Below are 144,179 nucleotides of genomic sequence, written 5' to 3'. Positions count from 1 at the left end.
TAAATGAACACGGCGGGAACTATCTGTGCTATGGCTGTCTAATAACATCAAATCTGCCCTGAACTGTAGTTTTCCTTTTTTTAGAAGGAAAAAGCGTTAGTCCGAACAGCGCATTATTTGTTCTGACACACAGTGGACGAAAGAAAAGGTTCCGGGAAGACATGTATGTTTGTACACCCACTGAAATGGACTTAAACGAATACATTCTTCAGTTGTCCAGATACAACATTTCGCAGAGAATATCGTAACCACACCCATGTAATGAGGATTATTCATTCACTCTCGCAAAGGACCACGGTTGCAGGAATGTGCAAAGTGATCAATAAAGTGTTTTTGCCATAAGTAAATAATAGCTTTCCTCGTAGAAATACAATATTAGTAATTTATTATTAGCTAGAGAAATAACAAATATGTAGTAATTATTTCTCATTTTCTCGCCCGTTGGCTCGTCCCTCAGTTCAAATTTGCATGGTCAACGCCAATGCAGGCCCCGTTCGCCAGAATTGTGAGACCTGAGTTCATTTTAGAATAGATGATACAAGGCATTAGCGAAAAAAATGAAAAGAAAGTTATCTTTATACTATAGTTGCTATGTCCTATGAACACCATCACCGATGAAGATTGAACTTCACTGATTCGTGTGCGCTCAACTCTTTAATATTAAGTGTGTCAACTACGGCGATTTCTCAATTCAACGGATATCAGTAAAATTCGCTAGAGACGTTAACCTGCTCGTGCACGTTAGCCATACCTTAAAAACGGCGGGGCTTAGCGTTGGGCGGATATTTCGCAAATTAATTTCGTCACTTGTCTGAAACCACATACCTTGCCTTCTCCTCGGTCACTCGCCACATTTTGTTATGACTTGAACGACGGTGTACCCAGAGCATGCTGGGAAGTAATGGCAGACGACAGCGTCGAAAATGGGCAATCGCGAGGTATGGTTGGCGTGAGCTGTTGCTGTCGCGAGAAGTTACGTTTGCTGTGAACAGATGAGTCATGGTTCGAAAGTAGTGAATGAAGCATTGTTGGATGCACAAGCTTTAGCCTGCACGAGGTTCAAACACAGTTTAAGTCAATGTCGATCGCATTAATCCGATGAGGTTAAAGGTGCTGTATAGTCCCCGAGTTTGTGCACCTGCTCCTGGCACGCCTAACCTGAAACATAAGCGCTTAAGATAAAGAACGATTGCTTTCACATAGTTTCTTTGGCAATACGGATTAGAAATCAACCGTTCTTCATTTCGTGGAGCGCACACCTAAAATGTGAAAAGCGCTGATACGGCATGCTATAAACATATATATATATTTCAGTTCTCGAAGGCTGTCGGTTATACTCGCCGGTGCTTCCCTTATTAAATGTGATTCTACGTACATGGCTGTATATACACATATTGCTAAGATGACTTCGGAGATGCACTGTTTGTCTCTTATGCCAAATGGGCAACGTTTAATACACCAGTGTCCAACAACTGCCTCGTTCAGCAGCCAACGGCTTCAGTATATTTATCCACGCGCGTTTGTGCGGGCAAACTATACGTTCCCTAAATGAGCGGTCATGAGTACGTAGTCCTTATGTATGTCTACTCTATGGGAGCGGTGAACTGTGCGCAATAATGTGCACGAAGAATGATAAGTAGGCAGTTGTATATATGGTCTCCTGCTCACTGTCTGCGAAGGTGTCCAGTGGCCAGACTTGGACACATCGCAGAAACTATGTAACTGAACCCAATATCTTCTTTAAAAAATGGTATTGATTACAGGCACCAATAACTGTCCTAGAAAAATAATGACGCAATTGCTAAAAAAAGAAGTAGATTACTTTACTATAGCTTTCTACCCTCCTTTCTCCTCCCTCATAGCACAAATACAGTGTATAGAACAAGCCAGATTGTATTTTTAGTGCGTCCTCAAAACCCTTAACACGTTGTTTATCTCTGCTACAAGCTGCTTTCGAATTTTTTTAAATAATCTTCCCTCGTTTTTTTCTTTTGCTTTTATGGTTAACACGTCCGGAGCTACACTGAAAACTCACTAATGTGCGCGCTGACGCAAAGTGCCGTGTTGTAAAGCAAGAACGCGTTGCTTACATGATTGTCTCAATGCGGCGATGATGAAATATTGGACGTGTATGAAATGAAGTAATTCATTTCTATTGAGGCTGACACAAGGCGCACCCGATAGGGCCATTGAGAAACAGAGAAATGGCACATTCGTGATCCTCTTGCATCAACGTCAGAAGATGTCATCGCTATGTAGATGCGCCGCCTGAATTGGTCGGCCAACATCTGATGGACCTACTCCCGGTGCCCTTTACTCGTTGAGACATTTAGACTGATCGGATCGGATCGGAAAACATTTATTGGGATCTAGAAAAGAGATCTTCGCGGCTTCATACGGCCTCTTCCATCTTCTGATTGATTCTTCTGTCTGCAATCACAGGGTTGGTGCCCTAGTCCAAGGCTCCACTGAGTATGGGAAGCGACTAGCTGTAAGAGATTCCAGGAAACTTTCCTTTTGCCTCAAAAGGTGAGCACATCTCTAATGTAATTCATTATAAAACTGCGTAATATTCAGCCCTACTAGACCGGTTCTGTATTACAGTCGCAAAAATAGGCGTATCTGTTGCGCGTATATATCGAACACATATAAAAACAAAACCTTTAAAAGGCTCCTCTCTATATCACAGTAGTTATAGAACGCACTAATCGAATAATTAAGTACGAGCTCCTACCCACCGTGAAGGCAGCTTGAAAGCGCTTCCAGGAGAGAGTACGAGAAATTTTTTGTACTAGACTAGCTGTGGGTCGGTCTTCAAAGAGAGGTTGGCAAATCTGCAACCCCGCCATGCTCCGGTGATGGCGGCGTGTCCAAAGGTAGAGAGGGACAAAGTTAAAGAAAAGGAAAGCTGCGGGATGGTGATTTTGGGAATGCTCGTGTGTTCATCCCTTTGGACATTGGAGCTCCAGCCAAATGCAGATACTCTAAGCTGCGTCCCCTGTTAAGCTTTTTTGTTCAGAAACTGTCACTTGGTGCAACTTGGCGTAATTGAGGACTCAAATTAAAGAACTTAATTACAGTGAGCATTACCTAGTAAACAAAATAACTGTTACATTACAAGACCACAAAAAAGCAAAACTGATTATCAGTAAATTTTTACATGTTTTTGTTAAGTACAAGTCCCATTTAAACTACATATACTGGGGTGAGTGCACGAAAGGGGTTTGAAATAGAAATGTTCCATACGGAAACCGAGAGTACGTCGCCAGAAAAGCCTTTGTCTTCTTTTAAAAAAACAATAGCCGAAAGGTCAACTATCAATTGCGTTGTTAGTCGAAATGTAACTGAGTTTGCACTTCGCCTTAAATTGTAAGTGGTGTGGTACGTAAATGTAAACATTGCATTGCGTTACAACATGTAGTTTCGCAATCAAATAAAGAAGAAAGAATTGCGCATACAGTTGCAGTGCGCTTATTTAACCCTATCACATATTTTAAGTCTTGTGTTGAAACTAGAACTAGAAGCGGCGCGTCAAGCTGATATGCCGTCTATCTTGGACCGCCACCCGCCGTGGTTGCTCAGTGGCTATGGTGTTGGGCTGCTGAGCACGAGGTCGCGGGATCGAATCCCGGCCACGGCGGCCGCATTTCGATGGGGGCGAAATGCGAAAACGCCCGTGTGCTTAGATTTAGGTGCACGTTAAAGAACCCCAGGTGGTCAAAATTTCCGGAGTCCTCCACTACGGCGTGCCTCATAATCAGAAAGTGGTTTTGGCACGTAAAACCCCAAATATATTATTATTATTATCTTGGACCGCCGCCACATGTTCGCGAATTGCAAATGCATGGCACGGGCTTATGCATGCTACCGCAAACTTTCGATTTGAAGCGCTAACGTAGCAAGAGAGCTGCCAAGAAGCAGGAGGAAGCGTTGGTTGATAAAATTTTCAGGTTCACGTTACGTTTATTTATCTTGATAAAACGCAAAATTGCATTTTGCAAAACTTTCGCTTCCCGGCACAAATATAAGAACACGTTACCTCTCGACGGGTAATGAGAGATTCAACATGGCGGATAACCGCAGCCGTGCAGTTGCCATGCGTGTCGAAATAAGAGCCCCACGTGAGTTTTCTTGCCATCCGATGCTAATGGCGGACGCTCGCCGGATATTTCGCCTCATGGGGCACGTAAGGCTTTCGCCTTAAATACGTACAAAATTTCTTTTCTTCTAATTGGTTGCACACATTTCTATGTGAGCAATGAGTGAGCGAAGTTTCATATCAAAATGAGCATTCAAAAATAGTTATCGATGTTTCCGTCACATTAGGTGGAGCAAAATGTTTTGAGAAAAACATAAACAAAACTAACTATGTGAAAGATGTTAAAAACAACAAGTTATCGCTTAGCGCAAAGATGCGCATTTCTGTATCAGAAGCTTCTTGACCGTTATCGCTGGTTCTATCGCTTATGTTTTCACCGAGCCATATGAATTAAGATTGCGTACTCGATGCCTGTATTGATAAACTTTCTAGACTCTACGGTCTGTCTGCATGTTAATATGTAAACCACACAGCACGTCACTGGCCCGTTTTCGGGCTTCACCTTCAATTTCCCTACTTGCTTAACTTTATTAGCAGTAACGTAATATTGTTGTTCGAGTGCCCTGCCTATATAAAGCAATTTGTATGTCAAATGAAAACATTTTGAACACACTTCAATGACCCAATATCGCATGCTAAACACGTGGCAACTTTCACGGGCTATGAAGGGAAAGCTACGAGGGGCGGAGCTTCTGCACATGTGTAAGCGCGTCAAGTGGTCGGCCAGCGCTTGACAGTGCTTTCGGGGCAGCTCCTACGTGCGACGGCTTCGCGTTTGCCCAGACGCGGAAGAGAAAGCCGTAGAATAAGTAAACTTCTACATTCAGTGTTGTGTTTTGTCTTATTTAACTGTTGCTAATAAGGTGTTTATATTTTGTCTTCTCCAGCCTAAACTAACTCGGATGAAAACGCGGGACACGTCAGAAACGCTTTCACTTTTGCGTGCTTTGCCTCCGTATCTTACCCTTCATAGCCACTGAAAGTTTTCCGCGAGTAAAATACACTTTCTAACCATTAGTTAGCTAAGCTTACCGAAACATTTATTTGAATAACTGTAGGCCACTCGGCTTGAATACGGCTTTAGACTTCATTACGATCCTGCATTCTGCGAGCCTTAGCATAACCTGCAAGTTCAACTCTGTGTTATCTGGTAGAAGACAAATGGGCAGAAGTACTGACGAGTTCGCCCATCAAGCGACATTACCCTTGCATTTTTCCTGACTCGGTCATACATGGCTTTGTATGTCTCTATTTATCAACCTCCTCTCCTTTTGTAATTAGTTCTGATGACCGGTAACTACCGATGCGCTATAAACATTGTCATTACTACTCGGTGAAGCACAGTATTATTACCACTTTGCTTTTTACGTGCGAATAAAGAGGTGAAATCATATATCCTCTCCATGTTCGCCGCTATTGAGGTGAGTGCTTCGCGCGTTATCGGCCAGTGCTATTGGGCTTTAGTCGCTTAGTTAGCGTCGTAAGGCATTCTAAACCAGTGCTTGGTCTCAGTATTGGGAGCAGCGTGGAAAGTGTGCTGTGTCGACGGTCGTTGTCTCACTTTATTTTTAAGCTTATGCGTGTCGCTGCTGCGTGTTGTGCCGGCTAGGGCAACAGTTCGAGTATTGCATGTGTTTGCGCATTGTCCAAATTTCTTTTATAGATGGCTCATCAGAGCACTATTCATGAACTTTCATTGTGTTATTGGTATTTCGCGCTTTGATACTTATGCTGTTGTCATTGTCAGCAGCGCCGACATCCGCATTTGTTACATGTTCAAAAGGAATCTCGAAGGTATGACTTGGTTACATAAGAAATGCTGCTCCACCAACCAGAAAGCTGGAAATATATAGTGTAAAAACAATGTACGCTGTGCTCTTTTTCTTACACACCCACACACGCACACACACCCACGCATACATACATACATACATACATACATACATACATACATACATACATACATACATACATACATACATACATACATACATACATACATACATGCATACATACATACATACATGCATACATGCATGCATACATACATACATACATGCATGCATACATACATACATACATGCATACATGCATGCATACATACATACATACATACATACATACATACATACATACATACATACATACATACATACATACATACATACATACATACATACATACATACATACATACATACATACATACATACATACATACATACATACATGCACGCACACAAGATCGAAGGTTTTCGCGCCAGACCCGGAAGTATCACATTGAAAAAAGAAAAAAGACCAACGTTATGGCATATGTAGAAACATATGCCATGACGTTCGTCCTTTTTCTTTTAAAAACAAGAAATATATATATATATATATACACACATATATATATATATATATATATATATATATATATATATATATATATATATATATATATATATATATATATATATATATATATCATATCAGATTTTCGATGATCGCCGACCGTATTCGCCGCTATCGTTGTGCTATAAGTGTAGCCTTTTCTGTGGGCACAAGTTCGCGCAATAAAAGTTAGTTTTGTCCTTGACAGTATTGCTACTGTGTTCTTCAATGTCACCACCACGTGACATCTGGTAGAGGTGCTTGTGCGTTCATGTACCGAACGGCCCCGCAAAGCCGCGATCCAAGCCCGAAGCCCGAGGATAAAACCAACATCGCCAAGACCAGCGTGCTGGCCACCAACTGCAAGGACAGCCTCTAGAGTACGGAATTCTACCTGAGACGACAAAGAAAATCGTGGCCAAGACAACCCCAATGGCTGCCTCAGCGTCCCCCGCTATTCTGTAACAACCTCGGGAGCCACCGACCTTTCATGGAGCAGCTACTGAAGACCCGGAATTCTGGCTAGAGACCTACGGACGAATCGCGACTTTCAACAACTGGGACTCCGACGACAAGCTTCGGCATGTATACTTCGGCTTAGAAGGCGCTGCCAGAATGTGGTTTGAGAACCGGGAGTCGACCTTGACAACATGGGACCTGTTCCGTAGCGCTTCCTGCGCGCATTTAGGAGCGTCGTGCGCAAGGAAAGGGCCGAAGCTATGCTGGACGCCCGAGTGCAGCTACCTAACGAGAACGTTGCCATCTTTACGGAAAAAATGAGCCGTCTGTTCCGCCATGCCGACCCGGATATGTCCGAGGAGAAGAAAGTCCGCGTACTGATGCGTAGTATAAAGGAGCAACTATTCGCCGGGATGGTACGAAGCCCACCGAAGACTGTCGACGAGTTTCTTCGCGAGGCCACTAGCATCGAGAAGATACTGGAAATGTGGAACCGGCAATTCAACCACCGCACGAACTCTACGCGCTACGCCGGATTACAGTCACTGGCCACCGACGACCTGCGCGAGACTATCCGAGCGGTCGTGCGGGAGGAACTACAAAAGCTGTTCCCGTCATCACAGTCTCAAGTGGCTTCGATAGCCGACGCCGTGCGTGAGGAGCTCCAACAACAACTCCGAGCAGCCCTTGAATCGCCGCAGCCTCAGTCGCAAGCGATGGCAAACGCCGCTGTAGCCCGCCGTCACGTTACCCCTCCGCGCCCACGGCAGGGCATAGTGACTACACAGTTCCGTCGTCCACCACCATCCCCGCCGCCAGCAGGCCAACCCGTCACCCCACGCGGCACCAAGGAAGACAGACGTTTGGCGCGCTCCCGACGACCGTCCGCTTTGTTATCACCGCGGAGAAGCCGGGCACATCTACCGCCGATGCCCACACCGGGAAATGGGACTCCGAGGGTTCGCCGTTAACGCGCCGCGTCCACAGATTGGCAAACGACCTCTCCGATATCGCCGACTACCTCACCGCCACTCATTGGAACCCTCGACGACCATCCCGTTCGCCGTCACCGGGCCGTTACCTGTCGCCGCGGCGCCGACCATACACCGGCCCAGCCCGGGGCTGCTCTGCGAGCCCATATCCGGAAAACTAAAAGCGGCAACCGATGGAGGTGCGGTTGCTGTTCGTCGAGCTAACGAAGGTCCTCCGCCGCCGACGAAGACGCCGAAGAAACTACCTCAACGATATAACGACACGCCGCCGCCCGACGAAGTCTGGAAGCAAAGAATACGCCGACGAAAGACGACTTCACGACGCCACGTACCAGCCACAGGCCAACGCGGCGCAGCCGTGATCCCACGCCAAGACCTAATTGTAACGCAAGAGAAAGAACCACCGACCTCGACGTGCTTCTCGACGGCCACGCAGTCACCGCCTTAGTCGATATAGGGGCCGATTACTCCGTCATGAGTGGACACATCGCCGCCCAGTTGAAGAAAGTTAGGACTGCATGGGAAGGCCCCCAAATTCGGACCGCTGGAGGACACCTCATTACGCCGACTGGAATCAGCACTGCAAGAATTACCGTTCATTAATGGACTTACCCTGCCACCTTCGTTATCCTCCAATAGTGTTCACGAGACGTCATCCTCGGCATGGACTTCCTGAACCAACACGGCGCAATCATAGACCTGAAGTCAAAATTGATAACGCTGTCGGAAGATCAAGCGATACCGCCGGAGTTCTCTCGTAGTCACCACGCCTTGAGTGTGCTCAAAGATCAAGTGAGCATCCCGCCGCGCTCCAGCATTATTGTTTCCGTCGCCACCGAAACACCCGCTGACGTAGAAGGCGTCATCGAGGGCGACCAACATCTACTGCTCGACCATGAAATTTGCGTCGCAAGAGGGATCGCTCGACTCCACGGAGGGAAAGCGGAAGTTATACTAACCAACTTCAGCCAAGAGTTCAAACACATCAACAAGGGCACGACAATTGCGTACATCGAGGAAATTGTGGAAACCAGCAATACCTTTGTCCTCTCGGATCCTGCCGCATCTCCCCCGATGAGCATAGTCCCTGAACCGGACTTCGACGTGAATCTAAGTCTTCCTATGAGTAAGCAGCAACCGATCTGAAGTCTTCTCCGACGATACAAAGACTGCTTTTCGACGTCATCGAGGATTCGACAAACACCAGTTGCAAAGCATCGCATAATAACCGAAGAGTGCGCTCGACCACTCCGCCAGAGCCCTTACCGACTTTGGACGCGAAAACGTGAAGCTATTAGGCAACAAGTTGACGAAATGCTGCGCGACGACATCATCCAGCCGTCGAAAAGCCCGCGAGCATCTCCTGTAGTCCTGGGGAAGAAAAAGGACGGAACCCTACGCTTCTGCGTCGATTATCGTCGACTGAACAAGATCACGAAGAAGGACGTGTACAGTGGCGTAGCAACAGGGGGGGTCGGGGGGCCGTGGTCCCCGGGTGCAATGGGCCAGAGGGGCGGGGGGTTATTTACGCCTGAATGCACCCCTCTTTCCGCCGGCTTGACTGGGCGCAAATTGCTAAGAATGCTCCGGTATCCAGTAGCCCGAGCTCAGGCACCCGATGCGTTGCGCCGCAGAATTGTCGACTGCAGCTCTATCAACACCCCGCGAAATAATTGCACGAATGTGCGGGCTAACAAATTTAATTCGCGAAATGGTCGCTAAACTACTCGCCTTAGCGGAACGTTTCATGTGGGGTGCGCTCGTGCTGTGCGTTCATGCTGGGAGCAGGAGTCGCGAAACATACAGTGAGGCGTTGTAAGACGTTGGGGCCCTTGGGTCCCTCTTCCGTTCAGAACGCGCAGCGAAGACGAACAAAGACAGCAGCAAGAGGGCGCTGCGATACGTGTCGTTATGTTTCACGCTTTCCTTCTTACCTCGAAAGTTTCCGAAAACTGTTGTTGTTATGTGACTTCATGCCACAAGTACAGTGTCTGTATCAGCTGCACAGAATTTTATAAAGAAGAAAGGTGAATTTTGTGAGGATATTTCCCGATCAAGATTCTATGAAATTATGTCTTTTTGTGATTACTAGGAACTCGGTAGCGCGAAAAATATGGCAGACAAGTTATAACCATATCCTTAATAATCCCGCAATTAGTACTTATAGAGGAAGCACTTCAATTCTAGAATTGAGGACTCAAAGTCATTATTAACGCTATAAAAACTTCTCAAACAAAATCGTTTTGGGTGCTACAACCTACAGTACTTTGGCACTGCGGGCGGCGCCCAGTATGAAACCCGGAAATTGTCGATATCCTCGCCTTCCTCGACTACATAAGGGGGGTGGGGGGTGACAGAAGACCTATGGGCCCCGGGTGCCAGACGACCTAGCTACGCCACTGGACGTGTACCCCCTTCCACGAATAGATGACGCATTGGATTGGCTATCCAACGCTAAATACTTCTCGTCGATGGACCTCAAGTCTGGCTACTGGCAAAAAGAAGTCGACGAGAGAGATCGCGAAAAGACCGCCTTCATCACGCCAGACGACCTCTACGAGTTCAAGGTCATGCCATTCGGACTGTGCTGACGCCTGCAGCGTTTCAGCACGTCATGGACATGGTGTTAGCAGGATTGAAGTGGCAGACGTGTCTTGTTTACATGGATGATGTCGTTGTCTTCGCCGGAAATTTCAACGATCACCTTAGGCGGTTTGCGACAGTATAAGAGGCCATCAAATCATCAGGGCTCACTCTGAAGCCGGAAAAGTGCCGTTTCGCTTACGATGAGCTTCTGTTTCTAGGCCACGTCATCAGCAAATCTGGAGTACGCCCGGACCCGCAGAAGACAGCTGTCATCGCAAAGTTCCCGCAGCCAATCGACAAGAAGGCACTGCGCAGACTCCTTGGCATGTGTGCCTGCTATAGGCGCTTTGTCAAGGACTTTTCACGCATCGCGGAGCCGCTAACACATCTAACCAAATGTGATGTCGAAATCAAGTGGGAAACGGCGCAGGCCGACGCATTTCAAGAACTCAAATGACGCATGCAGTCGCCGCCGGTACTTGCACGCTTCGATGAGGACGCCGTTACCTAAATCCACACTGACACCAGTAGCCTAGGCCTCGGTGCCGTCCTAGTCCAGAGGAAAGATGGGCTTGAACGGGTGATATACTAGCCGGTCGCTGTCAAAAGCGGAAGGCAATTATTCTACGACTGAAAAGGAATGCCTCGCCATCATTTGGGCTACAGCAAAATTCCGCCCTTACCACTATGGCAGGCCATTCAAAGTCGTCAGCGACCATCACGCATTTTGTTGGCTAGCTAACTTAAAGGACCCTTCAGGACGGCTAGCGCAGTGGAGCCTCAGACTGCAAGAATATGACGTCACGGTAATGTACAAGTCCGGAAGAAAACACTCTGACGGCGACTGCTTATCACGCGCCCCCATCGATCCCCCGCCGCAAGACGACGAGGACGACGACGCCTTCCTTGGATTAATAAGCGCGGAAGATTTCACTAAACAGCAATGAGCATACCCGGAGCTAAAAGGCCTCGTCGAGTACTTGGAAGGGAACACCCACGTTGTCCCTAGGGCATTTAGGCGCGGGTTGTCTTCGTTCACGCTACAAAACACCCTGCTCGTGAGGAACTTCTCACCAGTCCGCGCCAGCTACCTTCTTGTTGTACCGTCAGCGCTGCGTCCAGTAGTACGGCACGACGATCCAACCGCTGGGCACCTCGGATTCGCCCGGACGCTGTCTAGAATACAGGAAAGGTATTACTGGCCGCGTCTGACCGCCGACGTCGCCCGTTACGTCAAGACATGCCGAGACTGTCAGCGACGCAAGACACCACCGACAAGGCCAGCAGGATTACTACAGCCGATCGAACCTCCTCACCGACCATTCCAGCATAACGGGATGGATTTGTTGGGCCCATTTCCAACGTTAACATCCGGGAATAAGGGGATCGTCGTAGCGACGGACTATCTCACCCGCTTCGCTGAAACTAAAGCTCTACCAGAAGGCAGCGCAGCGGAAGTGGCGAAATTTTTCGTCGAGAACAACCTTCTTCGACATGGTGCCCCAGAAGTCCTCATCACCGACAGAGGAACTGTTTTACAGCAGAGCTCACCCAAGCCATTCTGCAATACAGCCAGACAAGCCACAGGACAACTGCCTACCAACCGCAGACGAATGGTCTCACGGAGCGCCTGAACAAGACCCTCGCCGACATGCTCGCAATGTACGTCGACGTCGAGCACTAGACGTGGGACGCGGCCCTGCCGTATGTAACCTCCGCTTACAACACGGTGGTGCAAGAAACAACACAGATCACGCCGTTCAAGTTGGTTTACGGCAGGAACCCGACGACGACGCTCGACGCCATGCTGCCGCACGTCACTGACGAAGAGAATGTTGACGTCGCTACCTATCTACAGCGCGCCGAAGAAGCCCGACAGCTCGCCCGCCTGCGGATAAAGAACCAGCAGAGGACCGACAGCCGACACTATACAACCTCCGACGACGCTACGTCGAGTAGCAGCCCGGTGACCGTGTTTGGGTTTGGACCCCGATACGCCGACGAGGACTCAGTGAGAAACTATTGCGGCGCTATTTCGGACTTTACAAGGTCATCCGACGTATTGGCGCACTAGACTATGAGGTCGTGCCAGGAGGCATTCCGCATTCACAGCTGCGCCGCACACGATCTGAAGTGGTCCACGTTGTGCGTCTTAAGCCCTGTTACGCACGCTGATGAACTTCCTTAGTTTGTTGTTTCTTTGCTACGGGTGTTTTGTTTACTAATTTCGTTTGTTTGCAGCATCGGGTCGATGCTGTTTAAGAGGGGGGTATTGACACGTGTACTTGTTTGTCCTTATCAGGCGACACGTTTCACCGCCTAACAAATGTTATCGCACAGCGCAAAGACGTGCCTGCATGTATCGGAAATTTCTGGAATGTTATCGATACTTCCATCCGCTGTCTGCGACCGAACCTTGTGTAATCTGATCGCATGTATGCGCGACGCGAATGGCGTAGAACTTTGTGGAAGGCATGCGGGTCCCAGCGATCACTCTGGAACATTCGACGACTGATCTATAAAAGCCGACGCGCTTGCCCCGCTGATCAGATTTTCGACGATCGCCGACCGTGTTCGCCGCTATCGTTGTGCTATAAGTGTAGCCTGTTTTTGTGGGCACAGGTTCACCCAATAAAAGTTAGTCCTTCACAGTATTTCTACTTTGTTCTTCAACATCACCACCACGTGACTATATATATATATATATATATATATATATATATATATATATATATATATATATATATATATATATATATAGTGGTGGGAAAGATGCATGCAGAATCGTGGTACATCTCTGTGGTCGTTTCGCCAAGAACGTTCGTAGCAGTGGGAAGGATGCGGCTTCAGAGTTCTATATAGTGTTTGAGATGACCGCGTGACTCGGCCAAATGAAAGAGGGATTTATTGATACTCTTTCAGGATTTTGAAAAAAGATCTGTTGGAACAGTGGTATAGCTGTTGTCATCAACAACACAAGCTCACGTTTCGCTCCAAAGCGATGGCAGTGTCTATCTACAGCTCTGCAAGCATCTTTTTTATTACGTAATAAGCTAGGGAGCGGAGTACTCCGCTCCCTATAGCTTGCTCGGGCGGTCCGACAAAACGCCACCCTAATCCAACTACTGTCCCTTTGCTACGCTTCCGGTCACTGACGTGCTTTCTGAACTTTCGTCTCACATTTACGCTTTTAGCACCTCTGCAAGGCTCAATGTCATCGAGCCCTTTGTAATCAAGCCATCAGTCTCAATTGAGGTACGGGGCGCCTTGTTGTACTAGCGGAACTATAAGATAGACGTTTGCAAATGGCTGCTACTCACACCACGCCATTTGCGTTCCAACGTATGCACCCAGTTAATTCCATGCCGACCCAAAACAAGCTCAGACGCTAAACTACCAAGCTTCTGAAACCACTCAAGTGGTTCAATCATGTGCTTTAGGACACCGCGCGTGTGCGTGGGGCTCAGTTAGGTGGTGCCTCGCAGCCCTTGCATCAACACGGGCATTGCTGATTTCCATGGGCGTTTTTCACACGCAGCTCATACACAAAAGCACTGTCGTGACAGCCGGCACTCCCAGTACGTGCGCGCATGGCATGAAGCGAATACCGAAAAGGTTATCGGCCGTTCTTTTTTCAGAGATCGTTTGAGAGCATCCCACAAAGACACGGTGTTGTGGCGATCCAAGAAGATGTGTCTAATAGATTCGGGATTGTTGCTTATGGTGCAGCTAGCGCACCACGGTACAAAGCAGCCCTCGCTTTGTAACCGCGGATTCACAGGGACATTGTCACAATGCAGTTGAAGAAAGGTATTTGCTGGAGATCTATATAAGAGGTATTTTTCTCATGCTTTACAGCACATCGCTTTCAGGTCCCGAGTCATACATCACGCGACGTACAGGCATCGGCAGCAAAACATCAAAACCGCCACACAGTTACTTTCGCTTCACGGAAGACAGCAATTTAATCGAAGACTACATGTTCACTAAAAAAAACGCCCTAACTTTTCTAAAAATAACAGACAGGTGTAGGTGTATGCTAATATTTTGATGAGACCAGCCACTCAGCAAAGAAGAGCTTCATCTCATTAAATAACAGTACGCGGGAGCAAATCCCTCTGACGCCGTAGGAAAAATCGCGGGGGGTGCTTAGAACTTTCTAAGAATGTGAAGGCGAAAGCCTGGTTGTACCTTCTGTTGATCGCCTCTTGAATGTTCTGTTGAACTTTCTGCTGATGTGGTGTTGAACTTTCTGCTCAACTTTCTACATTCTAAATTACACATTCCCAGAATGCCTGCGTCGCATTAGGGCCGCATGTTGCTCTTGTCGGGCCGCTGCCGCAGCTTCATCCATAGCCTCCTCCATCCGACGGCGGTTACGACGAGCGGCACATCGGCGCTTTCAGAGTATCCCCTACCAGCCATTAAGGCCTGCTGTGTCGTCAACCATAGCGGTGCTTAATGAATCTCTGAGCCCACGCAGCGATGTACACAAGGGGCGTAAGTGCGCTAGGTCCAGGCTGCCGCCGTTTCCAGAACATTCTACGGGCTCCGCAGGTGACATCTCCCTCCTCCTCAGTCGTATTACCTGTGTTATTAAATGCCTAAGCATTTCTGTGGCTACCCAACGAGAAGTTTCTCCGTCACGTAAGACAACGAATAAGCTCATATCCCCTTAACCAGTAGCCCATACCTATGCTATGTACCCAGCTAGGTACCCCACAACGCGACCTTGAAACATACATATAAGGCTTTCGCCTTAAAAATATCCTACTGACAATCTGTATCCAAAAGTAACGTGTTGTTCCCAGCTCCCCATTATTCACCTTATGGAACAACTTCCACCGGCTAGTTCTTTCCCAAGGGAGGAGGAGGAGGAGGAGGAGGAGGAGGAAAAATGTTTATTGAGCTCTAGAAAGCTTTATGAATTTCCCGGAGTCAGATGGTGTCTTCCATCTTCTTGGCAATGGCCGTCTGCCCCTAGTCCAGGGCTCCGCTGGATGCCGCTGCCAGCTGGGCCCGCCGGATCGGCCCTAGTTGGACGTCCTGACGGTCGCTGGAGAGCATTCCTTCCCATTGCTCCGCACTCGGGTTTGGTATTATTGGCGCCGCATTTGTTTTCTGGCAGGCCCACGTTATATGGTAGAGCGTGGGTGTTTCCTGGCACCATGGGCATTTGTCAGTGTACTGTGTGGGTTGTATTTTGCTGAGGGTGTTTAAGTTCGGATATGCACCCGTCTGTAGCAGCCTCCAAGCTACGGAGTCCTCTCTAGTGACAGAGCTATGCGGCGAGGGGTACCGCTTCCTGCTGCCCTTATAGTGGTTTAGGATAGCCGAGTATTCTCTGGGGACTGGCTCGGTTTCCTCGAGGTCATTGGCGGAGGGTACTCGGTATGCAGTGTATCCTCGAGCTACCCTGTCGACCTCACGGTTGCCTTCCCCGTCCGTGTGACCCGGCGTCCACATTATCGTGTGTCTAATTGGTTGTTCTTTTTCTGGGTTTTGTGTGTGGGGATCTTCAGAGCGGAGTATGCGGAGCGCTCTGTGACCTATTCTACCGAACATGTAGTAATTCTCAAGGGGCCAAGATAGACATTCCGCAAACACTCTAGAAACATTTTGAACTGAAATCTTTCCCTTGCATAACAACTACAGTAGTTCATAAACTATTGTAACTAAAACAAATTCCAAGCTCCTGCCCTTGAAAACATTGGAAAATCACGCCCGCTCATTTTTCTGTCTGGTCCGTAGCACTCTTTGTTTCTTCGATTCAATACTCGTGACCGTCGCGGTAATGTTGCAATGGAACCTCCAAGATATTTTCTAGGGGTAGCGCTTCAGTTCATGTTACAAGAATGCTGGGCTTCCCGTGGCCAGCTGTCTTGCCGTAAGCCTAGGTGGTTAGTAAAGCTGACAGCACTTCCAGTTGCGGCATAAGAAGAAACAACCTCTTTCATAGCTTTATTCGCAGTCTCTGTATCTCTGTAAGAAACTGACACTTCATGAGCATAAGCCAGAAACATAGCCTCGATTCCTCAATAGATAAATGCACGAATGGATTGACTTTCCTTACTTTCGAACGGTTGTAAATACAAGGCAAACAAAAGAGGCAACGAACAGCATGCTTATTTTACTGACGACTCCACTTCTGTTTAGGTAAATTTCCGATGTAAAACACGAGTGATATTTCAGGTTCGACAATTCCGGAAACTGTCAATGGAGCCGCAGTTGTAACGAAAACTGCGCTGTTGCCATGTCGGAGGAACTCCGTAGGTGTGCTGGGTTTCTTCAAAGGCTCCTTTTCATTTACCAAAGGGTACTAAGCGTATGTGAACGGCGATCAAACAATATTTATGTAAAGTATTCGCAGGTCATGTCTTTCTTCGCAAGTTTTCTTTTTGTCTATTCAAACATGCGTCTTTTTTTTCTCTCCAAAATATATTTCCTTATCCACTACGTATATAGCTCGATAGAGGCGCAGTGGCGTACCAAATATTTTTTCGAGTGGGGGGCAAGCCCTTGTTTTTCAGTCTCTCTCTCTTTCTCTTTCTCTCCCTATATATATATGTACATTTATTTATTTATTTATTTATTTATTTACATTACCGTACAGGCCCATTGAAGGGCATTGAGTAAGGGGGGCAACAGTAATTACGTGATAAAAACAGCAAAGTGCAACATCGTTATACAATATTATTACGCAAGGGATTCATGTTAGCACAGAATATTTCACGATTGGAGATGAATTCAATGTAACCCGGGAGACTGTTCCAATGTGCAATAGCTCTTGGTAGTTCTGATGAGTTAAATTCCTGCGTTTGGCCATGAATTCGCCTGAAACTAAGTGCGTTGTCAATGCGACGAGATGTGCGCGCAGGAGCATGAAGCGGCAAGCAGTGAAAGTTATCACTATAAATGTACTTGTTAAACAGGCATAAACGAGCAATGACGCGGTGATCTTCTATTAACTGATATGCAAGGTTTGTTTTATTCGGGTAATGCTCGAATGATAGTCGTGGTTGCCAGAGATGAATATGGCTGCCCTATTCTGAACGGCTTCCGACATACGGATTAGGTAATCTTGATGTGGTGACCATCTGGATGAAGCGTATTCTAGTATTGAAGCTTATTCTACATATTGTAGAGAATGATTGGAACGATATAGTGGGTCAGTCCTCTCCAGCAATTTCTAGTGGGTGGTTCTCTTCAGCGCTCTTGCTCGTGAATGTCCTCAGTCCGTGCCTTGCACTAACAGTCGGTCCCAAACGCCGATGATTACTAAACGCCTTTTCAAGTGGTGGAGGTTGCTTCGGCCTGCAACGACAACCCTGGAACTTCGATCACTGTACCCTACGCCCAACCATGCCTGAAGACGCATCCCTGCAAACGCGTCCGGCTCCATCCAAACGAGCGCCTCCTCAGCGTGCCCTGTGCTATGGTGTGCCTCGACACAGGGACCGGCCTGCCATTTTCAGCGGTGCCGACGACACCGACTTTGAGGACTGGCTGACGGTATATGATAAGGTAAGCGCCCACAACAAATGGCACCGTCCCGCCAAAGTGAGCAACGTGCTCTTCTATCTCGCGGGTGTCGCCAGTCTCCGGTACAACCACCACGAGACCGACTGTCCGACGTGGTCCTCGTTCAAGACCACTTGGGTGACTGTGCCTGGTCGCCCTGCTGTGCGCAAGCTGCGAGCGGAATCGTGTTGGCGAGAACATGCACTGCAGCCGGGTGAATCGTTTACCAGCCACTTTGATGTACTGGACTTTTGTAAGTATAAGTCAATGCGATGGTGTCGATGTCCGACAAAAACAGAAATGTCTTAAAAGGGATGGAGGATGATACTTTCAACGTGCTACTGGCCAAGAATCTTCAGTCCTTGACAGACATCATCACTCTATGCCAAAGCTACGATTAGCTAATCAAGCAGTGCTCGTTGACACGTCGCCCTTGTTCGCGCGACGACCTCATTGCTGGTTTTGCTACCATTTTCGACCAGTCGGCGTTCCTTGCTGAAATGAAAGCGTTCGTTCGGGAGGAAGTTGCACGCCAGCATTCATTGATATCCTTCGCTCGGCTGCTGCATCTCCAACAGCCTGCACGAATTTTATGCCTCCGCTCCGCCGCGCGATTGAGCAGTAAATCGCCGAGGTCTTGCAGACCAGAGCCAACATCTTGCTGCAGCACCATTAAGCTTCGCCGACGCCGTTGCACCGCCCCAACAGGTCCAGGCGGCTGCACCACTCAGCTACTCCGAAGTCGTCGCGAGGACCCAGCCACTCTATTCAAGTATGCCTCCGTTCTGCCGATTTCGTGCCTAGACCCCGACTTCCGCCCGCCGTGCATTCATGTCAGCAGCCGCCCCGTACAACGCGTCCTGTGACTTGAGTGAGAGCTGCCATGGCGAGCCGGTGGCGCACTCCAGACAACCCGCCAATATGCTTTGCGTGCGGCTACGCCGGTCACGTCACAGGTTTTCGTAATCGTGTACAGTCGCCTAGCGTCGCACCAACCGTGACAAGCCAATCCAACCGTCCACATTACGGCCCCCCGTCCCGCCCGTGTGATGCGATAACGAAACAAATTATAGAAGCATCTGAAAACTCCGTACCACTTTCACAAGGGAAGCTTCCACGTAGAGCAAAACCGTGGTGGCATGACGCATGTGATAAAGCTTGTATGAAACAAAACTATGCGTGGTCTCGACTGAACAGATACGCAACTTTCGAAAATGTATTGTTATTTAAACAAAAGCGCAATGAGGCTAGGAGGGAAAGACGGATAGCAAAAAGAACGTCGTTGGTAAAATATGTCCTCTCTTTAAACTGTCGCACAAGAAGTAAATTAGTCTGGAAAAAAGTGAGAAAAATTGGCAGTGTTCATATAGAATACATATTTTACGAGAAAGAGGATCTTAAAGGGCAATCAGATATACTTGGCGAGCACTTTGCTGGAAGACTCTCACTACACTCATGAGTTCCTTAAGTCCACTACAGAAAAGAAAAATGTATATCACTGAAGGAAAGGACCGATTTAGGAAAGGGCCATTCAGCAGGTCCTGACAACGTGCACTACAAAATGCTGCGACACCTACACGTGAACACATACAACACAATCCTGCACCTTTTGAAGTGGTTGTGGACCGAAAGCTCTTTTCCAAGAGCATAGAAGAAAGCGATAGCTATACATTATATATACATTAGTATATGTGATGTGTATGTAATGTATGTATATATGCATGTAATATATATGTATGTATATGTAATATATGTAAGCATATGTATACTTAGTTTCATTACATATACATTGCAGTTATATATTATACATATACAGGCCGACATTGTACCCGACCGCAACTACCCGACGTTCACCTTCTCCACGCCGTCGTTCACTGTCGCCGATGCGACCTTGCCCGTAACTCGGGACGAGGAAAACAAATCGTCGCAGTACAAGAGGCAAGGCCTAGCTGCGGCAACGTCGAAATGTGGAACTCCTCACCGCAGTCCCTCGAACGTAATCGAAGTGTTTGTTGACGGTGTTCGCGCATCTCCACTGGTGGACATGGGAGCCGCCGTATGTGTCATGAACCCTAAGCTTTGCCGCTTCAGAAGATCACGACGCCCGTTTCTAGACTGTCCAGGGTTCAGCATGGTCACCTGTTGGCGGCTTCCACTGCTCGTGTTGTCATTGCCGACGTTACATGCGCCATAGAATTAATCATCCTTTCCTCGTGCTCTCATGACGTTATCCTCGGCTGCGATTTTCTCTCGCGCCACAACGCTCTTATTCATTGCGCACGGGCCGAAATACTAGAAGTCTCGCCACTGTTAGGTTTGCCGCTCACCGACAATCCTTCGCTTTCGAGGAAACTACGTGTCCGAGCCGACACCCACATTCCTTCGAACGCGTCAACGGTCGTGCCCATGTTCTGCAGCGTAATCTCAGACGTTGTTGCATTACTGTCTCCATCTGACCGATTTCTCATTCGGGAAGGTCTGCTGCAGCCTTTTGCGACAGTGGACACCACCGAGGGCTAAAGCAACATTGTCGTTTCGAACCCGTTTCCATACCCTGTGTTGTTGCTGCAAGGGGAATGTCTTCGCTATGTAGAAGCGATCTAAGACGTGCAAGTTATGGACGTCCTCATGATCAATGACAATTACTCTGCTAGTTCCAGTGCACTCAGTGCTATTTCTACGTGTGATCTATCACCCAATGATGTATTCGGTTCTACTGCCGATGCCCTGGTCCAGCAATCTCAGCTTTTGTGCCTTCTAGAAGAATTTCGTTCTTTCGATGTAGGGAAATCGTCGCTGGGGTGGACCACAGCTGTTACACATCTCATCGATACTGGCCCGAAAGTGCCATTGCGGCAACTTCCGCATCGTTTACCTCTTGCAGAACGTCATGTAATCAACGAACAAATCGACTACATGCTTCGTCGTGAGATGGTACAACTTTCCAACACTCCATGAGCATCTCCTGTCTTCCTAGTTACGAAGAAAGATGCTTCTGTGCGGTTTTGTGTGGACTACGGCCACCTCAAGGTCACTCGCAAGGACGTCTACCCTCTCCCGCGCATATACGACGCGATTCACAGTGTACATGGCGTAGAATTCTCTTCATCCGTAGATATGCGCTCAGGGTATTGGCAAGTACCCATGGCAGACGCCGGTCAGCCGAAGACAACTTTTGTCACACCCGATGGCTTATACGAAATTAACGTAATGCCGTTTGGACTTTGTAATGTGCCTGCAACGCTTGAGCGCATGATAGACACGAGCAGTAAGCAGCGCTGTGTAGCGCTGTTTACTGCTCGTAATCATGAGCCAACCAGCCCAAATGCGTACTCTTCTGATGGACACAGTTCTGCGCGGCTTGAAGTGGCACACATGCTGGAGCTATGTTGACGTTGTTGTTTTTGCTGCGGACTTCACCACGCACCTTCAATGGCTCCGGTCCGTTATAACGTGTTTAACAAACGCAGGGCTACAACTAAACCTCAAGAAGTGCCGATTTGCTGTTCCGCCGCTGACAATTCTAGGTTACGTCGTCTCCAAGAATGGACTTCTCCCCGATCCAGCCAAACTTCGGGCCGTTGCCGAAATCCCTAAACCTACATCCGTCAAAGACCTGCGCAGTTTGTAGGCCTGTGTTCCTACTTTAGACGGTTCATCCGAAACTTGGCCAATATCGTATCGTCCCTGACAACGCTCCTTGGAAGCAGCGGGCCCCTCACTTCGTGCTCGTCAGAGTGCGATGAGGCGTTTGCAATCCTGCGCCGTTTTGCTGATGTCACCTCAGACTTCATGTCACTATGACCCGACAGCCCCTACCGAGGTGCACACAGATGCCAGCGGTGTTGACCTCGGCGCAGTCCTTGTGCAGCGCAAACACGGGTTTACTGAATACGTACTGGCTTAGGCAAGTCGTACGCTTACGAAAGCCGAAAGTAACTACGCCGTGACGGAAAAAAGTGTGTTTGGCGACCATCTGGGCTCTTAATAAGTTCCGGCCATGATTGTATGGCCGCCCATTTGACGTCGTCACGGACCACCATGCACTTTGTTGGTTGTCGTTAGTGAAGGACCCCTTAGGCCGCCTTGCCCGTTGGGCACTTCGCCAGCAGGACTACGATATTCGCGTGCTCTGCTGTAGCGGCCGCCTGCACTTTGACGCCGACGCTCGCTCGCACTCTTCCTTGCCCGCCGACAATGCCCGCTGCTCCGTATCCCAGCCTGCCGTTTCTTCCATCGACCTTCGCACCATCGCTTCCGAAAAGCGCAAGGACCACTGGATCGCCTTGCTGATAGACTTGCTCTCTCATCCATCGGCACAACCAAGCATTGGCGCGTTACGTCGTCAAGCCCACCATTTCGCCATTCGCGACGACCTAATCCACCGACGCAATTGCACCACCGATGGTCGCCAGTGGTTGCTAGCAGTAGCCCGCAGTCTACACTCTGAAATATATGCGTCATTCCACTATCATCCACAGTGGGCACACTCGGGAGTATTCAAAATATGCCAGAGCATTCGACAGTGGTACTACTGGCGCGGGATGTACAGCTACGTCCAGAACCTCATTCGGTCGTGCGCCTATTGTCGGGGCCGGAAATTTTCACCGCGCCTCTCGCCAGCTGGTCTGCAACCGTTACCTTGCAATACCCGGCCGTTCGGGAGCGTCGGCATCGACTTGTATGGGCTACTTCCTCTGACATCTGCTGGTAACCACTGGGCCATCGTGGTTGTTGATCACCTCACGTAATACGCCGAAGCTGCCGCTCTCCCATCGGCTACAGCGCGCAATGATGCCTCCTTCGTGCGTCGCCGATTCATACTGCGTCATGGTCCACCACAGGCGTTGCTCAGCGATCGCAGACGTGTATTTTTGTCGAAAGTCGTCGAAGCCATCCTGAAAGAGTGCCACGATGTGCACCGCATAACTACTGCTTACCATCCGCAGACCAATGGTCTCACAGAAAGCTTTAACCGTATGCTTGGTGACATGTTCGCAATGACCACACAAATTAGGATGGTATTAATTCTGTTCTTCGCAACATACACCTACAATACTGCCACTAAGAGCACCACTGGCTTTTAACTCTTTTACTTATTGTACGGCCGCCAACCATCGTACACAATCGACACAATCCTTCCGTACAAGCCGGATGTATCTCAGTGTGTACGTATTTCTGTCATAGCCAGACATGCTGAAGAGTGTCGCGATCTCGCGCGGGCCTTCAAATGACCAAGAGTGCCAGAAGAGCGTTCGCGGTGACACCCCCCCATGAAACACGCAAGCAACTATTTGATGTCTAAAAGATGCCTTGAACGGCTAATTCAGAAGTCTAGTAGCTGTCTTGATCAAGACATTTTGTAGCAATGGACGTCTAGAAGTACTTCAGTAAGCCCTGCTAACGTTGCGCTAAAAGTTGGCTAATGGACAGCTTGACAAGAACTGATGACTTCTTTTATACATACTCTCAAATTTTTGCGGCAGCTGTTACAGTAACACGAGGTTTGCCCAAAGTTACAATTTATTTTAGATGAGGCACGGACATCAGACAAAAAAGTTTATATTGTCGGATGAAGTGATGCACATAGTTTTTCCAAATGTAAACCAGGGGAATAGTGTAGTATAGCCTCATTGGTCAAATGGTGATTTTTACTTAGATCAATCAATTGAATGCCACCTGTCAGAATTATTTTGCAAATAAAACAAGATCTGTATTGTATGCTCAAATGCCAATGTTCGCTCATTGACCTAAACAAGAACATCTCCGCATGAAACACGCCATTATTGAAAAAACTTAGCCCTGCTGGGTCTCCACCAAATTAAAATAGTTTCTAGCAGGGAAAAATTTTGTCAGTGATGCTGTAGTTCAGGCAAAAATTACATCCTGATTTCAGCTACAAGAGGCACAATAGCCTGACACCAGTATAGGAAACAGAATGCTGTGCTGCAATGAATTGTTAAGAAATAAAGGATAGTACACATCTGGAAAAACACTCTGCGAGCCACTCTAACTGGTAATGTAAATACATCTTTTTCGGATTTCCATGACTGATTTAAAAGTAAATTGCAACTTACTTTGTGGGTGCCCCTTGTAAGGTAACGCCACATGCTTGCACAGCATCACGCAATAATAATGGCCAGTTCTTCGGCACACCTTCCATTAGGTTACACGTTACATGTTACCGGAACTGAAAGATAAACCATAATGTGCTGTTAATTTTTTTTCATACATTGTACGATGAGTTTTTCATGCATAAAAGATGATTGCAAGCGAAACTGCAGCAAGACGTCTACTTCACACCATGTCACAGTCATACTTTATTACCTAATAAATTAGAAAAGAAGCAAAAATTGTAATTAGCAAGATTGACAAATAGCAGCAAAGGTGATTATGGATAAATCTTGAAGATGATTGCCGCCGCTGCCCGAGTAGGCCAGCCTTCGTAGGAGAGCACTGGCTGCCCACAAAAGCTTGCTGTCACAGGTCACGCGTGAACGTTCTTGTAGACATAGGCAAGCAATACCTGCAAAAAAGAGGGAGAAGAGGCGAGGGAGGAATTGGGAATGTGGAAATTAGAACTTCAATTAGCAATATGTGCTAAGTAAGAAGCTTGGCTCACATTAAAAATTAATTTAAGTACTCCTTTCTCTTAAATTACGGGTATCTTAAGGTATGTATGTGATGATGTTTAAAATGACTAGTATATTTACGAGAAAGAAAATACAGAGAATCATACCTTATCCATAAGTTCAAGACATTGCAACCAATAGGCATAAACGTTTCAAAGGGAGCTTTAGAATCTATTCGCTATGCTAAACCTCAAGCTATAGGCAACAACACTTAGTTTGATTTCTTGGCGTATCCCCCCTTTTCCTTTTTCTTCCCTTCTTTTTCTTCTTATTTTTTTTTTGTCAGCTGGCGTGTCAGACGCCCTTGACACGCCGGCTAACGCGCGTGGGTTGACAGACTAGGGTGAGGGGGGGGGGGGGTCCTGGCTTTGACCTTGTACACAGCGTTCCTTTACTAATTCGACACGCTAGCACACTTTCCCTCGTTTCCACGCGCTCCCGCATCACACCCCCTCCCCTTTAGAAGAACCCCACCTATATATACTGTGACGAGGAAAGCATATGTCGCCTTGAAGAAGACAAGTCCACTTGTCGAAACGTTGGCTCCTGCATTCACCTTGTTCACGTTTTGCTCGTCGTCTTGAATTGCCATCTCCCGCATTCCCCGTCTTTTCTCTAGTATATTTCCTGGCATATAGTTATTAAATTGCAGAGCAGAGTCAAAGTCAGCCGTGAAATTAATATATGGTGTTTTGTGTCTAAGAAGCCACTTATCAACCTGTCAGACAAGTCTCAGAAGCTTGCTGCAAAATATAATCAGTTTAAAACAGCAATCCACTCTGCAGGTAAATGATGTACTTTTTAATTTAATTAAAAAGTTAAATAGCGTTTCATCTTGTTAAACTAAGGCAAGTTTGGCATTTTGCACTGCCTAGCTGTTGCCTTTTTTTCAGACTTAAACATGACACAGTACAGAGTAAGCAGGTAGCATGCAAAGGAAGACTGGTGATAAAGTAGTGTTCCAAAGCGACACTCCTAGCTGGATCAATCACTTTTGTTGATATATTTTCATGTGACCCTAATTGGCTTAGGGCAATACCTCACACAAATGATGTATCACCTTGGATGAAGCGAAATACAAAATTGAAAGTATCTCATGATGTGATCATGAGATACATTGCCCACTGTCTTGGAAGTGTTAACATGCTGTTTGCGCGAAAAAGTGCAAAGTGATTCGTATAGGTAGCAAATTCATCAGTGCATCTATAGCCTCAGGTAATTCTGAGCGTCTAGGTTGCCTCACAATTGAGAAGCCACTGCACACAAAAAGGTGTATTCAAGTAATGGTCCGCGCTGAATAATTGCCCACCTAATGAAAAGTCAAATGTGGCGGCTAATGGTCCAGGACAAATAAATTGCTAAATTCTTATAACACCTCCAATGATATTATTGAAATAGGCGACAAAAACAGCACAGGTAAAATTATAGTTATGACAAAATTTTAAAAGCACCTTTGCAAACTGCTTGAACCCTCAGCATCATGCCTGTTCTACACGCACATATGTTGCAGCACAATCTCTATCTCAGACGCAGACGCCCCCGCACATCACTGTGTCATCTCCTAACAATAAGGTTAAAAACCGGTTTGGCGCAGGCGACCTGATGCGATTAATTTTGCAAGCGCCAGCCAAGTGCTGACGGTGGTAGAGCTAAATTGAAGTTCGTCCTTGTACGGAAACTTCGACCCAAGTTTTATCAATTGTAGCGGCAAAGCATACCTTTTACAGCACACATAAATCTTAAATTAAACTACCTGCTGGTGCTTTACAGTAAATTCCTGTAAAGAAACTAAATCACACAGGAAACATAATACAAAACTAGTCACGTACTCGCTTGAATACATTTGTGCATTAGAGAAGCAAGGTGTAATGTACACTGTTGTAGAAAATATTTACTCATGTATGGAATACTCGTATGACACAACAGAGTTAACTTGTGAGTTCTTACATAGCAGTGACTACCTACAGGTAAATTTTGTAAGGCTTAGGGAAACTAATTATTAGTAGAACTGTGTATGTATACTGGCACTGAGAAATTGGTTATAATAGTGAGAGCTTACAAGGGACCAGTGTAAAAAAAATGCCCGTTTGTGAGACACCAACTAGCTATATTACCCATATGTGTGTGTATATATATATATATATATATATATATTAACCTTAACCCATATACAAAGCACTGGGAGGACCAGAGAGGGTACAGTACATATATATATATATATATATATATATATATATATATATATATATATATATATATATATATATATATATATTAACCTTAACCCATATACAAAGCACTGGGAGGACCAGAGAGGGTACAGTACATTGGCTTACACTGATCATGATGAGGTCCCGTCATCAGTCTAGCGCCAAGGTACAAGAAGAATGTCCAGCCGTCTATGGAGTGAAAGGAACAAAATAAGAGAGTATCAATTAAGTTCAGACAGACAGACGGACGGACGGACGGACGGACGGACGGACGGACGGACGGACGGACGGACTTGCAATAACAAATGAGGTGACCTAGTCACAGTCATTCATTAATAAATTCCAAGCAGTCGTGATTGCACACCCAGATGAAGCACCTACTAGGCTAAAAGTTTTGCTGCTTATTTAGGACAAAACACAAGTGAAATTTATACATTAGCAGACGATTGCGTTTGGAATTGTATAGATGAAGTAAACATTGCAGTTATATTTTTACTTTGCCATAAAGTGGGAACGCTACACGCTGCATAGTCACTGACACACGCGCGCGCGCACGCAGCGCTGTAAGCCGTGCAAGAACAAAAGGACACAAAATAGGGCGAGTTCAGTCTGGTTCAGGATTACAGCCAGCGCGTCGTCTTGGAATGCACTCCCTTCGGTTGGTTCGTGCTACGTTAACCACAGAGACTAACAAGCAGGGCAAAGTTCTGACTGGTGCTGCGGAAGTCGTGGAGCGCGGTAGTGCTGAACACAAGCAGAACCCTGGTGTAAAAGTAAAGGTGACGAAAACCCATAGGGCAGAAGAGCCCATCCATCAAGAACTGTCGCGGGCAACACCTAAAAATATTCACATTGTTGACGAAAAACGAAGCGCAATATATTTCAATTACCGGAAAAAGTGTTATCCGTACGTGCGACATACAAAGACCCACCGAGACACGAAGGCGGCGAACGCAGATCCCGCCACTGTGGTAGCAAGCCGTCGGCGAAAACACGCATTACAGCCGATGTCACGAAGCACTGATGCAAAACACGGCAAACAGCATCAGCACAGCTAAATTACTCCAGTTAATATCCAGTATAGATGTACAGAACGGCTTTCTGGCGATAAGGTAGCCTCGCCACCTGCGGGGTTATCTGACTGAGCTATGTCGAAAGCTCGGTTGCGACAGTCGGAAGTTCTTCGCTTGGCTAGATAATCCGAGGACGGGCTCCAACTACTCAGCCACCTAAGGCCAAATATTGCGAAGTTAATTAACGGCGCTCGTTAATTACCCACAAACTGCCCAACTTACTCTATCTAGAGGTTACCAATCTGAACACTTGAATGACAGAATGACATCAGCAAGATTTATATTGGTTGAATATTTTTATCTCTTGCAGTTGAGAACCAGCTGGCATATTTGTGGAGCAGTAGGCAGTAGGTACTTATAAAGTAAGTGTGAAAGCTTGGACAGGTTTTTTTGGCGCAAGTCAGTTTCATGAGCTACAAACGAATGTGCCCAACCGTGCACGTTTGCCTTTACCATGGATTTACTTACATCATACAAGAAGCACCTCAGTGCTACGGTACATCGCACAAGGTGTGCGAGGACACTGTGTGCGCCCGCGATTAGATTCGAGTGTTGGCGGCATCAGGCTTGGTTTCCTGGTGTCGTTGGGAATAAAAGCAGCTGCCTGGCAGAAAGCATGGAATATATTTTTTTGTACTTTGTACCAGACGGAGAAGGCGGACATGTGCATTAGAACGAAAAGTACTGAAGCTTTAGTGACTTTAGGATGAGTGCTTTGCGGCATATGTTTTGGCTGTCTAATGTTAAGACATAAAGAAAATTCAGCGAGTTTCTGACAGTTAATGCTGCCATACGTACAGTCATGTGAAAAAGGAACTACACAGTGGCCGTGATGAACGTGGCCCCTAGACTAAAGGGCTACATTGACACATGAAGTGCTGGTTTAATAAATACTAGCAATCGGGAAGTGTTTAACTCTTTATGTTTTGGTGCGTCAGCACGACTGTGGAGCCTTGGGGGCCCCTTCTACCACGTGCCCTCTTTTGTAACTGCCTTGTTCTTCACATCACTACACTGTGACATTACAGACGTGCTGAACTTTCATTGAGTGAATAGCTGGGAAATGAACTAGGACTTGTTGAGTCTGCGTTAGTGCTTATAACGAATAATTTGCTATTAGCAGCTGACCTTTTAATCTAGAAGGTTGTAAAAGACAGCAACCCGGACATTAACAAGGTGCCTCGAGAATAAGGGAATTCAATACTTATGAGTCAGCTTTCACCTGATGGCAGGGAAGAAAATTTCAATGGAAATATTCTTATGATAAATAGAAGCATATCTGTTTTGGCGTGGCATTTACAAAGGCCTGCCCGTTCCGCATTGGAATGGAGGATATGCCCATGTGCGACTCTTGTGGAACTACAGAAGCAACTAAACACATCTTTTGTCCATGTCCGTAGTACGACGTAGGGCGTGAAGCTCTTTGCTGGGTGTTGAACCGGAATTTTTTCCGGTTCGGGTACAACCCTATCGGGTTCGGTTCCGGGTTCAGTTCACGAGCACCATTGCGTTCCGGTATGAACCGGTTCGAACCAGTTCAAACGGGTTCAGAGAAAAAGACAGGAGTGCTTTTTTTTTAATTCTTTTAGTGCTGCGTTTTCGTTTCTCTGTCACGTCTGCATAAAAAATTAAGAATGTAGGTTTCTTTTGGAAATGCTGTGACTTGGCCAACTTAGCTGCACAATCCACTGCAAAATGTTTTCCACGGGAAGCCAGCGATTACAACACCAACTGAAGCGAAATAAAAAATTTTCAGGGACGCTTTAGGCTGCTTACGTGTGTAAATGTGAAAGTATTACTTTTTATGGCCGCAAGTCAATTTTCATTAATTTATTTTAGTTAATTACTATAATTAAATTTAATCTTATTCTTGTCTCATAAACAAGCAGTTTCATAACGCACAGTTTTCTTGCGGAATACAACAACGGCTCTACGTAGTCGCCGCGGTACCACCTTGTGCTCCACTACCTTCACCGACCAGTGACGGGCCGCACCTCGACCCCAAATAATGCATCCTCGCCGCAGTCTTCTGGTAGGCAGGCATGTAGCCTCCTGACCAGTGGGCGGTGCTCCGGTGCCGCCGACGTCCCCCTCCCTTCTGGCCGGCCAGTCCCGGGCCGTTCTCCAAATAATGCATCCTTGCCTGAATCTTCTGGCTTGCCGGCAGGCAGCCTATTGGCAAGCGGGCAGCCTCTTCGGTGGGCTGGCAACTTCTCTGGGCAGCAGCGAGCCTGCCCGTCAGCGACCTTTTTGGTACCACCAAATGTCGCCACACACACACACGCACATATTTTTGCTCAATGAGCCAAGTAATGCTCTTGCATTAAAAAATATGGTCGGTCTGCTACGCTTCTCAAGTTAAAGCTTCAACGGCGTTTTAGTTTTAACGCGAGAGCACTGGCAATGCTAGAAGTCGAAGGCTGTCCGGCGTCGGCGTCAGCCTCCACCTGTCAAGCGTGGCACATGGCATTTAGAGGGATTTCACTCGCCCCACCTTCCACCTAACAGACCGGCTAGAAGGAAGGAATGGTTATAATGACTATAGGGAAATGCCAGCGATAGCAAGTTGCTAATGACACTTCAGCGATATGCGATAGCGACTGGGTTCTAGTAAAGATAGTAGCTTAGTGAAGTCACAAGCAGCGGTAGTGGTCCTTGGTACTCCAAGGCTGCAGAACGGTAGCACAAAGGAAGAGAAGGAGGAAGAGAAGGTATTGAAGAATGCTATCGGATTTCCTTCTCATCAAACCACTTGATAGCCCCTCATTTTTTCTTTCAGTTTAGTTACTTCCTAAAGTCTTACCTCATATAAATACTTGTTCTGAAAACCCTTGGATGAATACAAAATATGCATTAGGTAATTATTTATTAATTTCGGTGTGAGATGTCAATCTTACGATAGAAATTATTATTATTATTTGTTTTGAACACATATACACAGTTAAAAGGAAAGGGAAAGCGAGGAGCAGGCTGGCAACTGCCACCGGAAGGGGCCCAAAGGTCTCTCCTCAAATCCACGTATTAATCTTTCGCCCTAGAAACAGCATGACAGCGCAATACATGCACAAAGAAAGACGTTTTATAGCATTTAGGTTGTCATCACTCAACAACTTTGCGGCTTTATTATGCGCAACTAAACTTTCTGATTTGTCGAGAGGGATAGCGCCGCAAAAGTTGCAGATGCCAAGGACCCCAAAAATGTCGAGGTTGGTCCGACCCCCTAATCCGCCTTAACTGCCCATTGATTCCTCTAATCCAAATTACTCAACACACCAATCCGACCAATTCACATTAGCTCAACCACTCATCTCACTAATCCAACGCAGTCTACCCGCTAATCCGCAATAATCACTTTAATCCATGCACCCCTTCATTTCAAGGTTGAGCAGATTCAAGATATATTAAAATGCTGTCGCATCTACTTTAAAAGTGAAGTTAAGAAGGTCCCAAAGTTTTTCCTTATTTATTCTCATGCTCTCTTGCAGCAGTAAACTAAGGAAACAATGTCACTAGAGGACTGCGAGTGTTTGTGTCTCACTGCTGTTCGTATATATACAAACGGCTTATTCAATCAGAATAAGTGGAAGATATAGAATTATTGTTGATGTCCCTGAAGGCCTTCACAAGGGGGCGGGGATGCATTCAACTTCACAACACATTGAGAACGTTACACGATATTAAACAGTGTGCACATAGAAACCATGAAAAATAAGCCATGATACGTTGCCTCCGAATATACGTTCTAACTTATTTAACTGCAAAGTAATATTGGGGAGATGGGCAGTATCTAACGCAAATTGATAGTTTATAATGACAACTTTACATTAAATTGAGGTTAATAATAACAAGAGAACCTAATGGGTTGTGGAACTAGACTATGCATAATACAGTAAAACCTCGTTATAACGAAGTTGAAGGGGGAGTCGTAATTACTTTGTTTTAAGTATTAATCCGTTATAGCCACTATCCATTTCTATTCACAATTAGCAAGCAAGCGTGGATGCACTAACCACCAAATCTCACAGCAGCCCGCCACGAAAGAAGAAAACGGCCGTCGCACGGCAACAAACAAGCAAAAAGAAAAGAACAGCAAGGCAGTAAGGATTCGCTACTTTAATCACGCCAAACGGCTCAACACTGATCGATCAACAGCACACCAGCTGGCGGCTCATTTCGCAGAAAAAAATTCCTTGATAGATTTTTGCCGCGTCTTCTCCAGGCGAATGATGGCTTTTTCAGCTGCAGCCGCTATTTTGAGTCCGTCCTCGCCGTCATCGTGAGCGCCGAAGAAGCGGCGCAGCAGGTCTGCCGCATCCAGTGCTTCTGCGGACGTCGAATCAGGCTCCGGGCTGGCGTCGACACATTCGTCACTGTCGTCATTAGGCACCCCCGTCACCGCGCGCAAAATTTCCGCCTCTGCTAGCTCTTCCGTCGTCACCGCATCGGCATCGGTATACTGACTTAGGTGCAGTAGGTGTCGCAGTCTGGCACAACGCCGGCGCCAAGGAGAGCGTCCCACGACGCTAGGACTTGGTCGCCCGCAACACCCTCATTGGCGGCAACACCGAGATCTTCGCTGTAACGGCCACTGCTGACGCCAAATGAGGCACGCCAAAAGCAATCGGCGATCGTGCTTGCCGGTACAGCCATCCAAGCAGCCTGCAGCATCTCGACTGCCATGCACAAGTCGACCGTGGACTCACGCTTTATGGTCACACTGAGCAGAATCCGGTCGATCACACGCTTGTGGAAGCCCGATTATAAGTTCATTATAACTGCTTGGTCGAAGGGTTGCACAACTGCAGTGCAGTTTGGTGGCAAGAAGCATAGCTCGATGTTCTTGAGCACAGCGGCAGTGTTGTCATAGAATAAAGAACAGTGCTGTGGGCCGCACAGTTGTCCTGTAGGAGGCATATCTTCCGGTTTTGCTTGCCCAGCCGCTCGTCCCACTCCCGCAGCCATAGTGCGAAAATTTATCTCGTTATCCAAGCCTTACGGTTGGACACACAACTCGCTTGGAGCTTTCGTTTGCCTTTAAAGCATCGTGATGATGCACTTTTGCCGACCACGAGGGCCGGCATCTTTTCCTACCCATGCATGTTGGCACAAAGCAACACGGTCACGTGGACCTTGCTCTGCTTACCGCCCTGGCAGCGTTCACCTTTGAGGGCCAAGGTTTTTTGCGGCAGCATCTGGTAGAAGAGGGCTGTCTCTTCCACGTTCAACAAATCCTTGGCACTGTATTTTTCTAGCAGCTGTCCAACGTTTGTCTCCACCCATGCCACTGCAGCTTCGCGGTCGACAGGCGGCGCTTCCCCGCTCACAGCGCTGCCGACGATGTCGTGGCGCTCCTTGAAACGCTGCAGCCAGCCAACACACGTCACGAAATTGTCGATACGCGCGAAGTCTCTCACTTTGCGCTGCAACAGTGCCCCACTCACAGGAGTGCCGCTTGCTCTTGCGTCCAAATGACCTGATAACTACCTTTTCTACAGCTTCGAAAGTGGGGGCTCGCAGCTTCTTTCTGTCGCCATTTACGCCATGTGCGACAGCACCAGTGACAGCTACTTTACTGCTCAGAATCGTCGACAGCGTGCTCAACGTTGTGCCTAAATCTTCGGCCCCTTTTTTCTTCTGCACGCCGGACTCGACGGCTTTCAGCATAGCCACCTTGTGCTCGATTGATATTGTTTTGTGCTTCCGTTTGGCGTTGCCGTCGTCCATCTCCTTTCTGGCGGCGGGAACTCGCACGAACGAACCGATACAGACAGACAGACAGACAGACAGACAGACAGACAGAGAAGAAACTTTAATTGGTCCTAAGGGACTGTATACGTTGCCGTAGTCGCGGGCCACACCCGCGCCAGGGGCGGAAGACCGTGATCTTCAGCCCGGTCACAAGCCCTTTGGACAGCCCGAAGCTGGACTTGAAGGTCGTCGCTCTTGACGGCTTCATTCCAGTCTTCTTGCCTGTTGAAAGGCGAGTGATGCAACGCAGAACATTCGACAGAAACACTGATATCCTTGATGCGCACGCAGGCAACGACAAGCAACTACAAGTGACAACAGCACAGTCGGGGCTGCCCCACGCGCACAGAGGAAGAGCGGGCGGGTCCACCAGTTCAACGGCAAAGGGGAGGCCGGGAGACGCGCACGTCGTGCGCTATGAGTCATTCCTGACGGGTACCAAAATGGTCAGTAAATGCTCGTTGTGGAAGAAAAAAGGTTCTTTCTACCCATTGCGATGTAATTTTAGCTTCGTTAAAACGAGGTTTTCAATACATGGGCATCTACTGAAATTTGAAGGGGAATTACGATTGCTTTGTTATATCCATTAGTTCGTTATATCCCGTTTTGTTATAACGAGGTTTTACTGTATTTGGTGGTGCTGTCGGGTGAGTGGTAAAATATCTTCAGACACAAGGTACAGCACCATAATAAACTAGAAATTAGTTTTGAAGAGCCTCTAACGGTTTACCTATGCTCAGGAATAAAGCAGCTGGGAAACCTGGGATATAAAAGCAAACGGCGCAATTCAGTATTCACACTCGTGCTACATTTTATCCATATTCAGCAATCTTGACGCTCTCTTAGGGAGAGTAAATTACCCCTTTTAGCCAAATAGAAGGGCTTCAACAAAATTTATTCGCATGCTCACGAGCGCTTTGGCTTTATCATTTGTGTGCATTTCTTCTAGTTCAAGTGGGCATGTTGCATATCTTTTGCATATTTTAATGGGCGTTTCTTGCAGTAAAAATATGCTGCAGAATTTTATCGGATGTGCGGCACAATTATTTTGCGGGTATTACCGTATTTACCCGAATGTAACGCGACCCCAATTGTAATGCGATGGTCGATTTTGCGAGGGCGAAACCAGGAAAAAAAAAAAGAGCACGATTGTAACGAGAGGGTCTACTTTGCGAACGCGCAAGATCAAAGACGCAAAAACGCAAATGTAACGCGAGAAACCGAAACTATAGAACACGAATGTAACGCAGGAAACAAACTATAGGAAAAGTCGAGAGCAGCTTTATCGAAGTACCTGCAAACTGTGCGTAATCTTCATCCTCGCCACTGATGTCGCCGTCGCTGGACTACTCTTTGTCACTAGTTTCCCACAGCAGATCGTCCTCACTTCCGTCGAGGGCATTTGAAATAGAACATTTATTAAATGCGCGGTAGGCTGTTTTATGAGCCAGCCCGTACCAAGTAGACAGCCCGTACCTATAAGGCGCGTCCATTTTGCGCGCCAAGGGGTGCTCGTCGTAGAAACGCGCTCGTCGGCGCGTTTGGTCCCTCCAAGGCGACTCGTCGCTGGCGCGCTCTCGTTGGCGTCGTTTGCTCTGCCTTTTTCGCGTTTTCACCGCATTCGCGACTCGCCCTGGCCGTCGTTCGCGTATTGGTTGACCGCTGAATTTGGAGCGCGCGACATAGAAGGAGCAGGTCAATCGACACGCACGTAAGTGCGGCGCATTAGGCGAGCTTAATAATGAGCGTTTGGTGCCTTTCTTAGCATTTTTATACCTAGTATTCGAATGTAACGCGAAGGGTGACTTTTCACTTCTATTCTTGGTAAAAGAACTCGCGTTATATTCGGGCAAATGCGGTAGCTTTTTCAGTTTTGTTCTGTGCCTATATTTCCAAGCTCTAAGAACAATCTTGCAATGCATCTTCTCCCATGACGACGCTTAGGTTAGAGTGCAGTGTTTAATTGTACGATTCCCAATAAGCTATGATGTGACGCCCTTGCCAATTCCAAACATTATGTGCTCAGTCAATGCTGCAAATTTTTATTTGGCAGAATAAAAAGAGCGCAGGAAGAGGACATCGTGAAGGGTTGTTGGATTCAACCTCGTTCGCCGACTAGACAGCATGTGCTTAAGCCCTGAAAATGCCCTCTCAACGCTAACTTGTGTGGCCTGCCGCCAGTGGCGTAGCAACAGGGGGGGCCGTGGGGCCGTGGGCCCCGGGTGCAAGGGGCCAGTGAGGGGGGGGGGGGGTGTCATATACGTCTGAAGACACCTCTCTTTCCGCCGGCTACACCCGGGGAGTGGGGTGACAGAAGACCTATGGGCCCCGGGTGCCAGACGACCTAGCTACGCCACTGCCTGCCGCATTTGCGGTGCTGGTGCTATCAGGATGGGCAGAGCGTGGACGGACGGTGCTGCCGCATTATCTCCCGGCAGCGTATCCCTTTTTTTGTCAACAATGCTTCGAGCAAATAAAGTTCTCTTTACCAGACCACTCTGCTCGAAATCTCCGTCCCCGGAACTGGTTTGGAATGGTTGCTTCAATTCGTTCTGGTTCCCAAAACGGCGGAAATATACAGGGGTTCGGTTCTGGTTCGACACCCTGATTCATGGTGCATACTACTCTTGGGTACCGCAACTGGTTCTTAGAATTAATGACATCGTAAATTAATTACACCTCTCCGACACGTGCCAGCATCTTTCTAGGGCTTAAGGCTGAAATAAGCAGACAAATGTCAGTACTCCTCTAACAATGACACTGCGTCTTGATCTTCTGTATTTGCTCATTGGCAGGCCATACTGACATTTTTCACAAAGTGAGCCAAGAAGAGCACCGCAAACTGATAGCCAAGTCATGAACTAAAGGAGTCCGATTCTCACAATGCAGGATGTTTTATTTTTTGACGACACTATGAATGCACTTCCACCGAGGTGATGCCACATGTACACAATGGGTCGTCTATGGTGACGAGTACCATCTCAAAGGTGAGGTCACAAAAATAAACAGAAAGCAAGAAGGCAGCCCTTTCGAAATGGTTTGCAGTGGCCAAGTTATCGGAATGCAAGATGTTTTATGCTTCTATGCTATGAATGCCTTTCAATGGAGTGATACCATGTGGATAATGGGTTGTCTACCCATTATGCACACTGAATCTACAATGCTACATACCAGCGGTGCCGCAAACACAGTCGACTTCCATAATTTGACATTGACAGTATCAGCGAAAGTGACTGAATTCTCCACTGGCTCAAGTTAAAAGCAGAATGTTCAATCATACGACTGCTCCATTTCGCAGTACTTTATTTACCTAACTCTATTGTCCTTCCTAATGTAATGTGCACCTGCTATTATAATGGACACACAAATTGGTTGCATGCCTCCAGTTCTGGCAACTAGAGTAGGGACAAAACCTGTAACGTTTACCTCCACAGACCAAAAATTCATATACACGTAATCACCATCGTTGTCAATCTCACATTCTTTCATCACTGCCTACGGCCACAACATGCTGTCCTCATTCTGGTACATTGCATTTGATATTTCACTTTTTTTTAATGACTCCACTACAATTGCAACTGCAATGGTAGATGGCCAATGCCTTGACTAATATTGCCAGTTTGTCCAGTGAAACTTGAAAGTGTCTGGAGTGCCAAAAATGGGACACAACTGTCGCCACCAGCTTAGCAGATAAAAAGACTTATCTTATGAATGAGTTTTCATATAGGAAGCCTGCGAGTGACAAGCCATCCTCACCATTTTTTGCAAAAAACTCCTTCTGTCGCCATGTTCTGATGACAATGACGATAATGGTACACTGCTGCTGACACTGAAACACAGTTCCGTATAGGATTGTAACGTGCAGGCTACTTCCAGACCAATTGGAAAAAAGGCGCACATTAGAATTGGGTAAATATGATAACTCCCTGGTGAGCTGCATTTACATGTCATAATCTGCCGAAGGCAGGTGGAAAGTCGACGATTTCACCTGGTGATAACTTCCCTTCAATGCACTCACTGTCCCCTACCACCGGCAAGACAGACGATGCACCCACTGGGGTCATGAATGAAGCCAATAATGAGTTCAGGTCCATGCTTGATGGCCAGACGAATGAAAATTGTCCACTGCAGGTCAATTTCAGGATCAATGTAACGAAACAGATATGTATGTGTGCCAGCTGGGACTTTCAATTGGGATCGACTTAACCACCGCTAGAACAAAGTTAGTCACACAAGAATGTAATGTATAAACAAAACACACAAAAGCAGATGTCCAGATGATATCAATCGTCACTGCCCTAGGGCTTCGGCACACTGCAATTCCATGAAATCTTGTCAATAAGGACAAATGCCAACAAACGGCATCACACAGTCTGTAAATGAGACACTGTATGGCATAAAGCATCATAAAGACATGTTGATGGGTGCCAATACATCCATCACACTCTACTTGATTGGTGTTGATATCAAACTCTCAACGCAGTCAGTCTATCACGGCCCACCAGTGACCGGGTTATCCCATACATTGCAGCGCCCTTCGTGAGACACGGCGCCATCGTCACAGATATTGGCACGCCGCTGTGTCCAGGAACGGCACACAGAACAAAGTTCAACGTCCTGGGTGCCTTTATAGTTCGTCAAAAATGAACTCCACACACACACGTTTCCCTACCACCACACAAAAAACCAATGTCCACAGATATTCTTCACTTCTACATGGATCACACGACTGTCCAATGCATCTTTCAATGTTCACTGATACAAGACCCCAGCAAATGCTTGGGCCCTCATGCTAGCCGTCCAATTCAGTGTTCCGAGTCACTGGGAGATCCGCCACATGATCCAGCACTTGCACATTGGGCACTGCCTCCATGGTACAAAGAATGTTTATTGAAAAAAGGTGACTTCCGTGGAGATTTCAAGGTGCTGAGTCGCATCTCCGTGAGAACAGAATGTCATGAAAATTTGCTTTGGTGAACAGGTTTTAATGATCGCCAAGGTTCTAGCTTGACCGCACTACTTTATTATGACTGTTACCCTGCACGGAGACATGACAAGAGATTTGCTCTCGCATCGACCTCCAAGTCATGAATGAGACGACTTAAATGTGTTGAGAAGTTGCCAGATGAAGGACCCACTGCAATACTTTAACATGAAGGGCTGTACACAGAAAGAAAAAAAAAAAAACATTGGTAAGTGCTGTCATCGCACTCATATGTCGGCAAGTAATGATGCGAGAAAGCCTTCATAGAGACACTAATGCCAGATAGTTCAAGCAAAAAAAGATGGCTAGTTCATCTGGCTATGTTAAGCTTGATTTGTAAAGTAGAGGCTTTTGACAATTGCAGTACTTTACCAATGCTTGCATACTATGGTGAAACTGAAACTAAGTGTGCCTGCGTGGACGCCCTCAGCCGACATGACGTCAAACGACGAGCCATGTGTCTTGAGGGAAAGACCCTTGAGAGTTGCCATGAATGAAATGGCAAAAGAAAAAGAAAATTTACGAGTCCACTTGGCCTTCAAGTGCATGCAGCCCACGCACCACTTTTAAAACACAGTCGCTCGCACACAATGGCAGCCAGACACCGGCTCCAAAGCATACAATAAAACCCAAGCCACACTGGACAGTGGTCATGTGCTATGTAAAATGACCAAGTATACTGTTGTACTTAGATATTTTGTCTAATGAACCCTTGCATTAAATGACCACACCATTAAAACAAACAAACAGGTGGTGCTAGGAAACAGGGTGTACTTACATAGTTTCACATTGCATAACGCTGCTCACTTAGCGGTAGGCTACTTTGGTTGACAGCAGCGACCAGGCGCCACTGCATATATTCTTTACACATTCGCGAGATATGCACAGACTGTTTGAACGCAACAAATGCACATGCGTTTTTTTACGACTCGTGTTTTTTGTGCTCAAATACACTTGTCTGCTGCATCTGAAATATCCATGAGCCTACCGTGCAATAAAAAAGAATTCCAATGTGTAAAAGTCTAAAAGCTAAATAAAATGTAAAAAATGACCACGTGGTCTCCTTCCAGACAACACGCTGCTGCAGACGGCAGCTTCATCAAGTGGTAAAACACAGAAGACATTGTGTGTTTGATCACACGCCCATGTGGCTTCCTCTGTGTGGCACATGACGATGATGATGGTACAACAGATCAAAGCACAATCACGAGCTCGGCACACAAGTTACCATGGGTGGCCCGCAGGAGAGGCCTGCAAGAACCAACGGCCAGTTTGGCACAGCTAACTACTTCACCTCGCATTCAGGCTTCAGCTAAATCACTGGCATGGATGTCTTCTTCCTTGTAGAAGTCAACAGGTTTGTTGCTGCCAACGAAAAGTGACGGCGCATGCCTTCTAGTGGATCACCATCTCTTCCTTGGTGTTGAAGAAAACACATAAAAATATCTTCACCACAAGATTCAAAGAGTGTGTTTTTTTCGGTGCATGCACTTTTGGTGTCTTTGTGCACACTAGACCACGATGAAAAGCCAACGAAACCTTGATTTTCCAAGTGTCGTGACTGCACGTCAGTGAGTGCTACCAGGTGACAGTTGAGCCAAACACCGATTAGTAATTTGACACAAAAGGCACGTTCGCACGTCCGTATTCAGTGTTACCGGGATTCTTCACATTGGCCAGCACTTGTGCACTGAGACGCTGAGATCAGATCAGTCACTGGGCAAAAGCCTGGCCACAGTTTCAGACGCGCAGAATCTCCAGGCAACTGTTGTAGCAGATGGCGATCCAGTCGGGCTGGGTGGACGCCCACTGGATTTGGTTGATCTCGCCCTCAGCTGTGTATGCCAGGATCGGGTCCTCGATGGCCCGCGGCATCTGCTGGATGTCCCAGATCAGGGCCTGGTGGTCGTCCGCTGCAGCACACCAAGAAGCACAGTCGTCAGGTAGTCATTGTTATCATCATTGTGGTCAGATTATATTTACACTATGTTTCATGCACAGCAGGCAAACCTGTGAAGGCTTGGGTAGACTTGCCTCACTGCTTGCACTGGTGACCAGACTATAGTGTGTCGTGTGAAAAGATGGACAAATCACATAATTAACAGTACTAAGCTTTAGTTATTGTGCCACGCAACATTAATTGTAATACTCCTAAGAAGTAAAATATGATGTAATTATTACATAGAGGGCATAGCCGATCTGAGCCTACATTTACACCAGCAGATTTCTGCTACAAACGACCACGGTGCACCGTTTGCGCTTGCGACCAAAACATAGTGCGATGCATACTGGAAGCACAAAGGCACAAAAACAATATGTGACTTGACGTAACCTTACACTAACATGCTGTAGTTGTAATGCATGAAGTATTTGATCTGTAGAAGGCACTGCGCATCAAACACCTCAGCATTGCAAAATGAGTGTTGTGAGACCTTGACCAACGCACTGCTTGCTCAACTACTACAGCTTTGACTCTAAGCATGAGAAATGGGGCCTGTAAATCAGTGGCAACATAAGATTTAGATATGAGCTTTGGCCACAAAACAACACAACCCCTGTCCTCCATGCCCCCCAAGCTCCAAAACATATAGCAAACCCTCATTATAACAAAGTGAATGGGACAGTGACAAAATTCGATACAAGTGACAATTCGATAAAAGCGACTACCTCTTAAAAGCTAAGAAAGTAGCACTAAAATAGCCCAACAACCCTGCGGAAGCGTAATATGGGTCAAATTACATCCCAGATTGGGATGCAATTTCTCGGTTGCAATTACAGCCCCTTTGCGCAAAAAATGGGAGGGACACAATCACAGTCAAGAATTTTGATACAAATCGTGACTGAAAGTGGCGGTGTGACACTGGTATAAGAGTAAGATATTCAATGAAGCAAGCCTTTATTAAGTTGCAAAAAAGGCAGTCAGTTGGGTCTGCTGGGTGTTTCTGCCGGGCATGAGTAATGCTTGCTTCAGTTTATTTAAACACTGCATGAGGTTGCGGTCGCCACCCACGCATTAAACTTTGTTTCACAGCAGCCAGAGGCTTTCCTGTGTCTGCTTGACTGTTGATGTATCACGAGGCCGTTCGTCCATTGGCTCTTCGTCCTCATCGGGGCCACCAAGAAGCAAGCAAGTCTAGTATTTCAGCCGCTATATCTGGGGCAATGACAGGAACATCAGAGTCAGCCAACGCGAATGAGTCAAAGTGGCCTTCCACCTTTCCACCAACGATTCTGTGTGCACGTTCGTAGAGACTGTTGCAAACATGTTGATCATTGTCAGGCTTTCCTAAGTGCAGCTGGGAAAAGCTAGCATGCGCAAAACAGTTTGTGGTCTTTGAAGGTGCCAGCACTTTCCATGAATCGTTTAACAAATGTATGGCATCAAGCAGGTCAATGTTGTAGCTCTTGTTAGCATCACATGCAATGAGTATGCATTGTAAGAGACTCTTGCGGTATAGATTTCGCGTCTCAATAATGCCCTGATCCATAGGCTGCAATATCACAGTTGTGTTTGCTGGCAGAAACTCCAAAGTGATCACTTTGAGATTTTCAATATTCCCATGACTGGGACCGTCGTTAACAACGTAAAGCTCATGGCAATGCTCTGCCTTGAACTTTCGATTCAGGAGGTGCACATACGCCTCAAAAACCGCTGCAGTCACCCAAGCACATGTGCACATCTGCACATGTGTAACTCCACATGTGCAGTCTTTAGGCATTGAAGTGCTATTTATTTTAGTGCACCCTCAAGACCACGCATTACAGAGGGGAGCGGGTAAAAAAACGTATACATAAGTAAATAACAAAGCAGCGAAAAGTGGTTAGTTAATCCAACAAAACTGATTAGTTAATTGCATTAGGGAGTGATGATGTCTGACATGGCCAAACAAAACTTTGAGTTGTCCTTTATTGCAACAAATGTGCCGGGAAGGTGGTTCCATTCCTGAGAGGTCCTGGGAATAAATGATTCATGACAGGTTCTGGTGTGGCATTGAATTATTCCAACCTTATGGCTATGATCAATGCAAGAGGAAATGTATAGAGATGATATAAGGTTATTGCACAGGTAAGAATTGTGGAAGTATAGTTTATGAAATAAAGCAAGGCGAAAGCACTTACGTCTAGATGATAGTGGAGGAAGTAACAAGGAGTTCTTCCCGGAAGTTATGCTTGATGTGCAGCTACAATTGCTATAACTGAAACGCGCGGCATTGTTTTGGATTAGTTCAAGTGGTTGAATAAGGGTTTTGAGGTGCATTTGCACCGAGCAGCACAGTAAATGCTCCTTGCTTTGTTTACCTCCCGATCGGCATCCTCCTGGTGTATGTAGTGTATGTGCGCTTCAGTAACAATTTTTTGTAGAAGAATGCAGCCTTGTCTAAATGTCTTTCTCTTCGTATTGCTGAAGTAGGGAGCTCAGCCGATGCTTGCGCCACCCCTCTACAGCGTCACGATCTACAGCTGCAACTTCCCTTAACAATTGGTCTTGATGGTCTTGAGGACTCGCCATGGTGTCGCTTGAATCGTTCAAGCAAGCTGCTGCGACATTTAAAATCTTGCTTGCCCATTTGGAAGGCTAGAGCTTCGGCTTTTGCGGTGAGCGCATGTCCATTCACGGGGAGGTATTCAGTTACTCAAGAAAGCACTCTCCCCTTCAGTATACTACTTGGAACCACATTTAGATTTTTGAATGACTGAGAAGCTTTCCTCGAAGCTGTCCAGTATGACTTCCTTGTTCTTCAGCACAGCTGACTGAGTTGAATGTGGAACGCTGAATTGTTTTGAGAATTCACATTTCTGCTGGTCGCCCTTTTCCACCTCACGTATAAAAGGAACTTTTCGTTCTAAGGTTAGGCACTTTCACAAGGGGACTGGTGGTGCCATTTGCAACTAAAGACTACAAAAGCCCACGTGAGGCACACGTGCTGAAGCAATGGAGAAACCATGTGTGGAGTTCAGCGTTATTTGTGTGGGAGGCTGCATGTATGGGTTGCGGGGTGGTCAGAAGAGACGAGTGGTTCGACACTAAGACGGCGGCAGAGAGTTATAGCCATGGGGGAGCCGCGGTTTACGAAGAGCGCGTAAGCGAGTTGACTGTGAGTCGGGGGCTTCCGCCAGTCGATTCGTGGAAGCGGTGCTGTGGCTTTGAAGTCAACCCCTCATTGCTGAACAGCACGATGCCAAGACATTCCGCAAACGGACCAGATGCCCCAACGGGGCGTGGAAGCGCTTTCTTCGGGGGAGTGTGTCTGGCGAGTTTGTGAGACAACAGACTCGTTGCACTGCAAAGGATTTGTGGCAACGGCCCTGACGTATTGTAACTCCGGATAGTGTCACCCTGGAGCCCCGTTCTGTGCACACTGTGCGACCCGCAGTGTGATTGGACAAACGATGGGGCGAGGAGGGTGTTGAGAATGCTTTTAGGTACGTGCAGGGCCGTTGGAAGGAGATTCAGTGGAGATTCGGCTAAGAGCAAGAAGACCGAAATTCTAACTTTTGACTCGTAGTTTGATGTCCGTGTAAATAGTTTCCATTCTATCGCTTGCCTATTCTATCTTAATAAACAGTTAACCCCTTTGCAATCAGCGTCACTGCCTAGCCTACTGTAATGTGACTTTGCGACATCCACAACATCTTCAAGTTTCCCTCACTGACATCGAGGCAAACATCAACTCCATGTGTTCACAAAGCCTGCACCGGCTGATGCACGTGCTCATGCAAGCACAGAGCAAGTAAAAGTGGAAGGTGGCGCAGAGTAACATTTGTCTGTTCCATTGCGTACTACTTCCAAAGTGCTGCGGCTATGGCATCATGGTGCACTGGTTTCCACTAATAACACATGGAAAGCTTTGCTTTCTATGCTAAAGACGTGTGGCTCCAAAAACATGCATGCGTCTTTGGTGCCCGTTCAAAAGTCCCCAGCAAGTGGGGGGAAAAAAGAACATAAGAAACAAAAGTTTAGTTGTCCTACTATATATCAGATGGTGCAGCGTGTTCCTGAGCAGCACTGAAGGTCTTGATAATGGCATGTGAAATCATCGTTAAGGGGTTGACGATGCCCTATGGGCATGGTAGGGAAAGACTTGGGGATGCAAGTGGATGTTGTCAAGCGTTCTTGCGGTCTATACGAGACTCTTCTGGAAACACAAGGTGTTGCAGGCACAGACATGGAAGGTTCTTCCTTCATTTACAGATTCTCAAGAAGAGCAGTGCTTTCGTCACTGTAGCTGGCACAACCAGAGAAGGCGTTCAATGTCTCCTGTCTCCATCCACGAACTACAGAGCGTAGAATCGGCATGGGCATGGTCATGGTCAGACTTGACTGGATGCATTGGGCATTAGCAACTGCAGTTGCTGACAGATAATTCGGACACTGACAATTTGGACGTGCTTGATTATTCGCACAGTGCCACAGCACTGCCACTAGCCTCATCGACTTACCGTTTAAGGATGTCCAAAATTTCAGACACCTTAGAGCGTGTCGTGCGATAATTTGGACTCCGACTGCATGGCCGTGTGCTAATTTGGTCACCAAGTCGAGCCCAAATACTGATATTTTTGTTTTGATATGTTGCCGGCATAGTCACCAGGCATGACACTGCCACCTCAATGCCGAAACTAGCGAAGCCTAGTCTATGTAGTATAGTCATTGACCGCACCCAAACCAATGGAAAAGCCAAGTCGTAAAGGCTGCATTTGTGATTTTTAGATTTGTCGGGCACGTTCCGTTCAGTTCTTATCATCCACCGTTCATGGCTGGCTGATCCCACTGATAATGCAGGCAAAGCGTTGCTCTGATCACTGATGAAGCGTGAAAAGGAATACAGGGTGTCTACCAAGTTGACATCTCCAAATTCCCTGAGTTTTCCAGGTTTTCCCTGAGTGTCTTTGCAAAATTCTCTAAGTGATGAAGAAGTATGTTTTATGTCAAGAGGGGATGAAACCATATCGCCCGATGCTGTCACTCTCTAGTAAGCAAAGGAAAAAAGTAAAAAAAAAAAAAACGACCTATTCCAATTTGAATACTAAGGAGTAGTGTTTATGTTAATCAAAAAGAGAATAGACGGGGGGGGGGGAAGGGGGGTTTAGTAGAATGCACAGCAAATAAAATGTCTTAAAAAAGATTGCAAATGGAGTCGGACATTCTCAAATACGAAAAAAAAAGAAGATGCATACAGAAGCAAATATTTTCGAATATGAAATATTTATATCAACTGATAGCAAGCTCAGTGGTATGAGGCCCGAACTTTGTCACAATTGAGATTCTCTCTCAACAGCTCGTAAGGCAACCTCAACTGTCCTGACATATATGTAAGGACAGTTGAGGTATACTCTTAGCCCGCGCACACCACCTCAGTGTTGTGTTTCACTGCTTTAAAGAGCTCATTTTGGTTTGAATGAGGGACACCTGCATGTTGGCATCAGTCGACACTTTGTTTTTTGAGCTCAAGCTCCTTCAAAACGGCAACGGCACGCTTCCTTTCCTGTTAATTCTTGAATGCGTAGGTCCTTTCTGTTCTTGTCCTCCTTCCGCCACTCGTTCGCCCCACTGACCATTTAAATCATCTTCTTGGTCAGTTGCACAGCCCACGGCCAATTTTTCAAACTCCCTAGGGGCTGCGAAAACATTCGGAAAATCGGCCAGTTGGAAAAAATAAATGCATGTCATTTACTGCCCTTAGGGGCTCAAACCGCCACAGGCACATTCAGTCTGTGCGTGTGGTGGTTTGTCGGTACACGTATTAGGCATATCGGTGCTCGTACTGTGACAGGCAATACCGGGTGCATACATGTATAATTAAGAAATACACACTGTGACCCGTGGCAATAGCCCCTTCCCATGCGTGCTATGCTTCACTGCAATACTCTTACGTATGGTTCAAGTAACATTTCTGTACAAAGGCGAAGCTGACTTTCGGGAACCGCCATTCTGCAATGCACCGTGCTTTCCAACCTTCTCAGTCAATCGCGAGGACCACATAGGCGGAGTCCATGCCATTGCTGACAGTAGCGAATTCTTTCGATAAAAAACACAGCACCCAACGGCAAGGAGCTTCATAGCAAACGTCGAAGCAGCCAGGCCTTGCGTTGCCACAGTGGTGGCTACGGCTGCCAGCGGATCTGCGTGCTAGAGCGCCGGTTCGAGGCGGCGAGGTAATCAAAATGGCAGCGGTGGTGGCTTGATTAGTGCGGTTTTGGAACTGCGGTCATGGCAAAACGTCCGGAAAGTTGGACGGTGAAGAGTTCTTGCGTCCGAAATTTTAGACGCTCTCATACATTGACTCTATGGGTTACGTGGTGGTGCCGCGAAGCCGTCCAAATTATCGGGAATCCAGGAAGTTGGTCGTTGATTCTACACTGGCAACTCCTCCAGCCGACGACAGGGCGTCAAAGACGATTCGTTGCCATTCCTGTCTGTTACTTGAGCCAGCATTACCGCGACTTTCAACCCTTTCAATAAAATTACAGCTAATTTTCCCTGATAGAGGCACAAATTCCTTGAGTTTTCCCTCAGTTTTTCCAGACTACTCAAAATCCCTGAGAATTCCCAGTTTTCCCGGTTGGTAGACACCCTGGGAACAGCATAAAAGGTATGCATCACTAGAAAATCGCAGCCACAAGGTGTCTAAGTCAAAAAGCAAGCGTGTGTGCACGTAGCAAGGCATTGACAAACTTGGGCCGTATTCTTCAACAAATACTTTCAAAGATGCTTTCATTTTTGCTTAAAGGGACACTAAAGAGAATAACGATTTCTTCCGCATCAGTAAATTACCTCTCTGGAACACCAAGAACACCACTCTTACTACAATAAGATGCTTGGTAAGCCAGAAAAAGCACAAGAACGAAAGACAGCTGGAAACGCCTCCTTGAAGTTCCTGCACCTGGTCGCTGTGACGTCATGGATTTCGATGGCACCATCTAGGGTCTACTTAATTATATAGCGGTACAGATTGACTACATTGTGTTCTAAAGGAACCAAATAATAAACATGGCAAGTTTCGGGAACCTTTACTCAGCCAACGTGGCCCAAACGCGAAAACATACTTTCGAATCTCTGACGTCACACTGATGTACAGGCGTAGGGGTTTCGGCGTGAAATTCAAGTACTGATACTTCGGCCTTCATTTTCTCATATTATAATCAAAGTACTATTTTGAAATGACTGCCTGCAGTGTTCTCAAACAATGTTTTATTAGTCTAAACTGATTTACTGTTTCGCTTTAGTGTCCCTTTAACTAGCACTGGATGTGCCAACAGGGGCAGCTTTCCACACTGTATTAAGATAGCATACTGGACAATGTGCCAAGAATGCCGTCGCTTGTAAATAACAATGTGTTTTCTGTCAGTAACGTGAAATTGCAGGTATCCTTGAAAGTGACAATCTGGGAATAAGGCACACCATTTATGGACATTTGTGGAATAAAGACACTTATTTTGGGTGAATTTCATATATTGGACTCCTGATTATTTGGACGTTTTGGTGGTCCTCGCTGAGTCCAAATTATTGGTTGACGACTGTAATGATACAGGCGTTTCTGTTATCATTCAACACATTCCATTATTTTCAAGGTCACCCTACTGGATGGTGATGCCATATTTTAGTTGCACACTAAAACAGTCGTAGTGTCTCCCAGCCAGCACTGGTTCCCTAAAGGCTCTCTTGGAGTAACAAAAGCCAATCTCGGAGGCTATGCTTTTCTGTACTGCAAGCGCCAGAAGCTATAGTAGGAGCCAGAAACGCATTATGACCACCATGTTTGGACACGACAAACGACTTCCATTAATTCTACCCTGACAAGACCGATAAAAGTGGTCGAATGAAACGAGGCTGAAAAAATACATAACACGTCTTCAACACATCATCAATTCAAATGCGCACTCACATTTTATGGGTTCAATGTAGAAAACTAATGTAAGAATGAATTAGAGCTTCAAAACAAAGCAGAAATTGAATGCGCATCCAATTTCCTTAGCAAGAAAAATGTAGCCTGCCTCCTATTCTGGTAATAAGGAAATGACGAATCCAGTAAGCTTTACCTTCAAAGAATGAAAATTTATTTACTCAATGCCCATTGTAATCACTCTCAGACAGCACTTTGTCGCTGTCTATGAAGAAACACAACATATAATTTGCTGTCAAATCTGTAGCATGTTCGATAATAATTTGCATTTATCAAACGACCCTGCAACAATCGCAAACGGTATAGTGGCCCACACATAGACTAACAAATGCACTAGTTCGTACTGTGACACATGCAATTCTCAGAAATGACATGAACATGTGACACAATTTCTTGGCGCTAGCGTGTAAAATATCTTATTGTTTTAATGTCTTTTTGTAACTGGAATGAAAGTGCTGCTGTATGTCGTCATTGTTATGCTATGTGAGAACTCGCTCCATCGTCAACTATAGCTGCCATCTTGTAATCTGAATGGTGATGAAGCTGGCTATGGTTACTTTGATGGTAGTCTTTTGGGAACAAATATTCATTTTGGTTTCATACCTGACTGCACCGCTGAAGCAATTATTAGAAAAATTTTTTCGGAAAAAGAAAACGAGATTAGAATCAGAAAATACTGTAATAAATTCATTGTGAACTACCGTTGTCACTTTAAAATTTTCCTGGAGCAATCCAAAAACAGGTGCTTTCAACAGGACAAGAGCATTCACCGTTCACCGGAGTTCAGTGCATTCACCGTACCCTAAGCGCCACTAAGACTCACGTAGGCGCTAATGGAGTTGCCACTGTGGCCACCATTGGGCCAGCCAAGTTCAAATTCTCTGGCAAAGGCTCATTTCTGGAACAAAATAATGAAAGTTTGGTCCCATAGAATGTATGGATGCTGGCTAGGACCTTTGGTTGGAATAGAAATAACCGAAAATTTGAATTAGCCGGGGTTGAATTCACAGAAAAATACTTTATCTTAAGGCAGATCCTGCCCTCGTCTGATGTAGCGGTGAGGGCCCCCTCTCCTTTCGACCAATTCCCTTTCTCGAGTCAAGTTTCAGTGTTGAGTGGGGGGGCACTCCAGAAAGCAATGTGCTAGTCTAGTGTACCATCGAAAATCATACCTGTTAGTTAGCACTAACTCGATTGTGGTTTATTTGACCGCAATAGTACAGAAGAGCGCTGCATGCTTCACAGAAGATACGGTTCTACTACTCACCAGCTGTACAGATGTGGCACGACGAGTGGGGAGCCCAGGCGATTCCGTTGACACATGCCCGGTGGTTGTTTAGCCGCGCCACAGGTGTGCATGGCACTCGCACATCGAGGATTATCACCTGGGTGGTATGGGCAACAGTTGTATCACGCACGAGTCTGCACAGCTGAATTAAATTTATCGGTGGACGAGAGTTGCCTAATTTTGCGGAGGTACGCTGGATTACATAGCAGGAAATGCACGACGCAAAACTGACAATCTTTCTCATGAAAAAAAAAATTCTTAAAAGATATGTGCTAAACTGTCAGAACTAAAAACAGTGTCAAATGGGACACTTGGGTCCGATATTAAGCCCAGCTAAAGATAAATCAGTGCTCTAAGGTGTCGCTGTTCTACCTTTTGAACTATGTACTTCTTTTTGGCCGAAGCAACGTTGAAAATGTAACTTCATAGCTTTTGGCATGCCCGCGTGACGAATGCTGCAGTTGTAACAGCAAGACCTTTGCAAAATGACGGGACGCCATCATACTTACCGTTTCCCGCCAACTAGAACACTTTGCTATCGTATGCAGAATCCACTAATGTTCTGCTGATAATAAAATATATCAGTTGCGAAATGGTAGGTGATGGGAACAAGCCACGTGCCATTTTAAAAGAGCTGGTGTACGTTTTTAAGAGGAACTTGGAGCAAGATGTGGGAAAGTGCTGGCAACAAAAATGAAGCTACTGAAAATCCGACTGTCGGACCAAAATCCAACTATCAGACCAAAGTGGTGTCAAATCACGAATGCAACGCCAACTTCAGTGCCATCAATTTTCGCGCGACTTCAATGGCGAGTTCACATGTAACGAACTACTGATACAATCACTACTTCTTGTGGAACTATCGAGTTCTTTATAAATGGGTTCGACTGCATTCGTTATACCCAAATACATTACATTGAGGTTCTGCTGTACAAACAATTTTAATACCTGTAAACTTCGTTCAAGTGAGACGTTTTAGATTGATTTCAGATTGAGCATGTGCTTTAGCATTTGGTGCACTATGCTCCAGGATCTCACAGTAAGATCAGCAACACTGGCCGAATGGTGCTCGAGTACAGAACACTAAGTTGTTGGTTTGATAACCACTTATGGTTGGTTGCATTCCATAGGGGATGGAATGCAAAAACGGCTGCATACATAAACTCAGGTGCGCATTAATGAACCGTAGATAGCCACGGTCAACCCAGGCTCCAACACTAAGATGACTCTCGTTGTAACAGTGTAACTTCGGGATGATAAGTTACGCAAACAAATCAATCAACCCCATAACAAAGGTCCAGACTCAGAATGTGAAAACTTACATGGCTAACTACATTCAAACAGGTATGCAATCAATACAAAATCCACCATTAACCGAGATTTTCACGAATAAAAAGCGTCCAGCAGTTAATGTTTTTCTGCAACTTTCCATTACCACGTTTCCTACAGCGGAAGTGTGGTTCTATAAGTAAATCAACCAATTCACCTCGCAAGCATCCATGGCAAAAGTGGCCAGGTAGTTGGGATCCTGCTTGTTCCAGGCCAGACGCAATAATGGCTGGTGCTGTGGGTCCTCGTAGATGATGGTGGAGTGCTCCAGGTGGCGCAGGTCGAACATTCGCACCGACCCGTCTGCACCCACGCTGGCAAACATGTCGCGGCCGCCGCCCGCTCGAGAGAATGCAATGTCGTACACCTCCTTGTCGTGGGCAATCAGTTGTGTCTTGACGTGTCCTGACACTGCACCCCCGCCTGCCATCGCACGGCCCACCACCTGGCCCGTCTGCAGAAACAAAAGAAGTAGACGACGATCAGAGTTCGTCAATAATATCAGTTGCACAACTCCCTGCAGCCACCATGCTTCAAAACCCAAACAACCTTTCCTTGAGATGTGGCTTCACGGCAGCGCGGCGCGAGCTGCCGTGAAGCCGCACCTCAAGAAAAGGTTCTCCGCCATTCAAAGTTTCGTGATCTCCTAGGGAAACCCACCTCCTCCACACCCCTGCTGTTGAAGCTCCCTTCTCCTCTCTTTCATGGTCGCCCGTTCTCCCCTGCTTTACGGGTCACCATTTTGCATTTAGTAGTTAGCGAATAGTGCATGCGGCGCCGGCAAACTTATAGGTCACCCGTTCCCGCGGCGCTTTCTCAGTCTGCGTGAAGTGCTTCCCGATACAGCGGTGAGTCATAGCACGAGTGGCATTTTCGGCTCGGTCGTGTTTGCTCCATTGCAGATGCAAGGGCTTTTCCGTCCGCACTGTCATTTGTTGTCGTGCGAGTGCTAGCTGCGAAGTGATCCGATTCACGTCAGATAACATGTGACTGATTCGTCCGCGATAACGTCCGGAGTGTGAATCCAGCTTTGTCAGCATCGCCGAAGAATGGGGGAACAAAGCCGCTGGCCGAAGAAACGATGTAGACGAGTCGTGCATTCACAAATGGAGACTGCTTTGCAAATATTTGGGTAGTGCTGTACGCAGTTACTTCTGCAGATTATACGCGGGAATATTTTTTTTCCGGGCTGTTGCAGTTGGGGGTGCTGATTGCACGTGTAAAAATACGGTAATTCGATCCTGACCAATGGTTTCAGCTGGCACCCATGGATCTTTATGGGCCTAAAAATTCCTCAGTTGGATCCTAAAATTGGCCTTCGCCAGATAATTCGAACTTGACCAGTAAGCAAGCATGCTCCTGACCTCTATGGCGACCCCATTAGCGACCGTGTCTGCCTCAGCGGAGCTTAGAGGACGGTGAATATGTTAAACACAAGTCATGTCTCATCGAAAACACCTACTTTCGGTCTGCCCTAAGAATAGTTTCAAGCATTAACCGTAGCTTATCAATGTATGATTATGGTACTTACTTACAAGCACAACATGCTTAGGCAGGTCAGAATTTATGTATTTGTATGCTGTATTGACAAATAAACTTTGAACTTTGAAACCTAATTCTGATGCATGCCCATTGTTTTTTCACAACAAATGGACTGAAAATAGCCTGGACAGTGCAATCAGATAAGAAACAAAAGCCGCCATTGCGGTGTTTGTATGCTTTACCGCATAACACGATTGTATTGCGGCGAAGATAACTTCAGGAAACCGGCCGCCATTATGAAATGCTTTTCTTGCTAAAGAATTGGGTGTGCGTTAGATATACTTAATTTAAGAACATTAACGTAATTTCTATGTTAGCTTTCTACTTTAGACAAATAGAAAGTGGCCGCCTATTTGATTCAGGAGCATGCTAGAATAGGGCAAACACTGGCAAATGAATCAGCGGTGTGCTTTTTTTTTTTCTTCTGCGGTTGTTAAATTCGACCCACCGGATGAGTAGATCAACTTTGTTAATGCCGTCAGGGTCGAATCAATAGAATTCAACTGTATTAGGGTGTTCCAAAAGATGCTTCCATTATGTAGAATTTACTCTTCAGTATTAGTGACAATTTTAGTGCCATTAGAGTAAGATTTAGAGAAAATTTAGTGACAACTTCGTCCGAGTTCAGCGACACACTTGAAAAATCAGTTGAAACACTTGGCAAAACTGACTGGCACATGGTAATCAGCAAAGACTTCACTTGATATTCAAGAACAAATCATCATCATCATCATCATCATCATCATCATCATCATCATCATCATCAGCCTGGTTACGCCCACTGCAGGGCAAAGGCCTCTCCCATACTTCTCCAACTACCCCAGTCATGTACTAATTGTGGCCATGTTGTCCCTGCAAACTTCTTAAAGGGACAAAAAAGGTTACTATTAAGTCAACGTGGACTGTTGAAATACCATCCCAGAAACCTCGAAACGCTTGTTTCGTGCCAAGGAGAGACTTATTTTAAGAGAAAATGCGTTCTGAAGCGTCCGCGTCACTCTAGCGCAGTTCAAATCGCCCGCCCTCCGATCGAGGAGTACTGACATCAGGTCTCATAGTGACGTTGCGCCGTCGATGAGTAAAGCGGCGTCCGCAGACGGCGCTACGGCTTTTCTGTGCAAAATGACAACGCACGGCCAGAAACAGAGCCAAGCCAGAGCAAACAGCAGAGCGAAAGCGGGAGTATGGTGGCTAGCGGAAGGAGAAACGCGCGACCATAAGCTGGTACTTCATTCTATGACGCAAACTTCGACAGACAATGACAGATTGGCTCGCGATGCTGGGCTCAACTTCAGCGATTTGAGCACTGACGAGCGCGACCTGCTGCTGAGGGCTCGCGCTGCCGGCGTCGTTGCGTACTACGACGGCGGCCTCGACACCGGCTCTCCGGAGCGGGAAAGCAACGAGGGCTTCCCACGACATCACATGGACGTGGCATTCTCGCTGCTTGTTCCAAATGAAAGTTTCGCGAGCCAACAGAACCCTCACAGCACGACGCGATAACGAAACTACTGAAACTCCAAAGCGTGCGCGGCGCAGAGTCGAGCGAAAACGAAACCTTTCGACCACCCATACTACTGAAGGGTAACGTCAAAATGTTATTTTTTCTTAGAATCAAATAAGACGTAGTAAAGTAGCATTTTCTTCCGTCTTATAATCGAATGAAATTATATTTTCAATACAAGTAGTTGACTATTAGTAAAACAAATTATGAGGAGTGCTTTCGTCATTGGGCTAGTACCGGAATGTCGCTGGAGGGTCTCAAATCGTGTCATGCATTTGCCTCAATTTCTCGGTAACTAAAGTTCTGTTCGCGATTATATTAACGCCTTAGACGTTCTAGAACATTGCTCTACCACTTTAACTTGACTTTCTGGTAACCTTTAGTGTCCCTTTAATCTCATCCGCCCACCTAACTTTCTGCCGCCCTTTGCTATGCTTCCCTTCCCTTGGAATCCATTCCGTAACTCTTAATGGCCATCGGTTATCTTCCCTCCTCATTACGTGTCCAGCCCATGTCCATTTCTTTTTCTGGATTTCAACTAAGATATCATTAACTCGCGTTTCTTTCCTCACCCAATCTGCCCTTTTCTTATCCCTTAATGTTACACCTATCATTCTTTCCATAGCTTATTGCGTCAACCTCAATTTAAGTAGAACCCTTTTCGTAAGCCTCCAGGTTTCTGCCCCGTACGTGAGTACTGGTAAGACACAGCTGTTATACACTTTTCTTTTCAGAGATAATGGAAACCTGCTGTTCATGATCTCAGAACGCCTGCCACGCGCACCCCAGCCCATTCTTATTCTGATTATTTCACTCTCATGATTCGGATCTGCGGTCACTACCTGCCCTAAGTAGATGTATTCCCTTACCACTTCCAGGGCCTCGCTACCTATCTTACATTGCTGTTCTCATCCGGGACTGTTAAACATTGCTTTAGTTATCTGCAGATTAATTTTGAGACACACACTTCTGCTTTGTCTCTCCAGGTCAGTGAGCATGCCTTGGTGTTGGTCCCCTGAGTTACTGAGCAAGGCAACATCATCAGCGAATCGCAAGTTACTAAGGTATTCTCCATTAACTCTTATCCCCAATTCTTCCCAATCCAGGTCTCTGAATACCTCCTGTAAACACGCTGTGAATAGCATTGGAGAGATCGTATCTCCCTGCCTGACACCTTTCTTTATTGGTATTTTGTTGCTTTCTTTATGGAGGACTACGGTGGCTGTGGAGCCGCTATAGATATCTTTCAGTATTTTTACATACGGCTCGTCTACACCCTGATTCCGCAATGCCTCCATGACTGCTGAGATTTCGACTGAATCAAAAGCTTTCTCGTAATCAATGAAAGCTATATATAATGGTTGGTTATACTCCGCACATTTTTCTATCACCTGATTGATAGTGTGAATATGGTCTATTGTTGAGTAGCCTTTACGGAATCCTGCCTGGTCCTTTGGTTGATGGAAGTCTAAGGTGTTCCTGATTCTATTTGAAATTACCTTAGTAAATACTTTGTAGGCAACGGACAGCAAGCTGATCGGTGTATAATTTTTCAAGTCTTTGGCGTCCCCTTTCTTATGGATTAGGATTATGTTAGCATTTTTCCAAGATTCCGATACGCTCGAAGTCAAATATCGGTACGGTCGAATATGGACTAGTGACTTTCTAGGCCAATGGAAAGTAAGTGGGGATGCAATCGAAGTCTCGAAGGCCCTGCTGTTATACTTATGTCAGACAGGACTGATAGACATTCTCTGAATTTTTATCAGTCATCTTGACTGTTAGTTAATTTATAGTTTTTCTCCTTTTTTTTTCTTCTTTTTTTTTGTTGGGTGGTTGGTGTAAATTCAAACATCTCGTCTGAAGAAGTAAGCCCAGTGTATAGCATGGTTGGCATCTTAAGCTTTCATTACACTCTCTCTCTCACACATGAACCAAGATGTCAAAAGATGCCCAGGCACATTCTCTGCCAAAGCATTGGTGAAGTTGCAAAACAAACCATGGCCCAAACCACGATGCTGACAGTGGCTATAGTACCTCAAGGCCCCAGATGGTGCAGGTGGTGTCTATGCTGGACGTCCCAAGCAGGTTGGGGTCCACCTCGTTCCAGTCGAAGGAGGTCAGGGGTGCGCAGAAGTCGGAGTTCTTGTTGTTGTTCAGCAGGCACTCCAGGCGTGTCTCGTCGCCTGCACGCCACACCCGCAAGTAGTCCCCACTCGTCGCCAGCAAGTCGGGAAACACACCCTGGAACAATCAGAGAAGACGAGGAAGGAAAAGTTAATAGTCGTCTGGTCTCTAAATCAAAGTAAAAAATGCTGTAGCAGTGTTGAATCAATGAGAGTTGCGTCCCCCACTAGGCAGTTGTCATAAGCTGGGTTCGCCATGTGCAAGGTCATTTCCACAGTATGAATTGTGAGAGTATAACTGAGATTACATTGCACTTTCTTATGAGTGTGCAAAGCTGCCAACGTATCTCTGCAAACATAACCTTTTCCTTGCTCTGCCGTTCAGTGAATCCTGCTAATATTCTGAAAAGCGCTCGTGAAAGTGTTCAGTCATGTGCCTCAACAAATGGCACATCAAGTTACCATTATTTCCTTTTTTAGAAGCAGCAACATTTAAAAAATGAAAAGCAACGAAAAAACAGCGATGAAGTTAAATAATGTTACTCAAGTCTGTCAGACCCAACTTACCTTAGTGTCAGGAATCCACATTATTTTTGTTGTCGGGTATGGATGGTCAAAGGTACTCTTGGCCAGGAACTCTGAAGTGTCTTCGTCCAAGGACACCAGTTGCACCTGCAACCCAGTACAACACAGTCAGCCTACGCACCAGGCCACAATTAACACAAAGGGATCACGATGCAGTCCTTACTACTACCTCCTACTTTTATACTGAAGAGTTTCTCAATGACCTGAAGAAGAAAACTAATTGTTGAAGTAGTTCACCTCTGGTAATCGTCTGGCTAACCAAGCCTCTTTTGGGGGTAGAAGAGATCTAGTACTTGCTACTTATTTTATTAAATTTATAGACCCATTCCAGCTTGGCGTTATAGATACAGCGATACACATATTGGGGGCCTTTCTCTTGTCATTTACCTAATCATTAGGTTTGAATTTAAAGTTCAATTATGGCACTGAGCTGCCACATTTCTGGTACAATGTTAAAATACTTTGGTTTTTGGGCTGCCTACTTGTACCCCCTCCTGATAATGTGCTTTGCTAAGACAGAGTTTCATAAGACACCAGCTGAGAACAGCTAGTGATTCAACCTGGTCCAGCTGCGAGACCTGTCCTCTATTGTGCGAATCCGGCTGCCTAAATCGCCTCATGCTGGGCTGGCTGGCACCCGCTGTGGTTGTGACGCACATACTTTTGTGCGCTAAACCAACTAGCCCACTCCGTCAAATTCTTCAGACATCATGGCTTTTTCCATTTACCACTTTGTTTGCAATGGCTGCAAAGAAGGCAGCAGAAGAAGCGAGCATGCTGCCAGCTTGCCTTGTTGTTGTACTCCTCGATGAAACTGCCAAGGGCGAGCCGGAAGCGCCGGTCAGGTCGTACGCTCCAGTTCATGCTGTACACTGTCCAGGGCGCCTCGTACTTGTAGATCTCCTTGCGCTTGGCACCCCCGGCAGCCGCCGCGGCTGCCACTGCGTGCACCGCCATCTTGGTGCCTTCTCCAAGTCACTCAGCACCTGCAGTACTCCTGGAGAGAAAGTAGAAGTGTTTGCTCAGTAGGTGCCTTGTATTAGCACTTTCATCACTGGAACGAGGCCAACTGAGACTGAATTTCACTTCGGCTAAACTGTTTATAAATGTGTAGCATATATAGTTTGAAGTAATGCTTGCAAAGCTGCAGGGCTGGTAATTGTTTTGTTTCTTGTTAAGAGCCTTTAAATGGTTCATAAGCAGACAATGCACGCACTTGGTGGTATGAAGTAAATTTCGGCCCACTACCTCCGTTTCTCAGCATGCCACCTAATCTGGGAGGTTGTACAAATTAGCTGTGTCGATTCTCAACAATCTTGGTTGTGTGCCATTTCCGGCACGCAGTAGTGATGCCATCTTTCTTAGTATTAGCATGAAAAATGTTAATTTTTGCTAGCTTTTTGTGACGTATCCAGTTGTATTTCAAAAGTAAAGTACTGCATGAATGAGGTTTCGTATTTATGCTACCTCAAACTAGGCTTCTCACGCTGTTCAAAATTTTGTTGTAGTTGTTCTTCAAGGGTCCCACAGCATTTTGTGAACATCATGAGCAAACTTGTTTATTAACAAGACAATTTTTCAAAGAAAATATGAGCCGAATGCCTTTTCCGGACTGCAGGCCAGAAAAGTTTGTAGGACACTTGTTCCAACATAAATGTGAATTTCTGTTTGTTCTGTCAAGGCATACTGTTTTTGCTCTATTGGCCAACTGTGTAAGTTTTGAAAACTCTTACAGACTACAATTTCAGATTTGAGGCCATGTGTTCAGGCTTTGCAAGAACTTCAATTTAGCAAATTCTATGTCCTGTAAATTTTTGTGGACAACTGTACATGCATCACAGGGTGTGCAATTAAGCTTGGAAGATAACAAGGCCCCCCTCCTTCAATTTGAAATCTCCATCACAGAGCCAGTGGCTGGATCTCATAGCTTCTAAATGCTGCTGGCAGGAGCAAGAATATATGTATGGGGCACTAAGGCAAGAACACCGCTACATCTTTGTGAGCCACAACTTTAACCAGTGGCTCTAAGCTATGAATGAGTACTGGCCAACTTGCACACCCTTAGACAGTGGTAGCACAGTACAAAGCATAATGGATGTTGAAATTATGTCCTATCTCAGTATTTAAACAATCTGTAACCTTTTGCAACTATGGCACTATCATAAAGCATTAATGCATTGGGAAATCTCCGTGCGCCGGCCAAAAAAGAGTTGCTACAAGTTTCGAACGACGATTACACAAATTGTGGCTATTTGGCTATGGCGTAATATACTTCGATACGCAATGGAGCAATCTAGGAATGCTCACATCCGTAAGTTGCTCTAGCACATGCTCCTGCCACAATAGCACACAAAATGTTTTAGCAAATTCATAGCAAATTGCCACACACTGTCAGTGGCATAAAATGAGCTGACAACATGTAACTCTGTCCTTGCACCTAATTCATTAAAGAGATCGTAAACCATCCCTAGAGTTCGGTGAAAAAACACAGTCCACGGACAACATATGTTGCTCTGAACATCACAGCCAAATTTTTCGCTCAAGCACGGCGCATGCAGTTCACAAGTGGAGCCAAGATCACCTTTTTTTTTTAAATCGCTTTCTTTTCAACAGAAGCCTGCGCTTCACTCTTTCTGGGCTGCTTTATTTTATAATATAGCAGATTCCCATACGTGGCGCTATTGGCCAATAGCTGACATCAATCAAGAATGGTGTTTGGATCAGTGTGCTTCTTTCCAGTGTTACCATGTATATTTACTGATGCAGTTTAATAAACAGGCTGAAGTAAGCGAAAATTTGTTTTTAAGTTGTGATAAAAATTATGCACTTTCGGAAGAAGCTGACAATTGTCTGCTGATGCTTGGCCATCAGCGTAGGAATTAAAATTATGCCAGGCCACCCTGTTTGTTGGTGTCTTAGCCACTGGGTCCGCTAATTTCAACTAATTTCACTCAACCAGCCTTGAACCACATGAAACTTAAGGTCAGACCACATGCTCACCCCTGGCCACTCTTGGTAGACTTCCTGAATGCTTTGGCAGACTTCGCTTCGTTTTGAGCTCTTGATAGTGCTTCAAAATGCGAAAGTTGGATGCGGCTACTACCCGTCGATCAATCTGGTGCAAGACAAAGCTGGTTCATACCACGTAGCACAGTTAGGCTGGAGCATTATGAGTGTGAGCATGAACTCAAGCACACATGCTACAGTTATGTGTAGCTGCGGTCTGCTACATAGTATGGATACCGTGGCCGCTGCGGGGTGCCGCGACAAGTCCGCTGACCGAGAGCACCGCAGCTCGCGGAGGACAACCGAGTTTGGCACGTCGCAGGTGACAAAATCGTAAGTAGTGGCATCTATGTGAACATTCAAAACCAAATTTGAACTGCGTGCCACGGTGACGTTCAGTAAGTGGAGCGTCGTGGGCATGCCCCGCTCCACAGTAGCCTTCGCAGTGCAAGGCGTTGAAAGAGTAGGAGCACCACGAATGGGATCATAGATGACCTTTGGTTTCCAATAACTCTGCTTTTGCTGAATGCACTGAAGTACTTTATGCAGCAAAGTATTTCTGAAACAGTCTGTTTTAACTTCAAATGCATTTCCCGACTTCAATAAAGAGTGGCTCAGGGCCCTTTTAAAGAAAAGTTTCACTAAGACCCACAGCTTAGTGAATTCTACAAATATCTTCGCAGGCTCCAACTGTTCAAACACTCATGGCAACAGCTGCTTTAGATAAACAAGTTCTTTGCCAAAAACATTAACGAAAAGCATTAACATTGTGGGACTTGGGTAAAACTGAGATGTTACGCTACGACTGCCAGCTTGTTGAGTCAGTTGATGCCATTACACTGAGCAATAATGAAGTCATGAATGGGACATACAGACAAGTACAGTCAAACCACAACATAAGAATAACGGATATGACGATTACAGAATTTTTTATCAAACTGATAATCCACATGTAACGAATATATGCTTATAGAAAATACCACATATGAAGAAGATGTTTGTGTCAGATGCGACCTGTTTATAACAAGGTTAGAGTATTACTGCGCCATGCAGCCGAAAACACTACTACTGCACCTAACGACTGTCATGCCAGCTGAAAATTTCGACAATCTGTGCATGGCTTAGCTCTTCATTGTTTAACTTTCATGGTTGCTCTTTCCTGCGTTTCCAGACTTTTACGCCATGCTACAGTATCATGTGATCAAGACGCTACAAACTGATCGCCAGTAGATAGGTTCAGATCGTTGATGTGCTGATTACCGCGTCCACAATGGACAGTGCCAGCTCTAATATTGCGAAAGGAAATAAAGCTGATCTTGCAACACGTAATGATGCCACCGCTTCACTCGTCATTAGGAATGAACAACGTTGCAGCAAACTACTATCAGTCGAATGACGTCCAGATTAAAAAAAAAATACACGTCTGGTTACATTAGGCTGCTCTTAGCCGCAAAAGCCAATATCACCGCTTCGAAAACTTCAACGCCGAGTCGTGAATGCACGCCAACTTTACGATATGCACGTATGTACGCCGAACGGAGTTTTTTCCCACGCAGCCTGCATGTGCGAATGTCTACATCACGTCCTGCTTTCAACGACTCTTCGAATGCCGAGGATAGCAAGCAAGTCGAATCGAGAAGCCAGTTTCGTTTAGTGGTTCTCTCCAGGTGCGAGACTCGTTGCCAGGCACACTACGGAGTACCTACCGGCCAATCCTCACGTATCGCCACCGAGTTGCCGTCTTCAGCACGCTTTCGCTGGTCCAACGGATCACAGCAGCAGCTTGGTTGAACGAAAGGGCCGCAGGCAGGCGTCGACGGTTGCCGTTGTGCCTCGGGAAGATGCGTAGTCTGCTTCAACAGGAGATCGGCGGCCGGCGACGGCGCTCATCGTAGGGGGGGACGTGCCACGGCACTGCCTGGCAACACGGCGGTCGAACCCGGTGGCACAGACGACGAGCGATGCCGAGTCGCCATGGGCGACGCTACGCGCTCGCTGAGCACGGTCTCGGCCACGATCACAACGACAGATAGACACACACAGCCCTTCTCCGCCTTGCAAAATCACTCGCTCACTCCGCCACGTTGTCACAGCGTGCGCACCGAAAGACACAAAACGAGGAGACGCGACGAGTCAACGGCGGGTGGTGTAATCAGCCGTCGGCACAACGGGCGCGATCCTTCGCCAGCGCTTTTCCCCGCAGCTGCCCGCGAACACTAGAGTGCATATTTTGGTCTAGTGGATCAAACGGCGAGCGCGGAGCGTGCTTTCGGATGGGATGCACACAATGCTGTGGAGGCGCTGCGATCGAAATGGTATGATGCACGCCGCTGATATCTTTCAGCCGTAGCCTTCAGCTGATATTATTTTGAGCTTACATTTATGATTACTGCTGCAATGTAATATCTTGTTGCCATATATCGAATAATACAATTTGGTATTTGCCAATAAATACCGAAAAAGAGCTGCAAGAAGAGAACGGATTTTATAAATTTTTCATGACCGCAGCTTGCATGCATGCATTTTCGCTTTAGTGATCTTTTGACTTTCGTTTCTTTGAATCACTTTCACAAATCAATCTAAATTATTTTGTCGGCACAGTGGGCATGTCTTCTCTGTTCTTGAGTACAGTTAGGCTCTTTGCTGAAAAAGATAGCTAAATGTGCATGCTCTCAAATGAAAGAACACGACTGTAGCGCCAATGGCCAGAGCAGCCTGCCGAGCGCTGGCGGAACTTACTAATTCATTGGTTAAGTAAATAAAGATTTGCTATAGTTAGGATGCTATTTATACTACAAATTGAAATTATATGCTAAAGATATATAAATGCCTACAACAGTTTAAAGTAAAAATTCGTTTATTATAGACAGATAAAAGATGGCGCAAAAATCGTTTGTTACTAAACAAAAGCGCTAAATGTTTACAATACTTTAGAAGCTTTTCACAGCAAGCTTGTGAACTCTACGTTTTATAAACTCATGACGTAAATTGCCACACCACCCGTGAAAAGAACACACCCACTGTTTACACGGCGCGACATCGCAGGGAGAGGGGCTTGTCTGGCAAAATTTTGTTGCTGTAAGGTGGTCAGTTTGCGCTGCGCTTCGGGCTGTAGACGCCACGCTCGGTTATATCTCCGCGACTAGTAAGCACCGTACGCGCGCCTTTGAAACATCATGGGAGTTATTCGAAACGGAGCCAATGGGAAGGACCCCTTCAACGGGACGGCGGCCAGTTACGATGTCCTTGACGGGTGAGTAGCGTCGTTGGCCGCGCGGATACTTGCTTGGCCCGCGGAGATCGCTTTGCTACAGCTGTTACTAGGGCTCGCAGGGTGCGCGACTCAAAGTGATTACTTTCTGAAGCACCTTCCTGCCGCTTTCGACACAAGCGCTCGTTTTCAGCCGATCGTTTACCTGCTAAGGAGGCAAAGGTCAGGGGAGCCTGACTGCGCGGAATGCATTTGGCGCACACTCAAGAAACGTTAATATATGTACGTGGAACGCTGATTAAAATTACAAGGACTCTACAGAGCAGTGATGCAATGAAGCTACAGCATCTAACTTGCTGTAGGTTCGCGATATATTTTCTGCGCTGCTGCTTTTCTGATGTGTTGTCGAGGGAATATGTACTGGGGACGTATTCTGGGATGATCATTTTCGGCGATGCTATCACTTTTTCTACACGGCGCGTCGTACGATTCGAGCAGGTTTCCTCAACCAGCCAATCAGCGCCCACTGAAACTTGCCTCCGAAAGTGACCGTCCAAGAATACGGCCCCCATGGTAACGCCAGGGTTATTATTGGAAGAAAGTTCCGATCAGATAGACTCACAGTAATAGCAGCTTTTCGGCCCTGCTGCACAGTATTGCAAACTTATTACAGTTACCGTGGGAGCGTCCTACGGAAATGACAGGATTAATTCACCCAAGGAAAAAAAAAAAAAAAACTGGCTCGTGACATTGATTGTGCCAACTAGTAAGCACATCTTACGCAGAGACTGCACTACTCTAGAATCACTATTCCCTGATTGGTAGCGAAGTTTGTAGAATAGCTACTCTTTATAACATGGCTGCTGGTTTGGAAATCATAGTTGCTGTTGGTGTGTGCTGTCCTGTTTACCGACTTATATTAGTGTTGCATCCTTTGCACAAGTTAACTTGAGCATTTTCCCATAAGCAGGCGCCAAGGTCTAACCTTGTCAAAACAGCTGCATCCCAGTGCCAAGCGATTCATGTTTCAATAAGTAAACACATATCTTGCATGCAGACTTGTGGTACAAGTACAAGCACTACATCTGTCATTTCCTTCCGAAGAGTTTCCTGTGTTTGGCTGTTCTTGATTGTCATGACATCTTCAACTTGCATACTTTTTTTTTTTTTTTTGCATTGAGTGAATAAACAAACATGCTAAACCTTAGAAAGAATACTGGCAAGGAATACCTTCCATAATTTATTATAATACTTGTCTGCACAAACCAGTTTTGTGTTTGACACACCGGAGATGGTTACGTCATGACGTCGCTATGCACTTGCTTGCTTCATTTCTGTGATGGCATCGGTTACTGCACGCAAGCTAAACCATAGGAAACATATGCAGCGCTTCATTTTTCTTTTTTTTCCTCTTTCAACTACAACATTATGCCTAGCCCTATTGCTATGTGAAGACAGGGAATTTCACTCTGTTCTGACGTTACGGTAATGTCTATCACTCCAAGTGCAGCATTTCGAGACAAACTTCAGTGCAAAATTGTAATATAAGTATTTCCCAGCGTTCGTATTTGTTAAATAGTGATCCTTGTACATGTGAAAATCTTGAGTCTCTACAACTTCTAAACTATTTGTCAGCACTCCTTCAACTTCTTCTATAGCTTGTTGTTATGATTTTGCTGCACATAACATATGAATTTCTAAATTGCAACTAGAAGCTTAAGCAAGAGGCATTTGAATACTAGTATATTCTGTAGTTTCCAAAAGCCACTACATCAACTCAGAAAATGAAAGCCCCTGTGAACATTCCCAACTAGGTTTAACCCTTGTCTGTATCAGTTCATTCAGTCATGTCCACAAATTGCAACTAACATGCTTGCAATATCAGCCGTTTTACAAGCTTCACTAGGGTACGAGATTATGACATAAAGGTGATGTAAAGGTATCATTTTATGCCAAAAGCCAGTTTCAGTTTCCCGTAACAAGTTCACAAATTTCACCCTGTACCAGCGACTTTTGTGAAAGTAACATTGCACGTTCTAGACACACATAACAGACACAATTAGGTGTAGCTGAAATATTGCCGGCTGAGAAGCTCTATGTGGTACAAGGTTAAGCCAATAAAACGCAGTATTCAGGGTTCCTACACCTCCTTGAAGTTCTTGAAAACCCTTGAATTCGGGAAAAGTGATTCAAGGATCCTTAAAACGCTGAAAATAAATGTGCTCCTTGATTTCTTTGAAAGCTTTAGGTTATAAATATTCAAAGTAATAAACTCTGCATTGGTGCTGTGCCATCAACACCGTCTATCTGGAAACAGTCCTGTATATTCTGCTTTGAGAATATTGTTAGGTGATTGCAGTCTGACTTGTCCATAGCCACTGACAACAGGCTCGTTTAAATTGCCATCGTGGTGCTCAACGAACCCAGGTCAACGACTGAGCCGGACTATTGTTTTTTGTTTGTTTTATCATGGCTTCATCTTTCAGGCCAAGGGTGGTATTCTCGGGAGATCACTTTCAACAATATGTACTTTCTCTTTCCTAAGATTTTTGTGAGGCTAGCGCCAGATGTGTCCGCGTCTACGGGCGACAGCATTCTTGGCTCAGTGCCAAGTTGCGACCAGTTTAGAGTACGTGTCTCCCATTTAAACACCTGACTCGTGCTCCAGACTGGCTGTGGTCAAGTGCGTAGTGGCAGTACAGTGGCAGGAATGCAGTCACCAAAAGACGCCGATACACTGACACTACTCTCACGAAAGCGAAAGTATCAATTCAAAAGTGATCGCCCAGAATACCACCTCTGGGCTCTAGATATGCCTGCAGGAAAAAGTTTCAGCCATCTGTCTTTGATGTGAAGTGTATCTTTGGTGAAGCCACGATCACTACCAATCCTCATCTAGTGAAGTATGCCATGTGCCACAGTGTGATTGACATCATTACAATGGGAAAGTTGAGTTTGAGAAGCCAGCTGAAGAGCTTGAAGCACGTCTGCAATTGTGGCTGCCTATCTGTGAAGAATTGTTGTCAGGAAAAAGGAGGTTTGAATGTTTTTTTAGTTTATGTGTATGACCGAAGTTTGTTTCAGCTTCCTTAAATTTTGGCATTCAGCATCCTGGAGATCCTTGAACTGACCTTGAATTTTGTGTCGGGTGTCCTGTACAAACCCTGAGACCTGTCATCTTGCATTAATTAGAACTTTAAGAGACCCGAGATCTTCATTTGAGCTATGCAAAGTTTGAATTATCCCATGATAAATAAAACGGGGCCTAAAGAAGAATTACGAGGCTCTATGTGAGCAACTGTATACAGATGACGGTGTGTGCAATATAATGGAAAAGTGCCTTTTCACATGCACATCCTGAGTGATGAACGAACGTTGTAAGCAGCCTGCAGGTTCTAAAGAAGCAACACAGGACGAATGCTGTCTACCAACTGAAGGTTTATTTAGAAAAACATGCTAAGGTATGATAGTTTTGATATAAAATGCTTTAAGATCGCATGAACAAACAAATTATTATAAATGCCTTTAACAAAAGCTATTTATTCCCGCAATAGCAATGCCAACCAGTAACAATACTTAATCGTTGTATAAGAATTTGTTTAAGAGAACATGCCAATTTTCTGCAAAAATGTAGCAGATTCTAATTTTTCGTGTCACTGGTTACCAGGTGGCTGCATGCTGTCCTTTGTAGTAGTATAATAATATACCATTATAAACATAATAGGCCAACGAAAATTTCGGGGTTTCTTCAAAATGGCCATAGAATTGCTATCGTGAACTGCCTGGCATTATCACTTTCTAATTTCATTGTAAATTAAGAGGAAGATTTGGCTCAGTGCCAATTCCTATTTCCGTATGAAGATGCTCGGGAAATGCAAAAAAGATTTGAATGAAGTTTGTAGAATTTAAGAGAGATAGCAGGGGGCGGAGGGACTGTAATGGTTGTTTGAAGCAGAGTTTTGATTTAGGCCCACATAGGTTTTACAGAAATTGGCGGAAGTTGGCAGTTAAAAAAAAAAGTTGAGGCATGAAGTTTGTAACTATGCACCAAAGACAGATATTGCAGTTCTGTAAACTGTGTTGCATAACCTAAAGTGAACAATTATGCGGTGTGTGAGTTTGCAGCTTATACGAAACTTAAAATGTTTACGAGGGCTTTGCAAAAGTCCTACTCAGAAGTTATTGGCAAACTTCAGAGCAGTGCTTAATTCTAAGTGGTACAGCAATGTTGTCCACTTTTTAAATGTGTCAGTAGATGCGGTTTATAGAACTGTGATATCGTTCTTTATTGCTGGGTTACAATCATATGTTTGGCTCCTCAGTTGTTTGTTGAGAATTTTATGTTGCATTTTTTTTCAAAGAAAAGTGATGCTCTAAATAAAAGAAACCTGTTCCCGACAGCTAGTAGATATTATTTTGTTTAAATGCAACAAATCACTCCAAATTTAGTACAGTGGTTACTGAGCAAAATAATTTTCTGTTCCCATTTTTTAGGTAGGAGCTAGTGATGTAATAGCTTCCTTTTAAGGCACATGCAACAAAGGGTCATCCCACTTGTCTGTTTGCTGCCTGACATTTGAAGCAGGTGATACACTGAATGGACATCGCTGATGTGTGCAAAAGTAAGACTCAAGTGGGGACCGCATTCTTATCATTGGCTGAAGAGTGGTGTTAGCAGGGGAGACCGTCCACTGCTGATGTGCGCTTGAAGCTCTTGCTGTCAGCAGCCAGATAAGGCAATGCAACTCGGAGGTTTCTGTTTCCTTGTTTACATATCTTGTTGGTCTCTGCCCACCTAGTACTTGTGAACCGGTGGGAACGCTTGTACCACGCGAGTTTTAACTCTAAACGTAAACAACTTTTGCTTTGTTTCTTTTTTCAACAAATACTGTAGCAAAATTTGCTCTCAAGAAGAACGACCACAGGAGCACTGACAGTGGCTCTCTTTCTGCACCACTGCATAAATTCTGCATTTGAGTCCTGTATTAAAGTAATTTCTAGTTTGCATTTCTTTTTTTGAGGTGGTGAAATGATGGATCACAAGGCTGCTTGGCTTCTGAGCTGAGCTGTTTGCTTCAAAGGACTATCTCCACCTTGCGTATCGCAAAAATTATTTATCTTGTTATAATCAACACCAGCATTCAACTAGTGCTCAAGCTTTCTTATTTTTTCTTCCAAACTGGCATTTGTGTTGCTGAGGCGTTGATGTAATGGCGCACATGGCTGTTTGTCACGTCAGTATCGAGTTTTTTTTTTTTTTTTTTTTTGCTTCAGATGACTGTTTTCACCTTTTGTGTTCTTCATAAAAATTATTTCTCTTCCTCTTATAACTAAAGCTGAGAAGTCGCCACATAGCTCACTGGCTCTAGAAAGCTGTTTAGCATGAGCTCATTGGATTGAATCCACGCCACAATGGCCACATTTTGATATGGGCGGAAAGCAATGACGACTGTCTTTCATGTATGGACTGTATTGCCTTTCGATATTATACTTCTGTATTGTCTTTTGACCTTAGTGGTCAAAATTCACCTGCAGAACTCAATGACGGAGTTCTTTGTTGTGAACTTTGTAGTTTTAGAGTATTGAAGGAAATGTTAAGTGCAGCTAAGTGACAGATTAGCTCGAAAGCATCTAGAGTGTTACTTACTGAGAACAAACGAGAAGAAAGGGGGTTAACCGTGGGGCCCGATTTTTATTAGTCATATCATGAGAAGCCGACAAACACTGACACCAAAGACAGCATAAGGGAAATTACTTGTGCTTAATAAATGAAGTAAAGAAACGATACATTAATGGAAATTGAAGTGGATAAAAAAACAACTTGTCGCAGGTGGGAACCAAACCAACAATGCGAAGGTTGTGGGTTCGGTTCCACCTGCGACAAGTTGTTTTTTCATCCACTTCAATTTCCATTAATGTATCGTTTCTTTATTTCATTTATTAAGCACAAGTAATTTCCCCTATGCTGTCCTTGGTGTCAGTGTTTGTTGGCTTCTCATGATATTACTGAGAACAGAAATTTTCTGAACAGATAATGGCAGCAAACCGAAACAGTGCTTATTAGGTCGCATATTAATATGAAATAAACTAAAATTCGGCTCTTTCCCCTGTACTTTGCCTCACAAGAACTTGTATTGGCAGTTTCTGTTTCTGCTCTATTTTTCCTCATTCTAGGCATTGTCTACTGAAAGTATGTGCTTATATGGTGTTTGTGTACCGGTGTAAATGAGCCTGCCTATGCCATTAAACTCTTGCTGTTAGTCTGAGTCCACTTCAGCCTTCTCCTGTTCTTGTGGTTTAATTAGCCTACAATGTCAGAGAACTCACTGTTGCTGTTATTTATCACTGCTCTGTAGGCACTTTCTATGCGTGCATGCATGCGTGTGTGTGTGTGTGTGTGTGTTTGTGTGTGTGTGTGTGTGTGTGTGTGTGTGTGTGTGTGTGTGTGTGTGTGTGTGTGTGTGTGTGTGTGTTTGTGTGTGTGTGTGTGTGTGTGTGTGTGTGTTTATGTGTGTGCAGAGCCCTGTGACTTACTTCACACTGTCGTGCCCTTCAGTGTATGACCTCTAAGATAGTCAGTGCCACCACATAGGAGACCCTGTTTGTTGCAGACAGTTTGAATTGTACTAGAATTGTCTGTCTTCTTCAATTGCGATTTCCTCTGCAAGTAGTGATCTCCTTGCATAAAAGAAATGCCACAGATTGTTTAAAGGGAAGTAATTTAAGACTGATTAAAATTTTGCGGTTCAAGCTTTGGTGCATTAGTGCGATGTCACTGATTTAAAAGCACCTTCTCATATTTTTGTGTGTTTTGTCATAGTTCTTGAAGCATTCCAGGATGAGTCAGTGGTCCTCTTATGATGCAGTGTAGTCCTTTCCCAAGACCCCAAGCGGACACTGTCGAAATCTGACCTCACAGCAAGCTGATTGTTAAAGCATCAGGCTGGTGTTGACATCTGGCTTTAGTTTTTCCTTCTTTTCTGGAATACTGAGCGTCTTATTATTGTAAGGGTAGCCATTTCGATTTTGCAGGAACATAATTTACTAAGAATCCCAATATGCCTCTTTTTATGTCACAGCCCTTTAAAAAAGCAGTCAATCAGTCAACCTTCGAAATTACCATGTTGGGCCTCTCGTGAACATTCCTTTCTTCATGAACGGGTGCGATGGTTATTACAAATGACGATTGTGTTGAAAACCTTCCTGTAGGTTTAATAGTCATGATGAAGGCGAGGAGCCCGTGGAACTGGTTGTCCATGTTCACCACTCATCGCTTCTGGAGCCACGACGACGCGCTGCGCGCCGGTCAATGCCCGCCTGTGGCGACGTCTTGGGGCTGAGCTCTCGCGGGAAGCACCGTTCTACCAGGAAAGTACGGCGCCTCGACAACGGTATGCTTAGCTCACAAAATGGCATGCAGTGCTGCTGTGTAACCATCGTCAAATCATATATTTTCGGACAAAAATTACTAGAGGAAACTCTGGTGCCGCAGTGTCTGTGGAAGCTGCAAACATGGCGGTTCAGCCAACTTGGTAATGACTGGCAGCCACAGAACACCTATGTGGCAGCTACGGAGAAAGAAAACTCAGGAGAGGCCCTGACGTCACTCTTTACGAAGCGATAGTGAAGCCGGAAGTTGGCGTTGCTCCGCCTGTCGGGCCAGCTCTCCTCTCTTGTTTACGTTTCTCGCGAAACCACGCCGCGCTGCTTGCAACCGTGCTGCTCGGACCCGCGCGCTCCGCAGCAATACTAAACAATCGTTAGCCTGTTAGCATGATTCCGCCAAAGAGGGCAAAATTTCCCGCTGATACGCCTTCCTCCGTTGCCATTACCGTGGCGCGGTACATTGCGTACAGCGTTGCATGCGCATTCATTTCATGAACTTTAGTTCCTCCTGTCCCACCTGACCACAGCAACATCCGGTAGAACACGGTCCAGATAACGCAGCGCAGCAAAACACGGAGACCAATGCAAACCCGCCCACACGGCGCCTTTGCCGCGGTACGAAACCTACGGAGCAACACGTGTGAGCGCACAGAACAGTAACAAAGCCGCCATTGTGGCCCGAAAGGCGGGGCCGCTACAGCAAAGAAATAAAAAAACTGCAAAACAAAGGAGAACCTGCTACGTCATTTCCTCCGCACTTTTCTCTTAGTGCGCGGAAGGGGTAGGGCCTCTCAGTTTCCTTCCTCCATGCTGGCAGCAGTACATTGATTTGCCTTTGAGTTTTTGCTTTTAGACAGCTTTGTGATCTTACAGGTTGATAATTTTCAATGAAATATTGCATTATAAATGCTACAATTCACAATAATTGGACATGTGGCCAGAGACACTGTGAGTGCTTGGAAACTTGGAGTAAAGCATCATAAGCTATGTCGTAAGAATGTTTCAAGCCACAGGGAAGAACATTAGACAAATCCAAGTAATAACCATAATTTGTTTGCTAGCTGAATGATTGCAGCACCAGGGCGTCCTCTAGTAATCTTTGTAGCAACCTCTGTGAGTCAGATCACCTTTTGCCCTACGCAAACTGTACCCTGTTTCAGTAGTTCCGTGCAGCAGAGCCAAGGCTGCATTTTAGAAAGTGCAAATGATTTGACGTTGGCTAAATTCATTAGTCTAATCGGCTCATCACAATATTGTGGAGGACTCCCTCCTGGCTAGTGCTTCATTGAACTCTTTGTGCATGACTGACCGTCATCCTGCTGTTTTCCCAACTGTAACGGGGTCGGGACCTTGTTAAGCTGCTCAAGCATTTAGTGCCGTACTCCTTCTATCCAAAGGAAATAAAATTGATTGATTGATTGATTGATTGATTGATTGATTGCAAAAATGGTGTCTGCAAATTTGCTTGTGTGTTAGCCATTCCAAGCTGCTCTTTTAGACGAAATGAAAAAATAAGTTAGGAACAAATAAGTTGGCATTGAAATGATTGGAACAGTGGGGAAAGGGTACGGTAATGTGCACAAATCTTAATTAAGAAAACAGCTGCACTTATGGCTATCAGCGAGCACACAGTGTACACGTGGATGTTACAAGAGGAATCAAGAGATGGTGCCACTATTCTGCGTGGCATGCTGGCTGCATGTCTGCATGGCTGTCTGAACCCTCTTCTTTTGCCTTCTGCACAACCTTCCTTCTCCTCTTTATCTCAAAATATCTTGGGAACATAGGCCTTTCTGGTGTCAGAGCAGATATGGAACGAATTTTCTACCACTGCTATCACAACAGCTTACCTCACTGTCAGTTGCAGTCTTAGTAGATGCTACCATCACCGCTGCTGCTACACTCGCCGCTAGCAGATGACAGGGCACCTTTAAAGGTGTGTTCACCCCTAGATTGGTCACAGAGGCATGTAGCTTCCACCATGCTGCACGGACCTACTGAAGCAGAGTACTGAAGCAGGGTATCTATTCTCAATCTCACCGACTATGCCTAAATTTAAGAGTAAATGTGGGATTAAGCAATGTTTTTTTATTTTTTGTAATGTGTTTCCAAAACAAATACTAATAATACAGTTAAATCATGATGTAACATATTGTCGCATATAATGAAGTGAATCTAAACTGCTTTCTGTAATAATCAGAATGTAATGAATATTGGATATAACGAAGGTGGCTTTGTGTTGGATGCAGCTTTAATATAGCAAAGCTCGAGTGTAATAATTTGGGTATAGTACTTTCATTTTTGTATGAAAAGCTGCCTCTGGAGCTATGCCTCACTGGAGTCATGGGCATTTTGCCCGCTGGTTTATCCAATCAGCCCGCTGGTTTGTCCAATCACTGTCCTCTGAAAGTGAAACCTCCAAAAGGGGTCAATTCAGAAAATGGTCGCGGTTCATAGAGGTCCCTGAGAAGAGCTGGAAATTGGGCAAGTTGATTTAGATTCATTGTTGGGGCCTGCGCAAGAAACGGAGACAAAGGCAACACAACAAACACAGTTCAAATTTGTTTGTGATTGTGTCGTGTTTGTCGTGTGGCATTATGAAAATGAACACAAAGTGACGCAATGTGCATGGCACAATGTGACAAACACAACATGACAAACAAATTTGTGCCGTGTTTTTCATGTGCTTTCTCTGTCACTGTTTATTGTGCTGTGCCCGTCCACCAAAAGACCATCAGTGCCAACATTTTTTTTTTTTTTGCGAGATGAAACACAGCTTTTTTGTTGAACCAGTGTAATGAGGACTAAGACAAAGAACTTGTAGCAACAGGCAGCCAGTTTCAGTTCATGCAGAGGCCTTCATTATTTCTGTGTTCTTTTAGTTGAGTCCCTGTGACTGGAACGGCACCTTGGTCCAGTAGATGCTTGACAACGTTCCTACCAGGCACTGAATGGTTAAATTTGTGCCAAAGGCAGTTGCAGGGGCTCCTCGTGACAAGATGAAATGAGCGCGCATGTGAATGCAGAGCGCTTCCTGCACACCCTTGCGGAGGAAGACGAGGACGCTGCGGGACAGCTGAGCATCGACGACTTCGTGCACCAGTCGGTCTCTGCCTTCTCCCGGTTGCTCGCTGACCTGGACAACCATGAGGTATGTGCAGTCATCTGCCACTGCAGCTCTTCTTTGCCTGCATTGTTCCGCGACTGCAGACAGACTTTGGGCAGAAGGCAGTGATGTGGCACGCAAGACAATATGTTTGATGCTCTTGCTGCAGTGTTGCGAATATATTTGCAGTGGGAGAACCAAACGGTACTTGCGTGTCCAGTTCCTGTGCTACGTGCATTTGATACTGATTGTGACACCAGCTTGGAGCTCTTGGCTCGTGCAACATGCTAATTGTTTGGCCAGTACTTTACCCTGTTTGCTCATAACTACCATTCACCCAGGGTTGGACAGATTCTGAGCCCTCTGACCTGGCGCTCTGCAAAAGCCATGATTCTGGCGAGTGAATGGCATCACGGTGGTTGGGTACAAATGTTGGTGGCATATGGTATGCATTGCCCGCCGTGGTTGCTCAGTAGCTGTGGTGTTTTTCTGGCGAGCATGATGTCATGAGTTCGATTCCTGACTGCAGTGACCACAGTCTCTATGGGGTAAAGTGCAAAAATGCTCGTGCAGCATGTGTTAGGTACGAAATTTAGAACTTTGGGTCGTCAAAATTATTCTGAAACCCTTCACTGAGGCATCTATTTTTTCCAGCTGTCTGGCTTTGGGCTGTTAACCCTCACAATTTAAATAATTGGCCGCAAAATGGGTCTGTCACGAGTGGATGTGGGAATTCTCGATCCTGCACATTATTGAAGTACAGTGACATCATGAAAGAAGTGATCCTCTTGTGGACTTGTCCTGAACTGTACTCATTGAGGCGCCACTATGCATCAAAAGTGGGGCTACACCCAAGACAACGATCTGACTGCCACCTATGGATCCGTGGTTCATACCATGTATCACTGCTGAGCTTCATTGGACAAAACCAGTTATACATGTGTAGATAACATGCTTGGCATGTCTTATGCCGCAGGGAAAGCTTTCAAATTAAGAAGAAGCACTGAGTTTCAAGGGGTAAGATGAGAATCCATGTTTATATTAGTTGGTTTATGTGTTACACTGAATTTGAAATGTGTGCAGCAGGATGTGGACATTGTAGAGGCACATTTGGTAGAGTTGGCACCTACAATTGGTCCCCATGTGTGTCAGTCCACGTGCCTCAAGTTGTCCTATAAGAAGTGTGAGTAAGACACAATGTGCTGAAGGTCGAGTGCAATGCTTGAAAATTAGGCTAGCAAATATGATGCATTTGGCAGCGGTCAGGAGGACAGCCCAGAGATACCTGGTCCATTTCGCATGGGTAAGCAGCCAAAAAGCGTTGAGTGACAAGCCACATGCTGCCGTTAGCAGCCAAATTAGAAAAAGAAAAATCAAACGAACAGTAGTAATAAATTGCAATTTCCACACAATGACTTGTCACTTGTAAAGGAGAGTCACAATTTCAAGGAACACTTATTAGAAAGATTAGAAACGAAAATGAAGGTCAAAGTTATTGCTTGAATTTTGCACCAGAACTAACCTGTGCTGGTACGTTGGTGTGATGTCACTGGTTACAAGGTACTTTTTCATATTCGGGCTGTTGGGGCTTAGTAAACGTTCAGTGGAGTCCATCTTTACCAATAAAAATTTAAGTGGACCCTAGGAGACACCGTCAAAATTGACAATGCCACGGTGACCGAGTGCACAAACTTCAAGCCAGCACCGACACCCGTCTTTTGTTTTTTGTGTCTTTTCTAGCTTACCAGGCCTCTTCTCATAGTAAGAGCAGCTGTTCTGGTATTGTTGAATGATGCATCACTAATATAGCAGAAAGTATTTTTTTCTTTAGTGTCCCTTAAAGAAACTTTTTTTCAGCTATGGCCAGGGATGGTAGGGTACAGATGGCCCAGATGTATTCACGAAGCTGAATTCTGCATTATGTCAAGTGAAGTGAGTGAAAAAAAGAGAAAAAAAAAACTACAGGGCACATTTTCTTGAGCTAATAATTCAACATTTCCAATTTACCTAGTTAATGTTTTGCTACATCTACATTCTTGTGGCCATGTCTATGCAAGTTTAAAAGCAGGAATGTATTAATGCATTCATCACAGCTGTGCTCGATGCGATAATGCTTTTGGTGCACTAGCATTCAGTGCATTATTGCTTAGACATTAGTGTATTGAAGGCATATATTTTTGACTACGTCCTCTGTTATTGCATTATGTGCCTGTGCTAGTATGTGCTGAAACATGCTAATGTGCAGGCATGCGCTCCTGCAAAGAGAAGCTGCCATTTTATTTGAAGTGCAGTAGAACTCCATTGATACATTCTTTTGGGGGACCATGGAAAAATAATGTGTGATCTGCAAAACCCCAAAACCATTAACAATTGCTCCACTGATGAGACAAAAAGGTACTCCTACACAAAACATTATTTGAAGTTAAACTGGAAGCCTATGAAAAAAGCTATTTGAAACCTGCTCAGTAATGCTTGTTATCATTCATTGCCTGACAGTTAGATTAAACATGAAAAATTTTTCAAGCATTCATAATAACTGTGAATCACCCTAATGAAGCTTGTAATTTTCATCTGGTGCTTGGGTTGAATTTTTGGTAATACATGTAGCAGCCTATTTTGACCCTTTTTAACCTTTTGAGGGTCAATTTTGGGACAGAAAAGAAAAAGTTAGTAAATAGATGCATTTTTTAAATGTACAGACAGTGCCGTAAATATACGGCATCGACCATTTTGAACTTGTTCGCGGAGCAGTATATTTACGTCATTGACCCTGAAAGGGTTGAGCACTCGCATCCCCTTTTCAGTTTCCGGGAAGCCTTATAGCATGATCAAAGTAACTGCACAAGGTAGCAAAGGTCACGAGACAGCTCCTGCAAACATGGATGTGGGGTAACCCCTTGTGCTTTTGCCCACCTTCTCCTGGCTTTCAACTTCAGGAGCCATGTTTGGGTTACCGACAAGTGATGATCTGGACACGGGTTTGATTCTCCTTCTGTGCTACATGACAAGTTTTGTGAAGTGACCGTTCTCAACGATGAGATGCGGTGGTTATCATAGGTGCCACTGCTGGATGATGGAGCCGCGGTGGTGTGCTGTAGCAACTTTCGGACATAACCAGGGATAAAATTCTAAGAAACGGGGAACGAATACACATGGCCCTGTGGAAACAATATAGTATTGGTGCTTCAGAGTGTAAAATCTGTGAAAGTGTAACAGATAGGAATGTAACGTATCAAAGAGATTCTCCTCTATTGCGTCACCACTATTCACCTTTGCTTCTTTTTCTTTGTTTGAAGTATTGATGGAACCACACTTATGTCACGCAGGTCTGGGATGAAGTGCTCAACTGCAAAGGACAGGTGCAGCCTCTGGCTGAGGACCAAGAGCCCGATGAAATTGCTGACGAAGTGACCAGCAGTCTTCCCACCTCTGGTGGCTGCTTCCAGAGGCTGGACGCAGCACTACGGAACCTGTTGAGGAAGCAGCGTGTCCCCCTAGTGAGTACTCCCAGCAGCATTGGGTGTGACAGGCACAAGACAGTGAAGTTGCTGCCTATTCGCAATTAGTGTGGCAGTCCTCAAATGTTTTCATTTTTAGTGACCCCCACCAGCTTTCATCTGAAAGGAACAGCTGAAAAAGTTTTGTACTCTTGTCCCTCAGCGTATGTGTGCAGTGAATACGCGTTCATTGTACCAAACAGTCGCCCCAAGGTCGTTGCATGGGGCAGAAATGAAAGCATTGCCTTTGTCAGTTGTCTGAGTCCCTTCAAATGAAGCGTTGTGTTATGGTAATCCAGGTCAATGTTAAGCGACTCACTCAAGTCATTCTTAGGTTGCACCAAAGCTAGGAGATTGGATGTTTTTTTGTAGTATTTTATGCTATGCTAAATGAATCACTGAGTAAATAAATAAGTAAGTAAATAAATAAATGATCAATCAATAATCAATTGGGTTCATTATTATACCCCTTCTTTAAATGTGATGAGACTCCTGTGACTGCAGTTCTTGGTTACAGGGGACCCCCAAGCACTCTCGTCATCTCTTTCCTGTACCTTTCTTTCACTCCCTTTCCTCGTTCAGTTTCTACAGCTGCATCACGGAAGATGGAATGTCACCAGGTCACCAGCTGCTTCATTTCTTGAAAGCAGAAGACGCCCTGTCACGAGCATGTCAGCAAAGAAAGAAAGAAAAGGTTCAGCCTGGTGATGGGTGGCTGCCCAACTTCTGTGGGCATTATGCATGGCGCACAGGGCCCACTGTGTCATCCGTGCCGCCAGTGCATTAACAATGATCGGAGGGACAAAGAAAAAAAGCACCGCAGTGATGAAGGAACCGTGCCTCCAGCGAGGGGTGTGTCAGACATCCATTTAGAAACCGACATTCCAGCCCTTCTGCCTCAGCTGGATTCAAGCTGCTGTTACTAACATGTGTCTGTATGAGTGTTTCCTGTCAGCTCTTACCCCGTCCTGCTGGTACTGATCACTTTGTGGTTGTTCCATCCCAACCTTTTTTACACACCTGTACAGAAATGAAAGGGTTTTAACTGAGCGCTCTTAGAGGCCTACTCTATTCTGCATTCACGTTAAATCACTGCAGGTAGTTACTTGCCCCCCCCCCCCCCCCCCCAGTATGCCATTCTACTCATTCATAGCTCCATGTGTCGCTCCGTAGCATGTAACTGCACCTGCCAAGCAATTGGCTTGCTCTCTTGGCTATTGACACTCTTCTTTCCAATCCACACTGTGCACGATTTACGTTTCAAATATATGTGCAACACAAAGATCTTACCAGGGTAGAATTTACCTAACCTTGAAATGTGGAGAGGCTCTTGGCATGGGATTCAGAGTTGTGCTTATATATCTGAATCTGAGAAGTGGAGTGGAAGTTTCAGTTTTGTGGGTTGCTCCCAGTTGACTTTAACAGATTCACGTGGGGGGGCATTATCACTTAAGTGTAGAATAGAGTATGCTGTTCAATGCGTTCACTTAAAACACACCATTTTTAATGACTTTGTACCCCCTTTAGAGTGTAATTTTGCCACATAATAATATGTGTCAATCTTGCTTTTATTCCCCTTGTTTAACCCTTTGAGGGTCAATGACGTTTATATTCGGCGCTGCGAACAAGTCCAAAAATGGTCGATGCCGTATATCTGCGGTGCCGTCTGTACGTTTAAAAGCGCGCCAATTTCCTAACTTTTTCTTTTTTGTCATGTGCTGCCACTATGTGGGAATACAGGGAATTTTTTTCGCGCGCCTCCTTTATTCGGTTCTCGTTGCATGGTTTGTTTTAGTGCTAGTTCACTCCCATGCGTTTATATACTACAGCTCGTGCATTGGCGCGCACGCAGGTGGGCGGCAGTTTGGGTTTTGTTTTCGTGGGTGGTTTCGGCTTCTTGCGGTTGCAGAACTGATGGCTATCTCGTTACCAATCACTCAAAGGGCGACCACTTGTTTCTCACTCATTTAGTGCTCACAGGGGTGCGCATAGGAAGGATGCCACCATGCATGCATTTTCGTTGGTATTTTTTGGGGGGGGGGGACTTGCGAAAGAGAGTTGCATAGACTTGCCTCTGGTTGGCGATAAGATGAAGATTAGCGGAAGTTTGTTACACATTTTGCTTTTTTGACGGGCACACAAGCGCACAGTTTTCTTGAGTGCACACAGCTACGCAGTTCGATAACGCTATAGATGTACATATTAGTGTAAGAGCAGGAACATTTGAATCTTCCGAAATATTCTCGTGTGTGCATTCTCAAAGCCTTAAGCTCTAACAATGCATCAAGTTCTATATTCTTATAAGTTTATTTCCTTTTTTATTGCTGTTATTCATGAATGAAGAGTAGATATATACCAATGCAAAATATTTTTTTCTCACTTTACGGTCACCCTAGAAAAGTTATGCAAAATTTTTTTTCGAAATAAGTCCGTAAGAAGAATCGGAATCTGTAGTAAAAAAAATCGACCCTGGGTGGTCGCATAGGGCGAAGAACATCGACTTAAAATAGTTCACTTTATCGCCTGGCATCTTCTTATTGGAACACTATGTGTTTCCAGCTTCTCCATAGGAAAACAACAGACTACGAATGCAAGGAAAGCATGTAGATAAAATTACCGGTCTCCTTGATTGAGATGTAGAATTATAATTACAAATGAGGGTTAAATTGCTGATAAGGTTCATATTCTTAATAGAGGAAAAAAGCTAAATAACAGGAGACAAAAATGCATCTCGCATTTGGTGGGAGCCAAGCCCACAACCTCCTGCAACAATCCATATTCTTGGCTTCACAAATACCCAAGAAAAAGGACGGAGGGACGGCTACGGCTCTGGCTCAAATTGTAGAGCGTCACAGATGTCATGCGGTGGTCCTGGGTCTAGACTTTAATTAAGGAAGCAGACTCCAAATGCTTTCCTTGGCTTCATTTCTTTATATTCAAGGCGAAAGCCTTGGTTGTCTACGTTGGCAGTGACCTTGGCCAAACTGCGCCGTGACGAAAAATGGCCGACGCCATGAAGCGTAAGATCACTTCAACAAATGCTCAGATTGACGTCACATTTCTCAGGGAGGTTCCTGTAAACAAAGTAAATTAATGGCTTCGAAAAGAAAAATCGGTACATTTCAGTCTGGGTGGGAATTGAACCCATGCCTCGGGGGTGCGATACGAGCACGCCTCCCAGAAGCCACGGCTTCTCCACGGTTGTGGCTTACTGCATTCTGGCTTAGTGCGTTCTGGCTTAGTGCGTTCTCTCTTAGTTCATGCCTGATCGCACACGTCGCGTGGTCACAGAGACGCGCTCGTGCCACTGCTTGCGCATTTGTTGTCATCATCTTAGACAGCTCGCTCCGCCGCCATTCATCTTCCCAGTGTTTCCATCAGACTTTTGCATTAACATTTTACAAATGTGTAACACCTGCTTAATTTTTATTTACTTTTTGGTTATTTTACCGTCAGGGTCACCAGACATTACGGAGGAGAAGTGGTTAATAACGACACAGAACAGGATAATGAATTTTAAAAAACCTTAAGAGTGTTCCTAATTAAACAATATCTGCTAGAACAAAACAAAAGTACAACAGACAATGTTAGAAAATATTGTCTAACAATACAATATTATAAAAGAAACAGAAGCATGACAAAGAAATGTTACAAAATATTGGTTAACACATTCACAAATTTGTCATCGTCTAAAATTGCTGCTAGTGGTGCAGGTAGGTAGTTCCAATCATCATTAGATTTTCACAGTATGTAAGAGTGTAGAAATGAATTGGTCTTGCATACTGGGATGCCAACCTTATGAGCATGGTCTACACAGTGTGAAATGTAATGGGGAGTATGCACGAAAAGATTGCATAGGCAAGGATAATAATATAGATAGTTTGTGAAAGGGGCCTAGGCAGAACATCATATGGCATGAAGCAAGGAAAAGTAGTTGAAGGTTAGCTTTCATTAGTGTGGTCCCCGCGGTTCGATCGTGGTTCGACAGTACAAAATGAACCAAGTTATTTTATACCATTTCTAACGATTGTATTAAAGGGTCCCTCACCAGGCCCCATAGTAAATTTTGGTTATATGCTGGAAGTTGTTAAGTGTCGTCTGGGGAGCATTGTGCCGCATTTTTCAAGTTGGCTGATTAATAGCCGAGATAGAAATATTTCTGTGCTGTGAACGCATGATTTCAGCAGGCAGGCTCCACTGCCAAGCAAGATGCTCTCTCCACTCGCCGCGTCTAGCATCTGCAAGCGAAATTCCTTCCCTGCGTTCTCCCATACCGGACCATGAGGATCGCATGACGCATACGTCACAGGCCTCGCCTTCATTCTTTTTTTTTTTTTTTTTGGCTCCTCGCTTTTTTTTTTTTCGCTAGGCACTTCTGCCAACGGCGTCGGGCGCGAGCCTGTTGTCTCGCTCGTGCAGCGCACGATTTTGCACACTGTGCACAAGGAAACATGACTAGCGGTGTAATTCAGTGCTACACGAATACTGAGGCAGAACAAGCAGATTGCAGAGCGTGATCACGCACTGGAACATGGTAGAAAATGGCATAGTTTCGGTACCTGCGCACGTGACCGCACGACTATGGGAACAAGCAGAAGCGGAAGTACATCTCTCTTGCTTCAGTGCAAAGTAAAACAAAAAACACAAAGACATTCTGTTTGTGTGTTTTATTATTTCTCTAAACTTCAATTCGTCAATTCAAGCAACAGATCGCACAGATAACAGATGTTGTCTTGAATAATTCTCGAAGTCACGTGTCATCACGGGTGACGTCACGCTGCGGACACAATTACGTGGAGCGTGGCAGCCGCGAGTGAAGAGGGAAACGGCATTCGGATGGAAATTTCAGATCTTTCCGCAGCGCGTAGCGATGTAATACTTTGCAGACATGATTGTTATTGCGCAATGTCTGCTCTGCGCTTGTCAGCTCAAAATGGCGAGGAGCCCTTAAGTTACTTTGATATGGATCCCAAATTGGGGCCACATATTCAAGTTCAGAGCAGTTGAGTACTCATTATTTGTTGGCTTCATATGGTTCTTACTGAAAATCAAGCGTCTACATTCCCCTGAGTCTCCTCACTCAGTTTCTTGTGGTGTACCTGACAGTAAAGTATGCAAGGCACATTTAAGAAACGAAAAATTGTCCAGGAACCATCGAAGATGATTGCTGATATAAAGCGAAGCTTCTTGTCATTCGACTGTCTTGGACACCATCGCAGTTCTTGTCTTTTGGCTTAAAAAACAGCTTTACATGCTGACAAGAGTGGCGATGTGGGCTTGTTGTTGCATCTTGACCAAAGTTGGTTGAGCACAGGGAAACACGAGGATAAAGCCCGTCCAGTGTGTCTTTGTTTGTGTTCATGTTTGCCTGCACTCAACCACCTTTGATTTACATGCTCCATAGCTCTTCACTGATTTATGGGCCACTCCATTTGGAGCCATCTCTGTAGTGTTGCACAATGCACCAATTCAGAGCACCGTGGTATTACACTACACCAAGACGCGTCCGTTCTTCACCGACTGCAGTGTTGCATTCGCAGCGGCATGGACGATGTCATCGCTGACATAACCAGTCTATTGGCAGCATGACCTTCTCGCGCCTGCGCCTCTCGAATGCTGCTCTCTAGAATCGTCTACACAATAGCCCTCTCCCAAATTGAACCACTGCAGCACCAAAGCCTGTCCTGCTACGCCTCAAATGCAGTTTGATGACCGTTATTTTCGTGTGGCAGAATTGCACCTTGAAGAGTTGTACAGTTTTTCCATGTTGTGTGTGGTGAACGCCCCGGGGGCCACCGGCACTGAGTGGCCGACCATGCGTGCAGGGCACACTGTGCCTGCTGGAGTCCGAGCTGTGCCTGAGCTTTGAGCGCGAGCCCCGTGGGGAGCAGCGCTACCAGTTGGCCAGCAGCTTCGAGCGCCTTCTGCTGCATGCCCTGTGCCAGTACATGAGCCTGCTCGCACACAGTGAGTCCTTCTTTGGGCTCTTAACGTTGTGCGTCCATGATGCTCTTGCACGAGGAGCCACCACACGTGCGCTGAGCTTCGTGAAGTCACTTCTAGATGCCTAAATGAAAAGAAAATTGGAGCATTGCATTATATTTCAAAGACTTTCTTGCACCGTGACATAGAACTTGACCTGCCCCTGTGGCTCAATCGCCATGGTGTCCTGCTGTTAAGCACGAGATCCCATGTTCCGTTCCTGGCCGTGACTGCTGCGTTTTTATGAAAGTAAAATGTCACAAGGCTTGAGATTTAAGTGCAAATTAGGGAACCTCAGGCGTACAAAGTTCATCCGGAGCCATCCATTATGGCATGTCTCATAGCAATAACGTTGCTTTGGATTAGACCCAATAAATAAATAAATAAATCGTTTAATCAATGAATAAATGTAGTACTTAAAGGCTGTTCAAACAAAAAAAGGACACAAACAGAGAAAAGAGCTTCTAGCAGCTGATTTTATTTTATCATGTGACATTCAATATAAGCCCATAACAGAAGGGGAAACAATAATGTGCATGAAAAGAAGCTAGACTGAATAAAGTACACGAAAAACCACTAAACTGCGACATGGGACTCGCACAATTTTGTTTACCCTTCCCTTGTGGCTGTATATTTATTGTGACATCATGAAATAAAATCAGACTTTTGTTTACCTTCCCTTGTGGCCATATATTTATTATGACAACATGAAATAAAATTAGCACTTAGAAATACTTTTGTCTGTTGGTGTCATTTGCGTAGTCCACTACTGTAAGGGGAATAGCAGCGCGCCAGTAGAGTATGCCACTTCACTGGAAAGGAAATGAATGAGGTGGCATTTGCGAGTTCTTCGTAGGCAAATGATATTAAATTTTCCGAGCTACTCTTCATTACATGTTCAAATGAGGCACATGTTGCTGCATATCATCAATTACTGATTTTCCCTAACAACTCCCAGTTAGTGCGACTGTCATAGCCTGGTAGTGTGTTTTCAATCTTGCGGTGCCACTTCTTTCTACTAATGTTGAAACATTTTTTTTCACTGTGATAGTTGTGCCCTTGGCGACAGTGTTGCAATAACTTTTACAAGGTGCTGCTGCTAGTTTCATTATATTAGCTTACAATGACCTAGTATTAGTAGCATGAGTAATATGACCTCGGTGGTAAGGCCTGGAGTTTAGTGTATTCGGATGGTACACAGCAGGTTTAGGGCAGAACTTGTGGCGTGGTGAGTTTCTTATTGGTGCTGCCTATCCCATGGATCTCGAACGGGTCCTCAAGCTATGTGGCTTGTTTGCTTGTCTTTATTCAATAATAGCATTAGAAATTAGAAATTTTATCTCTGTGGGGGATTCATTCTCATGACATTTCAGCTGTAAACCAGGTGGGCTAACCCTGGGCACTACTATTGAAGTGACAGAATATTGAGAGCATGTTTTGGCAGCTGGATGCACGTATTGCTAGGCAATAGAACATATCCCTTTGTACATCTGTTGAAAAGCAGTGAAATGGCAGCTGCGACAAGGTGAGCCATTTTGCACACACTTCACTGGAGACTAAGAGCCTGCTGTAGCAAGCACTGTAGCGCTGTGCGGGATTGAAAAGGCCAGTTTCTTTGTATGTGCCACTATATTTCATGCATGATGAATAAAACAGCCGGAACACTTGTCAGAGTGAAGTAAATGGATGAGATGATCTGCATATGATCTTGGTGTCAACAGATGGTAAATAACAAGTGCATTGCTAATGCTTGTGTAAATGCATACGGCAGAAAAAATGTGGGTCCTATCACCATGAGATCTTGTTTGCATTCAGAAGTAAGGGGTCTTTGTAGTTTTCTCTATTCAGGCTGGCAGCTCATAAGGGTTGTGCTCAATGTTTTATCTCACGGTAAATCACAGAAGATCCTGTAACAGCTGTCACTGTTAAACGTTTTCAACTAACGTGCCTTGCATATGGTGGTCGCAGGCTACGACATGGAGGGCAAGCGCTGGACGAGGGTGCGAAACGGCAGGACCGAGTTCTGTCGGCCCCCTGAGTCCCTCTCCGCTTACCTCGAGCGCCACTGGGCCGCCCGCAGTGGCTGCTGACCACTTCAAAAAGACCTGCATGGTCATCAGCGTTGTTTATTGTGCAACCCACCTGTTACATTAGCTGAACCCACCTCGTCCTGACACTTGCCGTCACCTTTGCTTGTTTACAGCTAGTAACGGCTAGATGGGCTAGTTTGTGAGAACAGTAAAAGCAGCCTAGATGAAGGTGAAGATTGGGTCTAGTTGGTTTGAAATTTCGTGAAACAGTAGTGCTGAAAGAAAGGAGGAACAAAAGATGCAGACGACAGGAGCACTTGTGTCGTCTGCATCGTTTCCTTGTCCAGTTTTTCACCACTGCCGCTCTATGGGAATCGCCATAGGTGTGGCCAAACTGCCAGCCATTTCTGAAAAGGTGGTTTTGCACTTGCCTTCAAAGCGCACACTTATTTGGATTTTATGAGCATGGATGCAAAAACCAGATTTTTTTTGAGCAAGTGGTGCATGTGAGGTTATGGCTGTTGCTTTGTCACATGCTCATCTACTTTTAAGGACATTGCTTTGGAAATTCAATTGGACTAATAGGGGTGATATGCTAGAATGTGTGATGGGCTGAGTTGTGCGTGCTAACTTCAGTAAATATGCGTAATGAATGTTGCTTGTTTTGTGGGAGGTTGGGGTGCATTTTATCCTTTCTTGTGAGCTCTGAAAAAGAAAAAAGAATGGTATGCAATACTAGCATCAAATTTAATTCTTTCACCTACACGTCAAACTTGTTCTCTACAGACTTTTCGGAGTGTTTTATTACCCCTTTTTTCACACAGTAGTTTTACTGCACCATTCACTTCAAAAATGTGCAGGCATTACTTAGACATTGTTCTTAACAGTCGCTGTAGTCACCAGAAAAACGTGGCTCACAGCTTTTGAGCTGGGAGTGCAAACTCATTTAGCACTGAAAGTGCCCCAGTGTTGCCATCATCATGACTCATTTGCTTGGTTCAGGGTGTTGAAGTCCGAGTGCACGCATTTTTCATATGTCATTCACGATGTTTAGTGTAGTCGTGGGGAAAAATATAGTGCAGAGCTTTTGTGTACACACTGAAAACTTATTCAGCCACTTACAGTACTCAGTCTTTCTATCATGACACCTCTTTAGTTTCATTCACAGTGTTCACTCCAATTTAGTGAACGCTTTTCGCAGACATCGTTCACAACGTTTGCTCAAAATGGTGACAAAAACGTGGTGCACAGCTTTTGTGCAGACGCTGCAAACTTGCACAGTGCTCCGTGTTGTCATCATGAACCACTTTGTTTGGTTCGCGTGATTGCTTGAAGCGAGTCCCTGCACTGTGCAGCCAGCACTTAAAGCACTCAATGCTGCCATCATGGCACCTGTATAAGCCGATTGAGTGCATTGCTGACATTCTCAACATTCATGGTAGTTACTGGAAAAATGTGGCACACAGCTTTTGTGCACACAGTGCAAGCTTATTCAGCACTGAAGGCAGTGAGCGTTGCATCATGACTTAATGAGAATTGGTACAATGAGGGCATGTGACTCCGTTTCAAAAATGTGTCTTTCCCATGGTAACTAGGCAAACCAGAGTGATGCAGTTGGGTGTTTCCATAACTGTTCTATATTTAGTAAAAGAAGAATATACTATGTTGCCTGGTGTCACATAATGAGTAGGGTAAGGTAATGCTTTCATAATTGCATGTCAAACTTCTGTTTGTTGGCACAGGAAGTTTTACCAGGCTAGTCATTACAGAGTCAAGAAAAAGAAACAGTTTGCTCACAAATGGAGGCAAGGTTGAAGTTCTCCACTGGCAAAAGCTCTTTCGTTGTGGTCTCGCAGTAAACGGAAAGAGTAGAAAAAAAAAAGCGGGTGAAAGCCTCAAGTCTTATTTTTTTTAAATGGTTGCATGCATGCTCAAACAAAGTTTTTGAGTAATTTCTTTTGCTGTCATCAGCAGATGCTGGTTATCTAGCAGACTTCAGTCTCTGTGGGAAAAATAAGTGTGTTAACTGTGGCTCCGTTGTGACCTGGTGCTCTGTGCTTTTCTTCTGTGTATCCGGCTACTTTCACTCTAATGCCAGCCTAGAATGCACAATTCTTAGTCAGATAAAATTTCCTGTCACAAATTTCTGTCTGTCTTGAAAGCGAATGTTTGTTTTTAGCGCTGAAAGCACTGCTGGTCAGACTAATTTAGTGAGTCGTCTCTATGGAAGTGAGGCCACCCGATCGCCATTAATGATACTTTGCAAAGCTTTACACTTAGACAGGTTTAACATTAGTCACTTACCATGCACTTAGGGCGTAGGTTTTATCACTTTTGTATCACTTTTATACCGATCTTATCACTTTTTCGACAGTGTGCATTATGAAGTGAGCTCTTTTGCAGCTTGAGGCCTTTACTGTCGGCAACAGTGAAATCATTGCAATGTCAGAATATGTTTGCCGATTAAAAGGACAACAAAAGGAAGCACTGATCCAGCCTTGGTTGTAGATTACTTTTCCAATATTGTCTCAACGTCATTTTGGTGGAGAAATGTTGTTTATTACTAGATAAAACAAAACCTCAACTTTCCCCATTGCATTTGGTGCCCACCCCACAGCAAAGACAACCTGATGTCATGGATTTCTGTAGATTATGACATATCTTGAATATTATGTATGGACGACTGTTACATAGACACACGAAAAGTCCACAGAACTTGCCAGATTATGTTTTCATCTTTTATTTCAGTGTAATTTAATATATTTTCTCTTCTGTGTCCATTTAAGAAAGATTGTTTTGCAGAAACAACACTTTTATTGCTAATTTCATAATATGGATCATGTGTCATGTGAAAATTTAAGATTTTTATGTGATACTTGAATTTTTTCTTCTCATTCTCAGCCATGCCAGTTGCTCGGGAATGCCGTTTAAATTCAGACTTGAGAAGTTCAGATTTTTGAAACTGTAGATAAAAAGTAAAGAAGAATGTGTGAAACAAGGTAAATAGATGACTGCAATATTTTTTGCTTTATTGTTTATTGTTATGATTTTTAGCATAGTTTTGCTGATCAATTATATAATTTGTGTCCACGCAAAGTACTAGAGGCAACAGACATAGTTAAAGGCAACTGATGTTTCTATAGCTTGGGCCTTACTTTGTTATATTGTGTTTGTTTTATATATATGTATATTGCACATTGTTTTTAGAGTGGTGCTTGCTTACATTTGCCATTATGTTGACCTGCATTGTGCATTAGAAATAATGTTTTGCAGTCCATCATCGATCATAGCCTGACGATCCAGAGAAGTGTGCTTACATCTGTGATCTGTCGATTTTTGCAGTTTACTTGTGTTTATTCAAACTTCCAGGCACACAAGATTTTTGTTTAGACTATACCTGAACTTTGAATTGGTTGAATTTTAATAAGACATGGTTACTAAACCTTGTTGATACGTTTTTCAGGGGACTGTAGGAAATAAACATAACAGTGAGAAAAGCCCAAATCGGCCACATAAATGTCAGAAACAGCTCTGAGTGGCCGCCAGTACAGTTATTAAATGCCTCAGCACTAGTGTTGTGATGAGAGATGGCGCTTGAACACGTAGGACGCATACTATATTCAGCAACCGTGGCCCCGTTTCACTCCCAATATGCTTCACTGCGTAGCATGGCTGTATGTGGAGAAGCTTACTTAAGGAAACCTGCGAGAACCACAACTGTGCTGAGGCAGTCATATCAGGACTGACGATCGCATACTTTCAGCATTTCGTGGCAGTCTTAACCACGGGCATATTTTATTCGTCTTCGTAGTGATGTACAAGACCAAATTTGCCTCTGCACCACTAAATTTGCCTGACCGCCACATTCAAACGCAGCGTAAGATGCGGGAACATTACAGAATAGCGACACATGAAACGGGAACATAATACACGAGCGTCAATGGGCTTTAGGTTGGGACTGTGAAAATGCTACGTGGCAGCCAGGAAAACCCAACAGCGAAGAACGTATCAACGGGGTTCCACTCTATACGTATAGGCTCAAAACCTTTTTATTTCTTTATGTGTGGTCATTGCCAGGTTCCATAGAGAACTGGGGAAAGTGTGCCTGTGCAGTCATGAAAGCTGCGAATACATGCAGGAGTCATAGGTTCCGTTCCTGTTATCACAGCATAGCAGCAAAAATGCTTGAATTTTCTAAAAGTCTGGTTTGAATTTGGGAGCTTCAAAATGCCTTGAAGGCATAATGGGAAACGAGTCTTCAGGTTGGTGTAATTAACTAGGACGTTAAATTAGCTGAGTCAGAATTCGCACACTTCGACTGTGCTCATAGTGATTACAAATACAGATGGCGTCATTTGGTTGCTTTGCAGTGTCTGTACTTCTTGCTTCTCAGATGTCAACAGAGAATTGCTTCTCTGTTGAACCATTTTTAAATGACAGCATCAGGCCAGACCTGGCTTAAGATTATGTGTGCTTTGCATACACATGACAGCTCGTTGTGCTGTACTCTATGCTGTCATTGTGAGCATTAAAGTCATTGCTGAAGAATGTGGACAGATGTGAGTTGTCTAAATGTACATTTTGGCACAATGCTGCATTTTTTTTTGCCACTGCGGTGTCCTTTCTGTGGTGGTTTGTAAAGTGCCCAACTCTGCACATTAGAAGCAAATTCTAATGTTGCTGCAAGCTGCAAGTTCTCTGTACTTGCCGCAAGTGGCTCGGGGTAGCAGTTTTGTGTAACTTCACATTCACAAGCACAATCAAGTTGCTTGCATTCACGAGCCGTTGCACAAATGCAAAAATCACAGCATTTATGTCATGACTGCATTTCACACGTTGCCTTTATCGAAGACTGCACAGTGTGCTTGGATTGACTGGAGTTACTGTATCAGTACACCTGGCACCGACAGGAAGTAACAAGCAGGGCTGGGCAAAGATGCCTTGCAGTTGTATCATGATACGATACAAGATACTCGGGCAACAAGTATTTGAGATACAGATGAGATAGTACTACTGCAGTTGTATCCAATATGACACTTTCCATTTGTGTCTTAAGATACTTCCATTCATTTGAAAACTTTTTATTATACATCTGCATAATGTAGCAGCAAATGCGTTTGCACAGAAATGTTGGCTTGGAAATTTCTTAACTCCAACCAACCATGTTGTATTTGAATGAAATGTCTGTTAGTATCTCAAAACTTCTTTATTTCTTGCTAACAGTGTAATATTTTCATTCTAGAACAATATATTGGGGTTGCTTCAGCTGCTCAACATGAAATCTCTCTATACACTGCGTCGTCAGCGGTTTTTGCTTGTCACTTATGTAATTGATGGGAATCGCAGCCCTGCTTGCCGACCAGCTAGCCAGGCACCATCTAAATACAAAAACATCAATTAGAAGCCTCTGCACGATGGCGCAAATACCACTGTGCAGTTTTACCTTGTCATTAGGGATGCGCAGACCTCTTCGCCTGCCCTCACTGGAGGGCTATGGCAGAAAGACAAAAGTATGTCGGTGCCTTTAGTTTTACTCAGGTGGCATTAGTGGCAGCAGTATCACCTTGAGAAGCGGAGTCGAGCCAACATTTATAGTTTCAATCGGTGATGTTGCGATAGCAGTATCTTGTACCTTAAGTTACACAACACATTCTTTCATGTATCGGAAATACAGATACTGATACGTCTTGCCAGACGTGTCATGATACAGGTATAAGAGATCCAAAGAGTATCTAAAACAGTATCTAAGATATATGTATCTTCGATACTGCTCAGCACTGGAACTAACAAGTGAAAGAGGGTATGGTGTGCACAGAGATGTGCAAATGGAAGTTAAAGGCACAGAATGGGCCGAATCGGCATCATTTGCAGTGCTTCAGGTGTTTCTGGTACATAATTTCTATTTAAAGGTGCCTGTGATGCAGATTCAGCATATAGTTTTTTATTCCCTGTTGGATCACATGGATGGGTCTTGGCAGTGCCTCACCTGCTATGACAGAGTGGACCCGAGCGTGTTTGGCATTTTGATCTGCTTTGAAAAATGACTCGTTCCTTGCCGATAACCATACAGCTAACACGTAGCGTTTAGTGTCTGAGGGGGCGAGAAATGTGCATTTCTGCGATTGGTTTGCCATGCAATTTGTGCATCTTTTCCTAGTACTTGGCAAACCAATGCAAGAGAAGTTTAACGAGTTTTATTTCTGTAAAGGCCCCTACCATTAGCGTCGCGTAAGTGTGTCACGTAAGTGAATGGGGGTACATATACAACATTGAACATAAAGCAGGTCCATAAAACAAAGTAATGTGCGCTTTCAAGGATATGATTCCATAACGAAGCAAGTGCACATGTCAGATGACCCATTAAGAAAATACCTGATTAATTATTTCATGACACTGAAGAAACACTTGCAGCAACTGTTGGGGTGCTAGTAATAGTAGCAACATGGTGGCGAAGCATTGTTAAGAATAAAAATAAACTTATAAAATACTGAGAGAACGAAAGTGTGACTCAGTGAGGAAGTGAAGGGTACGTTGCCGATCTCTACAATGTGAAGCAGCTTTTGAATTTATCAGCTTGCAGGGTTCATTATGAAAGTAATGCACATTTTCTGGGAAAAATTTATTTATTGGCCGGGCATGTACAAATGGTTAAAATTCGCAAGAATACTCTCCCCTGCATCAATACACTTGTGGAGACGTGTCTGCCGTGCCTGGAAGGCACCCTGAAAGTCCTCGACGGGAATCTCTCTCAGGAATGCTGTAACATGCTTTTGAATGTTTTCCACAGTCTCCCAATGCTTCCCTCCAACGCTCTCTTCAGTTGAGGAAACCAAAAAAGGAGCACGGAGCCAAGTCGGGACTAAAAGGGGGATGGGGGACCACCAGGGTGTTGCCCCGGGCTAGGAAGTTGGTAGCGATGAAGGACATGTGGCTGGGGCCATTGTCATGGCGGAGCTTGACTGTGTCTTTGATGTCAGTCCTCATGCACGCGACCTGGTGTTTCAATCTCTTGAGAACCTCCAGGTGAATGGCTGAGTTGATAGTTTGTCTCTGCTGTACAAACTCAAAATGGACAATTCTTCGCGCGTCGAAGAAGACAATGACCATCGTTTTGATGCAAGACTTGCTCACTCCTGCTTTCTTGGGGCGGGGGGATGATTTTGTGTGCCACTCGCTGCTCTGCCTTTTCAATTCTGGGTCGTACTCGAACATCCAGGATTCGTCTCCGGTTATGACAGAGTTAAGAGAGTCTGGCAGATTTTGAATCAAGTCCAACAATTCTTGACAGCGCAAAGCTTGAAGTTCTTTCTGATCTTCCGTCAACACTTTCGGCACAAGCTTTGTGCGGACCTTGCACAATTGCAGATCCTCAGTCACTATCCTGTGTACCGCAAATGTAGACATGTGTAGGGCAGAACCCTCGCCACATTTCCCGACCGGTTTTACCGCGCTGCCATGGATAGTCGTGTCATAATAAAATCGTGCGCGTTACTTTCATAATGGACCCTGCACTCTGGAGCTCACCCTCCCCCTAACACTACATTTTTTTCCAGTGATAGCTGTTAAATGCACGCTCCCTTTCCTACCCTTTCTTATGTCTGCTAGCGACAGTCTCAAGAATCCCAAAGTGCTTGGCGAGAATATGTAGAACGAAGAAATAAATTGCCAGTTGGAGTATTTCACCTCTTAGTCACTCCACCTTTCATATGGTCCCACCTAGCCACACATTCCCTCTGCCGCCTTGGTGCCGCAAGACATGTCAGGTTAGGCCTTTCAGTTTCCCAGAAAGCTTAGGGAGGTGTGCGAGTTGGGCTGGCGAAGTTTTGAAGTAGTCCTGACATTTTGGTAAAATTTCATAGGCAGTTTTATTATTCTTTAATTTTTTACTTATTTATTATACCTCAGTTGTGCTAATGATGTAATACATGCAAGTTGAGTTGTTACACTCAATACATCATGTTCGTGATGGCTGTCCTGAAAATTAGCCAGGCTGAAGCACTGCATGATTTTGGCTGGAAGGCAATTAAAAAGAAAAATTGTGTGCAGAATAAAGAAAATACAGGTGCTCAATGGCATAGTCGCCATCAAAAGCATACATGGTTCTGCGAATAAGTTTGTTTTCAACATACACACCTGCAGCCAGTAAAAATATGCAAAACCGTTGTTTACTCTAGACCAGTGCATGCTGAAAATGCTGCATGCAAGGTCAAGTGACTTTACAACGCAAATATAGCGGTAGAAGCTCAGCATGCTTTTTGTCTAGTAACACTGACAATGAATGAATAGATTAAATTAATCTTGCCGTTCGATTCTGTACAGACTCGCGTGTACTGCATAGGTTCTGTATTGCTAAAGATTCCATACTAATTCGGCACTCTGCATTCCTATTCAAGTTTTGGCTTGTCTTAAGCCGACCGAGTCTAGCAGTGAGACGAAGTAGGCAGTTGCTTCTTGGGATGTAGCTGAGGATATGGTAGATGTGAGTAGGCAAACTGGGAGTCGTCAAGGTACCTACGTTAAGTCACGGTCGAAATTACAGAGCCCTTTGTTGCATATATTAAAGTCACCGGAGAGTGTCTCTGATAAAAAGTTAGTTTGATAATATTAGGACTTATTGGCCTTCTGTTAAGCTATTCAAGAAAGCACTGTGGATGAAGTTCTGTTGTGTGTTAAATTGCAACGTTGCCGCCACGTCCAAAAGAATGTGACTGTACAAGTTCACCTTTCTCAGGCATAGTTCCTTTCGCCTGGGTGCCAATGCCTGGCTCATGACCTTTGTATTTTGAAATATGCCCTGATGATGCAAGTCATGTTGCGGAAAAAAAATGAACACTGTTTCAAAAAAATTAAGAATGAACCATCACAGCTTCATGACAAAACCCGGTACGTTGTTGCGAGTCATCTGTGATAATATGAGTGATAGCCGGTTGTTCAACAATGGCTTGTCACTCCCCGGTTTTTCAGACGCGAATAACCGTTGAAGGGCAACTGCAACCTTGACATGATACTTGCGACCTTCCAAGTGCCGGACAAGCGCATTCTTTGTGTATATTTTTGGTGCATGTCATCGAAAGGTTTAAAGGGCAACTCTGGTGACTTTTCGATGTCCACTGACCTTAATAAAATTTTGAAAATACATTCTCTATTCCACTCGATTATCTGTGCCAAACAATATGGCTGCAAGTCATTTAGATTTCCTGAAACAGGATTTTAAAGATTGGTTGCGTTTTCCTGACTCATGACTTTTTACTGGCCACCCTGTGTTTGTGACGTCAGACACTCCACCACCACTGTCGCTGAAATCACCGCTGTCTAGTTCGGAAGAACTGTAAAGGCGCCCTGTGTCGTTAGGAGACATCATCAGCTGTGGCTCTTTGGTGTTAGCACCATGTGGTATTGCATGTTTAGCACGCGTTCTGTGTGTTTACATTATGGTAGTGTAGGATCTGACTTCATCAACTCGTCGTGACATCATACAAAGCATCTACTCGTTTCGGTACCTTGTTTATTGGTTATTCAAAATTATTGATGAATTTCTAAACAAAATTGAACCACCCTACCAGTGACAGAACTGCCAATGCCACTTGAAAATGACAATATCCTCATATACGTGAAGAAAGGGGGTTAACCGAGGGGCCCGATTTTTATTAGTCATATCATAAGAAGCCAACAAACACTGACACCAAGGACAACATAGGGGAAATTACTTGTGCTTAATAAATGAAATAAAGAAACGATAAATTGATGGAAATTAAAGTGGATGAAAAAACAGCTTGCCACAGGTGGGAACCGAACCCAAAACCTTCGCATTGCGGAGCATCGCACGCGAAATGCGAAGGTTCTTTAAGAGTGGAATGCGATAGCATTCAAAGATCCCAGACTGCTTCTCATGCTTGCTGGCAACTGGAGCGTACGCAACCGTAATGTTTACCTGTAAACACTTGCCGCGAACGCTGTGCACGAAGGCGAGCTTTGTGGTGGAACCATGGAACTCGCCGCGTCAGCGCACGCAACATGACAGACGCCGTAGCCGGTCTGTGAACGCCGCGGCTGGTTTGTGTTAGTGAAGGGGTTTCTCAGTCTTCGCGTAACAGAATCAAGTTTTCTCGTATAATCAAATTACAATCCGAGAGCTATATCAAGTCTGTAGGTTGTGTGCAATTTGTAGTTTACGATTTTTTTGCGTATTTTATCTTGAGAAATTCAATTAGTTCAGTCAATTTCTTGCATCATATGAAAGGCTTGCGTATACGTGGTCCGATAATCTTTTACCGATGCAACGTCCGACGGGGGATGCTGGATTTTCTGCAACACCGCTGTCGCATTAATAAGGGTCTAAGCTTATTAGAGCGACAACTGATTAGTTAACTGCTGATGATAATGATACATCACCAGAGGTGACCACCCATCATCCAAAAAATACTTTTTACAGTTTAATAATTTATTTATGCCATCAGTTCTAGAAGACATTACAAAAAGGGGTGGGTTGAAAAGGCCAGCGAAATATGGTAATTATTAAAACGTAACTTTCTAATCGTACAATTTTAGCCGATGGTAAATAAAAAAATTCCTTGTGCACAACAAGGCAGCTGTACAGTTATACAAAATTACCTGACATTGCAAAAAATTATAAAGTAATATATTCAGCAGTTATCAAGTTCAGATTACACGACGTACACTAGGTCATTTTGCATGAAACTTGCATTTATTAGCACTCTTTAGGATTTCTTTGGGGAGTCGAATTCATTAAGAAAGTTAATGGGTCTAGATTTGATACCTACTTTATACAGCTGATCAATACAATTCGATATATGTTGTGACGGAGATATCAGTTTAAGAGTTGGAAATTCAAGGTTAGCTTTATTGGTGGTTAGAGTAGCTATTTCATCATAAGCTGAAAATATAAAATGAGTGGAGCAATTTTGATAAGTTCTAATGAGCTAATAAAGTTAATGGAATCCAATGAGGCAGATGCATACTCTAATTTTGCTCGTATTAGTGTTTTCTATGGTACTAACCTGTGAGTGGATGGTGGCATTATGAACGTACCGGAGCAAATAACCCAAATGTTCGATTCTTTCTTTCTTTTATTTGCATTGTTAATAATGGGAATATAGGTTGACCAAAAAAGACTAGTGGTAATATGAATGCGTAAATACTTTTATGAATATACAGGCTCTGATGCAGCGCTGCTATGTAAGTCGAAGAGCAGTTCCGAATGGGAGTTGCTCGGACAATACTGCTGCAGCATCTAGTGTGCCGCAGGTCACCGTGTTGAGGCCTATCCTTTTTCTTGTTTCTATTAATGGTATTTGTGATGTTATCGAAACCTAGATACAATATTTTGTAGAAGATTTTGCCCTGTGTGCAAAGGCATCTAATGAGACATTGTTTTCTATTGGTGGCCGACCTGAAGTGCGTAAAAACATGGTGTGTCACTAATAGCATGTCTCTGAACATAAATAAATGGGTACACATTAGCCTTACGAGAAAAATGTAGCAGAATCGGGTAAAAGTATTTAAGTAACCAAAAAATAAACAAAAAATAATTCAGCAGTCGGACATTTAGGTGTTATGCTGTCAGAGCTAGGATGGCCCTTGTTCATAACATGTAAACATTAATGTAAAGAAGCGTATAAACAAGTTGACCAAATTTGGAGTAGGCTTGCCCTGTGCGGGATCCGTTTTTTGATGTCCGTATTAATGCACTAAAAGAAACCCAATCCGTCCCGGCAAGGTTCGTCCTGAACATATACAACCACTTTCTAAGTTTAAGAGCGAGGAAAAAAGAACTTGACTGGTTTATTTTGCTTGAACAAAGGTTCAGGTTGTACGTTAAGCTGTTTTACTCAATCTTCCATAATCATACGAGATTCTGCTCATCAGACTATCCAAAGTGGGGCACTATATATGAGCCGGTCTTTCGGGCCCGGCCTGAGCCCAAAAGTGCCATGTGTTGGCCTGCACGAGCCCGGCCCACTATTTTTAAACCTGGCCCTTACTAGGCCCGGGTCCGAAAGATTGGGTCCCTGTTCTGTTGACCATTAGCCCTTGAGCCTATACGAAGCTAGGTCTAGTCCTCGGTTACTGTGAAGAGACTGTCATGTGAGAAACGGGCGCAGGGCGGTCTTCAAGCTGCATCAAAGCAGCTTTTTGCCCTGCGTCCCCTCTCGCTGGCTATTTTAACCATGCGTGCAAGAAACATTTCATTACTATCTGAAGACGCACAGATTATTATGTTAATATTTGATATGAAAACGCACACATACAATGAACAGTTAGGAAAATAGGGAGTTATCAAGCTGGCAATAGCCATTAGGAGTGACACATCACCTCCTTACATTTAGTGAGAAAGATATAAGAACGCCCATCCGTTGACCACCATGCTCTTGCTTTAATGTGTGATAAGAACGGCCGTACAACAATTTTTAATAGTTTTGAGGCAATATGCAATAGCGAATGCATAGGTGAATAGGCCGTGTCTGCTGTGCCCGGGGCACAACAGACGAAAGGTGCCCGAAATGTCTACGTTCACCCATGACGTCACGTCCGCTATAACCCATGATGTCACATCCGCTCATTTCCATGGCGTCTGTCTTACGGAGCCGGCTGCGCTGCGAAGCGGTTCGTATTCCGTGCCCACTTAGAGCGTGAGTAATTCATCTTTCCACGCTATATGCGTGTAATAAAGGATTGGGGCTGTGAGCTGTTTGATGCGTTACCATTAGGTACCTTGTGCGCATATTTTGCCTCATGGCCGCGTCAAATTGCAGCCGGCATGTGGAATGGGCCGAGACATGTTATATGGAACTGCTCATGTGAGTGGTATTGCCTCCGTCAGGATCGTCAGTGCGTGCACAGAACCATTCAGTAGTCTGATTCAGGGGAGGGTGCGCGTAAGAACGAGGACGTAAGAAAACACTGGCATGACGAGCTGTTCCGTCAGATCGCGTTACATCGCGCTTAAGACCATCTCGCTCGAGCGAGAGGATCTTAGAACAGCGTTATTATTACTGCTTTTTTACAGCTTTGCTGCGGCTCATTTAATGATCACCTGCATTCTTTTAATAATACAAATGGCATCGCTCCGCGGAAGAGCGTCTCTTGAAGTTTCCAAACAAGAGCCAATGCCGCCGTGCCTGCTGCATACACGCTTACCTTTCCTAACGCAGCTAAGACGCGGCACTAGCTCTGCTACTGCGTGATACAGGGTCACTGTGATAATAAAATTAAAAAGAACAAACGAAATTAATGCAGAAAATGTCAAACGTTGCCAAGCGTGATAAACGGACCTGCCTCGCTAGATGAGTTGAAGAAATCGGCGTCCTGAAGTCAGCTTCGCCGCAGTATACTAGTGTTACGCGGTGTAGCATGTCAGAACTGAAGAGTGACCGCTTTTACCGACATATATGTTCCTTAATAATGTACTTGTGGACCTGCCGTCTCCTATTACATTACGCGCGCCGAGGCGCCTAAGTGTACTGGCCGGCCTTCAGCGCTATTTCGGACGTGGCTGTGATGCTTTGAACCTGTTACGTTTCGCCTACGACGCGCGGTATAGCCGGCGCGGATGCAACGGACGCCGGGGCTTCGTTCAAAGCGGCAGACATTTTGGCCCGTTCGGCGCCGCCGCTACGCCTCCCCGCCAAGCGCGTCCAGGCATGTTCCAATGCCACGTGTCTTCGTGTGCGTGTGTGTGTGTGTGTGCATGTTGGTGCCCACGCTTGTCGAAGCGCGGCAGCCGGGGAGAGGAGCTCCCCCAACTGTGAAGCGAGGAGGTCTGAGCGGCGCCGGCCCGGCGGATGCGCGACCTACTCGTCCCAACGTTCCCGAGCGCCGCCGGCCCGGCGGATGCGCCACCTACTCATCCCAACGTGTCCGAGCGGCGCCGGCCCGGTGGATGCGCCACCTACTCATCCCAACGTGCCCGAGCGGCGAAGTCACGTGCGCGTCTATAGAGGCGTTCCTTCTTGCCCTCAACTGCGAGAGTATAAAAGCAGCTGCCCCCGGACGCCAAGAGAGAGGCTCCGATTTCTTCTGTTGAGTAACGTGCTCTCCAGTCTCTCCACTTCGGTCGACCTGACCGCCCGCTCTTATGCGATGATAGAATAAACAAGTTGTTCTGTTACCAGTCGACTCATGCTTTGCCGGGACCTTCGGATGCTTCCAGTTGTGCCCCAGGCCGCCAGGCCAACGCTACCCTTGGGGCTTGCGACCCAGGTGCAACAACGGGTGTCAGCGCCGAGGTTCCCAACAACTGTCTGCCAGCGGTGAGATCGCGACAACGGAGGCCAGCAGCGAATGATGCGGTTGACTGTATGCTGAGCAGCACAACGACCATCCGGGAGCAGTGCAACGAGCCCTGTGTGATGACTGGTTGCCTGCAGCGGAACGACTGCACTGAATTCTTGGCTGCGAGGTTTGGTGAGTGCGGGACTTTCTTCTTCTGAGTTTTGCCAGGCTTTTGTTAGTGTCAGAAGCAGAGCTGGTAATTGTGGTTGTCGTTGCTGCCGGGTTAGTTTGCGGCAAGACAATAGTAGGCAGTAGAGAAAGCAGCATTCAGAGCAGCCATGGATTTGAAGTCGTTGCGCAAACCGAAATTGCTGGAGCTTGCAAGAGAGTTGGGTCTGGATGTCTCGGACAAACTCAGAAAACCAGAACTGCTAAGGGCTATTCTTGAGTTAGAAGCTGAGGATGACGAGCTGTCGGAATGCCTTGAGACCATTGAGGAGAGGGAGACTGCAAAAAGACAGGAGCGCGAACTTAAAGAGCAAAAAGAGAAACAGGAGCGCGAACTTAAAGAACAAAAAGAGAAAGAAAAAGAAGAGCGCGACCACGCTTTGGAAATGAAGCGTCTCGAGGTAGAGATGGAACGCGCTCGTAATGGAAGTCAGGCACACGGTGCAGGAGAACGAGTATTGTTCAAAATGACTGACCTGATGCGGCCGTTTAAGCTTGGAGAGGACATTGGTTTGTTCCTGGTTAACTTCGAGCGAACGTGCGAGAAGCAGGGGTTCTCTCGGGAAACGTGGCCACAGCGCTTGCTCACTTTGTTACCCGCCGAGGCGGCCCACGTAGTCGCTCGCTTGAAGAGAGAGGAGGCAGAGGATTTCGACAAAGTGAAATCGAGTCTGCTAAAAAAAGTACAGGCTGTCAGCGGAGGCGTTCCGTCGCAAGTTTCGGGAAAATGAGAAAGGCAAAAGTGAGTCATATACAGAGTTTGCCTACAGGCTTATGTCAAACATGCAGGAGTGGCTCAAAGAAGAGAAAGCGTTTGGTGACCACGAGAAAGTTCTGCAGTGTTTCGGGCTGGAACAGTTTTATAGTCGGTTACCTGAGAACGTGCGGTACTGGGTCTTGGATAGGCCAGACGTTTGTACGGTGGCTAAAGCCGCTGAGCTAGCCGAGGAGTTTGTGACGCGTCGGGCTCGCGGAGCTAAGGACGGTCAAAAGTGTGAATTTGGCTCCAAGTTTGAGAGGCCAAAGTTCACACCCATGAGAACAAGGGGCGACACACGTAGTGCGGATGCGAGTGAAAGCAGTCCAACCGAACGTAAGGAGACGGCGGCAGCCGAAGCCGAACGCAGAAAGCGGTTCGAGACGAGGCAAGCGCGCGTTTGTTATACGTGCCAGAAGCCGGGTCACTTTTCGGCGCAGTGTCCAGAAACAAAAACAAAAGTCGTGTTTTTGTCATTATGCAGCACTGACGAGAACATGAAGCTTCTCGAGCCTTACATGCGAGACCTCCTCGTGAACGGGAAAGAGTGCCGAGTGCTTCGCGATTCCGCAGCTACAATGGATGTAGTTCACCCTCTTACGTAGAACCCGATATGTTCACGGGCGAGTGCGCATGGATCAAGCAAGCCGTGGAAGCTCATAGCGTGTGTCTGCCCGTAGCAAAAGTGCTTATTGAAGGACCTTTCGGAGCGCTTGAGACGGAGGCCGCAGTGTCATCTATGCTGCCCCCCCAGTACCCGTACCTATTTTCGAACAGGTCCGATCACCTCCTGCGCGAGAAGGGGCTTTTGTTTGGTGAGGCTAGCGTTCAGGCCTTAACCAGATCGAAGGTTCGGGAGCTCGCTGCAAAGGCGGTAGTTGCGGGGCCGACGTTGTCGAACAATGAAAAAGGGTCAGAGGCGCAGCAAGCTGATATTCAGAGCACGCCCGAACTGAATAAAATTGAGCCTGTAGCGTTAAAGGCACCAGATACTGGAGAGGAAATGCCCGACACGGGAAAATTAGAAGAGCTATCTGCAGCTTTGCTCATCGCGCCTACGTCAGACGGACTTGATAGGTTGCTAAAAGTCAGCCGGTCGGCGTTGATAGCCGAGCAAAAGAAGGATGGCAGCCTAGAAAACATACGCTGCATTGTCAAGGAAGGTATCGCCAAGAAAAATGCTCATTTTGTGGAAAGAGGTGGGGTCCTGTACCGGAAGTATCTAGACCGCAGGGGAGTGGAGTTCGATCAGCTGATCGTTCCTCAGTGCTACCGTGAGGATCTGTTGCGCTTGTCGCATGGGGGTTCGTGGTCCGGACACCTAGGAGTTAAGAAAACTAAGGACCGTCTCTTGCAAGAGTACTATTGGCCAGGGTGTTTTCGGGACGCAGACCACTTTGTGAAGACATGTGACACCTGTCAGCGGGTGGGCAAATCAGGGGACAAATCGAGGGCGCCGTTGAAGTTGGTACCTATCATTACGGAGCCTTTTAGACGGCTCGGTATTGATACAGTGGGACCTCTGCCGGTAACAACCACGGAGTACAGACACATTTTGACTGTGATCTGCCCAGCGACAAAGTTCCCTGAAGCAGTGCCGCTTAAAGAACTCAGCTCAGTTGAGATAGTCAATGCACTACTGTCCATATTTGCGCGAGTTGGTTTTCCTGCGGAAATCCAATCAGATCAGGGCACAGTGTTTACGAGTGCTTTGACGACAGCCTTTCTCGAAAGGTGCGGGGTAAAGCTGTTACACAGCTCAGTGTACCACCCACAGTCGAATTCCGTTGAGAAGCTCCACTCCGTCATGAAGCGCGTGTTGAGAGCATTGTGTTTTGAACATCAAACTGACTGGGAGCTGTGTCTGCCTGGGGTGATGTTTGCATTACGGACCGCGCCGCATGCGGCTACGGGGTTTTCGCCAGCTGAGCTGGTGTACGGTCGCTCGCTGCGATCTCCGCTTCGCATGCTTCGAGAATCGTGGGAAGGCAGGGGCGACGACCCAGTCGTGGTGGAGTACGTGCTTAAGCTCCTCGAACGCTTAAGAAGGGCACAGGAGTTGTCAGGTGAAGCAATGGCAAAGGCCCAGCAGAGGGCCAAGGTTTATTATGATCGGACAGCCAGGGCCCGTCGTTTTGAGGTGGGCGATGAGGTCATGATATTGCGCACATCGCTAAAAAACAAACTAGACGTGCAGTGGGAGGGCGCAGCACGAATTGTTCAAAAACTGTCGGACGTCAACTACGTGGTGAGTCTGCCAGGAAAGCGGAAAGCACAGCAAGTTTACCACTGTAATCTGCTCAAACCCTATAAACAACGGGAAGCAGTGGTGTGCATGATGGTAAACGTTCCTGAAGAGCTTCCGGTCGAGCTTCCGGGACTAGGCTCAGTGACGAACAGGGAAGACGCCGATCAAGTCATTAGTGACTTAATCAGTAAAGCACCGCTGTCGCCTGAGCAGAAAACCGAACTACACCAGCTCTTACAAGAGTTTCAAGGTCTGTTCTCTGAGAGGCCTGGTAGGACTTCTGTCCTTACTCATGACATAGAACTTACCTCCCCAGAGCCAGTACGATCCAAGGCGTATCGGGTGTCACCCCGCCAGAGCGATATTATGGAGGCTGAGGTAAAGAAAATGCTACAGCTCGGAGTTATTGAGGCGGGTGAGAGTGATTATACCTCCCCTTTGATTTTAGTTGAGGTACCGGGCAAGGAACCTCGTCCTTGCGTCGACTACCGCAGGCTTAATTCCATCACTAAGGATCAAATTTATCCGATCCCTAACATCGAGGAGCGCCTTGAGAAAGTTATTAGCGCTCAGTTTATTTCCACCCTAGATCTTGTCAGGGGTTATTGGCAGGTTCCACTTACAGAAGAGGCTAGTAGGTATGCGGCGTTCATTTCACCAATGGGAACGTTCCGTCCTAAAGTGTTGAGTTTTGGTTTGAAGAACGCGCCATACTGCTTTTCAAGCCTCATGGATAAAGTGTTGCGGGGACAGCAAGAATTCGCTTTACCGTATCTAGACGACGTAGCGATATTCTCCGCATCCTGGTCTGAGCATATGGCACACTTGCGGGCAGTGCTAACCCGCCTGCGCGAAGCGGGCTTGACAGTCAAGGCTCCTAAGTGCCAGTTAGCACAGGCCGAGGTTGTCTACCTCGGTCACGTGATTGGTCAGGGTCGTCGCCGCCCCTCTGAAATAAAGGTGGCCGCTGTGCGAGACTTCCCGCAACCGCGCACGAAGACCGATATTCGGTCGTTCTTAGGTGTCGCCGGCTACTATCAGAGGTACATCCCCAGGTACTCTGATATCGCGGCTTCCCTGACGGATGCTCTAAGAAAGACAGAGCCGCAAACAGTCGTCTGGGACGAGACAAAGGAAAGAGCTTTTAGCGCCCTAAAGAGCGCCCTAACAAGCCAGCCTGTGCTACGATCGCCCGACTACACAAAAGGGTTCGTTGTTCAGTGCGATGCTAGTGAGCGAGGCATGGGCGTTGTACTGTGCCAACGGGAAAATGGAGAAGTAGAACACCCCGTCCTGTATGCTAGTCGTAAGCTGACCAGTCGTGAGCAGGCGTACAGCGCCACTGAGAAAGAGTGTGCGTGTCTCGTGTGGGCCGTTCAGAAATTGTCATGCTATCTAGCCGGCTCGAGGTTTATCATTGAGACGGATCACTGCCCTCTCCAATGGCTGCAGACCATCTCTCCCAAAAATGGCCGCCTCCTGCGCTGGAGCCTCGCTTTGCAACAATATTCCTTTGAGGTGCGTTACAAAAAGGGGAGTCTCAACGGTAACGCCGATGGCTTAAGTCGAAGCCCCTAACGTGGGAATCAGCCTCAAAATTGTTTGTTACTGATGTTTTTCTTCCTGAGGCAGGATTTTTAACATATTGCTTTTGTGTAGTGTTTCAAAGTGATGATGTGCTTTCTAGTGCAATTTTCCGATTTGTGGACGCGTTCTGAGTGCTGCTAGACTACTGTAAGGAACTAGGCAGTGGTATAAAAGGGGAAAGAGCCTGGCAGGGCTTAGTGAAGGTTGTGCCGTGCTTGCTAACTGACCGGTTGAGTTTCGGCGTAGTTCTAACGCTTGCCGGGAACTAGAACAAAAATGTCAACTCTCCCGAAGTCACTTTGCAGTGTCCTGTGTGAACCTGAACGAGAGAACGAGGCCTTCTCTGTGCGCTGCGCTCAAGAAACGTCGAGGGACGCCCGACTTCGGTTATGAGCATCATCGAGCGACATCCCTCCGGACAGCGGATGCAGTCCCCTGACCTTCGGGATCTCCTTCCCCCGGCGGGGCGGTCTGTTACGTTTCGCCTACGACGCGCGGTATAGCCGGCGCGGATGCAACGGACGCCGGGGCTTCGTTCAAAGCGGCAGACATTTTGGCCCGTTCGGCGCCGCCGCTACGCCTCCCCGCCAAGCGCGTCCAGGCATGTTCCAATGCCACGTGTCTTCGTGTGCGTGTGTGTGTGTGTGTGCATGTTGGTGCCCACGCTTGTCGAAGCGCGGCAGCCGGGGAGAGGAGCTCCCCCAACTGTGAAGCGAGGAGGTCTGTGCGGCGCCGGCCCGGCGGATGCGTCACCTACGCGTCCCAACGTTCCCGAGCGGCACCGGCCCGGCGGATGCGCCACCTACTCATCCCAACGTGTCCGAGCGGCGCTGGCCCGGCGGATGCGTCACCTACTCGTCCCAACGTTCCCGAGCGGCGCCGGCCCGGCGGATGCGCCACCTACTCATCCCAACGTGCCCGAGCGGCGAAGTCACGTGCGCGTCTATAGAGGCGTTCCTTCTTGCCCTCAACTGCGAGAGTATAAAAGCAGCTGCCCCCGGACGCCAAGAGAGAGGCTCCGATTTCTTCTGTTGAGTAACGTGCTCTCCAGTCTCTCCACTTCGGTCGACCTGACCGCCCGCTCTTATGCGATGATAGAATAAACAAGTTGTTCTGTTACCAGTCGACTCATGCTTTGCCGGGACCTTCGGATGCTTCCAGTTGTGCCCCAGGCCGCCAGGCCAACGCTACCCTTGGGGCTTGCGACCCAGGTGCAACAACGGGTGTCAGCGCCGAGGTTCTAACAAACCATTGGTTTGTCGACCTCGTAAGCCAGTTAATGTTTACACGCTCATTTTTTTCTTAACTGTTGATTTCTTCCATAATAGCTACGTAATTTCGTAGTTTCCTGTTCAACTGCTTTGGTCATATGCGAGTCAAGGTGTTCTCTTTAGCCGAGCGCAGTTTTCGCAAGCGAAACGACGCTTTTGCATCAGCATATAGTGCCGTCGCCCTTTTACAACACAGTCAATCAATGTCATTTTGTATGTCACTGGGAAACCGCCGAACGCAGGGAACTCACTCGCATGCGGGGAACTGCATAACTAGCCACTGGATTAGCGTTCCTCTTGGGAAGCTGCTTTGCATCAAAGGCCAGGTACCCTTGCTATGATTCACCGCAAAACATGTATGTCTAACTGCTTAACATATTTGTATTGCGGTGAAGCTAACCTTACGGAACCGAATTTCGCAACGCTTTTTAGACTCCTGCATCTCTACCAGCCACTACCAAACGCTTGTCGGTACGTTTCTTGGCAAAGGTCCAGCTAAATCTCCCCTGTTGGAAGTGGAGGGGGGGGGGGCTCACGTATATGAGAACTGCCAAGGAAAGCAGTTGCCCTGATGAAGGCACGCTCCCCTGTCGAAACATTTGCACCAGCCTGTTCGACCACCGTTATCACCGCAACATCTTTGTGTGTTGCGGTGAAGCATGCCGATATTGGGAAAGATTTACGTGAATCTCGAATGTATGGTTTCTGTCAGCGACGAACCTAATGTTCTACTCAACAAAGCAGATTTTCGCAGCAGAATGCATGATGTCTTGAGAACTTTTGTTGGCTAAAGCCATACATGCCAGGTTAGCTCTTGTCACAACAATACGCTTTACCGCAATACACAAGAGGCCTCGCTGCAGGACACGCCCGCCGTAGTTAGCCAAAACCTTACGTGACCGTTCACTGCAAAACACCTCCTGTATTGCGGTGGATCGTAATAAAGCACATTTGTCAGTTTAGAATGTAAAGACCCTTGCCCTTCGCTTTTGTAATATTATGACTCAGTTTAATGAGAACATGTATTCACTGCTAAAAACATCCACATTAAAGTAGAGATATGAACACTGATGGCAGCCTGTGTTATGTTTTATCCCTTTACTTTTTTGTATACCTGTCACGCTGCCATTATTAAATTTTCCTGTACTTTGTAAGGTGCTGACGTACATAACATTACATCACAAGGAGCCACTGTGTAATTACTGTTCAAGGACCAGTGTGATGGCTTTTCTCAAGAAAGGTTTATGTTGTTGGGAAGGTTTTTTTTTAGAGAGGTAGCTTTCTGAGAAGAAATCAGATTTCAGGAAATAGACCTCAATGGCACAGTAATCTTGGCTGCCTTTTGCTCAAACGTGCCCTAGACATAATTGAGTAATTTGCACTTTCAACTGGACAGCAGCCTTAGCTTGGGAGACCAGTGATATGGCATATTTTATCAAACTAGGTGACACATAGCATTACCAGTCCAAATAGAGACCTGTTTAAATATTTGTCACCTTTAACACCTAGATTTTCGACCATGAATTCAGAAAAATCTGCAGCACATTTAGAACCTAGATTTTAAATGCTGTATAAGTTGGCTTCTTGTTCACTGCAGCTGTGCTCGGCGTCTGTCCAAACGGGAGAGCACTTCTGCACAGCTTATTAGGGAACATTCTTATTTACATACCTTCTTTTTATTTATCTCGCCTACAATAACAATCAAATGTTTATAGCACATGAATGTGCTGTGCATGAATCTTAACTTACAATGCCAGTTCAACAGCACAGTGCATGTAGCTTGTGTTGGTTCATTCAAGCTAAGCATTGCTACAGCCTTTAACTGTAGGTATCATGGTATGAGAGCAGAGAAATGGATATGCAAAGACAGTTGGGCACGTTGAGACAACATCTTTGTTGTGTGTGAAAAGATGACAGATACACAATATGGGGAGAACGCATGCACTTTCATATTTTCTCACGCACAAAAAAAGCCGGAGGAATAAGGTTTTTTCACTGTGGCATAGAAACTATATGTTTGCTCTCAAAGGTAATTCTGATTCATTGGATATGTTCCTGTGCTGTGTTTATTTTCTTGAGTGTGCTTTAGTTTTTGCACGTTAATGTTTCAAACTCGTTTTTATTTTCACAGACTGAACATCCCACGTCTTGGTTTGACTTCCTGGTACAGGATACTTGCACTTAGCATGGAGTGATGAAGCAGAGCAGTGTACTTTTATTAAATGTGCAGATTTTAGCAGTATAACAGCCGTTCATTAAAAAAACATGTGTGCTGAAAATAAAGTGTTCTTACCCACATTCCTCGTTGTCTATTTATTTATTTATTAATACTGTCAACCCTCATAGAGGGTAATAACAGAGAGAACAATACAATTACATAAATCAAATATGGACAATGTCAATGTACGTAAAGTTGCTTAACACTTGTCAATTCACACTGAATAAGATGTTCACTTGAATGCTGTTCAGCACACTTCTGACATTTGTCAAAATACATACAATGAATATCAAGTCGCACATATCACTTGGCACTTCAAAACTAATTCGAAAACTCCCATAAATATGCTTCAGCAGCATCTTCAAAGTCGGTGACATCTTTTAGGCTAACAATAGCGTTTGGCAATTGGTTCCACATTTCTATCGCATCCAGGAAAAATGAATATCGATATGTATCACTGTTTGTACAGTCCGGCTTTATGACGTAGTCGTGGTTAGTTTGCGGGTATCTTTTGCCTGGAGCATGTAGATATTTGAGCTTATCAATCTAAAGTTGATCCTGCATTATTTGATAAAGCACCTTCAGCCTATATTTTTTCCTACGTAACTCAAGAAGATAGAAGTTGCAGCGCTGTAACATAAGCGTGACCGATTCCTTCCTTTGGTATTTCGAACAAATAAAACGTGCCGCCAGACTCTGTATCCTTTCTAACTTCCTCTTGAGCGTCACTTGATGGGGACTCCAAACAACGGCTGAATATTCTAGTATCATCTTAATGAAGGCGGTGCATGCAATAAGTTTTACATTACGCGATGCATGTTCCAGTTTATTTTCTCAGAAAATATAACTTTTGATAGGCAGTCATGCAGACGTTATATATATGTTGGTTCCATGTCAATTTTGCTTGTATTCCTGTATTCTCATCAGCAAAACCACTTATATGGGGAACTGATCATGATAAGTGCTCATGAGCATTTTAGAGAACAGCCTTGAACCCTACTCATGCACTGGTAAAATGTATAGATGCAGTGAAATTGAAACAGAAAGCAAAATAGCAAACATGATGCAGTATTTGTCAGACAATTATGTCAGCAATTCTTGCATAAAACAATTTACTTAGAGCATACTAGCATTACAAAGTGCCCATCTTTCTTGTTAGGCATACATTACCACAAGCTCTTTAAATGTGGTCACAAGAGAGATGCTGGCTTTAATAAGGAACTATAGAGGTTAAAGGCAGCCATGAAAATGTATTAATAAATAATGCAATGCATAGCATTTACTCAGTTCAGAGAGCTTCCAAAGTTGCCATAAGGCCTTGATAGCTGTGGATGAGGGAACAGTTGTAGTCCAATTGGAGTATGAGAAATGAACATTAAGATTGAAACAAGTAACAACTCGTAATGCAATTAAAAAATCTTGCTATAACTTTCAAAAGACAGTGAAATGAAATTAGTGTGACAATATTCTTTTCCTTTTACTTCATTTAGGTTCAACATACTTATTTTAGTAACACAAAAAAGCAGAGGCGTGAAGCACATAAGAAAGATGCTAGTCTGTTTTTATATTCTGCCTTCTCTAAATTCAAAGTTCAGTAAAGTTAACTTAAAAAGCTACGGTGAAGCCATTGCTTCAGCCTGTATGGTGCATAACAGCAGCAATCGCCAGCCTAACTGCTTGGGTTTACAGTGCCTTATTTGTATTGTATACCTTTTAAGTGCTGAGCTATTGGAAGATTGATTAAGGTGACCAACATGCTGAACCAGTAGTTTACTGAGTAAGATACGTGGAGATAGGACAGATAAGATAGGACAGAGCACAGGGGATGTATTCTGTGTCCACCTAGTGGAAATATCCATTTCATCCGCTGCTGAAGTTCTGATTGGCTGGGCTGGGGTATGCATGAGAAGGAGACATGCTCCCCCAGCTAAACGTTAGCTCAGGTAGAAGGCAATGATTCTATGCTTGATTGTACAAAATTATATATGTATATATATATATATATATATATATATATATATATATATATATATATATATATATATATATATAAAGCTTTGTATTCACCATCCAGGGCCAGGGAACAAGAGAAGCCAGACACCACTGACCAATTTCTGACTAAAAGAATTAATTTTTGACCTTATACATCTTGTTTTTACTGTACATGTCCCTCACCTCCATCCAGGTTCCCAACATTTATATCTAAAAAGCTTGTCTATCACCACATACAGGGTCTGTCCTGAAAGTAATGTCAGTAAATTTATTGGGATGTGACCGTATGTCAGAGTGGTCTAACTGGTTGAAACTAGTAGTGACGGAATCCAGCTAAGCAGCGGTCCGTCAGTCAGTGTGCTCCGAACATCGGAGAGTGTCGGACGGGCCTGTCCGTGAGAGCTGCTTTTTATTCTTGTGCAAGTGAAAATGCAGTGCTCATTAGAACAAAGATTTGCGATCAAGTTTTGTGTGAAACTTGGCAATACCGCTGCGGAAACTGTTACTATCCACAAGACTGCTTATAAAGAACATGCCCTGTCAGATCGGCAAGTGTTTCGGTGGCACAAGGCCTTTTGGAAGGCTGGGAAGAGGGCGACGACAAGGACTGCGCTGGATGGCCATCCACGACCACTACGACTGACAATGTGACACGAGCGAGGGAACTGTTGAACTCAGACCAACGATTAAGTGTTCATTTAATGGCCAACGTGCTAAACGTTTCGAAAACTCAAGTTCATGAAATTGTTACAAACGATATCGGCATGCGGAAGGCGTGCACAAAAATGGTTCCAAAAGTGCTCACTGACAACTAAAAGTCACGTCGCGTTGAAACATGTCAAGAAAATCTCAACATGTGCAAATGTGAGCGAAAATTTTTGGACAACGTCTTTACAGAAGACGAGACTCCGGTATTTGAATATGACGTACCTGGAGACCAAAAGGCAATCATCTGAGTGGCACACACACTCGTCCCCTCCCCAGAAGAAAGCCAGGATGAGCAAATCAAAGATCAAGATCATGCTCATTGTTTTTTTTTTGACATCCACGGACTGGTTCATCATGAGTTTGAAGAACCTGGAACCACTGTGAACTCCAAATATTATGTGGATGTCCTCGAAAGACTGAAACGCAGGGTTCAACATATCCGGCCGGACATTGCACACAACTGGAAGTTGCACCACAATAATGTGCTGGCCCACAGTGCCTTCATCGTCACCAACTACCTGGTTAATGCAGTGGGGCCAACGATCCCCCAGCCCTCGTACAGCCTGGGCTTGGCTCCCACCCGACTTTTTTCTGTTTCCATGCCTCAAAACACCCCTGAAAGGCAATCATTTTGGGACAGCGGACGTGATTAAAGCAGCTAGCACCACAGCATTAAAGGCCAATCCGGAGGAGGACTACCACAACGCATTCAAGAGGTGGAAGTCTCGCTGGAGCCGATGTATTGACGCAAAAGGAGAGTATTTTGAAGATTTTAAAACTTTTTGTAACAACAAATTCAATAAATGATTTTTAATCGCCTTACTGACATTACTCTCAGGAGAGACCCTGTACATGCACCTTGAAGGTATGTATGTGGAAAGCATTTCAACCTCTGCTTGCTTTTCTGGCATGGAATAAAACGGCCTTTTGTCTCTAAACCACTTACTTTTAAACTATTCCGTTTGGTTCATTTTTCTAACTTCTGCAGAGTTGCATTCACAACTTTCATAGTTAACCGGCTCCGTTTTCATTCTTGCTTCCTAAAATATGCCCTCCCGTCATGCATAATTTGGAAGGCCTTCTGTTAGCAACGGGTATTGTATTTCAAGACTATCAGTGCAATGTTCCACGAAGGAAACTATTGTTGGAGTAAATTATTGTTCAACTTATTATCATGATACTGCTGCATGGTTGTTATTTAGCTCTGCAAGAGAATGGTCCTGCCATCCTACCAAGAGTGCATTTCATGGGTATTATTCTCTATCTTTTGACATTAGTTTATGAGGCTCACAGATATGTATCTGTGTCAACAATAACACCTGACATCTAATTTTGTGCAACATACACTCCATTTAATCAGATAAAAGTTGCATGGTTGGTCTCTTGGACCAGTCTGCTCAGTGGTAGGAGGTCGAGATTGCAAATGAGAATGGCTGGCCAAGATCTGTGGTGTATGTCCCGTGTTATGCATCTGACAAGATTTCATGGTGGCAAGAAGACATGTCAGACATGATGTGATCTTTCTAATTATTGTGCACAGAGTTATCAGCATGATAATATCCTTAATGCTATAAAGAGTACCTCCAGCAAGCAGTCTATATGCTTATGCCTTTTTGTTGCTTATGGCAACAAAATCCAACATCCTTTGAAACATGCTCACTTGCTGTCTGATGCACAAAATGAAGAACGCTGCCTTCTCTAAATTTATTAGCAACAAGAAAGCCACTCTGGAAGCAATTATATACATACACAGCAACACACACTAAAACCTACAAATGGGAGAAAAAACACAAACTAAGCTAACAATAAAAGAAACCAGACACCCAACAAGTGTTACATGTTACTCATGTAGGCACATTCAACCTGAGTTAGAGAGATAGATGGTCGACACCCGCACTCCTGTGCATGCATCTGGATATAATAAACCTCAGCTACTCTTTCTGTATCATAACTATCCCCATGTTTGTGAAATCTGGTGTACAACAAGAACAATGATGGCTTGACAGGTGGTTCACCTTTCAATGAGTTCTATAAGGAGGATGCATCAAGTCTTCCAGCCAATGTACACATTACCACATGAAAGCAGCAGCTTACAAAGAGCACAATACCATACAGCACAAATTATATATTTGCCACGTGTTATTAAACTTACATCATTAAAGTACATTAGAATTGGTGCTAAGGCTGGTGCACAATATATGAATATACTTTAAACAATCATAAATAATGCAGGAGCTTGGAATATGATTGACTATTCTCGGAACTGCTTTGATAATACAAAAGTCAAGGCTTTGTTTTTGGCATCACCCACTCCAAGCATCACCCACTCCAATTCGTTTTCTTTCTTTTTCCAATTGAAGCATTGGCAAGGTTTGTGCCATGCGCTTCGACCGTGATTTTTCCTTGTTCGCCCACGGCCATGACCATAATACAAGAAAATCGCCCCAGTAACGCAGTGGTCCCTGCCTACGTTTTCATATACTTTACCGCAATACATTACGTATGCTTCACCGCCTAACATGACTGTATTGCGGCAAAGCTAATTTTATGGAACTGACATTATGTAACGGTCCTTTTGTCCTTCTGCTGCTCGCATGAGCATAAGCTCGAAAAACCACAAAATAAAAACTTGGCTTGCTGCTGGTTGATTTCTAGCTAACATTTCGAGACGTCTACGTTGTTTACAAAAAATCGGTGAAGTTTCTCGCGCTCGGACGCGCTTCAAAAGGCAGCGTCACCACCTATAATTAAGGCAGTCATAAGCGGCAACGAAATCCACACACAGTACATCAACTTCCACAAGGTTACTGGGCAACGCCATCAATAACTGGCACACGGGCCACCCAGGAGCTGGCAAACGCTGCGATGACATCCACACAAACCACGTCGCTTTCCACAAAGCTATTGGGCAACACTATCAGTCACAGGCACAGGTGAAGTCCGCAAAACACTACATGGGCCGAACTACTACGGCCATACTCAATCACTTCGCCACAAGCGCTCACATTTAACGACATCAAACAGCTACAATCACTTCTCCACAGCCACGGACACAGGCGAAGACCGCACGGGCAGAACGGAAGCACCGATTCAGGGCTCGATCGTCGCGTTCATCGCTTTAGCGCCACCTATTTAAAAATAATATGCGGAGCCAAGCCAAACCATTATTCAGCGTCTATTTGGGTGAACCTAACGCTTTCGGGCCCTAAGCGTTCGAACGACCAGGGCACTATAACGCTTACCCCCCCTTTCCACTCCTGCGACCGGGTCGCAGGAACGGCGGCCTAGGTGAATACTCCTGTACACACCGCCAGCCATATCATGTCCCTTTTGAACCTTACGTAATTATTGAGATGTACAGGGATTGAACGCGAGGCAATAAATTTGGCGCGAATGTAAATTTAAATGCGCTGCCCTATTGGCTTTCAGGAATGCCATAATACACGGCCACTAGAAGCTTTCTTCATTAAACAGAAATTGGTGATCCGTGAGGCCAGCGCTCATGTGCAATCATATTTTCTCACGGAAGATGCCATTTTTATTGGTTTATTCGGCTTCATTATAAAGGTGTCAGTTTTTCAGGCAACTTAGGTATCCTTCTTTTGAAATATATGCAAATTTAGAGTCTGTCTACTTTCGTTTCGGTACAGTGCATGTACAACGTAGGCAACTTCGGTTTTTTCCCTGTCAGATTGGAGTACGATCTGCTTGTTCGTTCATGTAAATTCGCAGAGTACCGATCTAGTTCTAGAAAAAACATATAAAGGCTGCGAATTCAAGGGTTGAGCCACTTAACATGTGAAAATAGCACTAAAAAAAAAACCTGACCCTCGGACAATAAATTTTTTTCGTTGTGTATTTCACATATCCTCTCACCAATGTTGAGAATTTTTGCAGCATCCAGGTAGGCTTAAAGTATTTATCTGAGAACAGTGGATATATTAAAGTCCAATTGAATTAGTTGGACTAATTGTGCGATAAACTACGGCAGAATATTCAACTCGCTTGTAGCATAATGAAGAAAAATAATGGAAACCACTAGTGAGTTGCTCTATGCCTAAGACACGAGAAAGTTGTAACTGAACTTTCCAGAATTTATTTGCTACCATTCTATTGAAATTTTTTTACCAGACTCACTGACCGCGCCGCCTCAGCAGTCCTCCTGCCCCGCGGGGAGCCCTTGCTTATGTTTAATGAAATCACCACACACTACTATCTGTCAAGACGGGTATTCCCCCTCCCGCACCCCGCCTTATATGCAGGGCGCGGGCGGTTACCCTTCGACTTCTACAAGCCCGTGCGTACCCTAACCTCGCGGTTCTTCATGCCATATACCCTGAAAGATATCCCAGTGCGGACTGCCCTGCCTGTGGACTAAGGGCAACATTAGACCATGTGTTGTGGGAGTGTGAAGCCATCGGCTCCTCCTCCAGCGAGGATTGTTGGGCTGCGCTCTTGGGCAGCCCCGAACTCAACGACCAAACCCTGGCCATCCAGAGTGCCCGCGATCGGGCCGTCAAGCTCGGTTTGGCGGTCCCTACGTGGGACCAGCCGGGTGGTCCCGGGGTCTTCCCTGCGTCTTCTCTGGACTGAAATAAAGTTACTTCACTCACTCACTCATTCACTCACACTTATATTTTTTCTACGATGTTATATCGCTTCTTTGCAGCATAAGAAACCGAAATTTATGAAAAAACTGTTTGTGTTTAGTTTCATGTAATGTCTGGGATCATGTCCTCAAATGAGAACATGAGGGCCCAGTGGGTGTAGAAGACACAAGAGTACATCTTTTGTAACAGTTTATTTTCCAAGTTACAAGCGTACTTCGATGTAGTAAAAGTTGCTAATCTTGAGGCTGCAGTGTGGAGTGCATATTCTCAGATGTGTTTGAAGAAGACAAAGAAGCTGACCTGTCGATGAAGACAAAGGCAAACAGCCGCTGAGTTCATGCGATGTGTGCGCGTGGAGACAGATGCGCTGCTGACACTTCTTCGTTGCTGATGTCTATTTTTCGTTGTTTCGTTTGGTATCTCTATTTCCCAATACTTTAGCTACTGGCAATGTGTCATTTTCGGTGGTGGATGTGGAATTCCGTGAAGCAATTTCTTGCAATTGTAAGACAGAACATTGCACTTCTCATATTTGATTCTTGACTTCCCTTGCAGCCTTCAAGCATACAGCGCTGCTGTTCTTCTTTTGCAATAGGCCATTGACCAACTTGGTCGTACCCGACATCTTCAACTGGCCTTCGGTTGCCATACTGCAACTTTTTCAATGGCTGCATTGGGGAAGAAGATGGCCTTCCACGCTTTCATGGCATGTCAGCCACACCAGCATTTGCTAATGCCTCCACAGCATGTAACGTAAAAACCAGGAGGTCATGCGCTCATGTGTATTGGTATGCGGGAAAGCATAAATTTCGTGTATTTATTGGAATCACGCATACAAATAACGTACAGAAACGCGGCGTCGAGTGGTACAAAAAAAAAAACGCGACCTTGACAATGGCTCATACCCCCGTAAGGCTGCGGCTACAAGCGCTCATCAAAGTGAAGCATAAAGTCCGTGTGCTTATTGGAATCACGCATGCAATTTACGTAGAGAAACGTGGCGTCTAGTCGAGTGGTAAAAAAACCACGTGACCTTGTCACTGGCTCATACCCCCGTAAGCAATGGCTCGTACCCCTGCAAGGCTGAGGCTACAAGCGCTCATCAAAGTGAAGCATAAAGTTCGTGTATTTATTGGAATCACTCTCACAATTAACGTACAGAACGCGGCGTCTAGTCGAGTGGTACAAAAAAAAAACACGTGACATTCCCAATGGCTCATACCCCCGTAAAGTTGATGCCACAAGCGCTCAGCAAAGTGAAGCGAAGCGTGCACACATTCATTGAAATCTGCCATGCAATACACAGAACATCCTACATTTCAATCACCTGGTGAGTGGATGCAACGTAAGGTCGCAGAGAAACGTCGTTGGCGCCGCGAGTCTGAACCCGCTATACGAGCGCGCGAAGCGGCAGCTAAGCGTCGGAAACGAGCCGAAGAAGCCGAACTGCAAAAGCAGCAACGTAACGATGCGAGACGGCTCATTACTAAGTGTGCAGCAGGCTTTCGCCTCCACGTGTTACAGGAGTGTAACATATGTTGCCGACTTTTTTCTTTCTTTAGTGCAACAACAAAATATTGCAGACCACTCTGCCTCTAGGCACGTCTTCCGCTTTTGAAAAATGTAACCAGCTGTACCGAAACTCCTCTCAGTGACTCCTTCTATGCGTTTGGATACATGAAAACCTTTTTTTTTTTTTTTTTGCAGCGAGTCAAACACCAATCAAATGATTTCTACTCTCTTCAGCGCAACTGCAATGCAAATATCTTTCTAACTCTTCGTCATTTTGCCTTTGGTGATGTCAAGCAACTCTTGATAAGTTTGCCTTTCCCCGCCACTCGCAACCATCCTATTGCGCTTCCCCTTATTGATAGGCGGGGCCTCTGTAAAACAATAACAACAAGAGCTTTGTGGCGCAACCCACCGCCCCGTTCCAAAGGGGACGCTCATAACATCCATCCATCCTTCCATCAATCCAGCGCTACGTCCATCGCACGTTGGGTCGTCCAACTCACGCCTGAGCATGATCACCTCTAGGAACTCGAGATCTTAATAACCTGGGAACAATGTTGACCAGAGCTTTTTAGTATCGCGAAAATAAAAGAATTCAAGCCGAACTCACCTTAACATGACTGTTGAAGTTCATGCGATTAGCATTCATGCAACATAGTGAGCCTGCAGCGACTCACCGTTCTGACTAATGGCGTTTTTCACTGGTCGATTCGGAGCAGAACTTCTTGCTCCGTGGCAACGAATCCGAATTTCACTGGTCGATCTGGAGCGGGTTCGCGCGTTCCACTGGTCGTTTCGGATCAACTCGCTCCGCGCCGGATCGCTCTCACTTGCTCCGCCGCCGAGACGCGGATTCGGGCGGAAATAGCTCGCGTCACTTCCGTTTTCAAGCGAAATCGGTACCCGGTTGGTACGCACAACATTGTGTTGCTTCGCAAAATGGCTGCGTTCGGTGCTGCTGCAGCGCTCGCGTTTAGCGATGAGAGCGCGGACGACAGCGATTACGAAGTGACGCAGGTGCTGCACGAAGACTTCTATGCACGTTGTCCATGCACAATCCTTGCGGGCGCGACATGGAAATGACGGACTATGCGACTGCCACGGTCAAATTACACACGGGGGACGGCGAGTTTGGTTGCCGTGGAAACGTACAGAACGGAAGTAGGGCATGGTTTTCGGAACCGGTTCGTGCGACGTGTACGCAGACTTCCTGCGTGATCCGCCGCGGAGCGTTTTTGCGCTCCGCTGGCCGATTCGGATTTGTGAAACCCGAGCGCTCGCTCGAGGATTTCGGCGGCCGCTCCAGATCGACCAGTGAAAAACGCCATAAGATACTTTTATTTAGAATCTGTATTGATCCTCCTGAGACTTCAAGAGATTCGGGTATATGCGACATACACTGTATCCGTGATTGGCCCGCTTTGTTATGACCGTCGCTCGCCAAAGTTATCTCACGACGGTAGGATCCGAGGACCGCACGGCGACGGCACATGCAGTCACGATGGAATTACGAAGAAATAATGATGTCAGTTGAACAATGGCATGACGACGATGGGGCGATTCTGAAGTGATGACAATAACCACGACGCAATTACAATGCCATGACGACGGTGGCATAATGACGATTAATTGATGATTGTACAATTATAACGGAGTGAGGGAGAAATTATGTTGATAGAAATACGAAAGTAGTATGACGAAGATTGGATGACATTTATGTAATGATGGCGATGGTGCGACAGCAGCGTGACGACGTTGGCCTGGCAACAATGGAATGACAAGTGTACGACCCTAGACAGTGTGACGACGAATGTATTACGAAAATGGCGGGACGCCGGCAGTGTGAACGGAGAATCAGATGACGAAGCTGGAATGAGGACGATTGAAATACTATGGCAGTATCACGACTACGGAATTACAACAAATGCGTGACGATGACCGTATGTCGACGATGCATTGACGACGATGGCATGACAACCGCGGCATAATCACGATTGAATGACAACAGCAAGATTACAATGGAAGGACGTCGATGAAACTGCGAAGGTGGTAGGAGGATGCGGGTATGACGACAATTTGATAACGTTTCTGAAATGACGGCGATGGTATTACAGCGCTACCAGAGCTATGTGGCTAAAACGGAATTTGGACTGTATGACGACGATGGAACTACTATGACGCTGAGGAAATCCGTAGTGTCTCAAGTTAGATAGATAGATAGATAGATAGATAGATAGATAGATAGATAGATAGATAGATAGATAGATAGATAGATAGATAGATAGATAGATAGATAGATAGATAGATAGATAGATAGATAAGTGCCTGAAGTAGGCAAAGAATACCGATCGCATTAAAAAGCGGAGTGACAGTGGGCGCGGTTGATTACTGGTACCGTTTTCTCCGCGACCGAAGAGCGCCGCTAATGCGCACTAATCTGGGCAGCGCAGTTTTTATAGTCGCCGGCCGTGGTTGCTTAGTGTCTATAGTGTTCGGTTGCTAAGCACGAGGTCGCGGGATTGAATCCCGGCCACGGCGGCCGCATATAGATGGGGGCGAAACGCGTAAACACCCATGCACTTAGATTTAGGCGCACGTTAAAGAACCCCCGGTGATTGAAATTTTCAGAGTCCCACACTACGGCGTGCCTCATAATGAGATCGTGGTTTTGGCACGTGAAACCACACATTTTAATAATTAATTGCGCTTTTAATGCGTGAGCATTCTTTGGCGAGTACCCCAGCCCCGTCACGCGAAAAGTGTAATGCCTTGTATCTGCACAGAAATGCGTAATTTGCAAACTTAAGACATTTATGCATTATAATAGTGTAGGTGATTGGAAGCTTTATAAGCGATAAGGAACAATTTTACCCCCCCCCCCAAAAAAAAATAAAGAATAAAGTGAGAATACCCATATATATTCATAGGGCTCCTTAGAATATGTGTCGCGGGGAGGCTAATAGTAGGGGGGGGGGGGCAAATTAAACTTGGGGATAAGCCAAGCTGAAATCTGGGCGGGCCAACGTAAATTTCGGGGTGGGCCAACTTAAATCTTGGGGTTGGCCACCTTCAAATCTGGGGTTGGGCCCACTGAAATTAACTTGGGGGTATGGCTTACGCATATGTAGGCACCTCCAGTCGAGTTTCTGCATTATTTTTCAATTCTTAAATTTGCTTTGAATCGGGCTGCTACGAACGCATGAGTGGGTGACGATTATTATTTGGTTTTCTCGCGTATGCAGGCAGTATGCAGGGGGTGTTCGCATGATCGCGCACGTTTTCTTGCACTGAAATTGCGCAACCGTCCTATTCAGTTCTCACATTGAGCTACATAGCTACTTTCACAATGATAAGACAAACATATGGGCAGACGATGCACTCGCGAGTAATTCATTATACGCGCTGAATACAATACCTGCGGTGCACATGCGCGCACAGGTAAGGGGAAAAAAAAGCCAAACAGAGAGGGATGTGCCACAAGCAATACTAGATCAGACGGATAAAGTAAAGCATCTTTTCATGAGGCAGAAAAAAAAAATGTCTGCAGTATAGAACTCGCCTCAAAGCTTTTTTTACATCCGTATACCCAATTTATATAGCGTTAAGAAACCAACCTCCTGGTAAACGTTATATAGCTTCGGCATTCTCGATGCTGTTATCAGCATTTTCGAAAATTTTCTACACCACTGGGGCGCGCAACTGGTTCAAAATCATGCGCCTCCATCGAATACTGCGGCCCGTCTGCGGGAGCCAAGAAGAAAGAGGCTGCCGTGCGCAGCACGCACAGGTGGCTCTGCGGGGAGCGGGGAGGAGAGTGACGTGTCGATACTATCGAATTGTAAGGAGGTTTTACAGCTTGCCTCCTTCGCGCACGCCAGATTGAACCGCAACCGTCGGCTGCCATCGCTACAGCGTGCGACTCGCAGCGACGGAGAAGAAGCATCAACTCGCGTTATATATGTTATTGTTTAATTGCAGAGGGACCTTTCAAGCAAGAAAAAAAGAGAGAGAGAGAAAAGCTTGTATATTCCTAACCTCAGGGGTAATATTCAAGATTGTTGTTATAAATTCAGCTGAATTGTGTAAACGAGAAGATTGGAGCTATAGCACACACTGGTAGTTGATAGTACAACACAAGGTTGCGTAGCAACTAACCCTAGAATTATTAGCCAACCTTTCAACAGAGTTAAAATATGGAATTTTTGCCCGGAGGCGAACCATTGAAAGTGTTAGCAACGCTGAGCTCGAGTTCCTCGAATGACGTCATCCCGATACGCGGTCCTGGCGCGCCGCAGCGCGCGGGATGACTGCCAAGCAGCAGGGACAGCGCCCTGGCAGTGTCCAGGCGTCTCACAACGCTGACGCAACGAGGAGCGCCGCCAGCGGCCGCCTTTGTCGTCACTCATCGTAGGCGATCAAGGAAGATCGTCGGCGGTTCTTAGCGCCCAGTGAAAAAAAATTATATAGATTTAACTTGACATTTCCTATCCGTTCCTCTCAGAACAGTTCATGCACACGGGTGTGGTATTGCCACAGCAGCTCAGCAGGAACGTCAGTGTGTGTGCTTGTTCGCTTTGTTACTCCGTTCCCTTTTGGAACGACAGACGTACATTTCGATAAACATTCTAGTTATTTTAAATGGATTACTCCTTATTCTCTACGATGGTCTTGCGCTGCGAGCATAGTGGAGTTTAAAGATAATCTCACACGCAAAGTATATTTTGTAACGATTGACAGCAATCAAGTTTTCAAGAGATCACAGGAGATCAACGAAAACTTCAGCATTGTTGACTGCTATATTTACCGAGCGAAAGTGTAGTGTGTAGTGCGTGGCCGGAGCACGCAAATTTTCAGCCAGATAACAGCGTTTATTGCCCGGCACAAACTGACGCGAGTTCCAATCAGTAATCAGCACTACTCGCCCCAAGATCAATCTGGAGGTGTCAGCACCTTCGCTGCGTTAGTGCGCATAGGCGGTTCACGGCACGCATGGAAATGCACACGGCGACGCTTTGACGTGAACAATTTGGCACGATTTTATGGTAATAAAATGCACTGGCTGCTGTGGAATTATCACATTTGACCGTATACAATGCCGTATTTTAGCACGAAATAGACAGAGAGTTTCTTTTTACTTGAAAGAAGTGGAAACTCATTCAAAGGGGGACGGCACTAAGCCGAACAATCTGTGTTTTAGCGCTTCCTTGGGGCTTTTTATACATGTCTCGCTGGCGTTCCATGTCATCTGTTAAAATTGTTACGCAATTTAAATATTACCACATTCCTTGCGAATCTTGCTATGTTTGCAAACGCAAACAGTCTTCAATTAAAATAGGCTAGGCTACTGTGGGGAATCACGTTAGCAGAATCGCCAGGTTGCTTCAGGCGAAATTATGTATCGCAGCAACACTCTAAAAACACGTCATTTAAGCCCAAAGTTGCCCTTGGACGTTCACGCACAAAGTTGTATCTGCTTGAGAGAATAAAATCGTTAGATTTTATTTCGGCTAATAATAATTGCTGCTTTCCGTGAAGCTAGCAACTTCACACTGAAGATCGAGAGGAAATTCCACACATCGATCTTTTGACATAGCAGTGAGTGATCTTACTACGGTGCAAAGACTACAGCGCAAGGCTAAATGCTTCTGCACATGTAAAAAAAAAAATTACCGACGATTACGTTACTTCCTAATGCGAAATTTGAGCGCAGCAAATAAGCTGTTTCACCTTTTGGATAGATTGAGGCAAAGAAATCGAGCAACACGTGTATGCGCTATCACATAATTTTTTTTTTCACACGTATTCCTTTAACAAAGACTCCACTAACAGTTCTTGACAGTCATGAAGGAAGCTTTGTGGTCGGAGAAATAGACTGATATATGTTCGACTTGGTACACCAATGCTTGATTCTCAAAGACGAGATCTATACAAGTGCCTCGCGAGGTTGTCACAGCCGTGGGGGAAGCAGAGGCTAAGCGCCGCCGCCGAGAAGACCCTGCCGTTCGCGCCGCCGAAGCGGAGGCTCATCGCCGCCGTCGAGAGCAACCAGCAGTAAGCGAGGCTGAAGCAGAAGCTCATCGCCGCCGCCGAGAAGACCCTGCAGTTCGCGCCGCCGAAGCGGAGGCTCATCGCCGCCGTCGAGAGCAACCAGCAGTAAGCGGAAGCGGAGGGGGGCGGCGTGTACACCCAGCAGCAAACGATGGGGGCAGAAGCGCGCGCAGCAAGCGGACAACACGATAAAGGGAGGAGGGAAGAGATAGCAGCGACTGACTGATGCCGCTGACGGCGATAGTGAGTCAACCCCAGCTATCCGCCACACAAGAACAGGGGGGGGGGGACCCTTTCCTCCTCTTTCTGCATGGCGGCGACGGTGTTCTATGCAGTCACGTTATCTTGACTCTCTAGCGGCGTCAGCGGCATCCAGCGGTATCAGTCGGTCGCTGCTAGCGCTGGGGGGATGAAAGGGGGGCGGAGCTGGTTACGAGGCCGACGACGACGCCGACGACGACGCGAAACCCAGGAACGGACGCCAAAGAGCTGCGCTCTAAAAAAATATATATAGACCAGCACTTACGGCCGTGATACGACCACGAAAAAGTAAACCGCACACACAATCTCCTTTGAGAGTTTTCTAAGCATGCGTAAGTGATGTGCCACTTAATCATCTCCACGCAGCCCGGTGTCATTATCAGTGCTATGAAAATCGATTCGACCAGTATAAACGACAGCGCTGCGGCGACACGTACTGCGGTTGGCGGCGCAAAGTGAATTGATGAAGCAAGCAAACCAGTGCAGCTGGCGACGCGAGGGCCCGGGCGCTGATGACGTTCCGATAATTTTAACCGTTATCGCTATTTATCGCCTTATCCATCCGCGTCGAACCGTTATGAACCGTGACCGAACGTACCGGGCCAGCGGCACCGCCGCGCATATACAGCGCCCTGAAAGCGAAATGCGATGCCGACAAAGAATGCCGACTGCTGATAATTTTCTCTATTCTCGCTGATTGCTTAGCGTTGAAGAGAGACATGCGGGCCCGTATCTTGAAAGCGATCTGCGAAAGTGCCTGATTGCGGCGTGTGCTGAGCGCTCCGTGAGGCGCTGGGTTCTCTGGCGTCGAAGTGAGAGCAGCACGAAGGTCAATTTGCTGGCTGCTGTGGGCGCTACCTCGAAAGCGATCCGTTTACGGGACGGACAGACGGAGGGACAGATGGACGGACGGTTTTATTGTTGGGTAAGCAAAGAAATGCTTACGCATTTCAAAAGATGGTCCTTAAAACACAAGCACGTCGCACGGACGCACGCAAATACGTAAGACCTAGGAGATGGTGTTCCTCTTTGGCCTCGAGCTCCACCACTGGAAAAGCTGGCGCCACCGTCGGCGTGACGTTCTATTAGGGATCACGTGGACCTAGCGGCTGCGTCGGCTGCTTCGGGAGCGCCGAAGCGGGCTGAAAACGAGAGTTTAAATTCCCTCGTACGCTGCGGTCCTCATTTAGTGGCGAGATATTCCCGCTTCGAGTGTCTCCTTTACAACGCTTGAAAGCACTACAATAGGTAGTGGCTGCCTTTGAAGGCGCGCAACATGGTAGGCTACTGCTAGGTGCCGCAGTGCCGGACGTACGCAACGGAGCCCGGTTTCAGCCTTATTCACACGTAGCCGCAGGACAAGAAGCTGCGTGAAGCTTGGCTCGCGAATCCTAAAACGGGCAAACAGTCATCTGCTACAGCTCGGGTATGCAGCAAGCACAGACGCGAGAAAGATTTCTGCTACGGCGTCGGGTCTGCGATGTTCGGAAAACGCGCACTGAGACGCTCGCCCGAGTCCGCTGCCCGACTAATGTCATGACGGTTTAGTCTATGAACTTGTCGATGCTATAGATATTGGCAAGTTCACTGGAGTGAAAAGGGAGCGGTATGAAGCACATTAAAAGAAGCATGGCATATGGTCATGTTTCTGTTATGAATTAATGCACTGGATTAAAAAAAAAAAGAAGCAGTGGGAAATCGCACGCTGAGAACACCGATAAACATACAGTGCGACGCAACTAGAGAAATAATATTCAAACGTCCAAGAATTTAGAAGAAAAAAATTGGAGGACGCTTAAGCTTCGCCTTCAAGAGTGGAACGCGACAGCGTTCCCGTCGACCCGCCAAGGGTGTAAGACAATGGGCTACGGCGCAGCGACTACGCAACCCCGCATCGGACGCGGTGAGCGTCGAGCAACGCAGCGTTCGGCGCGACAACGAAATGTGCGTCTGAGCAAGCGACGCACGCCTGAGCCTTAGAAACAGCTCGTTTCTAAGGCAACACCGCGTTCACTAGAGGCGCTTTTGTACCGCTTTGAAGCATCGAACTCGTGGCTCAGTGGTAACGTCTCCGTCTCGCACTCCGGAGACCCTGGTTCGATTCTCACCCAGCCCATCTTGGAAGTTGCTTTTTATTTATGAAGTGCCTGCCGTGATTTATCGCTCACGGCCAACGCCGCGGACGCCGACGCCGACACCGACACCGACGCCGACGACACCGGCTTTTCTGCGACACGAGCTCCTTAACGCTATCGCGTTAAAAAAGAAGATTGAATCGTCGCGACGGCACATCACAGTCCCCGTAGGCGTCGAAGTCACCACAATGAAATTCTTTAACATCTCTGATAGCGCCCACGCAACAATGGTTGCTTGTATACTGTCAAATGCTCATATTCTGCGGCCTAAAGCTCATGGCACGGAGCGAAAACGCGCACGCAGCGAAAGCGAAACAGTGCGCGGACAAGCGTGCAGACGCGCAGTCGGTCGCCGCGAATCTGTGCGATCGCTGTATTAAGGCTTCATTCTATTACGCTCCGTTTAGTTATACAAAGACTATAAAAACATATTTCATATAGTTTGCTCTCAACGTTTACCTACCTTTCACGCAAGAAGCCGGTTCGGGAGACTCCATCGCGGCAACCGCGCGCAGTGGCGTTCACTATACGTATTCGGTAAAGCGATAGCGTCTGTAAACGATTCTGTGCTTTCAGTTTGCCCAAGATTATTATTTAGACAGCAAAAAAAACTTCTCTCGTTTCGAAAGTACTTACAGAAATGTCCGGGAGAGCTCGCGCGTGGTGTTTTCAGTGAGCGCTGACAGCAAAACCTATGAGGAGCGCGCCACGTCATCCCTCATACTACGCCAGCAAGGCGCTTCCGATAGATGGCGACTCCGTAACCTCCCCGCAGCGAGCAGAGTTGCGCATAACGTTTCCGGCGCCGCTCGCACCGCTAATCGCCGAGCGTGATCACGTGGTGCAAAATGACGTCAAATGATCAACTGCGCGCTCCGAAGCCAACTTTACGGAAACGGTGCCGACTCGTTTTTGTCAGCGCCATCGAAATTGCAATCAGCGCACCGTCGAATTTGCGTAGCAACGATCGGCTCCGGGTTGCAGGTGCGCTATTCGAGGATATTAAGTTGATGACTTTGGTGAAGTGCTACGAATCAGATCATTTTGACACTTGTATTCCAGTATGACGGGTTGCAGCGCACCAAACTGCACAAACCGCACGGAAGGTGGCAAAGCTTTTTACGCGGTGCCGTGCGGACGGACGAGACCGGCAGGCTCCGAAAGGGGCCAGGATATGTGCGGTCCATTCGCCTTGTTTACATAGGTGAGTTCGACTTGTTTACACTACAGCGGCATTTATTTCGAGTAACACTCCTGTACACGCTGAAATGCTTACGCCTGGCCTGAGAGGTTGTTCACTTGTGCAATTTTGGGTGTATATGTGCAGCGCGACACAGACGCGGTACAAAGAAAGTACGACACGTCTGTGTCGCGCTGCACATATACGTCAAGAATGTTAACTTACCAACTCGCTTAATCCGCTTTGTTGCTTGTACGATTGTTTGACTATGCGGCTCCAGAAAAGTGTGTTCAGAACAGAGTAAATACTAGCAGCTACAATTTGCCCGCTGCACCCTGGCTTTTCGCTGCTCCGTTTTTTTCTTGAATTTTTTTGTCGGCGTTCTGATTTTTCATGTAAAGTCGATTGGTGCATGTGCTGTGTTCATTGTTTTGTAGTAAGGGAAAACAGCGTGCGCTCCCGCTTATGAGACAGCTGCGATAGCTTTAGCATTTACCGTTCGCAATATGTTGCTTAGAACGACAGAAAGCTGAGCTAGTTGGTAAGGATTCATTATGCGAAAAAGAGCTGAGGCGTCCAGACAGGACACAAGAGTAGAGAAGTGGACAACACGAACGCCGACTATACGCTGAAGGGAGCACTGAGGCGAAAAAGGCGTGTTGTCCACTTCTCTACTCTTGTGTCCTGTCTGCACGCCTCACCTCTTTTTTGCATAATGAATATGTTGGTTGTTCGATCAACCTTAGTCGACGTGAGAAATGTGAAATTATTTTTGTGTGTTTAATAAGCGCTGTGTTATAGTAAATTAACCTGAGTAGTATGAAGAGATAAAGAAAAATGTGCTGTCAAATTGCTGCATTACAGTCTGCATTGTGTGAATAATTACTTTGCCAGTTTGTCATCCTTTATATAATTAGTCCAATAAAAATCTCTCTTAATAACTTGTTGCCTTTCCAGTGGCTTTGAATTCTACCCCCCCCCCCCCCCCCCAAGGCTCCAAGAACCAGTACTCATCCTCTGCTGCCACTAGCCATTGCTTGTCCATTCCTTTGTACGAAATAAATTTTATCTAGAAGCTCGTGCATCTTCAATCTTTTTTCACTTGCAGATTTGATGCTACGAAGCAGCTGTTAAGTTTGCGGTATGAATCGCAAAAATAAGCTTTTCATAAGATATGCGCATGTGAACATTTGAAATGCGTTTAAATTTACGTGTCTGCACCGCATATATCGAAAACATGCAGCTGCTGTGAACGACTTTTAGCGACGAATGACGGTCAATGGTCTCACTGACGTAATTGCAGGCACGATAGTTTTGTTAGCGACATTCATTATTCGTCTCGTTTCGGCAGCCAAAATGTGCTCACATAATTGTCTACCACACGTGTGTGAAGTTTTCTTTAAACACCCTTTAAAACATTTCATCCCTTCCGCCTCCGCGAGAAAACTTCATATGCATGCTTAAAAACATTGCACCACTTTTTGTTGCAAGGTAATGCGCATTTCCACGCGAACTTTTGAGCTGTTCGAGCCACTGGCGTAGTCAGAATTTTATTTCGAGGTATCGAGGGTGGTCCTATTCTTTATGTCTACATTCGTGCGTGTGTTTGTATATGTGCTTTTGTATATGCACACCCAAACAAGATTTCGGGGGTTTGGCACCTCTCCGGCTACGCCAATCGTTCGAGCTTGGCCTGCATTAAAAAGTGTCATCTTGCTCAGCGCTTGCGTACATTGCCGCCTGTAGCTCGCGACCAGCAGACAAAAAAGCAAATGGAACACCGCGCGGCATTTGCCTTCTGCGCGCGCGAGGAGTGGCTCCACTGCAGAGCTGGAACATAAACCGGATCTATGCGCAATTCTGCTCCCTGCGGGAGCATATACAGGAACACTAGTCGTAGGAAGGTGACACACCCAGGTGACTGGCAGTGGGTAGGTCGTGAAGTTCGTGGAGAACAGCCGAGCGAAGGTGTTTAGGGATCACAAGGAGTAATGCAGGGCCGTCGGGGTGAACATTGCGGTGGTAGAGTACGCCATCTTGAAGTGTGAATAAGCGAAGGGAACTGTCGGCGAGTGGCGATTCCAAGCGGTCAATGATGATACGCAAGAGCGGGTCACGGCGCTGCTCGTCGGCGACATGGAGCAGTGGAAAAAGAGAACACAGGCGTCGGTGTCAGTATCAGACGTAGAGGTCGCGTCTTCGACTGGGTAGCGAGAGAGACAATCTGCGTCCTGGTGTTGGCGACCCGACTTGTAAGTCATTGGGCAGGGATATTCTTGTAGGCGGAGGGCCCAACCATCGAGCCTGCCAGTAGGATCCTTGAACGACGAAAGCTAAACGAGTGATTACTGAGAAGGGCTAGCCATATAAGTATGGGCGGAACATTGAAACAGCCCAGACTGGAGCAAGACATTCGCGCTCGGTAATCGAATAGTTGCCCTCTGCAGTTGTCAGGAGCCGGCTAGTGTAGGCTATAACGCGGTCGTGTGCGTGTTGGCGTTGCGATAAAACGGCACTGATCTCATAACCACTGGCATCGGTTCGGACCTCTGTAGGTGCTGACGGGTCAAAGTGGACCAAGACTGGTGGATTGGTGAGAATAGTGAGAAGGCGTGAAAATGCGGCAGCCTGAGGGGAACCCCATGTGAGAGACACGTCATTCTTCAGAAGTTCAGTGAGTGGTCGAGCGATTGCTGCCAAATCTTTCTCGAACCGTCGGAAATAAAAACAGGGCCCCACAAAACTCCGGACGTTTTTGGCAGACTGAGGTACAGGAAAAGCCGTTACCACTCGAACCTTCTCCGGGTCGGGTTGCACTCCGGAAGCATCGACGAGATGGCCTATCACTGTTCTGTCGGTGCCCGAAGTGGCACTTCGATGAGTTTAATTGGAGCCCAGCCTTGCGGAAGCCGTCAAGGATAGCTGCGACAGCCCTCACGGTGCGTCTCAAATGTAGGAGAAAAAACAAGGACGTCGTCGAGGTAACAAGGGCTAGTTGACCATTTGAAACCTTGAAGCAGAGACTCGATCATCTGTGCGAACGTGGCGGGGGCATTGCATAAACGAAACGGCACAACCTTGAATTGGTAGAGGCCATCAGGAGTGACGAAAGCGGTCTTTTCTTGGTCTTGCTCATCGACGGAAATCTGCCAATAACCAGATTGAAGGTCGATGGACGAAAACTATTTGGCACCGTGAAGACAATCAGGAGCGTCGTCGATTCGTGGTAGGGCAAACGTCCTTTTTAGTAATTCGGTTGAGGTGGCTGTAATCAACGCAGAAACGCCACGAGCCATCTTTATTTTTGACGAGCACGACCGGCGACGCCCAAGGACTCGACGAGGGCTCAACAATACCTCTGGCGAACATCTTCTTGACTTCCTGCAGAATAACTTGCCGCTCTGCCGTGGACACGTGATACGGTCGGCGGTGAATAGTAACGGCATCACCACTGTTTATCCGATGCTTAACAGGGGACGTCTGACCAAGTGTGGTCGATTGTCAGAGTCAAATATGCCGCGGTAGGAAAGCAAAATGCGATATAGGGCGGATGTTTGGTCAGGTGCGTGGTCCGGAGCGACCACGGGACGCAATGGGCCGTCGAGGTTTAAGGCATCCTGCGGGTAATCAGCGGGATCAGTAGACGCGTCGGCTGCAAAAGCAGGGACGTGATCGTCTGTCACTGACCGGAGGGTGGCCACCGCTATGGTTTCAGGTAACACTTGCTTCGTCAAGCCAAAATTGACAACGGGGAGACACATGCGATTAGCGGCAAGGGCTACGACGTGAGTGGGCGTGAATGGAACGGCGCAGGACTTGTAGCCTCGAGTTCGCGGCGAACAATACGTGTGACGTGCTCATTAAAAGGTGGTGAAGCGGTAAGGTCAACGCAAGACGACGTCGCAGCCGTGTTAGGGAGCCGTGAGAACTGTGGAATGACGCGGCGGCTTTTGGCGAGCTCAAAGCGGTGGCACTCCTTGACAATGACGTAGATGGTGGTGAAGATCAACAAGTCGAAGTCGTCGTCCGCGACCCCTTTAAGTACGTGGCCGACTTTGTCAACCTCGGCCATTTTCTCGTCGACTTTCCTGCAAAGAGCGAGTACGTCTTGTATGTACGAGATATACGACTCAGTAGAAGACTGAACTCGGGTAGAAATTTGTTTTCTAGCATCCAGCTGCCGACCGGTGGGATTTCCAAAGAGGTCGACGAGCTTCTCCTAGAAAGCATCCCAGCTAGAGAACTCGTCCTCGTGTGTCCGGAACCAGACACGAGGAGTTTCGCCCAAGTAGGATGGGACATTGGCTAGCATCGTGGTAGGGTGCCAGCGGTTGTTTTGGCTAACGCGCTCATACAGGTTGAGCCAGTCCTCAACGTTGGCATTATCTTGGCCGGAGAATATGTCAGGATCGCGGGGATTGGTAACCGTAGCGTACGTTGTTGTCGGGGTCGCAGGAGTAGAAGGGCACGAGATGTCATCACCGGGAGCCATGGCGGAAAGCAGGACGGTGCGGCCACTGCGGAGCTCCGTGGCGAGGGCGCGGAACCGCACCCTCCACCACAATGTTACGCGAAGGACGAGTAAGACGAGCAACTATTTACAGGTTATATTTACAACAGCGGTTGCAGCGCTGACCGGTTAGATTCACAGCGTGAGCCCAGTTCGTTCTTTCTCCTCTTTTCTCGAGTGATGGCGCCCACACGCCTCGTATAAACAATCAAATATCACACGCGTGTAGCAATAGTTATAGTTTCGCATCATACAATTCAGAATATTGCAATCGCATTTTATCACAACATGGTGGCTCAGCCATGTTTCTTCGGTCCGACATCAGATTCAAGCGTGGGCTTGATCTTCACTTAAATATCTGTGATTGCGAGTCGGTGTGGATTGATGTTGACCACTCTGTAATAGACATGGATAATAATGTTGTCTCTGGTACTACTTATCGACCACCGCATTCACCAATTCTTGCTTTTTGTGAAGCACTTGACATTATTATTCACTTTCTTTCAAAGGAAAGAAAGTCCGTTGTCATCTTGGGTGACATCAACATTATTTAGTTGATACTTCCTCCTCTTATCTAACTCAGTATGTTAGCTGTTTCCAAGATTATGGTCTTGAATCTCTATTCTCCCTTCCAACCCGCTGCATTAATGATCTTTGGGAACGCTTATTAACCATTCGCTTTCGAACCTTCTTCATACTCCCTCCGCATTCATTCTTCAAAGCAATATTACAGATCATTTCCCAGTTGCACTTTGTTTTGAAAACAGTCCTCGCATTATTAGCGTTAACTTTGTTAAGAATAAGTTTGATCGCGACAGATTTATAAAAATTGTATCTAAACCTGGTTGGTCTTGTGTCACTTCAATGAATAATTCTGAGTCAGCATACACCGCCTTCATCTCTAGGATATCCAATTGCGTATCTTCATCGACAATATGTGTACAGCGCCATAAGCGTCGTTCTTCCCCTAGAAACCCGTTGTTGACAGGGAGATTACTTAATAGCCTAAGTAAGAAAGATAAGTTATATAAAAAACAAAAAGACGACCATTTACTGCGCATCTACTTGATCGTTTCAAGCAGTATTGCAACAAACTGTGCACTCTAATGAAGGATGCAAAAAAGCGCTATTATCAAAACGAAATTATTTGTACTGGCTCAGACCAAAAAAACACCAATGGCGCTTGATCAATTCCTTTCTCAATAAAACCATTAATACGCCTGTAGCCTACATTCATCATGAAGGATCAGTAATATCGAACCCGTTACATATCGCTAACGCATTTAGCGACTACTTCTCCTCTCCTATAACTGTTCCAACCAGTACGCATGACGAACTTGATCATTGTGGTCACTCACTTTTTCTTTCTTTTCCTGCTACCCCAGAGGAAGTAAGAAGAGCAATTACTAGTATCAAGTGCTCTAGCGCAGGTATCGATAATATAGTTCTGCTAACCATGGGAAAGGATTGCTGATGATAATGCGGATGTGCTCACCTACATAATCAATCTAATTTTTGAAATTGGTGTATTTCCCCGAAAGTCAAAGATGAGTAAGGTTATTTCGGTATTTAAAAAAGGTGACAAATGCCTAATTTCTAATTATAGGCGGATATCCATTCCTTCCTTTTTTTAGCAAAGTAATTGAAAAACTCATCCATATTCGCCTGTCTGACTAGCTAACGAAATTTAACCTATTTTATCCAAACCGATTTGGGTTTAGACAAGGATGTTCGACTAACCTATAGCCCTCATTTACTTTACAGAAAAATGTAAACTAGAAATTGACTAGGGCAATGTTTCTTTTTAGGTTTTACTAAAGCTTTTGATATACTTTATCATATTTCCTTCACAGTCATCTAAATTATTGTATTACTTCCTGGGGTCGAACATATCATTGCCACCTTTCGTTCCTCCAACATGTACTGAATCAAGCCATTCGCATTCTCACCTGGAGCAACCGACGTACACATGTTACTGGTCTGTACCGGGAACTGCACATACTGAATATTGACGATCTAATTAAATTTAATGTCTGCACATTTGCTTATCAAGCCGTTAAAGACCAAAGCCTTATAAAATTTAGTCTTATCCATGAGCTTACTAATTCAAATATTACGCGCTTTTCCTCCAATTACAGTTTTATACTCCCCAGGGTACGAACTATGCTTCCCAAAGAGTAGCATTTGTTTTAATCAAACTTTGGAAATCCTTGTCTTATAACATTGTGCCTTCTCTTGTGCCGATATAGAGAAATGTGCCTTCTCTATATCGTCATTAAAACATCAGCTTCGCAATTTCATGATTAAATTATAGAACCGTTCATTGGATATACCTTTTAAACACAACTTCAACTCTGTTGTTTTGAATACTGTTTGCATCGTGTCCTACTTCAGTTAATGTCTTATCCTTATTGTTTTATATCTTCTGTTGTATTATTGTTTTGCCTCAACATGTATTTGTATTTTTGTATTCTTATATTCCGCTGCTTTTTTTTGGTATCAAGTAGTATTGGTGTTCTTCTTTAGCATTATAAGATGTCCCCCTACAGAGTTTACACTATGGAACATTTTTCTGTAGTAAATATCTATACTTTTGTATCTGCACTACGTATAAAATAAACTTCAAACAGCCGGTTTAAATATCACAAAATGCATAGAAATTTGTGACATCACGCAGACCTACTTGCGCGGGGGTACCTGCACGACTTCTTTTTAAGTTTGACGTTCATGTTCTCTGCTAGTAATCGACCTGTTACCGCAAAATTAACGAAAATGGAGTTTTCAAGGAATGCTTTGTCTGGCTAGACTGAGTCTGAAATGATTTATTGTTTCTATTAAGTGTTAGTTTAGGATAGAGAAATAGTGCGGCGCCGTTGAGAAAACAAACGTGAGTATGCATGATATTTCACTTGACACATAAAGGTACGACGCGGAGTTGGCCGGGTGGCAACGCGCAGAGCAGGTAACAGGGCTCTATTAGATAACAAAAAGCTCACGCGGCCGAGGTCATCAGACGGTTGATCGAGTGAAAAGATTAGGACATATGCAAATGCCGGAACATATATACAGTGACCTAGGGCAGTTGGAAACTGCCGGGACATAGATGCCTTGGATTCGCATTGGGCCTATAGGCTGCTGATGATAACGTGCGCCTACAGGCACTACTTTGCCTGGTTTTTTTATTTGACTGTTCTGCGTGTAGCTGCTGGTTTTCTTCAAGGAGAAGACACCAAGATACCTAGTTTTTCTTCGGTTCTTCGTTTTAATTTGTGGCCCGTAAAGGATGATCAGTGTTATCGCTAGAATTGATATAAGCGTGCTGCTTCCATGCAGAAGTTTTATTAGCTAAATGTCAACTATAACCAAAAAACAAATATTTCGAATGGAACAAGGCCGACAGGTTCATATGCATAGCACACATACACGACATAACCTCTGTGAGATCAGTTTGGTTAGCTGTTATAAGTTCGTATGATCGGATCCAGCCAGACCTTGCAAGTGCACGGTATTTTCTGGATTTAGTGTATAACGCTGACGCAGCGCTAACGAAAAGATTGGTGCAGTCACACACGTCGCAACGAGATTTTTGGGGTTCCACATGTCTGCGATTCTGCTGCTGTGAAGGCTGCGGCTGGTTGCTGGCAAAATTTGTGGGACACGTGGAAGAAACTTCCAAGTGTCGTGCGAGAATCTATACGTTATGTATGGCGTTGTCGACGAAGCTTTCTTGAATGCGAGCAATAATACACATTTTTTGCAATTAAGCAAACGCTTTGAAGTTTTATGTTTAACTTGGAGGGCGCAACAGTGGTTACTGAGATTCAATGCGAGAAGGCGTTGCGGCCCGTGCGCAATTTCGTGTCAATTGGCTCCAGCAACGTCGTCGTGCCAATGCAGTCGGATGTAAATAATGAATGTATCATAATATATAACGTATAATAATTTATATACATACGGTCGCTGGTTGTATTACTGGGGTTACCCCTTAAACAGACGGTTGGTATAGGTGCAGAAGAATGCAGATTGCGCAAGATAGTGTAAGTATATTGTTTTTTGTGCAAGAAGAAAGCCATACTCTGTCAGATTAAAGCGATAAAACATTCAAACTACTCTCATCGTTCATTAACTCTTCGAAATAAATTGACGATAATGTTTGTTCCAAGCAACACCGTTATCTGCCCTAAAGGGGCCCTGAACCACCTCTTGGCTTGGCAAAAAAAAAAAAAAAACACTTTCGGCGGATAGCATACGCTGCTTTGCCAAACTTTTCACTCGTGCACTGCGTGTGGAGCTCACCATCTGCCCAGGTTCGGCTGCACCCGCCCACGTAGGTATGAAACTTTGGCCACAATGCTTATCGGTGTTGTAACCGTCATGTATGGACGATTTCTAATCCCTTAAAAGCGATGGGCGGTGCTGTAGTACCGCCGTTAACTCTGTCAGCGAACACAACTCGCCGTCTTCCGTTGTTTTCGCGCTGAATTAATAAGTATGCTCTGCAGTCTACTAAATGCATCTCGGATGTGCCCTCCCTCTTTTTCATTACTCTTATTGTCGTCGTGCGCCAGATAATACTGTATCATATCAGGTGTGGCTGTATCAAATAATGTACACAAGCCTTTTCTTGCCGAACAGACTCCACGAAAGTTCTCATTTCACTGCTGTTTTTTTTTTCGTCTTTAGAAATTGTGAGTATTCTATATTCGATTAATTTGACGGTTGCTTTTCTCGAATATTCATATTCGACTGGATTAAAAAAAATCACCGTTCGAACGCCCCTATCTATTTCTACGGCGGCCACGAGCCAGGGAGCCCATTCCTTCCACCTCCTGACAACACCTGCGCATGCGCCGTGCGCACAAGTCAGTCGCACTCAGTAAGGTGTCGCCATCATAAGAAAAGATAAAGTTTACTGTATCGAATTGTGTTGCGAGCACGGCGGAAACAGGGCTGCCAACTGCTTCCACGAGTGGAGTGTACAAACCATGTCTGACTGATCGCAGACGGCATTGCTAGCTGTAGCTTAAATGAGGCATAGCATTGCCGACTTCCCAGCGCATGGGCCTGAAGGGCTCCCAGTAAGCTAAGGGGCCCGTTCCGCCATTTTTTTTCCCTTCTCATTAGCTCTGGTATAGGCGCTGTCCAAAGCTGTAGGAAGGCCGAAGACACTTAGGCATTGTGTCAAGGTCGTCTGCTTTATGCGCGGCTCTGAACCACTTTGTTCTGGCGGCCCGTCTCGCCACCCTTAGTATTTACGCGGGAGTGCAAGTTTCGGCGTATATGCAAACGACAGCAAGAGGCATGCAGACACGATAATAAGCGGACGATACGTGGCTCGGGGCGTCTTGGTAAGCGCTGAAGCCTTTTTCCTTTTTCTTACTTTTTTTCACATACGTTTCCCTAAGTGCTATTCAATTTCGTCGAAAATATATCGAGTACCTAGGCGCTTTCATGGCCGCATGCGTACGCGAGATTCCAGAAACTATGGGGATCAGGAAAACCTGCCGATGGCGGATAAATCACCGGATATCTTAGGTATGTAAGGCCCTCTGGGCTGGTCGCTACCGCGATAAGGTGACCTCGCCACCTACGGGATTACCTAACTGAGCTATGTAGGATGCTCGGTTGCCATAGTCGGAAGTTTAAATCCTCGTATGAAAAAAGAAATGTTTTCTTTTCTTTTTCCTTCTTCTTTTTTAGTCTGAGGATGGTGAGCTTTAATTTCACTTCCACCAGTGCACTACATTTCCAGGCTCCGAGTGACGCCTGACACCGGCAAAAGATGCCGAAAGCCAGTGGGGTTATACTAATCCAGGTACAAATAAATTAGGAAGGCCCACTAAGCTTCTACGAAGACACTCCCTCACCGGAACAGGAATTGGCTTCCCTGGTGCAGTATTCAGCCCCTCCCTCCCTCATGATTCCTACAATTAACCCATGACCCTCACTCCCCAGCGGCTGCGGAGCACCTGACCAAGGCGACGGTCAGACCTGTAACGCAGCGGAGGGGGCTGAGAATTTCTGGACAGGACAGGCCGCCAATTCTACAGACAAATTCTGCAGCATTAATACGTAAATGTAATAATAATTAATAATTAATAAGTACAAGCCTACGCTCCAACATCCAGCCATGATGATGACGAAGTAGATAATTTTTATGAAGATGTTGAATTAGTGATGAGAAAAATGCAAACTCAGTATACTGTAGCAATGGGCGACTTCAATGCAAAAGTGGGGAAAAGCAGGCTGGTGAACAAACAATTGGAAACTACGGCGTCTATTCTAGGAACGCTAGAAGAGAGAAACTGGTAAAATTCGCGGAAAGGAATAAGCTGCGAATAATGAACACCTTTTTCAGGAAGCCTAGCAACAGAGAGTAGACCTGGAAAAGCACTAATGGTGAGACAAGAAATTAAATTGATTTCATACGTTCTGCCGATCCCAGCATAGTGGAGGATATAGAAGTTTTAGGTAGAGTAAAGTGCATTGATCATACGTTAGTGAGGGCTCGGATTCACCTCAGTTGAAAGACTAAAATTGGTCAAGAAGAAACAGGCCAATCTAGACGCAGTAAGGGTAGGAGCAGACAAATTCAGGCTGGTACTTGCAAACAAATATGCAGCCTTAGAACAGATAGATGAAGATGACATAGAGGTAATGAATGAAACCGTAACTAGCTTGGATTCTGAGGCAGCAGTTAAAGTGGGAAGCAACGCACCAAGACAACCAGTAGGCAAGGAAGGAAGGAAGGAAAAAGTGGAGAAGGAAAGGCAGGGAGATCAACCAGTTTAGCTTAACCGGTTTGCTACCCTACACATGGGAGCGGGATGGGGGAATGAAAGATGGGGAAGGGAGAGAGCACATAGCACATCACACACATCGTCAGTTAGAGTCAATCACTCTTGTGTGGTGCGGGATATCACTGTCATAGCCGCTTGTCCAATCCCGCCTCAAAAACCGAAGTAGTCCCTTCGTCGCCTTCAGCTGCGATGTCTTCTGTCGGCGGCATGTGAAAATCGATTTGAGGGACAATGGTCTAGTGTCAAGGTGCGCTAGAACGAATGCCAGGGACTGTCGCTGTACATTATATCCAGGACAGTCGCACAGAATGTGTTCCAGCGTCTCCTCGCAAAGACAGGCATTGCAGAGAGCGTTGTCGGCCATCCCAATGCGAAATGAGTAAGATTTCGTGAAAGCCACCCCTAGCCAGAAGTGATAAAGGAGAGTGGCCTTTCTTCGGCGGAGTCCAGTTGGCATACAGAGATGCATCAAAGAGGGCAGGTGGTATTGACGGTTGCTCCGGTTGGTCTGGCTGTTTAGTGTGCACCATAGAGAGAGCATGATCTCCTGTGCAAGCACTCGAAGTCTGCTAGCTGCGTCAGACCTTGTAAGTAGTATGACTTCTTCTTGTGTGTCTTCAAGAGCTGCCCGAGCGGCATTATCGGCGTCTTCGTTTCCTATGACGCCGCGGTGACTTCGCAGCCACTGAAACGTCACGTGGTGTCCTTTCTCCTGTGATGTATGGAGTAGGCATCTAATATCGAATACGAGCTGTTCGAATGGCCCGCGACACAGAGCTGATAGCACAGGTTGTAGGGCTGCCTTTGAGTCGCTGAAGTGCAGCGCGAAGAGCAGCTAGTTCCGCAGATGTCGATGTTGTTGGATGGTCAGTCCTAAAGCTGATGGTAACATCTCTTGCTGGGACAACCACAGCACCAGACGAACACTGGATGTTTGTGGAGCCATCAGTATAAATAAGTATACTGTCCGCGTACCTCTCGTGCAGAAGAAGCAGAGACAGCTGTTTCAGCACAGGCGACGACAGCTCAGAGTTTTTCCCGATTCCTGGTGCACTGAGATGGACTGTGGGGCTGATAAGACACCAAGGGGGTATCGATGGTTTAGATGCAGCGTCACCGCTAATTATCGTCATTCAAAGCATCCAGCGCGGAAAGGTTCGCTTACATCGATTCCCACAGTGCGTGAGATCTGCATAATTCTTTTTATAATACCAAGCGCAACTTTCAACTCTCGGTATAGCACCACTGCATGTTCGCGCAAATGTGCGCTGTGTTATATACATATATATATATATATATATATATATATATATATATATATATATATATATATATATATATATATATATATATATATTGTCACAAGCTGTCATGAACCAAGCCTGCCACGCAGACAATCACATGAAAGAAAGAGGAGAACGACGTTAGCCAAGTTGCCGCGAGAACGCTCTTCAACAACCGCGCCTATCAACCAGATTCATCTGGTTCTGCATTGAACACCTCGTGTGTAACATTTGGTGGAGCTGTGCGGGGTAACTCCCACGACCTACAACGGAGCCACCAGCACAAGAGCTACGCCGAAGCCGGCGCCTCGCCGGACTTTCGCCGTCGCGCTCAATCATGGCCACAGAGTAAAATACCCTCACCAGCAGTGCCTCGGCGAGCCCAGTCCCTATCCAGCACTACCGAGAGCCACGCACGTTCTCGGCGAAGGCAGAGGAAGATGTGGATGAGTGGTTAACCCATTTCGAAAGGGTAAGCCAATACAATAACTGGAACGCTGCCAGTCAGCTTAGGAACGTTGTTTTCTTCTTGGCCGCCACGGCGTTGGTATGGTATGACAACCACGCGGACATGCTAACTACATGGACACGCTTCATTGAGGAGATCAAAAAGTGTTTTGGGTGACTCGGACGCAAAGAGGAAACGTGCGGAACTCACATTAGCCCAGAGTGCTCGGGTACCCGGCGAGACTTGCACTACCTATATCGAAGAAATTTTGATGCTGTGCCGAACCGTCAACCCTCAAATGACAGAGGAAGATAAAGTGGGGCACGTGGTAAAAGGAATAGCGCGCGCGGAAGACGTGTACAACTTCCTCATTGGTAAAGAGAACTTGCACACTGTATCAGAACTGATACGGCACTGCCGTACGTTCGAGGCGCTGAAGACTCGCCGAATTGCACCAAAGTTTGGACGGCTGGCCAATGTAACGACTGTAGCAAGTGTTGACACGAGTCCTCCGCTCCCAGACCTTTCGTCCGCCATCCGCCAGATAGTCCGCGAGGAGCTCCAGCGACATGAAGAACAGGCACGTTATGCGGCGCCACGTTGCAGCTTCTCCGTTTTCCGAGATACTCTTTGGGAAACCTCTTCGGCTACTTGGAACCACTCGGTGAACGTCGCGGATCTTAACGGCTCCAGAGACGAACCGCATTACATTACGACCGAACCACCACTCAATGATTCGCCCCCTCAACATTTTGATCCACGCCCATGGAACTTTCGTCCGCGAAGACTCGCCGCTACCTACGACTTTCAAGGCGAAGAGCCTCGTTACCCTCAACCGATGTCTTCGGCAGAATACTTCAATCCGCATTCTGAAGTTCGTCCTTCGCCAGTGTGTTACTGCTGATGCATGCCTGGCCATATAGCTAGGTACTGTAGCCGACGCCGAACATCAAACTACGGATCGTCAGCACCGACTATGTGGTCTAGCGGTCGTACACTGCGCACTCAGTGGCCAGGAGACTCCACTTTAGGAAGCCACTTTCGAGAGGACCGATGCACCGCCCAGGAGACCTACTTTGGAGAAGAAAGAACCCGGAACCGCTACCGCTCCCCTGCTTCCGACCGTACTCTGACGCCACCACCAGCCTTCCGAGCCTCCCGATCACCATCCCCTCGGCCGCGATTCACGTCACCATCGCCTCGGCGCCGTTTCGTGTCGCCCCCGCCGGGAAACTAGCCAGCGCGGCCGATGGAGGTGAGGTCGCTGGAAAATGTGTGCTGCCGACTCAACTGCCTCCAACTATTTTCTTGCTAAAGAATAAGGTTCATGTACTGATTGATGGGGTCTCTACAATGGCTTTAGTCGACACGGGAGCAACTGTCTCGGTCATGAGTGTGGGGTTTAAAGGCCTTCTGGGACGCAAGGTTATGTTTCGTTGTGACCAGTGCACAAGTTTCCGTGGAGTCACTGGTGAATCATTATACCCGGTTGGTGTGTGTAACGTTGTTGTGTCTTTGGGTGGGAAAGTTTTTAATGCAGAGTTTACTGTTCTTCCTCGCTCCTCGCATGACGTGATTCTGGGGATTGACTTTTTACAATTGTCTGGTGCGAATGTTGACTGCCGGACGGGAGAACTCAGTGTCGACACCAGTGTTTCACCTGTGCTCTTTGAAGGTGAAGCTTGCCCGGAGAGTGTGTTGTGCGTGTCTGAGGATACAGTTGTGCCCGCCTTATCCGCGATGCGTGTTGCCGTCGCCTGTTCATCTCCGACTCCTATCTCGTTCGATGCTGCAGTGGAACCTGTACATCGGAACTGCCTCAAGAAAAACATGTTAGTCCCAAGTTCAATGCCGAAATTAAATGAGATTTCGGCATTGAACTTGGGAGGTGGATTTTTCGCGTTTGTGGAGTCCTTCCTGAGAGGCAGGACGGCGGTCGTCAAGGTGGGGCAGACCAAATCAGAACCATTCCCGCTAGGAAACAGAGGCACGCCACAAGGGGCGGTGATCTCCCCCCTCCTATTTAACATTGCAATGCACGGACTCTCGAAGCGGCTGGCCGCCGTGCCAAACGTGGGACATGCGCTGTACGCCGATGACATTACGATCTGGTGTCCGGGAGGCTCGGAGGCGGCCGTGGAACAGGCACTCCAGGAGGCCTTGGACGTGACCGAGTCCTTCCTGGAGGGCACGGGTCTCCAACTCTCCCCGACCAAGTCAGAGCTCATGTTATACAGACCGGCAAGGCAGGGGGTTCGGGGGCTCGTGCCGCTCGAGCAAATCCCCATAGATGTATACACGCGGGACGGCCAGAAGATCCCCAGGGTGACTTCGATTAGAGTTCTAGGATTGTTGCTCGATGCCAGGGGCTGTAATGCCAAAACCATTGCGCATCTGACCGCCAAAACCGAGAATATTCTCAGATTAATCATGAGAGTCTCCAAAAGGAAGGGGGGCCTAGGCGAGGACAACCTACTTAGGGTGCATCACGCTTTTCTTATGAGCCACATCAACTATGTGGTCTCGGCCCTGCAGTGGACAAAGACTGAAAGGGACAAGCTTGACACGTTGATGCGGAAAAGCGTCAAGAAGGTACTGGGTATTCCGATCACGGCGAGCACGGACAGGCTAATGCAGCTCGGCGTTCATAACACGGCCCTCGAACTCATAGAGGCGCAACGAGCGGCGCAGATCACGAGGCTTTCGGGCTCCAGCGCCGGTAGGCGCCTCTTGGAGGCTGCGGGCTTGCAGCCGCGTTTCAGTCACAGCGAGGCGGTTCAGCTGAACGAGAACTCCAGAGGGACCTACGTCGTCAGTCCCTTCCCTAGAAACGTTCACCCGCAACATAATGCGGGCAGGCGAGCAGCTCGTGCCAGGGCGATATTGAAGAAAACGGTCGGCATGGAAGCCTTCGTGGACGCAGCTCAATATGGGCGCTCCGGTAAATTCACGGTCACGGCGGTAAGCGAAAAGGGCGAGCTCCTATCTGCGGCCTCGGTAGGCGCTGTGACGGCCGACGTGGCAGAACAGGTGGCGGTGGCGCTGGCGATGCAGGATTCAAAGAGGCCGTATATCTACACTGACTCACGCGCGGCCGTCAGGGCATTCGCTACGGGAATGGTTGCGAAACAGGTGGAGGTGATTCTGAAAAACAAGTCCAGAACTAATTGTGACCCCGTGCATTATATTATATGGTTCCCAGCTCACATGGGCGACAACGTGCTGCCGGGTGTTACGTTTCGCCTACGACGCGCGGTTTAGCCGGCGCGGCTGCAACAAAGCGGCAGACATTTTGGCCCGTTCGGCGTCGCCGCTACGCCTCCCCGCCAAGCGCGTCCAGGCATGTTCCGATGCCACGTGTCTTCATGTGCGTGTGTGAGTGTATGTGCATATTGGTGCCCACGCTTGTCGAAGCGCGGCAGCCGGGGAGAGGAGCTCCCAACAACTGTGAAGCGAGGGGGTCTGACAGGCGCCGACACGACAGTGTGAGCCACCTTCTCCTCCCCATTGTGCCCGACCGGCGGCGACACGACAGTGTGAGCCACCTTCTCCTCCCCATTGTGCCCGACCGGCGGCGACACGACAGTGTGAGCCACCTTCTCCTCCCCATTGTGCCCGACCGGCGGCGACACGACAGTGTGAGCCACCTTCTCCTCCCCATTGTGCCCGACCGGCGGCGACACGACAGTATGAGCCACCTTCTCCTCCCCATTGTGCCCGACCGGCGGCGACACGACAGTGTGAGCTACCTTCTCCTCCCCATTGTGCCCGACCGGCGGCGACACGACAGTATGCGTCACCTTATCCCATTGTGCCCGAGCGGCACAGTCACGTGCTCGTCTATAGAGGGGTTCCTTCTTGCCCTCAACTGCGAGAGTATAAAAGCAGCTGCCCCCGGACGCCAAAGGAGGGCTCCGATTTCTTCTGTTGAGTAAAGTGCACTCCCGTCTCTCTACTTCGGTCAACCTGACCGCCAACTCTTTGCGATGTTAGAATAAACAAGTTGTTTTGTTGTTACTAGTCGACTCATGCTTTGCCGGGACCTTCGGATGCTTCCAGTTGTACCCCAGGCCGCCAGGCCAACGCTACCCTTGGGGCTTGCGACCCAGGTGCAACAACGGGCGTCAGCGCCGAGTTCCCAACAACTCGTACCAGCGGTGCGATTACAACAACTGGTGGCAGCGGTGGGATCGCGACAACGGAGGCCAGCAGCGAAGAGATGCAGTTGACTGTATGCTGAGCAGCTCAACAACGATCCGGGAGCCGTGCAACGAGCCCTGTGTGATGACTGGTTGCCTGCAGCGGAACGACTGCGCTGAACTCTTGGCTGCGAGGTTTGGTGAGTGCGGGACTTTCTTCTTCTGAGCTTTGCCAGGCTTTTGTTAGTGTCAGAAACAGAGCTGGTAATTGTGGTTGTCGTTGCTGCCGGGTTAGATTGCGGCAAGACAATAATAGGCAGTAGAGAAAGCAGCATTCAGAGCAGCCATGGATTTGAAGTCGTTGCGCAAACCGAAATTGCTGGAGCTTGCAAGAGAGTTGGGTCTGGATGTCTCAGACAAACTCAGAAAACCTGAACTGCTAAGGGCTATTCTTGAGTTAGAAGCTGAGGATGACGAGCTGTCGGAATGCCTTGAGACCATTGAGGAGAGGGAGACTGCAAAAAGACAGGAGCGCGAACTTAAAGAACAAAGAGAGAAAGAAAAAGAAGAGCGTCAACATGCTTTGGAAATGAAGCGTCTCGAGGTAGAGATGGAACGCGCTCGTAATGGAAGTCAGGCACACGGTGCAGGAGAACGAGTATTGTTCAAAATGACTGACCTGATGCGGCCGTTTAAGCTTGGAGAGGACATTGGTTTGTTCCTGGTTAACTTTGAGCGAACGTGCGAGAAGCAGGGGTTCTCTCGGGAAACGTGGCCACAGCGCTTGCTCACTTTGTTACCCGGCGAGGCGGCCGACGTAGTCGCTCGCTTGGATAGAG

General features: G+C 46.1%; 2 protein-coding genes and 1 long non-coding RNA gene across 6 annotated transcripts; 2 read left to right on the top strand and 1 right to left on the bottom strand.

Moving 5' to 3' along the window:
- Nucleotides 1–36,570: 36,570 nt before the first annotated feature.
- On the bottom strand, nt 36,571–62,184 carry wap (DDB1 and CUL4 associated factor wap). The gene is made up of 7 exons (XM_075673190.1): nt 61,668–62,184; nt 57,745–57,952; nt 56,938–57,042; nt 56,282–56,488; nt 51,356–51,652; nt 49,849–49,966; nt 36,571–40,592 (listed from the first exon to the last, which is right to left on the bottom strand). Exons 2-7 carry the CDS (start codon nt 57,910–57,912, stop codon nt 40,420–40,422), a joined length of 1,068 nt encoding a protein of 355 aa, XP_075529305.1. The 5' UTR covers nt 57,913–57,952; nt 61,668–62,184; the 3' UTR covers nt 36,571–40,419.
- A 787-nt stretch (nt 62,185–62,971) lies between these two features.
- LOC142560820 (R3H domain-containing protein 4-like) lies at nt 62,972–89,727 on the top strand. 4 transcript variants are annotated; one of them, XR_012823441.1, is made up of 6 exons: nt 62,972–63,214; nt 70,382–70,563; nt 73,585–73,709; nt 76,991–77,161; nt 77,744–78,092; nt 82,987–83,123. XR_012823441.1 is itself a non-coding variant. In XM_075673188.1 (6 exons), exons 1-6 carry the CDS (start codon nt 63,138–63,140, stop codon nt 85,231–85,233), a joined length of 819 nt encoding a protein of 272 aa, XP_075529303.1. In that variant the 5' UTR covers nt 62,975–63,137; the 3' UTR covers nt 85,234–89,727. The 4 variants fall into 4 exon arrangements, 2 of the variants coding, with proteins under 2 accessions (XP_075529304.1, XP_075529303.1); XR_012823442.1 differs by having other exon boundaries at nt 77,744–78,096; nt 82,987–83,056; XM_075673188.1 differs by lacking the exon at nt 77,744–78,092 and adding an exon at nt 85,112–89,727 and having other exon boundaries at nt 62,975–63,214; nt 82,987–83,128.
- Nucleotides 89,728–97,717: 7,990 nt separating this feature from the next.
- LOC142560819 (uncharacterized) lies at nt 97,718–107,794 on the top strand. The gene is made up of 2 exons (XR_012823440.1): nt 97,718–97,823; nt 107,628–107,794. It is a non-coding gene; the product is annotated as an uncharacterized LOC142560819 (long non-coding RNA).
- Nucleotides 107,795–144,179: the final 36,385 nt, after the last annotated feature.

Source organism: Dermacentor variabilis, chromosome 10, assembly GCF_050947875.1.
Source record: "Dermacentor variabilis isolate Ectoservices chromosome 10, ASM5094787v1, whole genome shotgun sequence".
Classification (NCBI taxonomy): Eukaryota; Metazoa; Arthropoda; class Arachnida; order Ixodida; family Ixodidae; genus Dermacentor; species Dermacentor variabilis.
Note: the sequence above shows the minus strand (reverse complement) of the source record. Positions and strands in the feature narration are given on the sequence as shown.

What these genes read in the sequence shown, in the direction of transcription:
- wap (XM_075673190.1), bottom strand. Translation starts at nt 57,912, where the DNA reads ATGGCGGTGCACGCAGTGGCAGCCGCGGCGGCTGCCGGGGGTGCCAAG. An exon ending in TGTGGATTCCTGACACTAAG is followed by an intron (nt 56,489 to 56,937) that starts GTAAGTTGGGTC and finishes TGATTGTTCCAG; the next exon opens with GGTGTGTTTCCCGACTTGCT. An exon ending in GTGCCACATCTGTACAGCTG is followed by an intron (nt 40,593 to 49,848) that starts GTGAGTAGTAGA and finishes GGTGTGCTGCAG; the next exon opens with CGGACGACCACCAGGCCCTG.
- LOC142560820 (XM_075673188.1), top strand. Translation starts at nt 63,138, where the DNA reads ATGGGAGTTATTCGAAACGGAGCCAATGGGAAGGACCCCTTCAACGGG. An exon ending in AGTACGGCGCCTCGACAACG is followed by an intron (nt 70,564 to 73,584) that starts GTATGCTTAGCT and finishes ATGTGAATGCAG; the next exon opens with AGCGCTTCCTGCACACCCTT. An exon ending in CTGACCTGGACAACCATGAG is followed by an intron (nt 73,710 to 76,990) that starts GTATGTGCAGTC and finishes TATGTCACGCAG; the next exon opens with GTCTGGGATGAAGTGCTCAA.